Source organism: Poeciliopsis prolifica, unplaced genomic scaffold (genome assembly GCF_027474105.1).
Source record: "Poeciliopsis prolifica strain line A6 unplaced genomic scaffold, Auburn_PproV2 SCAFFOLD089, whole genome shotgun sequence".
NCBI classification, from domain to species: Eukaryota; Metazoa; Chordata; class Actinopteri; order Cyprinodontiformes; family Poeciliidae; genus Poeciliopsis; species Poeciliopsis prolifica.
In genome coordinates, this window is record NW_026562464.1 from 866319 (window position 1) to 1010497 (window position 144179).

The 144179-nt window shown below is 39.1% G+C and overlaps 5 protein-coding genes across 6 annotated transcripts; 1 reads left to right on the forward strand and 4 right to left on the reverse strand.

Moving 5' to 3' along the window:
• Positions 1 to 11950: 11950 nt before the first annotated feature.
• Positions 11951 to 27322, reverse strand: cav1 (caveolin 1). Its single transcript, XM_055022660.1, has 3 exons — positions 27176 to 27322; positions 25480 to 25644; positions 11951 to 14462 (listed from the first exon to the last, which is right to left on the reverse strand). The coding sequence occupies exons 1-3, from the start codon at positions 27209 to 27211 to the stop codon at positions 14121 to 14123; spliced, it is 543 nt and encodes a 180-aa protein (XP_054878635.1). The 5' UTR covers positions 27212 to 27322; the 3' UTR covers positions 11951 to 14120.
• Positions 27323 to 29313: 1991 nt separating this feature from the next.
• cav2 (caveolin 2) lies at positions 29314 to 75282 on the reverse strand. Of its 2 annotated transcripts, none has more exons than XM_055022662.1 (3): positions 75199 to 75282; positions 36110 to 36297; positions 29314 to 32455 (listed from the first exon to the last, which is right to left on the reverse strand). In XM_055022662.1, the coding sequence occupies exons 1-3, from the start codon at positions 75220 to 75222 to the stop codon at positions 32305 to 32307; spliced, it is 363 nt and encodes a 120-aa protein (XP_054878637.1). In that variant the 5' UTR covers positions 75223 to 75282; the 3' UTR covers positions 29314 to 32304. The 2 variants fall into 2 exon arrangements, with proteins under 2 accessions (XP_054878637.1, XP_054878636.1); XM_055022661.1 differs by lacking the exon at positions 75199 to 75282 and adding an exon at positions 37742 to 37967.
• A 21017-nt stretch (positions 75283 to 96299) lies between these two features.
• On the reverse strand, positions 96300 to 113092 carry tes (testis derived transcript (3 LIM domains)). The gene is made up of 7 exons (XM_055022707.1): positions 112937 to 113092; positions 109719 to 109804; positions 106853 to 107330; positions 104959 to 105495; positions 102384 to 102599; positions 102127 to 102285; positions 96300 to 100038 (listed from the first exon to the last, which is right to left on the reverse strand). Exons 1-7 carry the CDS (start codon positions 112961 to 112963, stop codon positions 99847 to 99849), a joined length of 1695 nt encoding a protein of 564 aa, XP_054878682.1. The 5' UTR covers positions 112964 to 113092; the 3' UTR covers positions 96300 to 99846.
• A 5618-nt stretch (positions 113093 to 118710) lies between these two features.
• On the forward strand, positions 118711 to 124661 carry cpa5 (carboxypeptidase A5). The gene is made up of 11 exons (XM_055022709.1): positions 118711 to 118802; positions 119897 to 119978; positions 120088 to 120222; positions 120299 to 120403; positions 120500 to 120601; positions 121747 to 121848; positions 121934 to 122044; positions 122140 to 122230; positions 122554 to 122753; positions 124073 to 124157; positions 124359 to 124661. The coding sequence occupies exons 1-11, from the start codon at positions 118711 to 118713 to the stop codon at positions 124544 to 124546; spliced, it is 1293 nt and encodes a 430-aa protein (XP_054878684.1). The 3' UTR covers positions 124547 to 124661.
• A 5693-nt stretch (positions 124662 to 130354) lies between these two features.
• On the reverse strand, positions 130355 to 135008 carry spam1 (sperm adhesion molecule 1). The gene is made up of 3 exons (XM_055022701.1): positions 134103 to 135008; positions 132918 to 133007; positions 130355 to 130728 (listed from the first exon to the last, which is right to left on the reverse strand). Exons 1-3 carry the CDS (start codon positions 135006 to 135008, stop codon positions 130399 to 130401), a joined length of 1326 nt encoding a protein of 441 aa, XP_054878676.1. The 3' UTR covers positions 130355 to 130398.
• Positions 135009 to 144179: the final 9171 nt, after the last annotated feature.

The window sequence follows — 144179 nt, forward strand, 5'->3', positions numbered from 1 at the left end:
ATGACATTTAAGTGTGCATGTCACACTCTTTAAACTGTGAAATCACTTACCAAGTAGTTTTTTGCCTAGTTTCTAGAGAAAATAGATTGCTTTAAGTCAATAATTTCTTGATATTTTCACTGGCAGATTTTTTCACTGGTAATGTGAAAAATTACATTGCCAGTAATGTAATTTTACATTACAGTCATGTGGAACTAGTGAGGTTTTTTTTTTAATATCAATATTAAGAAATTATTGACCTAAAACAAGCTCCTGTATCTTCCGGAAGTGTTACTTGTAAGTTAGTTTTGTCTTGTTTCAAGTGTGTATTTGTACTAGAAACTGGAAAAACAATTCTTTGTCAAATTTTGTGTTTTTGACATTTGTGTACTGGTGTTTCTGTCTAGATTATTTTAGTATTACTGGCAGTAGCACAGAGTTTCCTGGTTCATTGCAGAGTTTGGATGTATTACTCTTGGACCTGTGGTAGTTCATTTAAAGAATCATTTCTACTTTATTTTGTATTCATTAGTTTCTCTGTATTTACTTTTATTTAATATATTAATCTGCATTGATTATTGTTTCATGTGTTTTTCAGTTTATTTGTGCATCAGTTCAGATTTCTTTCATATTTCTTCTGTTTTAATCCTTCCTGCATTCAGATAATTGTACTGAACTGGTTTCCATTCCACAATCCCATCTCCACAGTATTTATTTGCTTATTGGTTTATTTTGCTTGCTGCTGCATTATTCCACTATACTGCTCCTATTGCCTCTGTTCATTTGTGCCTCTTAGAATTCTGTAAATTTACTGTTTTATTTTTAAAATCCACAATGTGTATGCCATTGTTCTGCTGCAGTATGGGTCCTCCTCAAAACCCCACAGGCTGCACAGTGCAGCTTTGAATCAGCAGGGAAATGTATATCTACAAAATAACACAGAAAAGCTCAAATATACACATACAGCCCCACTGATATTCCTTTTAAACACTTTCTGAAGCTATCATATTTTTTTAACAAAGTAGCAGTTAATTCTCTTTGAAAGTTAATTCCAGGAGATTAATGGGAATTTACTACAGTCCCATTATTTTGTTATTTGTTTAATTTAGGATGACTGACCTGTTGAAATACTGGTCCAGTCCACTTGGATTCGCATTCAGAATTCACTTCAACTGAAGGAAGACCAAGGCTTTTAAGCAGACTAGACTTCGCTTTTTTAGTTTGCATCAGAGTGCGGTTGCACATTCACACCTCCCCAAACAAACCAGAGTTTGATTAAAGTGGACTAACACACCCTTAAAATCTGGACGGACTTAAACATTCTGCTTTATGGAAGGCTTGAACCTAGTTGGTTCTTTCCTTGTTCCCGAACAATTTTTTCATTTGATGCATTTTGTCTCTTTTTTTCAATCTTCTAGCAACATACGTGCTGTAGAAGTACAGAGGAATTTGGTCCAAGCAAGTTCTGACACAACTTGTTCACTTAACTTGTTGAGAATTTTATGAACCAAACTCCAAAGGCCACACTTCACACTTCTTTGTCTCTAAATGTAGCAGATAACAGCAAAAACTACATTTCTGATGGTTCACAAGTGATAAGCATGTTTGGACTCAAACAAGATTCGGAATCAAGCTGATTTACTGCGAGATGTGGCCGTTCTGTTGAGAGTTTTCTTTTTTCTTCCTAATGAACTTGAAATTACACAACCACACTCCCGCGCCCACTGCAGTGTTGTTGCCAGTTTGGAGGAACTGTTTTTGCCATACCTCAGGGCATTTCCAGCACATTTGCCAAAGGGGTGTGTCAAAGACAGGTTGTGTGCGTGTGTACACCCGATGATGGGTGTGTCTGTGTGGCTCCACTGGTGCTGAACTGCACTTGGCTCAGGCTGCTGTAGCAGCAGGAGGAGGAGGAGGGAGGAGGAAAACGTGGTAAACATACCATGAGGTTCAGTGGTGAACCTCGCACATGCTTGCTTTTGTTAAGTGCTTATCTGAAAGCATGACATGTCCTCCAGGAATGATTTGCATCTGACAACCACAACACCTGCAGCAGAGGAGACAACACTTTCTGGATCTGTTTTCCTCCCATGCTTCAAACTCTATTCATCAGTCCTGAAACAATTTAGCTTACACTGGTGATTAGCTACAAGTAAAGGAACATTCTCACTATCATTGCTCTAAAGCAGGGGTGGGAAATCCTGGTCCTTCAGGGTCCTGCAACTCTTGGGTGTCTCCCTGGTCTAACACAGCTGAATTAAATCATCGAATCACTTCCGAATCACAGTCAGGTTCTCCAGAGTCCTGCGAATGACCTCATTATTTGACTCAGGTGTGTTGAAGTAGAGACACATCTAAAAGTTGCAGGAGACCGGCCCTCGAGGCCTGGAGTTGCCCATCCCAGGGCTAAAGAATAAAGTAAAATGTCCAAAATTTTAAGAACAAATAATAATAATGACAAGAAAAAGAATGAATGTCAGTTGCAAAAATTCTCCCTAGAACATTAGGAGGAACGTCCAAATGTATGTTTGTAAGTATGTTTTCAAAATTGTATCCTGGCATTATTCTGGACACTGAATGGCGCCCACTGCTGGAAAAAAGACATGGGCAGTTTTTTTTTTTTTTTTTTTTTGTAAGATCCTGAAGGTCAATGAGACAATCTTGGAAACAAAAGTGAGACATTATAAGGCAAAGGCAGGGATGGACTGATTCCTCATTGCTCTGTTTCCTGAACTCAGCTGGATGGATGTTATTTATCTGCTCTGAGGTCAGGGCAGCATGATGCTGTGAATTCCCTTAAGGTCCCGAATGTTTCGTCCTGCAGACTGACTCTACATCTCTTTTAGCCCATCAACAGAGTGTTGACTTATAGCAGTTGTGACAAAATATGAGATACTTTAAGTTGTGTTGATACAAGCCTTTATTACTTTTACAAATCAATTGTGATCAACAAAATCTAGCATTTTTGACATATCCTTTTACAAAAAAGCCTTTAATGTCAAAGTGAAAACTGGTTTCTACAAGGTAATTCCAATTCAAAATTACCCAAAGGGAACTTTTGAATTAATATGTAACTCAAATTAATTCAAATGTTAATTTAAATGACAATTAAGTACAAATATATAGGTGCTATTAAAAGCAACATGTGCATGTGCACAATGAGTGACTGTAGTATAGACACCTCCACCTAGAAAGTCCATTCATAACAGTATTCCTGACTACCTTTACAGTAATTTGATTTACTCCAAGTAAATTAGATTTCAGGTTATTGAAAAGTATAAGTCAGGGGATGTATACAAAAACAATCTGAAAATCTTTTCAGATTGTTTTTGTATACATCCCCTGACTTATACTGTTGGTGTTTTACCAGTCAGTGCTAGGTAAAGATCTGACTGATCTCTGATCCCTCAGACTGCATTGTGTTTAACATTTGAAAATGCTCAAATATTTACTATGTTAAAATGAATCTTCTATATCATTAATGTAGTTCCAGGTTTTTCCTGGGCTCAGAAGGACAGTGGATGTCAGACCAAAGAACATTCTGGATCCTTCCTAGAAGGAATGGGCAGACTGTTTAATCTGGGCTATCCAGACTGTTTTTCTGTGACACATGTAAAGGTCAGGCTCTGTGATGGTTTCCACTGTTTGCCTGGAATGGAAGTGTGGCTCATGCTGTGTTGGATGGAGGATGATGAAGTCACACAGGGGGAGCTGAAAAGTGATGATGCACTGTAGCCTGTTGAATTGATTCTGTGGTAAAGAAAATCAAATCAGCTCTAATTATTTTGGGTTAGAAAACACTTAGGAACATCAGGTTTACCCCGTTTTCAACCCTATGATCAAATACAGAGAAAGCATGTGGAATTTTAATACAAGGTAAGGCAGGTAAGGTCATTTGATTCATGTTGTACATTTTCAGCAACAATGCAGTTCAAAGAGCTTTACATAAATTAGAAAGAAATACAAACATAACAAAAACAAAAGAAAGACATAAAGGTTAAAGTATAAAACTACATATTGCTTCCCTATGTTTCATAAGAATAAGAATAAGTAGTCCATAATTTATAAACTAGTAGGGGATTCTTGTTCTGATAAAACTGATATTGGTTCACAATGTTGGTTCCAGTTGTTCTAGTTTGAGTTTGTACAATCAGCTAAATTCTGGTTCTTCATGTAACATAAGAGGGCTGGAGTGTTGCTTACATCAAAGAACATTTACTACACCATTAATCCCTTCCTCAATAAAGTCAAAACATCTTATGAAAACATCACAAAGTGAAGATTTCTTTGGACATTTTTTTCATGTGTTGCAGTCCAGAAAAATTAAGAACAATTTTGAACCAACTAGCAAGAATGAAAGGCTGAGTAGAGAGAGAACGCTGGAAGGTGCTTTAAGGTTTGGGGTTGTAGCCGCCTGACGAAAGCAGCCCCCTGGTCCTACACTTTGCTTCACACCTCCAGCAGTACTTTCTCATCAGTTGAGGGTGAGAAAGTACTGCTGGAGGTTTGGACTCTGTTGAAGTTTTACATTTTGGCCAGTTGCTAACATTTGTCCAAGATGTATGTAATGAGCTAGTTTAACAGTTTACCAGAAATTACCTGCGCTTTAAACAACCGTCTTCCACTGCAAGGAGAGAAGAGCCGATCCAAATGAGACGGCTGTTAATGTTAATTCAATATTTGGACGTATGGTCAACGCAGACCATTTCCTCTGCTGGTATTTAGTAATAGCAGCAGAGGCAGACTAAAACAGTGCAGAAAATCTGTCATTGTTCACAAATTTTCCTTCATCTGCTGATTGGCAGAAATAGAAAATCCAAGAGAATCCAAGCAAAGGGGAGACAACCCAGGTAAGGGTTGCAACAGATATTGCATCAACTTTTAGTTCATTTATTTTCCCCATATACTTCTTATTGGTGGTCATATTCTTTGTTTACTGAGCTGAACATTTTCATAATCTCCTGGTCTCAGTTTGGCCTCTTCAAACCACAGACACCTAGTTACCTGCTTATAGATTCTCATATATCGAGAGTGATCAGTGCTATCATTTTTCTTTACATTTTTTTTTAGCTACTACATGTAATATTGGAAAAGGAAATCAAAGATGACAATCTGATTCGTGTCAGGAAATGGTGAAGCCAGCAAACAGGGTGAGAAAACTGTCAATAGGTTGTGTACTGCATCACTATCTGGCAATCTGTTCTGAATGGAGAGGCAGCCTGGCTCACGTCAGGGACCACTGAAGATAATCAGCGGTGGTCCAAATATAATAAAGAAGAAATGGTGTAAGCTTAGACAGACAGGCTGATCAATCCCAGGTGATCAATCCCAGCTGATCAATCCCAGCTCGCTGCTGCGCTTCTGTATATTTGAATGGGAAAATGCCCAAATTCAGCGATTTTGAAGAAAAGATCATCAGAATTGGTTAAGCTGAATAAAAAATAGGTACTTTATAATACAAACTACAGGGTGAAAGTAGCAATATAAATTATTTTATCATTATATATTATTTTTCTATGTGAGGTTCTGTGTCACCTGCCTACTCTGACCACACGTCACTGATATAAACCCTTGGAGATCTCTTTTGTTTCTGATTATTTCTTCTTTCACTGCTCAGAAGAAATGGTTCCCACATCATTTTCAATCCACTTTTTCAATATCTTTTTATGAATATGTTTACTATCTACAGGTTGTTTTGTTTATTCATCTTTAACAAAACAACCAAAAGTAAAATCTTCTCCTGTTCTATACAATAAGACATTTGCAAAGACAAGGACAAGAAAAGTTACAATTTGATTAGGTAATATTTATTTTCCTATAAATAACTGAAGAAGACGTCCGTTGTTCCACCGAATATATAAACAAATGTGCAGGCATGTCACCAAACTGTGAGAAACCACTGTTCCTCAAATAAAGCTAGCGAACCCATTTCCATAACTATCACCCTACTTTGCATATGATCATAAAAAGAAAAAAAAACAATGGATGTTTGTGTGGCACATTAAAGAAAATGAATAAACAAGTTGGTATCAGCAATGAATAAGCTGCATTTGTTATTTCAAATGTCTTTGCATGGTGTGTTTTTGTTATTGTTTCTGTGACATTTAAATAAATTAATTAATAAAATGTAATCGTTTCAGCGTGATTGAGAATACTTTTTTTTTCTATTTGTCAAAGTTAGTGAAAGTACATATCCTGCTTCTGAAGAACTCCATCTTCCTCTGTTTCTCCTGACTGGGCCTTTGCTACAGTCAGTTCTGATTAAAGGACAAGTAAAAGCCTCAAGGACTCTAAAATTAGATCTACACTCTTACATCTGCTTCTTGGTAGAACAGCCTGCAGCAGTTAGTAGCTTGGAAAAGTATTCTTAGTACTTAATATATCGTCATGTTACATCCACAAACTTTATTTTATTGGATATGGCAACACATTAACCAGAGAAGCAGGCAAGGTGATCACTCTGGAGGAGGTGCAGAGAATGTGTTACAGGACAACCAGTGGTCATCCACTCCACATATCTGACCTTTATAGTTTCCTTTTAACTGCTGTTAAAAGGATCTGTGCTCATTTTAACTGCTGTTAAAAGGAAACTAGAAAAAGTCTTCTTTAAAGTTTCAAACAAGGGAATTAAAAACACCAAATGCTCCAGTCAGTGGGACTGGAACAGAACTTCTTGACTTAAGTGGAATTGTGTGTTTAAAAACCTAACACACCAAAAACACTGTGAAACACAGTGATGGGAGTATCATGCTTTGAGATTGCGTTTTGAAAGCACAGACAGTGAAGCTGGTCAGAGTTAACAAGAACATGGATGGGGTTTATTTTTAGGTTTCAAAAACAATAAAAATTTGTGACGTCTTCAAAGAGAAAAGATTAATAAATTATGGATTAATATTTGTGGAAAAGGATGTAAAAGGCTAAAAAACACAAGCATGTTTTAGCAAACGCAAAACCAAGAATTATTAAATCCATATTGATAACATATATATGTTTTTAATTTACATTTTTGCCAAAGTTATGAAGAAGGTTCAAAGGTTCTTTATGAAAGATACAAGAGTCACTAGTGGCTCTTCAGCCACAGGTTGTCAATGTGTTGCTTCTGTGTTTGAATGATCTAGTCTAATCCAGACCTAAAGTGAACTGAAAACCTGTGACCCTGAGTTTGAGTTGTGCAAGACTCGCAACTGATATTACAAAGAAAAATAGTGCAAGATATCAGATCATTGTGAAAAATTAAAAAGTCATGTTCTTTTCTTCCCACTCAAGGCAGTGAACACTTGTACTGGTTAAATCTCCATTAAAACATTCAACTTTGAGGTTTCAGATAAATAAATAATAGTAATTCTTCTTGATTGAAAAGCATGCAACTGAGGTGAAAAAGTCTGACATGTCCTTTGTATTCTAATGTAACAACAAACTTCAGAAGAGCATGTGCCATACGCAGACCAAACAGACTCAGTAAAAGTGAATGTCTGTTTGAAGTTAGCTCTAACCCAGTGCTTCTCAATTCCAGGCCTCAGGCCTCCCTGCTCTGCATATTTTAAATGTGTCTATTTTATAACAGCTGATTCAAATGATTACATGACCTCTTCTGCTGTCATCAAGTACTGCAGAAGGCTGTTAATTCCTTGCAGATTCAATCCAGTTGTGTGGCAGGGGGCCTGAGGACCGGAATTGAGAAACACTGCTCTCACCTGTGAGCATTGAAGTTTGAGCTGGGAAAAGAAACAGCTGCTGACCTCTCACTTTTACAGGTGCTGGAGGTCATGATGTGACGTATCAGCCCGGCTCACTACTTCCACTGACGAACACTTCTGATGGATGATTCTGCCTGAGTCATCCTCACCTCAGCTGGAGAGAACAAACAGAACATGTCTGACTTATGTTTTCTACATTTGGCATTAGCTTCCAGCTTCCTCCTTCACCACATCAGGCTTCTGCATCAGAACATAAAGAAATGTTTGTTCTGATTCTTGTAAATGGCACGTTGTGGTTCAGTCAGAGAATAAAATGAGTTTTAGATACTTAGGCAGTGTCATATTTTATTTTTGGGTTATAACTCCACTAGTTACAACCCAATTGGCAAGATGATGAAATGAAGGAAAGTGAATCAATAAAACTTCAGGAATTAGTTTGAGGTCTTTAACTCAGTTTTTTTTCTTTTATAAACGTCATATTTTCACAATGTTATTCATTCATTTGTAAATGTCAGTTTTAAACTAAATACTTGGTTAGCAGGTTGAATAACTAGTTAGCTTACAAACTAAATAGCTAGTTAGCAAGCTAAATTTGGCTAGCACAGAGCTAAGTATTTAGTTTGAAGCTAAATAGTTAGCATTAGCTTGCTTGCTAAATACTAATGAAGCTATATAGTTAGCCTGTAAACTAAAGAAACACCTAAATGTGAGATCCAGATTTTTCAGTGTAGGGCACGAAAAAATGAAATAACTCAGAATCCCAGAAAGAACAAACGAAGGTGGTTTGATTTCAGTGACCAAAGCTGCACAATCTGGAAACAAGACCGTGAATCTTGCCTGGACCGAGAAACAATGAGCTGTGTGAGGGAGTGATGTCACCTTGAAAACCCGACACAAAGAAATCAGCAAAACAACATCCATCCTCTGTAAACTGAGAAACAAATTTAGATTTAGATATTTCTAGGTGTTAGATAAAATGACAAAGAATGCAATCAAATCAGGACTGTCTCACTTTCCTTTCTTCATGAAAGCAGTGTTTTAATGAAGGTGCTTCACAAAAGTGTGCATTAGCTTGTAAAAATGCACGTGTAAAAACCACGTCATCTGTAGGTGTCTCATGGTAACGAATGTGTTGTGTGTGAGACACTGTTAAGATTAGAAAAAGAGACAAATACCTTCTTGTTGCAACATGAAGTAAAAACCAACATAAAAGCCTTTTCCTTTCAGTTTTTGACCCAGTTTCAGTATTTAGTTTTCTCACATCTTCTGCAACAAGATTACATATTATTTATTTATTTATTTATTTATTAACAGTTTTGTTTTTCAGTTTGTTAGCACAAGGACATTTTGGAGTAATTTACTAGGACAGGATTTTTATATCACAAAATTTCTGCCATTGTAACAGTGCATTGTGTTTTTCAAAATTGTGTAAATATTTCTTTCTTCTTGTTCTGACTTGTTTCTTTTCTGTGCTCTTCTTTTGTCATTTTCTTTAGTTTTAATCTTCTAACTCTTTCCCTGTGTAACCTGCATGCTGTCCTTGGATTTTCATTTTATTTGCTTTTTTACGTTTAGTTTTGGTTACCTTTCTTTGCCACTTTAGGATTTTCGTTCCTCCCAGTAATTGCATTACATTTGTATTAAAGTTTTTTCTTTATGTCTCAGCATTGCAATCGTTTGTTTTCAATCACAGATGAAAATAATGTCATGATTCTGTTTTCTAAATTTAAATTAAGATTTTATGGGCTTGCATATATTAAAAAGACATTCACTCTCAAGCTGCAAAATAGAACATTTACAATTTTTGAACTTTGGAGGTCTTTTGAAAAGCTGTTAAAGTGAAACTAGAGTATTTGTTCACACGTGGTTTGTTTGTTCAAGGCGTGCTTCTCAAATAATGCCACTAGAGGGCAGTGTTGCGCTGTAGGAGCAGACAGATTGGTTTTTAGCTGTAGGGTCATGATTGCAGGACATTCTTCTGCTGGATTCATATGATTCCATCAATTATGGTAAGGCGTCCAAGTCACCTCATATTACCTCCATGTTAAGCTGTCAGCATGATGCTCTGCTTCTGAAATGCTGTGTTAGCTTTAGGTCAGATGTGACAGTCAAACACATTCCAAAGGATCATCAAGTCAATTTTTGACAAACGTGAGATGGGCCTTCATGTTTCTTTTTGATGAGCAATGTGTTTGGAATTGGAACTGCTGTAATGTGTGTTTTCGAGGCTTGTATCACCATTTTATAGCACAATCATGACACCTTCAGCTGTTATAAAAATGCTATATGACATACGTGATTCTCACTGAATTTAGTAGTGCACTGCCTTAATTTTACAGTAAAAAGTTAAGAGGGTGCTACTTGTCCAATGGGATTTTACAGTCAGTGTGTCAGATTTTTTTAAAAATATGCAATTTGTAAAAGGTTTTGGAGCTCAAATAGAAATTTGATTCTTCAGAGCAAAACAAACTGGCATGCTACTTCGTGTTTATTAAACCTGGTTAGTCCATGGGCCAGACCATTTTTTGTCCATTTCAGGCCGACAAAGTCTATCAATAGTTTATGAAAAGATACATGTCTCGAGTTAATATTTTGGTATGATAGCACTTCCAAAATGGGAGCTGAGTCATAGTTATCAGCTCATGAAGTTAACGACCCCTTTGGACAAATTCTGTTTTTTTGAGACTGGTGTATGTATGGGCATCGGTCAAAGGTCTGTAACAGTGTTTTGTATCATCTTAAAGGGGTTTCATTTAAGATGACCACAACCTGCTTTCATTTAAACCAGGTTGTGAGTCTCTCTGCCCAACACAGAGGTCACTAGAGCTTGTTAAACCAAAACTAATACACGTTTTGACCAAATCGGATACATTTCCTTAAGCCCTGTGGGATCCAGGAACATTGGGACACAAAAGTTAAGAGTTAGTTAGGTGATGCATTTATTTAATTCAAATTCAGGGTTACATTAGTAATTCTAAAGGGAAATAAGCTACAATAAATTAAATACTATGTATGTATGTTGATATCTAACAAAGTTTTTATTGTTGTCTGTTTAGTGTTGTTTATTTTTCAGAACATTTTTTTTACTCCAGTCAGGAGGGAGAACTGTAACTTGAACCGAGGCAAACCTCTCCAACTCTGTGGAGAGGGTTTCAATCTTTTTCTAGTTATTTCCTAATGACAGGATTGTGTTTTCCAGTTCCTCATCTTCTAGAAATGACTGACTTATTCAGGTAGTTGTTTTTATACTTCACTTTATTTGTAGTGGGTTTCTTTTATTATTATTACTATACATTAACGGCTTTCTGTTTGTAAGGCTTGTAAAGTTGATTGACTAAATGAATGGAAATTTGTGGATTCCTTTTTTCACTCACTGCTTACTTGCCATCCTGTTTGTTATTTGCTCAGACCAGTTTCTGGTTCCCTGATAAAATTAAGGCTTTTCTTTGCCGGATCTCTCTGGACTTTTGATTTCTTGCTCTTTCTCCAAAACGCTTATGCTTGGATGTGTTTCTCTGTAATTAAAGACACTTTGAAACTGCTTGCACAGACTTTTTCCAAGTAAACACAGCACAACATGTTTCAGGATAAAAGCTGGAATGCAAGCCTTCTTAATTTAATTAACACTGTCGTCACTGAAAGTCACCTCTGAGGAACCTGGAATATCACAGGGAGAAAAACTTTGAAAATGTGGTGAGGTGACTCCATTTCATTCTTGACATGATCGTGTCAGGAAGTGGATCATCTGCTTCTTTTTCCCTCAGGCTGAATAATCATGCACTTAGTGTAAATCAAGCTGAGTACAGTTAGTTGCCTTCAGATCTCAAGAAGGCATAACCCATTACTAACCCATTACTCAACACATTTATTTGTTCAGCTTGTGTCCATGGAAACATAATACCAAAGTTGTGGAAAAAATAAATAAATAAAACAAAAGCTTTTGTATAGCATCCTGAAACCTGTCTGAGGATTTTGATTTCAGACCCAGACCCTACAGGGTGGAGGGCACTGCAGCTGGAAGTCATTTTTTCAGCAACTCCAGATTTGCCCGAAGCAGCTTCATGTGTTTGTGTGCTGCCCAGCAGAAGGAAAAGAAAAGAGAAAAACAGTTACCAACTTTCCTGCATGAATCATTATACAATTAGATTTGCTATGACTCAATATCACAAGTAAAAGAGAACAAAAACGCCACTGTTACGGCCTCACTTTCTTAAAGGGGCAGGCGTTTGCTCCAGCTTTCTGCGTGATGAAAGAACAAATAATAACAAGCACAATGGATTATATTAAATTTTATTTGTGCATGGTGTGATAATGTAAATAAAAGGAAGCAAGAAAGAAAAACTATTTCTTACAAAGAAAAATAACATGTCACCTTCAGAAGTTAAAAGTTCTCTTTTAAGAAAGAAGTGGGTGCAGAGATACTATCAAATCCTGTGAAAAGACAGCAGGTGAGCGAAAGGAGGCAGATGTTTAAAGTGAGCTTTTTGTGTCTTGATGAGATAGAACTCCAACCCTGATACGGGCCTGGTTTTGCCCTGTCCGGTCCACCCAGAGAGGAAGGTGAAAACAGAGCCAAGTAGGAGTCTGTGTGATGCATCCAAATCATCCAGACGAGCACATTTTCTGCCTCACGTCTTAATTCCAATGCATTAACCTGTGGAAGCAGTGCGGGGTTTCACACCAGCTCAATACAGCACATTCTAAGGTCAAATTCCACTGCTGAAAAAAGAAAGTAACGGCAGAAACACAAAATATTAACAAGTGGTTTTGGTCTAGTTTCCACTGCAATTGTCTTATTCCACTTGAAACATGACAAAACTAACTTACAAGCAATTTTTCAGCAAGATATCAGAGCTGGTTTAAAGTAAATCACCTGTAATGTTCATGTAAAATTGGCAGATTATTTCACTTATAACAAGACATGTTGCTCATACCAGTGAATAAAGTAATTTTTCATCAATATTAAGGAACTATTATATATTGCTGAATATATACATGTAAAGTTTGTCCTTTTTTATGACAGTGCTTTAGATATAAGAGAGAAAGGTAAGAATAATTTCCTTCAAAAAAAAAAAAAAAACTGACTTCTGAAAATGTCCAGTTTGAAAAATTCAACAAGACTTTTCAAATTCATTCTTTTCCAGAAAGCCTCTGAGATTAATCTCAAACTTTAAAAACTTTTTCTACACTCAGAAATTGATGTTCTGGTGAAAATTTACTTCTTTCCTCTTTGGTACAATGGCCCTAATATGCCTTTGTATATTTCAAGAATACTAAGATATTTAATCTAGAAATTAGGCCAAAAACATTCAATAAGGTTTTTTGTGTTTTTGCAGTGAAGGAGATGTTAATACCTTTCCAGAAATTAGTGCACTGGAATATTTTTTACATAACCACATAAATGGCACATGTGGCATATTAAAACAATGTAACATAACACTTAAAAAAACCCTCAAGCTCTTTATGTTCAAAACACTCTGAAATTGTAAATAGTGTGAACAATAAAAGGCAAAAATTTTTCTAAAAATGTGAAAAAAAACCTGAAGGCACATAATCAGAATATCCTGTCATACACTGTGGTCATGAAGGCACTGTGGTGAACTCTGCGGTGCAGAGAGGGGATGTGGTGTAGGAACAAGGCGGTGATTTGGTGGTGGTCGGGGGTGTGAGGGTGCTTACAGGAGATGGCTTTCTGCACGTCGAGGCAGCGTGGTGGGCGTGGCGGACGGCGAGGAACACAGGTGAGTACAAGCAAGACGGGCGGGTTCAGTGTGTCAGACTGCTGGAGAAAAGGAAGCGAGGCTAGGGAGGAACAGTTGGTGAATGAGGATGTTTTTTGGGGGGCTGGGAGGTTATGGAACGGCAGCAAGTTGTTGTGCCACTGTGCAAGTGAGCATTTGCTGAGTCAGACAGAATCCAGCAGTGCTTGCCTTTTGTCTTTGACCCCAGTGTCCCCTTTAGCCTTCGCTTTGCATCTGACCATCCTGCCCCGGACTACCGGCCCCAAAACCAGAAAACACGAACAACAGCAGCAGACCCCGACCTTCTCGTCTTAACACGGATTACACACGGAATGACTCTAATGAGAGGATACGACATTTTGTCGACTGTTTGCTTGACAAAAGAAACAGCACTAAAAAAAAATCACACACATACATACACAAAACCAAAACCTCAAGAAAAACCCAGAAGAATAACCCTTTGAATTTTTGGGGTGCCCACCTGGTTGGCTAAGCCGCCTTGGAGAGAAAAAACAGAGAAAACAGAAAGGCTAGCCCAGGTGATGGGTGACCTCGCCTCTTCCCCTCCAAACATCCCTCAACCTCTTATTTTTCAGAGGTCTACTTTTTTTTTCCCATTCCCTAACTTTTCGTTCTATCTCACTTTTTCCTCCCTGCTGTGATTTGCAATGAATCCTCCTCTTTTCTTGTGTTTCTCGTGCATTTACACCTCCTTTGTTGTGCGGAGCCGGATGTTGCTGAAGCATTTGCCCATGGCCTCGAACAGCGGGTCGCAGAAGGTGTGGACGAAGATGGAATAGACGCGGCTGATGCAGTGGGTGTCGATAAGGTAGCTCTTCACGCATGGCACCACGACCCAGATGTGGACAAAAGAAAGGATGGCAAAGAAGATTCCCCAAATCAGAGCCAGGGGAATGCCGACCAGTGCCGTCAGCAGCCGGTAGCACCAGTACTTGGTGACGGTGAAGGTGGTGAAGCTAGCTTTCCACACGCCATCAAAGCTGTAGGTTCCCGCAGGCTCTGCGATGATGTCCTCAAAGTCCACCTGGAGACAAGGAGAGCAGAAAGACGTTGGCAAACACTGGATTGATTTATCAAAGGTTCTGAAATGTACTCAGTTACATTTTACTAAAGCTAGAATCTAAGTGAGATCTTTTTGCTGGTCAGAACAAAATATATTAGAATGTTTACCAGACACTAGCAAAACTGCAATTAGCAGTTAGCCAAACTGCAATTAGTTAAATTTAACAAGGCATAATTGGTCAAAATGAAGGTAGTGAAGGTAATGGTACGTCACAATATTTTGTAATTTGACCTCGTTTTGTTGTGACTTCCAAATCACAGAAAATAGCTGAGTTGGTGCACAATTTTCAGTAGTTAGCATAAATCTTAAATAAGTACCTTTGTTTCAGTCACAAAGTTACATTCGTTCATGTAGAACAGATATTCTACATGTTATGTAGAAAATGACATGTTTTTGCCCATTCAAACCAGACATTTAAAGAATGAAAGCTATAAGTTATTGTCCTGGCAGGAATAAGAAAGAAAGGGGAATGAATGACATCGTGGGAATGTTTGAATTCTGAGAGACTAATTCCAGAAACTACAAACAGAAACAAAAATGAAAAGCTGTTTTTGAGGGGAGAGTGTTCCCAGTAGAATAAATCCCTATCAAGACATGGAGTACAAAATCTTACTGATAATAAAGTAATAATGATGGTAATCTGGATGGACGGTTTCCATGGAAACCATGCAATCTTATTGGAGCAGCTGACAAAGGACAAGTTTGTCAAAGAATTTATGCTTCTGTTCCTCATCATCTTACTCCCTTTGAAGCAAAAATAATTACACATATTTAGAGATATGTGGAAAGGTTTAAATTGTAGAAATATGTTGTTTTGCTAATTCCCTGAAATTATACATTTACCAAGACATCAGTGAAGGACACTGAAAATGTATGTGGATTAAAATGAGCTTTCGTTAAGGTTGTCGCTATCAAAATTTGACCCCGAATGGATCCAAGTCATTCAAGACTGAGCATCTGCTGATAGAGTCCCGCTGTCATGCCACATTAAAGTTACAATAAATGTTTTGATATGACTCATTGATAACTTGACTCGTCATTACACATTTCATTAAAATTCCAATTAGATTTTTGCAAAGAGATGATATACAAACAGGAATAAGTTAAGGTTTTTTTCCCCTTAAATTCATAATATTTAGAAATATAATTTGATCTAACCGAGATATCCAGAAGTTGTAAATGTTTGCTACCTCTGGATGAAAAATATGTGACCATATAAAATGAAAACTTTAAAATGAAATTCAAAAGCAGACTGACCACATTTGTCAGCTAAGAAGGATTGTAATTTGAATCCTTTTTTATTCAGATATCCTCAAAATATGTTAACACAAGCACTGTAAAAAAACAAAACAGCACTGTAAAAAAAAACAGGAATGTAAATGTTCAATACATTTGTGTATGGAAACTGGCCTTTTCTATCCTGATCTCCAAAAAAAGAAAGAAGCAGAACAGTGAGCTGCTGCAATCGTTATCATTCGTTGATTGTCTTCTGCCATTGAGTAATATGTTTCACAAGAGTACTGATATGGAGTAAATAAAACCACCAGACAGGCTTGATACCCTGAACTCATTATTCCAACATAAATCAGGTGCCTCGGTTCTTGTGAAAGTGTCAGTTCTGCTGAATTGCAGGGTGGGATTCCTGACAAGATTTATATCTCTCTGTGCTGTGGCTGGTACGCAGTCCAACATCTGCCCAACCCAAAATACTCATTTCTGCACTCCTCCACCCTCCCCCACACCACACACACACACACGCACGCACACGCATGCACACACACACACTCATGAAAACAACTCAGTCTCTGGCATCTGCTCTGTTGTCTCCAGATCAGCTTCAGGTTATGTTTCCAGAGAATCCTGAGCAGTAATTGATTGGACAAACAGCAGAGAGAAGGAGACATTCCAGCCGTGTCTGAGTGACACAGATCCTTTTATCACCTGCCATAAATCAGAGGCAGAGGGACGGCTCTCTGCTTAAAGTAGGAGGCTCCCTGCTGGAGGTCCACACCTGACCTGAGCTGTTAAGGAGAAGAAAAAAAGAGACGCCGGTTGTTCTCCCTCCATTTCTGCCTCTCTTCCTCTTCACTGGCTTCTGACTCCATGTTTATTTTCCAGCTACATAGAGACTGGGTTTTGTCAGAGCGGCCGACACGCTGAGGGCTAATGGGTGTAAGTCAATAAGTCAGCAGATTAATCCCCCAGTGTCATGTTGACAGTAAAACAGAAAAGTGAACTGTTTCATTTTTTCTAACTGATCCACCTGTTGGGATGCCTGCTTACACAACCTGACTGTAGAGGTTAAGAAAAGGCATGTCCTGGTACAGACGGATGATTTTAAATCATTGGATAAGAACCAAAGTGGCCAGCTGGCCTTCAGCTGGAATCATAAAAGTAAAAATCATCTGGAAGTGTTAGCATTCTAGCAAACATAGAATGCTAAATCTTCTAAGCTTGCTAGTATCGGAAGATATTTTTAGGCGTTTTTGGAGCAAATAACTGTGTTAATGTCACATGAACAGATAATTAGCCTTGAATCTGTATGTACACATTCTTCTGTAAATACCTACAGTACCTGAAAAATGTTGTGTGGTGGAACGTTGATGACATTATTGAAAGTATACTTTACTGCAATTTTTTTAAATTTTATTTTATTTTACCTTGGCACAAAATGATCAGCCAAAAAAAAACAAACAAAAAAAAAAACGTTTATAACCAAAAGGATTATAGGAATGGTATTTATAATTTTAAACTCAAAAATGCTTTCATTTTTATTTTTTCTAAATTTCAACTGAACGGACACCAACTTGTCATTAATTTGGCCTCAATTTGGAATGGATTACCCAAAACTAGAAAAAACATTTAGGACATGCTTAACTCCACTATCCAGAAACATGTAGATTTTCCCTGAATGTGAGCACCGGGTGACTGCCGTGCTGACAGTGAGTGGCTGAACATGGAAGCAGTTCAGGCTTTTAAAGACTTTCATATTGTAAAAATAGTTTACAGATTTCCTGTGTTTGGTTTTTGTTTAGCACACCTTATAATCATTGTAATAGTTAAAAAAAAATCAAGGATAACTTGAGCAAATGCAGAAGCTATCCAAACCGAACTGATAAACCTGACTTTATTTGTCTGTGTGATAAAGTAAAGCCAACTAAACCTTTGAAGCTGATTCTAAATGCCCTTTTGTGTGAGTATTTAGTCATTTTTTGACCCTGCAGTGGACTGGTCACACTTCCAGAGTGTGTGCTGCCTCTTGTCAAATACACGCTGTGAAATAAAAAAAATTTGCAGGTTGTCCACGAACATTTCTTTCAATGTCAGAAAGATGTCTGGCTGAGGGTGAACCCCTTCACCCTGAGCGGCTGCTTCAGCTGCAGCAACAGGGAACTGGCCACACAACCAGCCGTCCACCATTGAACTTTTCCACTGTGGAGCGACTCTGCGCCAGTTTCCTCAACTGTGTTTGAGACTAAATGAGAGGCTTTCTGCAGAGAGGCACAAACATGCCTGGTAAGTTGAGGTGCTTCATCAGCTGTTGCTGTTTACAAACAGTCATGGAGAGAATAGCAGTCAGTCAGCCGGTCTCCTGCAACTTTTAGATGTGTCTCTACTTCAACACACCTGAGTCAAATAATGAGGTCATTAGCAGGACTCTGGAGAACTTGACTGCATTTAGGAGGTGATTCAGCTGTGTTGGACCAGGGACACATCCAAGAATTGCAGGATACTGGCCCTCAAGGACCAGGATTGTCCACCCCCGATATATACTAGAATATATACTGAAATGATTAATCTGATTAATCAGCATAAATTAGGACAAAAATGTACAAAACTTATACACATCATGCATCTAAGATGAAAAACCTTCTTTGTGTGTAAAAATATTTGATCTTTGCCTGGTTTGAAATCAGTAATAAAACCCATCAAGCACCTTTTGCTATCTAATTATTAATAAAAACAATAATCAGGAGATCAGCCCTTCTCTGTATTGATAAATGATGCAGAAAAGCCTGAACTTTTCACATGTTGATGTTAGAAGTGCTGTTTATCTGCAGATGCATATTTTCCTACAAATGATCACTAAATGCTATTGCTTTATAGGCAAAAAAAATATTTTTGCTTTTAAAAAAAAACAACTGAATTTAGTTATTTGTATTTTTAAATATATTTCTAATATTGTATGAAAAAAGTGTAGTGGTTAAATGAAAAATCTGCAAAATGTGCAATTTTTTTCACCAATTAATCAACTAATTGATAGAATAATAATCAACTAATTGATAGAATAATTATTAATCAACTAATTGATAGAATAATTTGGTGAGGAAACATCTTTCCTCACCAAATAATGATGTGGAGAGGAAACATGTTTCACATGACCTCTTCAGTGAGTTTATTGCAGAAAATTTCAGAGACAAAGGATTAAAGAGATTCTTGGGTAGGAGCTGGTGGGTGTGGAAGCGCCGTGGTCCAGTTGGAGGTTTGATATGAAACAACAGAGTCTGATGGTCAGCATGTGACCTGCTGGCAGAGTAACTGTATTATTGAGTAAATAAAGCCAAGCTCTTAGCAGAGCTCTATGTAGAAGCAGCCGGCCAGGCTTGAGTGGACAAAATGACGGTCACACGGTGCTGCACTGATGGACCCTCCACCAGGCAGAAGGCCTCAGTCGTCAGGGACAAATGAATATTTGTTTGACTGGAGGCACCGATTAGAACCAACGCCTGTACAGATGAACTATTTGGGCTGATTTTTTCACATCATTTTGAAAACTTAGCTGGATTAGAATGAATGCGTTCATGCTTTTACATTTGTAAAACATTTTAAAAACATATGGATGTATATATTCATACATCCATACATTTTACAGATTTTCTCATGTTTCTTCAGTGTATTTTATTCAGATTGTTATAAGCCAAGAAACAGCACATTTCATAACACTGCGGAATAAAAGAAAAAAGATTTCTGGTTTTAATTTCATTTAACTTAAAATAAGTATGGCTTGCGTTTGTATTCTGTCCTTTTCACTGTGATACCCCTAAATAAAATTTTGAACAAAGTTTTTTTTTAGGCGTTGTCTCCACAGCATAATGCTGCCAGAACCAGGTTTTACACTGACTGGTCTGGTATCAATGTCCAGCCATGATTGTGGGCAGATTGATCCAAAAATACAGATAACATCTGTATTACTGATCTCAAGTTGGTATCAGAATTGGATTTATACTTTAGTTTCAGATTTTTCAAATTTTCTCTATATTTGAATAAAAGAATTCAAAGGAAAAACAACAACAAACATAGCAACATAATATAGTATGTCAAGCTTAAATAAAAAGTGTCATATTTGTATCATAGCGACGATACTGGAACCATATTTATCTGGTGTCGGATAGATACTAAGATATGCAACATCGCACACGTCTAGTATCCACCCATTTTTAATTTAATCTCTGTATGAATCCAGTTATTTTAATCAACAAACAGCATCATGAACACCAGGAAACACAACAGGAATTCATTAGAAGCCATGAAGGGAGACAGCAAATGTGTGTAAGAAGAGATGATACCAAACTCTAACTACATTCAAAACATTTCATTGGCAGAAAACCAACACTGCACATCACCCTGAATGCCTCGTGAATGAAACGTGAGAATGAAGCATCACGCTGTGGGATCTGCAGAGGTGGATTGTGTTTTGTAATTAAGTTACTTCTACAGGCAATTGGTTGGATTTTATTTAAAGTGTGTGAAGCAGTTTTTCTTTAAATCCAAAATGTTTTATTTGTATTAAATAATGTTCCTTTATGTATCACATAAATGCAATGTTTTTTGTATCACAGTCAAGATATTTTTCTGTGCAGCTGCAAACGGTGTACAAACTAATGAAACAAGATGTGTCTACTGAAGTAAGTTTCCCAGGTTTGCGGAACTTTGCCAGACTGGTTGATGGAGATGGAGTATGTAGTTTTTGCATTATTCACATGACAGTGAATGAGCATACAAGATTCAACTGTTCCATCTGTTTTTTCTTTTGTTCCCTTTGTTTGGTCTTAGAAGATTAGGTCTCCACCTCTGTTAGCAGAGAGAGGTGAATAAAATAACTATGTAACCTTGAGCTATTTAGAGTAGATTTTGATTTTTGCCTAATCAATGAATCAATGAATCAATGAATCAATCAATCAATCAATCAATCAATCAAATTTTATTTGTTTTGCACATTTCAGCAGGAAGGCATTTCAAAGTACTTTACATCAGGGGTGCTCAAGTCCAGTCCTGGAGAGCTACCATCCTGCAACTATCAGATGCATCCCTGCTCCAACACACCTGAATCAAATGAATGACTCGTTACCAGGCCTGTTCATAGCTGAGCCTGATCTACTGGAGTAAGGCTGTAGCTCTCCAGGACTGGACTTGAGCACCCCTGCTTTACATCATAAACACAAAAACACAGTCATGCAACATAATAAATAATATATTGTTCCAACATTATATTTTTTAATTGATTACGTTTCAAATACAATTCTAATCAGGTGTGTTTTTAGTTGAGATTTAAAGGAAGTCAGGGTTTCTGCTGTTTTACAGTTTTCTGGAAGTTTGCTCCAGATTTTTGGTGCATAGATGCTGAAAGCTGCTTCTCCTCTCTTGGTTCTGGTTCTGGGGATGCAGAGCAGACCAGAACCAGAACCAGAAGACCTGAGAGCCTGGAAGGTTGATACAACAACAGCAGATCTTTGATGTATTGTGGTGCTAAACCATTCAGTGATTTATAAACTAACAACAGTATTTTAAAGTCTATTCTTTGAGCTACAAGGAGCCAGTGGAGGGACTTTAAAACTGCTGTTATGTCTCTATCTTCCTGGTTTTAGTGAGAACAGGAGCAGCAGCTTCTGGATCAGCTGCAGCTGGAGGATTGATTTGTTGGACAGGCCTGTGAAGACGCTGTTACAATAATCAATGCGACTAAAGATAAACGCCTGGATGAGTTTCTCTAGATCTGGCTGAGACATTAGTCCTCTAATCCTGGAGATGTTCTTCAGGTGATAGAAGGCCGACTTTGTAATCATTCCTCCCAGGTTTCAGGCTGATTGTTAGTTTTTAGTTGTAATAACTGAAGTTGTGCATTGACTCTAGATCTATAGCTCTAGGTCGGTCCTCTTTAGGTACAAAAATAATGACTTCAGTTTTGTTTCTGTTCAGCTGGAAAAAGTTTTGGCACATCCACACATTTGCTCTCCGTCTGCAGATGTATTAAAGATTGTTTTTGCTCCCTGAATTTTACTCTCAGTCTCTGAATTGTGCCTTTCACAAGTGCAACAAACCCAAGAGTGGGAAGCATAGTCCCGCCCCCTGACAAAGTGGGCGGAGCGGAGGGAGAGCAGAGGAATCCCATTCCACTCTGTGTCCACATTGCAGATAAATCACACATTTCTAAATTGGGAAACGCTATTGATCCACTCTCGCCGGTTGCCACGACAACTTTCACTCCTGACTAAGTTGCACCAAGCTGTATTGCTGCAATCAAATTCAACTGCCTAAGAACCGCTCGGCCTAAAAAGGTCGGCTCTGAGACAATTTGAGGCAAAATATTGCACAATGAAACAAATTTACATAAAAAATTCTGCATTACCTCAGAAACATAATAGAATCCTAAACAACATGTTTAGACAATTTATCAGCAAAAACATTGATCTGGGCTTTAGTTACTGTTACGGTTAAAGTTAACAGGATTAAGGGGGCCAAATGCAATTCCAATGCATGCCACACTTTTCAAATTTGGAAAACTGAGCATCATTTTAATTAACTGATTGATTGACTGACTCACTGATTGATTGATTGATTGATGGCTTTGTGTTGGTTTATCACTGTGAAAACTTAAGTGTTGCTCAATGTGGAAAATGTTCAAACACTGTTTCAAACTTCTAACAATTCTTACTGAAAACCACGTCTCGACCTCTATCACTGCTTTCGAAGACAACAGCTATGAAAGAGTCAAGTTTCTGTTCGACTTTAAATCAGAAGCACAGTTTTTCAAACTGGCTGCAATCACAATGCATCATGAGCCGGAAAGAGATCCATAAAACTTTCTTAAACTTTCACCTTTTTGTCCTTACTAAACACCCGATGCCTTCAAAAGCAGCGAACAGAGAAGTTTAACAGAGCAGTGTAAATAATCTTCTGACTCATTTCAGTTTGACCTTGAGGGCTCTGAGTCTCTGAAGACTGCTGTAGCTCCAGCTTCTCACAGCTCCCTCTTAAAAAGTTTTCTCCAGTGGATGCACTCCACTCCACAGATCCCAAGCCCCTCCTGCTTGCTATAAAAAGACCCACAGCTTCTCTAGAGGAAAAGAAAGAGGAGAGGGGTGGGCCGAGAGGGGGTTGCGGGGGGGCTCTCTATTTTAAAGTGCATATGAGGCTAAGCTGCTTGATGTGGCCAGGTGATTGAGGCAAGCTGCTGCCGTGCCCGCCAGAGAACAATGTGTGATTTTCAGAAATCAGAATCCTGCGAAGGAATCTGTGCTGCTCTTTATGTGTGTGTGCGTGTGTGTGTGTGCTATAATGGAAGGGATTCCCTGGTTCTGTGTTTTCTTGTGGTGCTCCAAATGTATCCCGGGAAAGACTCAAGTTCTCTCCCAACAATTTCTGTGGCTATGACTCAAATTTTGTCTTTTTTTTTTTTTACAGGAGATGTATTCACAAGCTAAATCCTGAAATGAAAAGGGGAGTGTGTGCGTGTCCATGTGTGCGGATGTGAGTGTGTGTGCTCGTGTGTGTGTGCAATCATAAAGCTGCTTTCTATTTCCAGACTGGAGGGAGAGTCTGACTCACTGTCACAATGGAGGGGAGCTGAGAGGGGGGAAGAGGGAAGAACACTGGAAGAAGTGAAGAAAGAAGAGGAGAGAAGGAGGAAAAGAACTGCAATTTTGCTAGCTTTTTTTAAATTATAAGCAGCGCTGTACAGAAAGCTACTGTTTCTGTTCTCATAAAGGCCAAACAGAACTTTTTCAAAATAGCACATTTCACATCTTTGAGTCACTTGGGAAAATGTCACCAGCAAACTGAAATTTACATCTTGTATAAAAAATAAATAAAAAAACAGCATTTGACATTTGATGAAGCCACACAATGGAAACCTTTGAAAATAAGGTTTCCATTGAACTGATCTTACAGCTGATCAGTTCAATCTTCTCTGTCAAGATGTTTTTTTTTCTGTATGGCTTTGACAAGAGGAGAGAATCTTATGAAGCTGTTACGATTATGTAAAAGATGATAGAACTCTGCCAAAAAAGGAAAAAAGAAAAAGCCAGCAGATATGAGCTGGTGTGGCTCAGGTGCCAGCATGCAGGCAGAGCTGATCCAGAAACCGTTTCATATTTATTTATGTCTGTTAACATGAGAATCTCTTTACATAACAACTTTGATAAAAGATACCACAATTTCACTTTTTCATTAAAAACCTCAATTTAAACATGTTTAACATTATGATGTTGGTTTTACAAAAAAAGAACAATTATACAACCTTACATATGACCACATATGAATTATGATATTGATAATAATGGTATTTTCAACATGTTTGTTTGACAGTTCATGTGTTTTCCAACTTGGACATCAAATCTTACTAAGTATTATAATTTCAGATTATTATTATGCTTGAAATAAGACAAAACTAACTTACAAGTAACGTTTCACTAAGTCAATAATTCTTTAATTCATTTTAGAAATGACTAATTCCACTGGTAGATTATTTCACTTATGGGAAAAATGTCTTCTTATGAATGTAATAATCCGCCAGTGGAACTTTTCATCAATATTAAACAATCATTGACTTATATCTTCCTGAAAAGGTAGTTTTGTCTTATTCAAAGTATACTAATATATTTTCACTAATAACTACAGATACTTGGTGGTAGCTGATAATATAAAGGTTTGGCGTTTTGCAGTGTAAATATTTCTAACTAAAATAACATGGGGAACCTGACGCCTACTTTAAGCCAGCTGACCAGCAGTGCACAGGAGCAGGTTGGGGATTTAACTTCCTTTGTTTGTGGCTCTATGAAGGCTGTCATGCTGTCACTGTCACATGGTTCCAAAATTTGTAAGAAATGTTTTTTTTTTTTTTTTCCAATCCTGACCTTTACCAAGATTGGTACCACAAAATATTGTGATAAAATTCTAAGTTCATATCGCCCCGCCCTGGCTTCGTCATCATAGCAACTAAAAAAACTCAATAAATTGTGTGCCACCTCATCACTGGACAGACCAGGGGCGCCTCCACACACCAACACACACACACACACATACACAGGAACATAAACCAACCAGCTATTTGAGTGTTTTCCTATTTTATCAAGTCATCCCGAGGCTGCAACCAGCCTAGGGGTGACGGGCGGGGAGAGGCAAGGAGCAGCGCAAGGAGCAGCGCAAGGAGCAGCGCAAGGAGCAGCGCAAGGAGCAGCGCAAGGGGGCGCACTCACAGGCGCGTCAGGTGGCTCCCAGCGCGCCGCTCCTCTTTAAATCAAAGTAACTCCCGGTGTTTGTGCGGCTGCTTCCAGGCTACTCCTCTTATGGAAAGAATTCCGTCCCCCAAACAGGAAAGGCGTAAAGGCGCAGCAGCAGCAATCTGTGGGAAACGTGTGTTCTAGCAACAGGAAATCCGTAATTTTTCTTCTCCTCGTGGAGCGCATGCAGGAGTCCGGACTGTCCGGCTCTAGAAGTGAGCATCGGATCACCTTAATGAGTTTTTAACTACGACACCAGCGCTGCTTCCTAATAGGGGCAAGCCGCTGGAGCGGCCAGCCTCTGGGGCGCGCGGTACAGTTTCTGCAAATTCACTAAAACATGACAGGGATCGGCTCCAGCTGACACCTGGACGTCTCTGCATCCCAGAGTTGATCTGCAGCGACGTATCAGAAAAGTTGCAAAAAAATAAAAATAAATAAAAATAAAAATAAAATAAAGCCACCCAGCTCTGACTCACCTTGACCACGTCGTCGTTGATGCGCTTCGGATCCCGGTTGACCAGGTCGATCTCCTTGGTGTGGACGTCCTCCATCGCCTTCTCGTTCAGACTCTCGTTTTCCATGTCCTTGTTGTTTGGTTTATAAATGTTCCCTTGTTTCCGGATGAACGAATGCAAATACTCCTGTGAGGATCACGGCAGAAGTGCAGGAAAGGCGGACAGGAGGGGAAAAAAAGAAGAAGAAGAATAGAGGAGAGGAGAGGAGCGTCGGTGAGGTGCGGGAACGGAGCGCAGCGCACTGTGAAGGCAGAGGAACTGGAGCTGAGTTACCAGCCTGCCCCGCAAACAGGGATGGGTTTCGAAAGAGCACACAGTCAGGCACCACACCCTGCGTTCAGCCGCAAGGGGTCCTCACCACCCAGATAGCAATAACACAATATCCTGACCTGTATGGAAGCCCACAAGTGCCATAAAATCATTTTTTTTTTTTTTGCCATAGTACAATTCCAGCAGAAAATAAACATGTTCAAAAGTTTTTTAAACGTTTGAATTCAAAGATATTCTTCACCAAAAAAATGGATGGATTTTACATTTTGAGACTTACAGTGTCACATTTGTCAATGAGACAATAACATCTGATTGGTTAAGCTGCACTGCAAGTACATTCAAACCAATCACATGTGACCATGCCAGTCATAGCCAGTCTAACCTGAGGCAGTAAAAAAAATTTGTGTAATAATTAAATTATTATACATATTTGTTTTATTAGTAGTATTTAGAAATGACATGTACAACTATACATTTAGTGATTGAAACAAGGCTTGCTTTCCAATATGAATCATTGTTAACAATTAAACAAATATTTTATGGATTATTTATTAGTTATGATTATTTACTGGTTTTTATTGACAAGCAATAATCTTAAATTTGAATAAATATTTTCCGTAAAATATTATTGGCAGTTATTATGAGTAGCTGACATAATAGTTATAGTAATAGCAATTTAACTTGCTGAAGACACACTTATTTGTTGTGTATGTATTCACTTTTAAATTGTGGCACTTTTGGGCCTCCACACAGTGTAACAGTCGGCATGGAAACATTTTTCGGAAAGTGCGTAAAAGGGCAAATTTGAGCTGCTTAGGCATAAAGAGCTGCTTCTTCTCCAACGTGTCATATTCTGACATCCATTCCTCTCATCAGCTGATGGTTTAAACTATTTTGACATAAGGTCGGTTTCCGTTTTAATTTGTTCAAAGGCTGCGAGTTAAACCCCTCCTTGATTTCCGATGGTAAACGAGTGAAATAGTTCGAACTTGTCTTAAAAAACTGTAAATCAGATTAGAGGAAGAATTTTTAAATTGAAAAAAAAGAAAAAAAGATTTGTCGTCTTCCTCTCCTGCAGTTCAACTCCAAATGTCCATTTTGAGGATTTGCGTGAAACTGCGGTCCGCCAGACTGTTGACGAGCAGTGAAATTCTCGTCAGCGCTCTAATTCAGGCACAGTGGCGCTTTTACATTCCCTCTGAGAAAGCGAGACGCGTTCAGGTGAATGTGGCCCCTGAACGCGCCACTGGAGAGTGCACGTTGGATTTTGTGTCGCAGACGTAAATGAACCTCCTCCAAACGAGAAAAGACAGAATTCAAGTGCAAACAAATGAGGATAATAATAATAATGGTAACTAGACGTGAGTGGACTGCAGTCATACTGTACCTCCTCCGTCTCGTCGTCCCGCAGTTCTCCTGTCATTCTGCTGCCAACAGATCCTGGAGCTCAAACAGAACGTGACAATATAGGAAGTGGAGTGGGAGGCGTGGAGGCAAACTGCGCGGACCGGGATTCCTCTCTCCTGCCCTCAGCCTCAACTGGAACTGAAATGCAATGCCAGGGCGCCGAGGGAACCTTCAGCGTTTTTTTCCTTTTCCCCTCTGTAAAGCTTCCCCGTCACCTGCAGGCATCCCGCTGCGCTGAAGTGCTTGGATTTATTCATTCATTTTATTTTAGTTAAACATAAAGTCATACTGTCATATTAGTAATGTGATTTACTTTCAATTTACATAACTCTAATCCTGCTGACATAAAAATAATATGTTAAGTCAATGATTCATTTCTTTGAGTGTAAGACCCCAAAATCACGTTGGTAAAAAAAAAAAGGTAATTTCAGGAAATTGACGCCATGTAGCTTAGCAGCATTGTGTCTTCCATTGGATGTGTTTACATATATTTCCCCTGAACGGCTCTGCTGCTGTTTACAGACTGACAGGCTGCTGATCCGGTCCGGTCCAGTCCAGTCCAGTTACATTCTCAACAACACGTTTCAGGATCCCAGCAGCTGGCTCCAAACTGCAGACATGCTGCATCTGTGTGTGAAACGAGGTGAATGTTTTTATATCCTTCAGAATGAATTTGGCTAATTATGAGTTTATTTCAATTGATCGTGCAATTAAATAAGATTACAGTTTTACCCAATGTGACCATTTACTGGTAAACAAAAATATCCATGGAGACATGGACAAGTTTATTTTAGTGTGGAAAACCCCGACTGGCCTAAACAAAGTCTTTCTCTCACATTGGGATGAATTAGAGTGGAGGCTGAAATCCAGACCTTCTTATCTAGCAACAGTGTGTGACCTCACAAATGTACTTCTGGAAGAATGCCCCAAAATCTCTGATAAACACAAATTTTCCTCCACATAGTTGAAGCTGTTATGTCTGCAAGGCATAAAACTAAATAATATAAAAGTCTGTTGATTAATAAAGGGATTCCACTCATGGTGACATGCATGTGACAGCAGCAGAGAGATGGTGGCACGCCTCAAATTCAAACATTTGAAGATTTCTGTGTCCAAAAATGGCTACAGTAACATCATGCACACCCATATGATGTTACTTTCTTACATCACTGTGTTAATGTGTCCTTTTTAAAGTATAACCAGTCATTGCACCAACTGGGATTTCTTTTCACATCTGTTGCAACATGACTGATTTTACTACTGAATGCAGCATAAAAAGAAAAAATCCAGTTATTCATTTCTAATTTATTCCTGTTGATACCACTGTTTCTTTTGAGCTTTTGCCCTTTGGGCAAAACTCAGAGAAACATTCCCACCTACATTTTATTCCCTCTTCAGTGGGTGTGGCTCACAACTATGACTAGGACAAAAACTATGTTTTGTCTGTCACGCTCTGCTACAGACTCATACACACACACAAAATTTTAAAAGATCACACACACACAAATCATACAGACATACCATTTTGAATGATAGGGCAAAAATGTATGTGTGTGAACTAACACTAGAATGAATGAATGAATGAATGAATTGGGATGAGACTTGAATTTTTCTGTGTGAGACAGTCGTGTGAGAGCTGTCACAGAAGAGGTGGGTCATAATTTGGAGATCAGATCGCGCATGTGTTGATACCACAATGAAGCTTAATTATATTAATTAATATGCAGTCCTGACTTGCTGTGAGCTTGTCGGCCTGCAGACGGCACACGGCGTATTTCATACCACTGTATTTGTCACAGCGATAACTTTGATCTGATCTGGTCAAGGAACATGATGGTAAACATTTTTTTTATACCAGGAGTGCTGTTCATCACAAATTCCTTCAGCGAAGGACAGGTTCCAATAGCAACCCAAGTTGAGTTGCAATTGCTGTGCAGACCTGCAGGTCTGACAGTGGAGCCTCGAGTGATGTGGCATCAACACACAGTTCAGATTTGTTGATGAAAGTGTCTTAGACAATGTGAGCGAAGACGATTTATGAGAACTTTCTGGCACCGACCCGCATAACTCAACCATCTCAATTTCTGCAACTAAATAACGACAAACCTCACACAACCATTTCCTCAGGGGGAAAATGAATCTTTATTTTAGATAACTTACACATGGTGTCCTTCAGTTTCAAACTGCATCTTAACGTGTTGTAAAAAGAACATCAAAGCAAAGTTTTGCATAAATTCAGAGGAGTATCAATAACTGCATTTCCATCGACCATAAAATTGTGCAAATTGAAAATTCTCAAATACATTTGGAAAATGGAAATCCGCCAATTAAAAAAAAACCCTCTCGCTTTTCAATAAAAAGTTTTTGCACTCAGATGTGATGGTCTTTCTATGGAAGACTATGAGGGCTACTGGAAGAAAAAAAAATCATTCTGACATTTGTTGTGGAAAGTGTCTTTCAGATTCTCAGATTTTTTTTTAGATTAAAGTCAGAATTATTTTTCTTTCTTTTCCAGTGTTCCTAACACTCTTCCATATTTTTCAAACATACTGAAATATATGTATTTCACAAAACTGCGATGGAAACACTTTTTTTGCATCATGCGAGTCACATGATCAACAGCCAGCTATTACTACTGGTGGAAACCACAAAGAAGAAGACAACAGAATAGTAATTGCAAAATTGTGTGTTTTTGGCATCAGGACAACAACATAAGGTAAGACGTTAGCTTAAAGGTCTGTTATTGTGTCACCAGTTCTTTTCAGACCATCAACAGCAAAAACAAGGAGCATTTTTAAAACTTAAATTTCCCCAAACGGTTGAAAACACTAAAACATATGAAATCATTCCTGGATACTTTTCAGTTTGCAGCTGCAGTTTGTTTTGCCTGAACCGGAGTCTCTGCCTCACAGCAAACAGTCACGCCCCAATCTCACAAAGGTTCACTTCTGTAGACGTGTGTCAATCTGGAACACAGCATGTCTCCTTCCCAGAAAAGCTCCTTCATCTTCTGGCATTTTTAAATAATAAAATAGAGGCCCAGCATTAAGGTCAATGTTATCTAAATTCATCACAGTAGATATGTTAGTGAATGCCTGCAAATGTGTAAATGCTACATTTTAGCTTTTAACAGTTAAACTTCTGCAATGTAATGCTTTCTCTCCTTCAGCTCACTACATTTAGCTTATAGTTGAATAGTTTGCAATATATACAATTTGCATATGTTTATAGAGCAGAAAAATTACATCTACTAACATGTCAGGAAGTTAGTCTTAACTGATTCTTGTACAGAAATGGAATGAGAAGAATGAATTTTGGTTACAATTTAAAACAGTATTCGATGACGCTCAAAAAGACCATGTCATATCGAACATGAATGATTATTACCCATAAAAAACACACACTGTGGATGTGTTCCTGATTACTTAAAATACATCTGCCCTGTCTGAACCTTAGTCAATACATTTATGGAATATTGAGTTTTCTGAAGCAATCCAAAGCAGTGATCTACAGAAAGCAGGTAAAACCAGGAGAATCTCACATAATTATGTAGTTCATTTATAAATGTCATTAGATGACTATAGTCTGGATCATAGGTGTCAAACTCTGGCCCGCGGGCCAAATTTGGCCCGCAGTGTAATTATATTTGGCCCCCGAGGCAATTTCAAATTAATATTAGACATTTACGTCAGAAAGGAGGCATTAAATGTTTATTTAAATTTTATTTAATATATTTAATATTTTATTTCATATACTAAATATACTTTATTTAATATAATAATATGTTTTATTATTATTAGCAACTCAATTTTGCACACCTGCACTTTTAAGTTAGATAAGCTTTGCTTATTCAATATTTATTGTTATATTAGAACTTGTTTGGGTCCATATTAAAAGATTCATTTGTTCAACCTTGGCCCGCGACTTTGTTCAATTTAAAGTTTTGGCCCACTGTGTATTTGAGTTTGACACCCCTGGTCTGGATGATCATTTTCCTTAAATGCTTCAGTAAAATTGACCTGAACATTAGACAGTAAAGATTAGCTAATATTCAGTCTAAAGAAAACAAGATCAACTACCAGCAGTGTAACTCTAACTCCAATCGATAAAACTTGGGCTCTTATGAATGTAAGAATAAGTAAGTGAGTTTTTAAACTATTTCCAATAAGTATAAAACATCCCAGTTCAAATTTGATGACAAAAACATAATAAAAATATTGTTTTTGTGCTTCTTCAGTAATAAAGCTTCTATCAACCTGGTATTGAGAAAAAAAAATGTTTAGTGTTGAATTACAGCATTCAGGTTGAACTTCTTGAGTATTTTAGATCTGAAATAGAGATGACATAGCTGGGGCTTAGTAAAAAAGCTAACTTTAGCGTCAGTAGCAGCTAACAGTTAGCTTGTCCATCTACTCACTGTCACAGCAAACATTTGACCAAATGCAGTCACAAAGAAACTCAGAAATAGCCCTTCAACTCTAAAAATTGATGCAAATGGCTGACGACTTTACAAACATCAAAGGCTGCCACACAATGCTAAGATGGTGGAAACTTTTTTTTAAATGAATTAATTTTTTTATTAATATTGAAGCAGAAAGTTGTTAGTCCAACAAACAATATTTAACAGTCAACTCCATCAATGCAATAAGAGAAACAACTCCAAAACAACTTTCTTCCTCACTTCAAAATAAGACTCAAATCTAGCACCAACCTGCAACCTAAAGCACACGCTTAATGTCTGAGACTCGGAACAAAGTCACATGAAGACAGCAATTTTTTGAGACATTCTTCATCACAACATGAAATATACTTTTACTACCTAGTCATCAATATTTCACCCAAATCCACTTCAGAGGAAACAACAACCAGAACAATTTGTTACAAAACCCACGTAAATGCTACGGAAGTTTGTCTCTCTCCTACAAAGGAGTCTGCTAAAACAAGATGAGGTTTTCTGGTCATACTCTAAACCTCTTTTTCCCAATGATTGTCTTTTATTTTCACACATCTTTCTTTATCTTGTATTGAACCTTCTAAGAGCTCACGTCTCCCTCGACCCTTTTTAATGTTTCCCATCAACTCAGGGAAAAGTTAAAGCAGGTGTCTGCTTCAGTTCTCTGTGGTTTGAATCTGAATGGAGGACAAACATTTCCCCAGACTCTGGAACAGCGGTGCTATGAAAATCTCTGTCAGACTCCTCCATATCTTCTGCGCTGAAGGCAGGAGCATCATGAAGCTCTGGACCACTGGCATCACCAGCCTGGACAGACAAGAAGAATAAAATCGTATAAAGTCAAAATAAAATGAGGAAAAACTCCCACTGATACGAGAATAGAGTCATACAGCAAAAAAGTCAAAGCAGTAGAAGAAGAAAAGTTGCTATAATATGAGAATAAACTCAAAGCATTTGAAGAATAAAGTTGGACACAATAAAGTCACAATAATGCAAGAAAGTTGTTAACACAACTTTTAACAACAGTCTAAGTTAGGGGAGTTCAATGCCATCTGGTGCTCACTGAACACATTACTGACGCAGAACGCTACAGACAAAGTCAAATTTGCTAAACAAAGATTGTTTGAACATGGGGATAAACCAGGTAGATACCTTTCCTATCGTACAAAAACACGGAAATCCTCCCAAACAATCGCTTCAATTTCTGACCGGAGGGGTTCATGTTCTACAGACCCATCTCATTACTAAATACAGATTTGAATATACTGTCCAAAATTCTAGCTACATGCTTGGAAAACATTCCTGCAATAACCTCAGATGTCATTTGAATGTGATTCACCTGTGTCAGCAGTGGGCGATGGACGGTTTTCTAATCTCCTTAGACACAGAGAAGACATTTGACCGCATAGAATGGTCATGTCTTTTTCATACTCTGCATCAATTTGGACTGGATCCCAACTTTATCAGCTGGATTAAAGTCCTCTACAGTCATCCTTTAGCTATTTATTATTTGTAATACATAGGGACCAGTTAAAAGGGGAACTAGGGATATAAAGTTGTCTACCCAGGGGCATGGCCTCGGATTTGGAGAAGTTTATTTTGTATCCTGAGAATGAGCATTTAAATGTAATACATTTATTACAGTTATTACAAATGGGCTTAGGTCCAGAAACTTTGAGGTGGGAAGGGGAAACAGGTAGAGTTGCCCCTTTCGCCTCTTTTATTCACCTTTGCAATCAAACCGCTGGCTGAAGCAATTTGTAGTGACCCCATTGTAATCGGTGTCAACACTGATCTGTGTGCTTTATGGGTCCCCCAATAAAAAAATTATCAGGGGACCCACTGAAGTGGTAGGTTCTCTCCAGACCTACCACTTCAGTCGAAAGAGTCATCGCAATTATTAATCGGTTTGGCTCATTCTCAGGATACAAAATAAACTTCTCCAAATCCGAGGCCATGCCCCTGGGTAGACAACTTTATATCCCTAGTTACCCTTTTAACTGGTCCCTGCAGGATTTAAATATCTCGGCATATTTGTCACACCTTTGTCACACCTTTCTTCGATCAGATGTTCAAAACAAACTTTGTCCCATTATTTGAAAAAGTTAAGCGGGCCCTTGAATGTTGGAACAGTCTTCCTATATCTTGGCTGGGCAGAATTTCGCTTCTTCAGATGAACTTTCTCCCTTGCTTGTTATACCCAATTAGGATGATTCCTATTTTGTTTACTCAAAGGTGGATCCAACAATTAAAGAGTTGGTTTGGTTCCTTTTTCTGAGCCAAAAGAAGAGCATTCATAAAAATGTCAACACTACAGCTAGCAAGAGACATGGGAGGCTCAGATCTCTCATCAAGTGAGTTCTCTTATATTATAGAGTGGATATCTGGAAATTCATCCACAATGTGGCTGGATGTAGAAGCCTCGTTATGTGATTGCCCTCTTAAAAGCCTTACTTTTTCCTAAAAATATGAAAACCATAAATAAATGTTGTCACAATCCAAACACCGTGAACACAGTCAAGGCTTGGAGAGCGGATCAACACATCGAGGGCAGAACTGAGAAAACATCCCCATTTACACCATTTGTCCAGAACCCTGACTTTCTTCCGGGTATGTTGGATGCAGGTTTTGGGGATTGGGTGGCGAATGGTATTTCCTCTTTGGGCTGTCTTTTTAAGGATGGGATCCTCATGTCTTTTAATCAAGTTGTGGAAATTTTGGAAGTTTGGAGGAGGGAAAAATAACCTCTTCTATTTCTTCCAGCTAAGAGACTTTGTTAAAAAAAGAACCAACTCTACTCAGAGACACTGCGGTTTCAGACATTGAAAAACAGTTTTTCAGAACTTGTGAAGTGTCACTCAGCATGTGCTACGAAACATTAAAATGCTATAAGTGTCACTTATCAACTCTGGCCCAACTGGGGAGGAGAGCTGATTATTGACATTACTGATGAAATGTGGAGCAGTATTTGGAACTCTGCCAGAAAAATGACTATTTGTAATCACTCCTGGCGTTGCAACTTAAATCACTACATAGAGCTCACCTGACCCCAAACCAGGTGACTAAGTTTAAACCAGGGTCCTCCTCCCTGTGCCCTCTGGTTGTGCCTAAAATCCAGTTCTACTGGGAATCAATTCTGGCTGAGACTAGGAAAATTATCAAAACTAATATTGATATCAATCCTGTGTCTCTTCTCCTTGGTCTACCAAATAAACATATCCAAAATCAAAACAAGAGTAAGTTGTATAATGTCCTAATTTTCTGAATACTGTGTTGCAATGGATTTCTAATAAATCTCCTACTATTTTTGGATGGAAGAGCCTTGTTTTGGAGAATATCCCTCTCGACTCTCCAACATGCCTCGTCCACTCTAAGACTGACACTTTTGGACGCAGATGGAAGCCCTTCTTGGACTATGCTGAAGGACACGTGTCTACCATCCTGTCGAGCATTATAAATGCTTAGATGTGAACTATATAATGATGGAAATATGTACGCCCACCATCTTATCCTTTCTTTTTGTCTCCTATGGACTGCACTGCTGAGCTTTTGTTCTGTGTTATGTTGTTGTTATTAAACAAACATTAATAAACATATCTACAAAAAAAAGACTCAAAAATTATAAGTCAAATGTTGATCAACTCTTAACTCTGGTCAGTAGGAAATGTCTTGAAAAAAAATCACATTAGATTTCTCTGGATTCAGCCCCGTTGTTGGTTATCATGCATTATAATACTAATATTCAGATTTCACGTCACAAGTTCAGTCAAAATAAATCAGACAAAAACAAAATCATATGAGCATTTAGACAGCATCTTCCCTGATGGAAACTTTCATAAAACTCAGTCTGGATTATTTAATCTGACCTCTGGCAGCAGCTCCTGGTCTCTGTGACCTTCAGATGAACTGAGCAGCAGCTCTACATCTCTCTAATGAATTCCTCTGACATCTTGCTGAGAGATTGTGCTGAAGTTTCTCTGGTCTGCTCCACAAGCAAACTAAAAAATTTCCACTCTGGTTTGAAAAATAGACTTTAATTGCTGCTGAAACGCAGTCTGTCTGCTGGAGCAAAAAGGCTTTATATATTTGTTTTTTATTTTTTTCATTACCAGTGGAGTTCAACATTCCTCCAAAGTTTCCAGGCACTGCTTGTATGTGTATTTAAAACAATTTTCCATTAAGCTTTCATGCGTGAAGTTGAGGGTTATGAACCTGGGAGCAACTGGCCCAACGTACTGCTTATGACACATCGCACAATTACATAACTATGACATAATTACATAAATAAACAATAGTGCACTGTCTCTTCAATAATGAATAATATAAAAGCCAATAAATGCATTTCAGCTTTACGTCTTTAGTGTGGAAACACCAAGCTGTTGTTGGGATTTAATCTTTGTTTTCTGTCTCTGATGTGAGACCTGGAGAAGGAGCAGCCTGAGACGGGGGACATGTCCTCACCAGACGTGGAGGCAGCTCAGCGCTCCGAAGAGCAGCCCGAGTGTGAAGGCCATGGGAATGGCCAGCAGGGTGGTAAGCAGCCGGTAGGAGAAGAACTTGACCAGCTCGAAGGTGGCGTGGCTCCCGATCCAAACTCTGTCGAAGCTGTGGGCGGAGCTCGGCTCGCCGATCACGTCCTCGAAACCCACCTGTTGAGACACGACGATCAGAGCCGGCCCACGTCATATGCAAACTAAACTCCTGTTCAGAGTGCTAAAAAAAACAGCTGGGGCCCCCAACACCATATTGATTACTAGACATGTCTAAATATTGTGGCTGTGTCAAATAATTTCAAATGGAATTTAAGTTTGTTTTTTGTTTTTTTCAAAATTGACGTGTTTCCATTAGTCAAAAAATATCTGTGATTTCAATGAAAACACAGCCACTGAGTGATCACTACATGTAGTGTACTCTACAGCCTGGGCAGTCAACACACAGCAACATAAAGGTGGACAGGACAAACAATTTAGAGACCAGTCGACTGACAGTACAATCAATGCAAAAACAAAACAACAATGGAAACAATTCTATTTATTCTCGGAAATTATTTCAGTATTTTTTCAGAAATGGAGACCTTACACTGCCCTCCAACCTCTGAAGACAGAGACCAGACCCTGCAAGGACAAGTGACCAGAGACAACTATATACTTTCACTAAATGTAGAATTAATTAAGTTTTTTTTTATTGAATGAAATAACTTTTGTTAATTTTTCTAAAAAGTTTGGTTTTACTGAATACAGGAATATCTAATAAGATCCATAAGAAATTATACAAATCATGAAGAACATCATTGACTTAATGGTTGTCCATTGATTCTCCTTCCAAAAGTGATGTACTGAAATAAAAAGAAGTTGACTTTTCCGTTTTGCTGTCAAGTGGAAAGTTTAGTGGAAAGAAAAAGGTCCAATGTAGTAGCCATCTGCTCGGAAATGTTTGAGAACATCACGTATTCTTGTTCCATCAAACTTTTCAGAGATGCTGACTTCTGCTCAGCACCTCCCCACACTTCACTAGATGGGTTATCAGTGGATTTGACTGGATTTCTTTCATTCCTAAAAAGGCTCACAGGCTGGACAAATTCTGACTGATAAATACTGTACAGTACACATACAATATGTTTATTAGGCTGATATTTCTGTGTAAAAACATAATGATTATTATAATAATAATACAATTTTGTATAAACCTGAATTATCTGTGTTTAAAGTAAAAAACAAAACAAACAAAAAAACTAAACATGCGTATTTACGTATTTATGTTTCATGCAGTGCTTTAGTTTGTTTTGATATTGGATTACTGAGGTGGGATCCCGCATACATTCAGGTTTCTCTGACAAAAGCCAAAGCGCCAAGCGACTAACCTTGAACAAATGAACAACAAAGACTTGCAGGCCGGAAATAGTTAAGAGATGATGGATGCACGCGCAGGCAGCGACTTCCAGGTATTTATGGAACTGATGAACTCCTCACAATGACGACCATAACAACAAAACGCTCGCAGTGAAGTAATAAGATGAGATACATCAAAGTGTAGAAACGTCGAGCCTCGAACATTTCCACTTTCAGAGTCTCCGCGCGCGCGTGCTGACGTTACCTTCAGATGCGCGTTGATCTCGTTTGGATCCCGATCCGGCGCCTCCGAATACACCTTCCCCTTCTTCATCAGAATGGGCTCTATGGATAGGTTGAACTCGTCCTCGTCCATAATTATGCTGGTGTCCAGCTTTTCCTTCTCCACACCCATGTCGCGTCGAGACAGAGGTGGACAGACGGTGCGCTGAGGGCGGCAGAGTGCGCCGGACTGAGCGCCACCCCGCAGCGCAGCGCAGCGCGGCGGGGAGCCGAGTTGCTCTGTGCAGCAGTTGTGTTGAAACACACAATTCTTCTAAAGTTCATTTCGATTGTACAACAATGCTACTTATAGCCAAGCTCTTTTAAAATGTTGTAAAACTATTTTTAGCGTTGAAATTTTGATTTTCCTGAGGAGTGATTTCATAAAGTGAGATCAAAGGCGGCCCAAGTCGTAACTCCTTTTTAAAGGGGAAGTATTTTGTAAAATTGACTTTTTTGAGCTTTACATCATGTTATAATTTTATTCCCTCATCAAAAACATTCCTGAAGTTTTGCTTTGATTCTTTCAGGTATGTCTGAGAAATCATTTAATTTCCTATGGCAACCATTCAGCTGCGCAAAACACCTGGTTGGATCTACCTTCAAGGTGAAGCTCCTCCTCAAAGGTGCAGTTTCCAGGGTACCAAACGTCAGCCTCACACAGCAGTTCAACTCAGCTCCTTCAGACTAGCCAGCAGGAATTGGCAAACACCTGCTGGAACTGAGCATCAGACATGAGCTCATTATGGGAGCTACTTCTAAGTGCAATGCTGGTAAAAACAATTGTGAAGAGGTTTTATTCGTATTAAATGATGTTCCTTTATGTGTCATATAAATGTAATGTTTTTTGAATCACAGTCAAGGTGTTTTTCTGTGCAGCTGGAAACGATGTACAAACTAATGAACCAAGATGTGTCTACTGAAGTAAGTTTCCAGGGTTGCTGAACTTCCCCAGACAGTTATTTGGGAACTCGCTGTTTTTCCCGTGGCCTTCCCTGCATGGAGACAGAGTGTTTAGTTTTCACCTCCCGTAAACACTACAGTGAATGAGCATACAAGGTTTCGTATGTTTTCCTTTGTTTCTTTTGTTTGGTCTTCGAAGATTGAGTCTCCGCCTCGGTAGTAAAGAGAGATGAATAAAGTAACTATGCAACTCTGGGTTCCTCAGAGCGGATCCTAATTTGTGCCTAATGCAGTATATTTCTTGCTCTCCGTCTGCAGATGTATTAAAGATTGTTTTTGCTCCCTAACTTTTGTCTGGATCTCAGTCTCTGAATTGTGCACTTCACACACTGTTAAAGTATTAATGGAGCAGCCATGTTGAGATGACTTCCTGATGGTGGAACATTGGAGAGAGCAGGGCATTCATAAAGAGACAGAGGCCCAATTTCAAGGAGTTGAATTACAAAGTCGAGTTTCTTTTGAGTCAAATTTGATATATTGCATTTTAATATCAATTTAAGGTAGTAGGCTATTGATATCACAGAATATCAGATAACTCAGAGTGCCACTCTTGTCAGTCAGGACATATCATAAAACAAAGAAAAAATATAAACAGATTATCCTTCCTATAACTCTTTATGGAAGATAATAATTCAAATCAAAGGGACCAGGATTTGTTGTAAACTGGATTAAAATTTACCTGAGATTGAATGTTGTTATTTGCATGATTTAAATTCAAACTATGTACAGTTACATCAATGTATTTTTACCATGTACTTTATTTGTAGTTGAAAATATCATTTTCCATAAAATCATTCCACCATCAAACATCAAACCCTCAACACAAATAATTCCTAAGTCTTAATTCATAGGAATACAATTCAATACAATCAGTGATTTTATTCACCACACATTCAAATTTTCATTCTCTATCTGAATGGATTTACAGCTCTATTATGTTTTCATCAACCAAATTTGTGAGTTGGTCTAAAGGGAAAACATTTTCTAAAGCTCATAAATCACATGGACTTGAAAAGGTTTTCTAAAGGTAAGGCTGACATCAGAACAATGTGATTTTGTTTGCGAAGATGAAAAGTTATCAACATAAGATAACAATAAAGTATGGCTATGTTGTCAAGACAATATGTTTCATTAATCCACTTCACAGACTGGGTTAGTCTTTTGGTTACTGAGAAATTGCAAGGAATAAAATTGATGACAAAAACAAATAGGAACGATTTGTTGAATTTTTGGAAATATACAAGGAGTCATCTATTTTCAAACTTACAGTTAAAAATATATTTTTTAATTTTGTAATGAAATGTGGTTATGTCACGCTGATAAATATTATCTACTAGTATTAGTACTAGTGCTAAGACTAATTTAGTCAAAAGTCATAATTCATCATATTTAATGAAAATCACCATGTTTGTATTCAGAACCAGTCAGAAGAAATTGTGTGTAATACATACATATATGTACTACACACAATGGGATATTACACTACATGGGATGTACCACCAGCAAATAACCCAAGTGTCTGATATCAGTAAATTCTACCAATGGCTGGAAAAAGCTGGACTCAAGGACAGCACAGAGGACCTCATCCTGGCCGCCAGGAAAGGCCCTAAACACAGAGCAATAGAGGCCCAGATCTACCACACCAGACAAGACCCAAGGTGTAGGTTGTGCAAGGAGGCCCCTGAGACAGTCCAGCACATCACAGCAGGGTGCAAGATACTGGCAGGGAAAGCGTACATGGAATGACATAACCAAGTAGCAGGCATAGTGTACAGAAACATCTGTGCAGAATATGGACTGGAAACCCCGAGATCAAAGTGGGAAACACCCCAAAAGGTGGTGGAGAACGCCAGAGCTAAGATCCTGTGGGACTTCCAGATCCAGACAGACAGAATGGTAATGGCGAACCAACCAGACATTGTGCAAGTGGTTTGCAGTTGGCTTCAAGGGTGGTTTTCCACAGCTTCATCGAGTTTGCAATGAAGACTCTCAGAATCCTGTTGATGTTATACATCTCTAGGCATTCAATGATCCAAGTATGCGGCATTGAGTCATAGGCTTTCTTGTAATCGATCCAAGCCATGCACAGGTTGGTGTGTCGGGTTTTGCAGTCTCGGGCAACTGTGCGGTCTACGAGGAGTTGGTGTTTGGCTCCTCTGGTATTTACACCGATACCCTTCTGTGCCGTGCTCATGTGTTTATCCATGTGTTTGCTTATCTTGGCCGCTATGATGCCTGACATGAGCTTCCAGGTTGTGGAGAGGCAGGTTATTGGTCGGTACAACAGATCCCAGGAACAACATCAGACATCTCAGTCCAGAAATGTGCAGTCCTTGGCACAGCCAAGATACTGCGCAGAACCCTCAAGCTCCCAGGCCTCTGGTAGAGGACCCGAGCTCAGAGGATAAGAACCACCCGCGGTGGGTGAGAAGGGAATTTTTATATATATATATAAATAAGGCATCAGTATATCACCCGAGAGGGCGGGGTTCGAATCCAGTCTGGGTCCTTAGGCAAGACCCTTCAAGCTACTGCCTACCTCATACCATGAGAGATACTAAGTTGCATAACATGCCGGCTCAGACGTCGCCCGGCCAAACAAGATCTGCGTCAGGTGTTGGGGAACCAGAGCACCTTGATGACAAATGGGCTACTGGAACAAGACGGAAATGGGCAAGAGATGAAAACGTGGATCTGTTGGAATGCTACTACTCAAGTAACCCTAGTCAGAGAAGTTAGACTGGGGAAGGAATGGTTACTTCGACATCCCCAGTCAACACTAAGCGCTAAACAACTAGTAGCTCATTGTTCCAACATCCGCAAACGGCAACTGCTATCACAACTTGAGATTGACGAGATACAACACAAATGCTACGGCAAAAGGGAGGAACCCGGATGTCAGGACTGTGGGGACTTAACTACAAGTCCCCACCCAGTGAGGGGATACATGAGCGAAACAGAGCTGAACGAGACAGCTGCTGACCTGAGAGAGAGAATCATGACCCGAATGACAACCAGGCCTCCTCGGCGCCAATTACAACGGCTGAGTGAAGTACCATCAGAAAGTCTCATAGAGAATGTGAATGCAGCATTGAGAACGATCCCTACCAACACCATAACAGAAACCAATGAGCTGATCTACAACTCAGCATCAGTGATCCTTGAGATACTTGGCTATAAGAGCACCATGAGACCCAATACCACCATGGAAAAGACGGTTAGAGGCTAAAATCAAGGTAACAAGGAGGGAAGTGAGCCAAAGCTCCACAAGGGTACAATGAAAAGACCAGTACCCAGAAAGTACAGGCAGATGCCCATACCTGAAGCACTTGAAACTGCCAAACAGAGGCTCCAAGCCTTCGCCAGCCGCCTAAAGAGATACACAAGGGAGAATGAATCCAGAAGGATTAACCGGCTCTTCTCCACTCAACCAGCTAAGGTGTACTCTCAATGGCAGGGTAATAACAACAGAGCAGCACCAAGGCTGGAGACTGAACAATACTGGAAAGGCATATGGGAAAGGGAGGCGTCCCACAACAGCAATGCACAGTGGCTGATCTCTCTACGAGAGGACCACAGCAACCTCTCTGAGCAAGCCCCGGTAACCATCACTGTGACAGATGTTCAAGAAAGAGTCTCAGGCATGAAAAACTGGACAGCACCAGGGCCTGACATGATCCATGCCTACTGGCTAAACTAAAACTAAAGAAACTCACTGCTCTCCATGAGCGACTGGCAGCCCAAATGAACCAGCTGCTACAAAGTGGGACTCACCCTGAATGGTTAACTGAAGGGCGGGACATCCTTATCCAGAAGGATACATCAAAGGGTCCAGTCCCACCCAACTACCGACCAATAACCTGCCTCTTCACAACCTGGAAGCTCATGTCAGGCATCATAGCAGCCAAGATAAGCAAACACATGGATAAACACATGAGCACGGCACAGAAGGGTATCGGTGTAAATAGCAGAGGAGCCAAACACCAACTCCTCGTAGACCGCACAGTTGCCCGAGACTGCAAAACCCGACACACCAACCTGTGCATGGCTTGGATTGATTACAAGAAAGCCTATGACTCAATGCCGCATACTTAAAATTGAATGCTTAGAGATGTATAACATCAACAGGACTCTGAGAGCCTTCATTGCAAACTCGATGAGGCTGTGGAAAACCACCCTTGAAGCCAAATGCAAACCACTTGCACAAGTGTCCATCAAATGTGGCATATACCAAGGAGATGCTCTGTCCCCGCTACTGTTCTGCATAGGCCTGAACCCCCTCAGCCAAGTTATCAACAAGACTGGCTACGGATACAGACTCAAGAACGGGGCCAACATCAGTCACCTCCTCTACATGGATGACATCAAGCTGTACGCCAAGAGTGAGCGAGACATCGACTCACTCATCCACACCACCAGGATCTACAGCACGGACATTGGGATGTCATTCGGACTAGAGAAGTGTGGTCGGCTGGTCACAAAGAGGGGGAAGGTCATCCACACAGAAGGGATCTCACTCCCAGAAGGAACAATAGCAGACATAGAGGACAGTTACAAGTATCTAGGTATACCACAAGCAAATGGTAACCTCAATGAGGTCACAAGGAAAGGAGCCACAGCTAAATACCTCCAACGAATAAGGCAAGTCCTGGGAAGCCAGCTCAATGGCAAGAACAAAATCCGTGCGATAAACAGCTATGCCTTGCCAGTAATCAGATACCTGCTGGAATAATTAGCTGGCCAAAGGAGGAGATAAAAGCCACAGATATTAAGACCAGAAAGCTACTAACAATGCATGGAGGGTTCCATCCCAAATCCAGCACCCTGAGACTGTACATGAGCCGCAAGGAAGGAGGCAGAGGACTAGTGAGTGTGAGAACCACTGTCCAGGACGAAACAACTAAGATCCATAATACATCAGGGACAAAGCCTCAACAGACAATGTGCTCAGTGAATGTCTCAGACAACAGGGAACGGAGGTTGAGGTGCCAGAGATACCATCATGGGAGGACAAGCCCCTACATGGGATGTACCACCAGCAAATAACCCAAGTGGCTGATATCAGTAAATCCTACCAATGGCTGGAAAAAAGCTGGACTCAAGGACAGCACAGAGGCCCTCATCCTGGCCGCCCAGGAACAGGCCCTAAACACCAGAGCAATAGAGGCCCAGATCTACCACACCAGACAAGACCAAGGTGTAGGTTGTGCAAGGAGGCCCCTGAGACAGTCCAGCACATAACAGCAGGGTGCAAGATACTGGCAGGGAAAGCGTACATGGAACGACATAACCAAGTGGCAGGCATAGTGTACAGAAACATCTGTGCAGAATATGGACTGGAAACCCCGAGATCAAAGTGGGAAACACCCGCAAAGGTGGTGGAGAACGCCAGAGCTAAGATCCTGTGGGACTTCCAGATCCAGACAGACAAAATGGTAATGGCGACCCAACCAGACATTGTCGTAGTGGATAAACAACAGAGGAAACAGAGACAACAGAGGAAAGCTGTTGTGGTAGATGTAGTAATACCAAGTGATTGCAACATCAGGAAAAAGGAGCACGAGAAACTGGAGAAATACCAGGGCCTCAGGGAGAAACTGGAGAGGGCCTGGAAGGTGAAGACCACAGTGGTGCCTGTGGTCATCGGGGCCTCGGGGCAGTAACCCCCAAACTGGATCAATGGCTACAACAGATCCAGGAACAACATCAGACATCTCAGTCCAGAAATGTGCAGCAGTCCTTGGCACAGCCAAGATACTGCAGGACCCTCAAGCTCCCAGGCCTCTGGTAGAGGACCCGAGCTCAGAGGATAAGAACCACCCGCGGTGGGTGAGAAGGGAATGTATATATACACTGCTCACATCCTAGATCTGAATGAATGAAATAAATATGAAAATAATTTACACCTGTTGTCTATTCCATTTGCAAACAGCAGGTGATGTTGATTGTCAATCAGTGTTGCTTTCTAAGTGGACAGTTTGATTTCACAGAAGTGTGATTTACTTGGACTTATATTGTGTTGTTTATATGAGCAGTGTATATATATGTATATATATTTATATCTTTGTAATTTTTTCAGGAAAATACTTTCCAGTTTAATTATGAAAGGAATTTAAGAATTGCTAAGATTATGTCTACTTTTCAACTTGTCAACTACCAAGGAACGTAAACTAATAAGAACATAACGTAACAGAAGAACAGAAATGATTTGTGTCCTGCCTGGAAATACGAGTTGGAAGAGATTCAACTAATTTGTACCACTTTTATAAAAGGGCCAAAGTGACCCAGAGCCATCTTAGGAGCTTTAGGCTGGAATAATGAAAGAAAATAAAATGTTGGAGCAACTGCAGCTGCAGCAAACTTGTTCCAACAGACAATGCTTTAACAGTAAGGAACGAGTGTCACAACTGGTGCTAAAATAAAACCTTCACTGATGTTCCAGAGTAGCCTGGTCTTTGCCTTCACATGCAATTCCATTCAATTCTCATCTACTTGCAGGTCTCCATCTTGTATTTCTCGCATTGACCTCAATTTCTCAGGATGAATTTCAGCCAGGAAGGAGATGATGTCAATTTTCTGGCAATGACACCAAAGGAAGTGAAGAAATCCATGTTGGCCACAAATCCACATATTGAACAATTCAAGTGAGACCAAGAGGAATGTTTTCGATATTTCATTGCTCGCAAAAGATGCTGTTCGGTTCAGTACTTCTCTTATCGCTGTGGACAATTATTTGTTTATGTTGGACACAATTTTTGGTAAACTCCATGGCATGGCTTCCTTCACAATCAAGGGAAATGCTGGCATTAGGGAAACATAAGCTCAGTTGTTCAAAACCTCAGCAGAGTCCACGCTTCTCAACAGCTGAGATTACAGACGCTCCTTATGAAGCAAGGTGTAGAACGAGGGTCTGGGTTATTAGCTAGGTACAGAGTCATAATTATCCCTTCAGGCTACACAAATGTTTTGTCTAACCAATAGCCTGCACTTTGCATCTCATTTGTTGATGCAGCAGGTTCGGCATCCTGCATCCTAGGATGTAAACCACACCTCTCTCTTTGTTTAGACGCCAGGCCATGGAAATGCTGCCGAGACACAAAAGGAAAAAGTAGGCCATGGGAGAGGGCAGAAACATGGTGTGGCCAACAGATGCTGAACATTTTAGGCAGTCAGAGGAGCAACAATAACCCACCATAATCCCCAGGGATTAAAATACAGTGGCTGACTGGGACAGAGGACACGGTGTGGCTGGCCTGGGAGGGACAGGGTGGAGGGAGGACAGTGTTGACACGAAGCTCGATTGAGATAATTATTGCACTTGGCTTCAATACCACTGATATGGTTAAATGACAGACGATTTATATGCAACCAGCAGCCATGACACGTTCTCACACTAGAAATGGCTGCTGGCGCTTGATGAGAAACCCATCATGTCAGCTTTAACTACACAGGGCATCTTAAGCAAATGCTTTCATTCTGAGACTTAATGAGACTCAAAGCAAACCACAAGCTTCTGATGAGAGCAAAGTTCCCCGTCTTCATTTTTGCCGCTAACATTTGACTTGTTAATAACAGAGATGCGTCCTCTGTTTCTCACACTCACACATAATTCACACTCCAAATAAGGAATATTGCTGCATATTGGTTATTCTAGACATTTTATATGAACTAGTGAGTGGTGAGCTGACTTTAAAAATGCCAAAGTGGGAAATATTTTTAGACCAACACTATTAGTGATGACACTTGTTTCAAGATAAACATAAAGCCATGAATCCCACTGCTCTCGGGTCGTCTGCTTCACAGAGCTCAGGAAGAGTTTCCTGACTGAGTTGACTCTGTTCTGCTGCTATGATCGTTGTGCTGCGATAGGAGACACATTTTGCATATAATGTTATATGAAAATTTATGCACTCACACAGGCACTGCAGCAGATTGTGAGTTTCACATAAAGCACTATTAATTTGACTTTTATAGTCACAGGTGATTGTTACACCTCAGGCCAGGAGAAGCATTAGGACTAGAGCAGAAGAGCATAACTTGAAGACCATAACTTGAGCTGAGCCTGATCTTATTTTATCTTATCTTACCTTAAAACAAAGAGTGATATGAGTGATCTGATCACTCATGATCTCTGACTCACGGAATCAGACACCCAAACATCTGTTCAGTTTTTTCTTGGAGGTTTCCAAGTTTAATGTTAGGAAAATAAACAGAAAGCCATCCTGGCAGTCGGAGTGCCAAAGTCAGATATTACTCTCCCACCACAATCCAACATGGCTGCCTTCGATATGAAATTGTGATAAATGATAAAAAAAGTATTTGTTCAGTTCTGATCATTCTTCGTAAATCATCTTCATATAATCAGTAACATAGTATATTGCCACGATAAAAAGAGCAATATGCAAAGAATACATTATTAGCTTATTGTGCTAATCACAACTAGCTTAGTCACTGAGCAACCAGCAGATCTTACAGGCTTTTGAACGTGAATCTGAAAAATTGGGTTTGTTATTCTGCTGAGATCTACAGTAAAATCTGATTCCAAATGAAACTGGTAACCAGTAACCAGCCCTTTCTCCTCTTTACTGCTCTCCACTTCAGGTTGTCATGTCAGTTTTCAGAATTTTTCACAAATGCACTTCTGTGTGGAGCAATTTCTGATGTCGCAAAAGTCAATGGAAATGTTAATCTTTCTGGTGTTTTTTTCCATCTCCACATTAAAGCAGTTTGTTCACATTTACTGTCGAATAAATATTGTCAAAGTTAATAATCACGTCAAAATCTTTTTAAATTTATGAATAACAGTTTGTTTTGTGCTGTTTCCATGTTTTTTCCTGTCTTTGTGTTTACACTAATAGAATGAAGACTTTAACAGTCAGTGTCTCCATTCTTCAGGTTAATGCTTAACAAAAGGCCTACAAGCCTCCGAACTTCCAGGTCAACATTTCCTGGAGACAAGAGTCCAAAAGCCAAGTGCTTCCGCTGACTTCAAAGGGAACAAATGTTTGTTTGATGGTTTCCAGAAGGAAGAATGATATCAATGCACTTCCAGCACAAAGGGATTTCCTTTTACACCCAAAGAACTTTCATATGTCCCAGAGATTTGAAATGAAGATCACCTTATGATAAAAAGAGGGTGAAAATATGAATATATACATAGCCCTGTGTATAGATGTGTAATAGAAGAAAAAAGTGTGTTTCTGCACCTCTCCACTTTGATTATTGAAATGCATTCTGCCTTTATCTCAGATTAAATCATACAACAGCTTGAAAGAGAAACAAAGACAGAACAACATGGTATAGAAGTAAGGAGGAATTTGATCAGAAAGACATAGGGCTGGCTGATATTTATTCCATGTGAGATATTAAAATGATATAATCACTGCTGTTTGAAAACGCTTCCAGAGATCTTGCAATAATAGATTAAGGAAAAAGAAACCACATTTGATCACCATGTAATATATGGTTGGGCATTGATGAAGTGCTCCAGAGCAGATATTTGTGCGGTAAAAACTAACAATGATGTAGAGAGTCGCACAGGCTTAAGTCGGTGAAGTTGAGGCTGTCTGACGCGTGCTTTAATAACTTCCAAGCCGCTTCCTTTGTTGTTGTCATCATCAATTTATTCCATAGATTAACTGCAATACTTCAGACTTTAACTGACACATGATGACCAGGCTAAAATTTATAATGGTATCAACAATAAACGACATTTATCACGGTTAACAGAAATTATGACCCTCCACCGGCACACCCGTTTCTCCTACATACTAACAGCGTCAGTATGGCTCTCAAGCATACTTAAGTGACAGTCACGCCCACCCACCACGACAAACACAACCACCCAGTAAGTGTCACTGATCACGGCTCTTACACATTCCCCTAATATTACAAAGATATCTATCCTACTATAAGAGACAAGCCTAGACAATAAATAATCATAAATTTGCTCAATATCAAATTCATTCTAATCTATCCTTTTAGAGTAAGCAATCAATTATAGAAAGAAAGTCACTGGTGATCCTAAAGGAGAGAAAAAGTTATTAAAATGTTCATGATATCTCCGCCTCCTGAAGCAGACACAACTTGGTAATGGGTCTTTCAAGGTAGTTTGTCTTGGTCTTGATGCAAACTGATCACAAAAGTCCTTCTTTGTTAGGAACAATGTTCACAACTCTACCCATTAACCAAGAGTTGCGTGGAGCAGAGTCATCCACGATGAGGACGTCATCTCCTGTAATAAAGTTCTGTCTTGTTCTTTGCCACTTCTGCTGCTCTTGTAGTTGACCAACGCTGCCAGAAGAGATCCGCCATATATTGCACCTGTCTCCATCTTCGCTGAGTGTATACATCATTCTTGGAAAACACTCCTGGTGGTAATGAAGGTGTAGTCTTTTAAAGAAGAAGATGATTTGGAGTTAGTGTTTCCAGGTCCTGGACATTAGTAGATGGTTATTGGTTATAGGTCGACTATTGATAATAGCCTCAACTTCGCAGAGAACTGTATGAAGACTTTCTTCATCAAGACTTTGTGTTCTTAAAACATAATTTAACACTTTTCGAACAGACTTAATAAGACTTTCCCATGCACCTCCATGATGTGAGCCAGTAGGAGGATTGAAAGACCATTTTATTCCTTTCTGAAGGAGAGTGTTACTGATCAGAGTTTGATTCCATCTTTCAATTTCTTTTCTTAATTCACATTCAGCGCCTACAAAGTTGGTTCCATTGTCTGAACGTAACTCCAACACTTGACCAAGTCTGGCAATAAATCTTCGTAGACCATTGATGAAGAAATCAGTATCCAGTGATGACAACATCTCAAGGTGAACTGCTCTTATTGCCATACAGGTAAAGATGACTCCATATTGTTTCAACAGGCTCCTGCCACGCTTAATTTCAAAGGGACCAAAACAATCCACACCCACACAAGTAAATGGGGGTTTGTCTGGATACACTCATTCCTGTGGAAGGTCTGCCATCCTTTGAATTCCTGGTGTGGCATGGAGTCGTCGACAAGTCATGCATCTTGATAGAGTCTTCCTGATTGCAACACTGGCACCTGGGATCCAATACTTTTGACGCAGTTCAGCGAGCATATGATTACGTCCACCATGGCCTGTCTGATGATGTATATGGCGCAGTAAAATTTCAGATATGTGAAGGTCTTTAGACAATATGGCTGGGTATTTAATTTCAGAAGGAATAGCTGCTTTGCTTAGCCTTCCACCAACTCTTAATACACCACCTTAGAGAATAGGATCAAGCTTGGAGAGCTGACTTGTTTTCTTCACACTTTCGTGTTTCTGCAAACTTGTCATTTCTTCTGGATATCGCTTTCTTTGACAATAACAAATGATGGCACTCTCAGCTTTCTCAAATTCCTCTACTGATAAGGCTCCCAATGCAACATCTTTCTTGTAGACATTCATTTCTTTCTTGAAATTTATCATCATCAAGATTGGAGTCTGCAAGTTCCAGCTTCAGTTGTGCTCTTTTTTGAGCCAGTTTGGAAAGCAATTGTTTGAACCTAAGTAGCCACCCAACCATTGTTTTTAGTTTGTTCCAAGAGGAAAATGTATGAATAAAATTCATAATTGGATCCACTTGCTCATTGAGGCATGTCGCATTAACAGAAACCAATGTCTTGACCTCTGGATCTTCCGGATCCTCCTGAGCAAAATGACTTTTAGAAAATTGACGGTCAGATGGTCCCATTTTTCTATTGACGCAGAAAAAAGTGATATTAGTGGAGATTGTGAAAAGAGAAGAAAAAAACATTGTTACTTAAAGACAGAGAAGCCAATAATTTGAAACAAACGTCATGTTTAGCTCGAATTCACATTGTATCCAAAAGACGCAATCAAATTTGTTAATCGGTTCAAAAGATCTACGCTAATGCAACCCTGCTGCATGCATGTTGAAATGTGGTGGAGTTGCTTAACATAAACCAAAGGCTCAACATTTTTAGCAGAGTGGAGCAAGAAGAACTCAAAGTACCGCCGAGTGTGGGGACAATAGCAACCAAAAGTTCATTTAAAAATGGACATCTCTCAATAATCTCTCTCTCTCTCTCAATACATATATATATATATATATATATATATATATATATATATATATATATTGTCATGAATTGGTGGTGGAGGTGGTGAGGCAGCACGCTGGAGACCCAGGTATGGTGAATAACAAATTATTTAATGAAAACAAGTCCACAAAAACACAGAGTCCGCGGCCAGGCAGCACGGCTGAGCGGAAGCCAGGGCTCACACCGGTAGCAACTGGTCTTAAGGGCGGCACAAAACAAACGAGCGACAATCTGACAAAAGTAGGACAAGGACCCGACGAGGAACAAAGGACACAGGAGGGACTAAATACACTGAGGGTAATCAGGAGAACAAGACACACCTGGGAACAATCAAGGGGAAGACAGGACAACGAGGAGACTCCGGACACAGAAACTCGGAATAAAAACACAGAAAAACACAGAACCTGACAGTACCCCCCCCTTAAAGGGCGGCTACCAGACGCCCAAAACCAAAATCCAAAACTCAAAAACCAGGGTGGGCGGAGGGGCGACGGAAGGAGGGCCAGAGTCCAGAAAACAAAAAACTACCCACAAAAGGTGGGCGGAAACACAAGGAGGGGCCAAGAGTCCAAAACTAAACAGAAAGAGGGCAGAGGCGTCGAGGGGGGTCCGGAGGGGGGTCCGGAGGGCGTCCTCGGCGCCCGCGGCAGACCCCACTGGGGAGGTCCGGAGGGCGTCCGCGGCAGACCCCACGGGGGAGGTCCGGAGGGCGTCCGCGGCGCCCGCGGCAGACCCCACGGGGGAGGTCCGGAGGGCGTCCATGGTGCCGAGGAACACTAGGGGACACTGGAGGAACACTAGGGGACACTGGAGGAGCACTAGGGGACACTGGAGGAACACTAGGGGACACTGGAGGAACACTAGGGGACACTGGATGAGCACTAGGGGACACTGGAGGAGCACTAGGGGACACTGGAGGAGCACTAGGGGACACGGGAGGAGCACTAGGGGACACGGGAGGAGCACTGGGAGTCTCGGGAGGAGCACTGGGAGTCTCGGGAGGAGCACTAGGGATCTCGGGAGGAGCACTAGGGATCTCGGGAGGAGCACTAGGGATCTCGGGAGGAGCACTAGGGATCTCGGGAGGAGCAGAGTCCACGGAGGCCGGAGCGGAATCCGGCGGAGCAGGAGCAGGAGCCGGAGCGGAAGCCGGCGGAGCAGGAGCAGGAGCCGGAGCGGAATCCGGCGGAGCAGGAGCCGGAGCGGAATCCGGCGGAGCAGGAGCCGGAGCGGAATCCGGCGGAGCAGGAGCCGAAGCCGGAGCGGAATCCGGCGGAGCAGGAGCCGAAGCCGGAGCGGAATCCGGCGGAGCAGGAGCAGAAGCCGGAGCGGAATCCGGCGGAGCAGGAGCAGAAGCCGGAGCGGAATCCGGCGGAGCAGGAGCCGAAGCCGGAGCGGAATCCGGCGGAGCAGGAGCCGAAGCCGGAGCGGAATCCGGCGGAGCAGGAGCCGAAGCCGGAACGGAGTCCGGCGGAGCAGGAGCCGAAGCCGGAACGGAGTCCGGCGGAGCAGGAGCCGAAGCCGGAACGGAGTCCGGCGGAGCAGGAGCCGAAGCCGGAGCGGAGTCCGGCGGAGCAGGAGCCAAAGCCGGAGCGGAGTCCGGCGGAGCAGGAGCGGCAGCCGGAGCGGGGTCCGGCGGAGCAGGAGCGGCAGCGGAGCGGGGTCCGGCGGCGCAGGAGCGGCAGCCGGAACGGCAGCCGGAGCGGGGTCCGGCGGAGCAGGAACGGCAGCCGGAGCGGGGTCCGGCGGAGCAGGACGAGGAGCAGAGGCTGGAGCTGGGCTGGCGGAGCGGATGTCTGGCCTGGGAGGCAGAGGTTTAGCATCCCAGGCCGCAAAGGCTGTCCGGCGTATCTCCTCTGCCTCCCGCTGCAGCTCCACCAGCGCGGGGTGCGGGAGACGAGGAACCCAATAGTCCAGTAGCAGGCCCAGGCGTATCGCGAACCCTGGCCGTCTCAGGGCGAACGTGGACGTGGTTTTTGACTCCTCGTACTCACGGATGGTTCGGAGTAGCTCCTCTAAACCCTCTGGGTCCATGATCAGATTCAGCGAGCCTCACCGTATTTCTGGTCGGGTCCTTCTGTCATGAAATGTGGTGGTGAAGATGGTGAGGCAGCACGCTGGAGACCCAGGTATGGTGAATAACAAATTATTTAATGAAAACAAGTCCACAAAAATACAGAGTCCGCGGCCAGGCAGCACGGCTGAGCGGAAGCCAGGGCTCACACCGGTAGCAACTGGTCTTAAGGGCACAAAACAAACGAGCGACAATCTGACAAAAAGTAGGACAAGGACCCGACGAGGAACAAAGGACACAGGAGGGACTAAATACACTGAGGGTAATCAGGAGAACAAGACACACCTGGGAACAATCAAGGGGAAGACAGGACAACGAGGAGACTCAGGACACAGAAACTCAGAATTAAAACACAGAAAAAACACAGAACCTGACATATATATATATATAGAGAGAGAGAGAGAGAGAGAGAGAGAGAGAGAGAAGAAAAAGAGAGATATAAAGTTAGCTGTGGAAGGAGGAATGTCCTGACAGGCCCCAGCATACTGAAACACTGACTGTCACATTTGCATTTTTTTTCACAGGGTTTAGTCCCTCAAGACAGTTTTGTAAAACACCTCAATGTTTCAGGAAGCATGTTGGGCAGCATCTGGTGAAATGTTTCTTTCACCGTTGTTCCTCTATTTATGGCCATTTTCTCAGCATTTGATCTGCAGTTGAAAAACAAACAGGCTCTTCTAAACTTGAAGATTGTCTGATTGGTTGTTTCTTGTTCAAACTGGGAAAAGGCAGAGGAGATCAGTTTTTTGCAGATTATCTTTCAACAAATATGTAAACACATTTTTTTTTTTAAAACTTGCATGCTGCAGTTTTAATACGGATGTAGAATGTCCCAGTCCAAACCTGCATGAAGCTGTGTGAATGACAGCTCAGTCAGCACTGCAGCTTTGATCACACAAGAAAATACGTCTGAATAACTCCTCCACCTTTTAGTGATAAGCCTCTCATTTCACCACCGTGAAGGTGGGGTGGTGGATTGGAGTGTGTGTGTATGCATACGTGTGTGTGTCAGAATTGGAAAGTATTACTTCAATGTTCAGGAGCACAGTGTAAACCTGCCAGGATGGAAAAACTTTAAAGTCCCAGAGGGGAAAACATGGCTCATATGGTGCAGTCTTCTCAGGCTTGTGTGTTCAGTGAAACAACAAATGCAATAATGCAGAGAGAAAACAGTAGCGACATTGTCTCAGATTGATCTGATTGATTGTTTTGCTAACATCCTGTCATACCGCTGCTAATACAGATTTTATGCTTTGCAGCACAGGGATGTAATTTCCTCTCAGGGATGGGAGACGATGTGATGAGTGTTGTCTGTAACCCCACCGGAAGACGTTGATGTTTTTCTTCCTCCTTGTGGTTGCAGAGAATCAGAACATAAAGGATGACGGTGCTGGAACGCATGCAGAGCAGGTGTCGGGTCATGTATGTCACTGGACCGTTTCCAAACCTGAACTAACAGAAAGCTGGCAACATTTACAGTTTTACATTCGCTTTTCAGAAAAAGTCTCTGTTCTGTCTACCGTGTTTGATGCTGTGTGATCTTAAAAGACTCCAAATAAGAAATGCTACGTTGGTTGTGGAAAAAAATAAATGAAATTGTAGGTGCAATTAGTGGATGTGCGCCATTTATTAAAATTGCAAAAGTAATGCAGACCGTTCTATCAGAATGGCATGTCAGTATTATCTAAAATAGACTTTTTATTTTTGTACCTTACATCATGTTATGAAGCCTAGGCGCAAATTCAAACTGGAAGACTCTTCTAACCCCACCTGGATCATCCAATTAATCAACGGTCGGCGTCACCGTCTGTGTGTTGTTTAAACATAATACTATCATGAATAAGTATGGCTGTTCCTCGAGCCTGGGCATTGAATCTAGAGTGAAATACATGGCTAATCCAACTTCATTTAAATCGGATTGTTTCTCTATTATGGAGGTCTGTTTCTTGTAAGAAGAATATGTCCCCTTTAAGTTGCTGAAAATGAGTCATAACTTCAGCAATGTTAGTGGAAATTCCCAAACCTCTCACGTTCCACAAAACAACCCTCAAATTATTACCTGTGTTGGTCATACCTTACTATTCCACAAGAGGTATATACATTGCAGTTGGCAGTTCGATTTTGGCTGAACGGAGACTGGTAATTGGCATATTGTTGGCCAGCAACTGTAGAAAGAAAAGAAAGAGAAAGGAAAAAAAACAACACAAACACACACACACACACACACACACACACACACACACTCACATTTATACCACAACTAAAAACACATGCATCTGGACCTAGACCCCCTTTGAAGAAAAAACTAAAATTTACGTGTCCATCGCAGAGCAGGGCATCTTCTATCCCCAGCAAGACTTCCTTCATTTTAGACTAACATTTTCCTCCTCCCAAAATCAAAATGGTCACTTGTCAGAAGGCAACCAGCTCAGACCAGACAACCAAAAATTCAACCAATGTAACTGTAGAAGAACTTCTGAAAAAGCTCAATAACTTAGTTAAATCAACATAATAACCCAATACACCTCAAAATAAATATGCTGGATCTGAAAGAGTAGCCAATGGTCATCATGGCATTCTAGTCCAGTCTGTGTGACAGTAATCAGGTCCAGGGCTAATCTTATTTGTACAGGTTAATCGAAAGAATAATAAAGTAAAGAAATTCCAATGACAGGTTTGCATTAAACAAGCTATAAAGAATCGTCTGAGTTCTGGGAGTGTCTAGATTAATATCACAGATAAACCACTTTGATCCAGCTAATAATTATTCCACTGGTGGGTTAGGGCTGGTTGGTGAAGAGAGCCAATGTAGTGCTTGGCATCCTCAGGTGAAGCCAGGAACTTTCAACTCCTATTCTCGGTCATGATGAATTGCTTGTCTGGGTAGCGCAAAGCAGGCTTGAGTCCTTGGTTATACAGTTCTTTCATGATCCCGTGGTAAGCTGAGCGCTGCTGTAAAATCTCCGGGCAGTAATCTTCAATAATGTGAAACGGGGTACTCTTGTACTTCAACTTACCTTGTAACTCTCTGGTTTTGCGTATAACGAGCTCCCTGGTTTGAGAGTTGTCGAAACACACGATTACAGCTCTGGGTTTCTCACCGGGGCCCAATTTCGCAGTTAGCATCCAGTGTGCACGATCCAGCTCTGGAGCCTTTTTCAACGTATCTTCCCTGAAGACCTCCAGAAGCAGTTGAGGGAAAAATGTTGTCGGGTGCGATCCTTCTATGCCTTCGGGAAGTCCCACCAACCTGACATTGTTGCGGCGGCTCCTACTTTCCAAGTCAATTAGGCTCGCTTTCAGTCTGTTGTTCTCTCCTGTCACCGTAGCTCTGCTTGTTTTTAGCTTGGCTCGAAATGGACCATTCTCCGGTGATGAAATACACTGGTGGTGGGTAGAAATGGTAGATTCAAAGCACTCCAGTTTTGTTTTGAGTTTAGTAAACGCCACATTGAACTCTGATGAGAGGGATTTCTTGTGGTCAGCTAGCGTAGCTGTTAACACCGCCATGATGTTCCCCTTGTCTTTTTTCTGCTCTTCTTTTTTTGTTCTGCTGGTCATTGTTAGACTAACTGGTCGCAGTTCCAGTGTAACACTATAGTTACTACTGGATTAACAAATATGAAGCGAAATTCAACAGAGTCTTAATGTTGGAGGTGGGAGCTTCGGAAAAAGCATCTTCTCCATCTTGCGTCCAACCGGAAGTCAATTGTGTGTCATTTTAATGGAAACATTGCAATTGTAATTTTTTTTTACTTTCAGGTAATTTTGCCAAAGTTTTGTACACATTTGTCATAGAAAAACAGACAACAACAACCCAGAAGATGCAGCATTGCGTGGAACTAGACCTGTCAAAATGATTGCTATCTGGAAACAATTGACACTAGATAAATGAATTATTCAGAGATACTCATTTGTGTCAAACTCAATACAAACTGACCCATTGCCATTGTCTTTTAGCTAACCTCGCCGGGCCTTCCTGCAAAATTCTACTCAGTTCTCATCTCCTAACTGTAATCTTTGCTCTTTATTAGAAAGAACCATACTCCTTCAAGAAATATTGCCAGTGTATTGCAATTGTATCAAGTTTTGAGTATTTTTCTGAGTTTGGATATTGAGTTTTAAATTTTGTACTACAATAACTCTGCACCCTATGACTCATCTCCAGATCTGCTACTGCAGACACAATCAGACACAATTATTATAGCATAATTTACCCTTAAGTTTCCAATTCAAGCTCCAGACCATCAAGACTTTGTGCAAGTTGACACAGAGGTGAAAGTGTTTAAGAAATGTTTCAGTGGTGCAGCTGGATATTTTCACAATAATGTAGAGACGACCAGCGCCAAACACTCCCTCTTAGTGTCACTTAGTATTTATTCTGCTGCAGCCAGCAGATGCACTGCCGAAGCTCCAATGCCCCCTCATCTGTTTCTGAATTGTAGAGGTTCAGAAAGAGAGGAAGCGCTCAAATGACAGAATTCAAATTTGTTCTTGTCTTAATAAAAGAAAAACAAAAAAACCCTGAGATGTTTTCACACTCTCAAATTTCAACTCTTCTGCTAAAGGCAGCAACTATTTGTGGGTCTTTTTTTATGAAATGCTCTGTCAGGATATTGTTGAAACACACAGCTATGATCCTAATGCCAAAAAGTATATGTAAATTCAGTTAAAAAGGGTGTTTCATATTATTAATGTATTGTGCACTATGATTGGAATAGTTTCTTCATCTGGGACAGGAAATGAGGTCAGAGTTGATGAGCAGCAATACTGAGTTAATTATAGGTGCATTTGTAAATACATTAGTTGTTGAATAAAAAATGTTACGAAAATATGCGCAAAGGTAAATCTACAAAATTGAGACTGGGGAAATGTTTAGATGAAAATTCCTGACATCCTTGGTCTAATCTGTCTGAAATTTAAATATTTTGAAAAGAGTAAAAGCTTCAGTTTCTAGAACAAAGCATTCAGAGACTTACCTCAACAGAAAGATTGTTCTACAAAGTATTTTCATGTTTTTCTGAATAAAAAGTGTTGAAACCCATTCCTCCTCCACTTTAAAATTATTCTCAATTCTGTGTTGAGAATACAAAACTTACATATTTTCAAATTTCTGTTGTTTGTGTTAGTGACGTAACTAAATATGAATATTTGCAAAGGCCTCAGAAATCAGCTCTCAAAGGAGCAAAATAACGCAGAACACTTTGGCCTCAATAAAGCATCAACTGTTGTCACACGAAACAAAAATATGACAAAAAATAGTGACACAAAATTAATCATATAGAGATTTACAGAGTTATAAAAAGTAACACTGTGTCACAGTTTTCCAGAGTTCAAGCCTTCCTCACGCATTCAGCACAAATAAAGGTTTGGCCGCCGACACGCCCAGCGTCTTCTAGAGAGATATCTGCAGCAGCCCACAAAATTTCATCCCAACCACCATTGGGTTGACTGGAAGATGTGGATAATTCTTTAAAGATGTATTTTTTCTTAATCTTATGTTATGACAACTTCTGTTTGTTTCATCGCTCCCCGTCAGCCAAAGGAATGTAAGGGCTTGGCTCTTTACTTGGCAAAAACAAAACTTGTGAAACTGTTGAAACTCCCCAATTATTTTCCTGACAGATTTTATGTTGTGATGCAAATTTTTTATTTTTTTGTGTGGTTGTTTGATTCATGATGGCATGAAGAAAATAATAAAAACCCGATATAGAACAACATCAAGAATGATTTTGTATAAAAAACCCCAAAACCTAATGATGTAATGAAAATGTTTGCTCTATCCTGACCTGTTTGAGGAAGCACAATAGATCACCTTTAAGCCTTTCAGTGTGAACATCCTGTCCAATCAAAACATGACCTTACATGATAGCATGATAGATGAAAATATTTTCCACTTATCACAGAGAAGAGTTTAAAAAAGTATTTCTACACACACACACACACACACACACACACACATATATATATATATATATATATATATATATATATATATATATATATATATATATATATATATATATATATAAGATACTGGCAGGGAAAGCGTATATGGAGCGACATAACCAAGTGGCAGACATTGTGTACAGAAACATCTGTGCAGAATATGGACTGGAAACCCCGAGATCAAAGTGGGAACACCCCCAAAGGTGGTGGAGAACGCCAGAGCTAAGATCCTGTGGGACTTCCAGATCCAGACAGACAGAACGGTAATGGCGAACCAACCAGACATTGTCGTAGTGGATAAACATCAGAGGAAAGCCGTTGTGGTAGATGTAGCAATACCAAGTGATTGCAACATCAGGAAAAAGGAGAAATTGGAGAAATACCAGGGCCTCAGGGAGGAACTGGAGAGGGCCTGGAAGGTGAAGACCACAGTGGTGCCTGTGGTCATCGGGGCCCTCGGGGCAGTAACCCCCAAACTGGAGCAGTGGCTACAACAGATCCCAGGAACAACATCAGACATCTCAGTCCAGAAATGTGCAGCAGTCCTTGGCACAGCCAAGATACTGCAGGACCCTCAAGCTCCCAGGCCTCTGGTAGTGGACCCGTGCTTAGAGGATAAGAACCACCCACGGTGGGTGAGAAGGGAATTTTTCTATATATTATTTTTTTCTTTTTTTTCTAAACCTTTGCCAGTACTTCCTGTTCTGTAATACAGAAATATGCATCCTAAAGACTGTCTCCAGAACAATTTCTGTTGATATCAAACTACGGATCAGACTACCGCAGTGGGTCAGATATGTTGCTGATTAATTGGTAAAAACACATTCCTTCCTTGCTGTGTAAGCTTCCCCCTCTCAGTGTGCTGATGTTCTCTCATGCCTGAGGTACTGACACACCTGACACACACATGGAGGGTGTGGCAAGCAGAGAAGCCAGGACTCAATAGACACACACACACACACACACACACACTGAACCGCTGATAGTTTTCCACAAAATCTAACCGTGGGAGATGTGAATGATGCTTTCACATAAAATGGTCTCAGCTGGACAGCTTTCAAATTGGCACAAAGCTTTCCTTTTAAAGCGAGAGGGAAATCTCTGGTCTTAATGATGCAGCAGGGCTTCCCTCTTTAAGACAGAGCATGTGGCCCGGCCCACTTGGACAAACACAACGCCACATTTTCTTGAGCTGTTTGCATGCTCTTCACTTCTTTTGTTCAGTTTGGGGCATTTTTCTTCTGTCTTTAAAACCTGGCATACGTTACCACGTGTTCAGTTGACTGTTGTCGTGTTGATTCACGTACTTGGTTCTTATCCAGGTGGCGCTAAACCAGATGTGTTTCAAAGAGCTTTCAGTGCAGACCCTGTAAAGCAGGAGAGGCGTGACCTTGAAAACTGTCGACTGTTTGTGAATGTGGGGGAACAAACAAGGACTCTCATGTTCGTGAAAAGTGAATGGACAGCTTTCAGAGAAGAAGAAGTATTTGATGGCCAGTGTCACTTTAAGGATAAAGCTTGTTGCCCGGCCAGGCAGCATTTACCTCACTCAGCTACAGTTTTATACAAAAATATGATTTTTTGTTTGGTGTGTCTATCTGTGTTTGTGCATGTGTGTGTGTGTGTGTTCATACAAAATATTTAAGAGACAGGAGCTTTTTAAGGGTAGCATTGCTTTCTAGATAATGTGCAATGAAGCAGGCAGAGAAGACAAAATCACAGAAAATATTCATGGTTTCAACAGGACAAACATTTTCACCTTCATTTCTACATTGTGCTCAAAATATACAAGTTTTAACACATAATAAAGGTGCAGCTTGATGCCATTGGTGTAATAAAGCATTTTATTTGCTGATTATTTTACAGCAGGGTTGTCCTAAGTGCGATCCAGAGGCCATTTGTGGCCCCAAGTCCGATTCTGTTTGGGCCACCAAGGCAGGTGATTTTCAATTTTTAATTAGAGCAAATGAATTCTTTTTTTTTAATTAATTTAAATTTCAATTGAATACATTATTTTTAGCAAAAAACAATAATCTTTTAACAACTGCAATTTTTACTTGCGATTTAATTTCATAGTAAATTGGGGCTACACCAACTGACTTCTAATTTTTTATTTTAATCTAATTTTATTTGATTTTTTTTGTGCTTGTTTCTAAAAACTATTATTGGAATACAGATCCTTTCGATACCAAGTTTGGACACCACTGCTTTCCATGGTCTGTGTTTGTGTCATTTAGGGCCCAATTGGTAATATGTGCTCTAAATCACACCGCGTCAGCAGAATCACTGACATCAGAATCACTTCCTGCCTGCTTTCCCTCTTTCCACAGTTGTAGCTTCAAAAGTTCAGAATGTGTATCTGCAATTAGATGTTGTTGAAATATTGTTGTGAAAGCATTTATGCACTCAGAAGACAGAACCTTCAGAGGGAGAAATAGTATTTAGAATTTTTCCAAACAGTGCAGCAGGACTTTTAAAATTAAATCTGATACAAATCATATTGCAAAAATAAAAAATAAAATAAATAAATAAATAAATCTGGCAGTGCAATTTATTGCTTGGGTTATGTTAATTATAAAGCCAAGTATCTGTTCCCATTTAGTCTCAATGGTATGTTGTGCTGAGGAGCCTCTGTATGGAGGAAGGCTGGGGGTGGTTGCTATGCTGCGATCTGGCTGTTGCCATGTTGGGAAACAACCACAAGACCAGTCAAATAAACATCTGAGTCACAGGCTTCCCTCCTCTCCACTCTTTCCACGGGCATGGACAGGATCTGGGATTCCCTCCCCAAAACGATCCACACTCTTCTGGAATAAAGCCTCACTGATTACAGTTCATCAGACATGCACACAGAGCAGCAGCTTGTTTGGGAATCTCTTTTAGAGATACAAGATGGGAGTCAGAACAGATTGGCAGGTTTTCAAAGGTCGGAAAAAGAGTCAGGACTTTTGAGTATTCTTACAATTATTTTTATTTGATAATTTTTATCAAATAAAAAATGTATAAATTTTTATTTGATAAAAATGTTTTATTTTATCAAATAAAACAATCTAACATAACAGCAGTATTACTATCACATATCAACACCAGTCCAATTTCTCACAGTTGAGCTCCCCTAACAATAACTTTTCTGTCATTTATCAAATTAATCTGTAATAATCACAGCTCACTTTCTAAGTTAACCTGAATAAAGGTTATACAAAAATCTGAAATTATGTTCAATTTAATGATAAAGAGGCAATCTCACAAATAAGCTTATTAAAAAATTTCTATGCTTCAGCTTTTGGTTTATGTATTCATCTTTAGTCAGTTTAATAAATGAACTCTCACCTTACCAAGACATTTATAGCTTTTATGTTTATATTAGTGACGCGATTTGACACCTTTGTTCGTCACACTCACAAACTCATCTACCATCTACGCGTCTCCCCGACCTGCTCCGCCACCCATTTGTTGAGATGGATGGAAGTGTGTAAAGCTACACTTCCATTAATTATCTAATGCGCAGCCGCCCGCTGTGTTCAGTCTATCCAGTCACCTGTATAAATACACCTGCAGCGCTCTTTCTCGCACTTTGCTCCGGAACCAGCAGCTCTGGGAGGAGAAAAGCTGCTTTACTCCAGGCATCAAGCCAGTCAGTTTAAAGATGCTTATTGGTTCCCCAAAAACAATGAAGACACAGACATTATCATGAAGCAATAAGCCCTAAAAAGAGTTTATAGCTCCAAAGCTGTTTTTCCCATCTAGATCAACACAAGGTACTGCAAAGTTATGAAGTGGCATGAAAAGGACGCAGGGTTTTCTAAATTAATTGCTGTTAAAAAGTCTGTTTGTGCTCAGATATAAGAACCACTTCCTTCTTAAATTCCACCATCAAATCTTCCTGTTTTGTACAGTGACAAGATTTTCTTACCCATTCTTCTTCACCAAATATCTCAAACTCAGATTGAAGTGAAGCCTCCTTACACAAACATAATGATGATTTATGTGAGTATGGAAAGACATTCGCATTGTTAGTTTTGTGAATGCAGGCGACAAACTTGAATTTGTTTCCTATTCACAATTTTTTAAAATTACAATGTATTTCTGCCAACTATTCTTTTAAAACATGCAAAAGTCTTAGAAACTCCACATCCCAACAAATAGTATGGATCTGCTCCCCTGGACACCAGGCAAAAACTTGTCTGGGGTTTTCCACAGTTTCAGGGTCATTTTGATGAATCCAAAAATCACATTGGTTTTGCTCAATCAGGTCAACTTCCTGAACTATGGAGCAACATGAGCATCAAAATGCAAGACTTGTTCTCTCATCTGGATCAGTTTCCTGAAAATCTGATCAATGAATGATGAGCAGGAGAGATTCCATCAGGACAGAAAAGAGATGGAGAATTTTACACATTGAAGACATAATGTTCAATTCACATGTACTTACCCTTATAGTGATTATTATACAATGTACAGAAGTCCATGTTTGTAGCATTTCATTAATATACTGTTAGAAAAAAAAATATCCTAAAACCTTTTTTGAATGAGAAATATTAATGGAAATAAACCGATAAGATTACAAAAATGTCATCAATTTAGTCAGAAGATCAGATTTCTCTAAATCATATTAGAATAAAAACCTGATTGAGAAAAATGGATAGAATTTTTGGATTCAACGGTGGAAAATAATCTTAATTCAGTTATAAAAGAGACAACTCCCAAAAATATTTTTTGTGACCTGGTATCAGTAGGGATGTAAGGATATCATGTTAATGAGATGGGACAAAATTTTAAAGCATTACTTTCAAGAAAAGATCCAACAAAGAAGACCTTTATCCTGTATTTTTATTGGTTTTAGGAAAAATTCAACAAAGTGCTATCCTTTCACTGATTTCTTTTTAAGATAGTGTTTTGATGGGTGTTATTTTGTCTGCAGTAGAAGATTTCCTATTTTTACTTCTTGCACTGTAAGGGTATAATTTTAGTGTTACAGGAGAAAATGTAAGACTCCTGAAAATAAAAGAATGGAGTGAGTGAGGTATGATTTGACAATACACTCATTCCATGTAGAAACCACCTTCCTACAGGAAGCAGACTGGGCTGGGCTTAGAGTCAGGGGTTTCACTTGGATAGGATGTGAAGGCGGAGCGGAAGCTGCTGCTTGAGGCGTGTGCAGAACGTCTGGAGACAGACGCTAGTGATATGAAAGGTCAGTAGATGAAAATGAGAGAATGACAAAAATTTAAGACATTGGGTGCAGAACCCAGCAGAGAGCAGGGTCATGTACATTAAGAGCTTTCAATAAATACAAATGCACCGGCCTGAAGCTGATCAGTGGCTTTTTGGTAATAAATTTGCTTCATGGAAACATGCCAATAATGAAAAAAAAATTTCTCATGTTCTCTAATAAACATGAGGATTTTTCCAGGAGGATGAGTGCGAGGCATATTTTTTTTTATGACTTATGTGAACAAACTTATTCACATGAGATTTTAATTGTATTTCTTATTTAATTAGAATACCACAACAGCAAATTATGTTTCTTTGACGTCACCAGAATATTGACAAAGTTTGTAATGGAAACGCAGCTGCTGTCATCTTCCTAGTCAGATGATAAGTTTGTCTCAGTTCCTTGTCTTTTGTTAACTAATTGTGGAAATGACCTTATTTGACACGCAGTCATGCTCTGGCCAATCACACACAAGATCCTCATCAACATCACCACTGACAGCTGATAATACAGAGAATGTGCTTGATAATTTCAATAATATTTGAAGAAACGTAAGGTTCAAGCTTGCTTCATAATTAGTAACTTGATTGTGTTTTTTTCTGAAATAAAGCACTTTGAACTGTCTTGTTGTTGAAATGAGCTGGACAAATAAACCCAACTCAACAACCTTCCAAAGACTTAAAATAATTCTGCAAAAAAAGAGATTCCTGCTCAGTGACGTAAGAAACTCACTGTAAGTTATTGCAGTTTTCAGGTTTGCCATACATTACCAGGTGGGTTTGGTTAGCTATTTCTCCTCTTAACAAATGAAGTCATCATTTGCAAACTACATCCTGTCTTTATCTTTGTTGGACATTGTAATTAGTTTGCAGGCCTGACCCGAAGTGCTGCCAAAAGCAAAAATACAAGAAATCTCTACTGAGGCAAACACTTTCATTGGAACTGTGAAGAGGTGAGGCCTGGTCCCAATCTGAAGAAATGTGTTTTTCACAGTTCTATACAGCTGGACGCAGCTTGATGTTTTGACCAAACTGAAAAGCTTCCTCAAGAAGAGGCAGTTTTTGCCCAAACTGGTCTGTTTTCTTTAAGTTAGAAAAATATTTGAGTTGTTTGAAAAGCTGCACTTTGCGCTTTGCAGTTTGTTTCTTCTGTTTGTTTCGTCTGAGTTGTTGCTGCTCACATTCAACACAGTAGCTCAGGTTATATTAACCAGTGACTAAGAGTTGCAATAAACAGTAAATGTTCCATCAACAGATTCAATCATTTTAATAGAATAATGTAAAATTACATGCAGAATTTTTTGTTTTAAGTCTGTAAAGCATGGCAGATTATTTTCTTGGTTTTTAACAACAGTATGTAATGGTAATAAAACAATAAAATGAGTTTTGCACAGTTTCATTGACATTCATATTTAAAGAAAAAAGACAAAATGGCATAACATCAGGAAATAACTGTTCTCAGCTGGGATGCTTCACAGTTAAAAAATGATTGTGCATCGGCTGTCTTCTAAAAAATACTTTCCCTCCTCCACAAATTCCAAAGATTCTCATAAAATGTTCAGGTTAAACACATGTCAGGAGTGGGATCTGAAACATCATCTCCTTCTGGATTCAAAATCTCCCTGTTGCACCAGAGAAACGGATAGAGGCACTTTGAGGTTCCACCAGTGGATGTAAGGAAGCCATTTTTCTTTTGGTAACAAAGAAACAAATGCAAACACAGGCATCAGATACTTGGGTGTTTTCTAAATATTATTTTAATTGTTTTAAGCACAATAGAACTGAAACATTCCTTGAACCACAAGAAAGCAGGCTATATATACTGCTATATTTGGGTAATGGTGCAAAATATATATAGCAACAGTGTGGTTAGTCCAAAACTGACCACACTATAAACCAGTTCATTTGAACGAATGACAGCAATGTTGTTCTTTTTAAAACTATTTGAGCTTTTAGTCTTTGACAGGCAGGATGCTAGATTTGGAAATGTGATGCTAACGGAGCTAATATGACCCCCTAAAAATGCCTAACAGCCTACAGCAATATAGAATAAACGTTAATATAAAAATATTAGATTTATATTTAAATACTAGACAAACTCTAAACAAAATGCATTATCACTTAGAAAAAAACTCTTATTACTGTTTTCTAAACAGTGTGAATCATTTGTCAGAGAAAAAAAACATTTTTTTTCTTGATATTAACAAAAAGAGCTGCTTCTTTTTATGGAAGACATTCTTGGAGTGTTGGTCACAGAATCTCCAGCAGACACATGGTCTCTGACATTCTACTTGATTGTGTTTGATCACAGTTATTCTCAGAGTAAAAAACTTCACTTTACATCTTAAATTATATCTCATTGATAGCCAAAAAGAAAAAAAAAACATCCACTTGTTTCCCAAGAAAGATTAAAAATAGTCTGCTCAAACAAGCCAGAGGAAAGAACGCAATCAGTCAGTGTCATGTAAGCTGAAAAACATTCTCCATAAATGGGATCAATTCAGCCCCCAGGTTTTTGTGCGGTTGTTTTGGTGACGGCGTCCTCATGCGACTTTAAAGACACTTGCTGTCAGCAGCTTAAGTTGCTGTTTATCACTTTAATTTTCCTGGTAGTGGCAGATCCAGAAGTATTTCTTAGAAGTTTCTGTGCTTTCCTTAAGATATTGCAATTACATCATGGGAGGCAAACATGTTGAGGCAAAAAAAAAAAAAGATGATCTAATGCCTTAAAGTTACCAACTATTACTAAAGTACTTGTGACAGACTTTTGGGGATAAATAAAAAAACTAAATTTTTTTAGATTGATCCTCACGTTACAGAAAGTGTGACCAGAGGAATCTGAATCTCAAGGATCACATGTTCCATGTATAAGAAAAACAACGGACTATATGAGCACTGAAAGAGATTGATGCAAATGACTGATTGTTTTTTCTGCTTAACAACTTATTATTTTATTAGTTGGGCCAGTTTACAGGAAAATTGAAAGTTTTGTTGATATTTCTTTCAGACTTTTTACTGTCTTGCCATTGTTTTTGTGTTTGAACTTATTGTTTAAAGGAAGGTTTCCCTTCAAGGACATTGACAAAATGTCCTTGTTTTAAAGGCATGCCTTTAAAACATGCCTTGAGAATGGCCGTTTAAAACAAAACGAAAATTTTTTTTTGCAATGATTCAGAAACAACTTTCTTTACAGTAACCATGTATGCCCTAAACAGACCATCCCCACTATATAGCCTGATGGTGGTAGATTATGCTTTGAGCCTGATTCTCTTGAGGAGAGGCCAGGAAGCTGCTCAAATGTGTGCAGGGATGAGGTTGGAGCTAAATACGGGGAAGACATCTGTTTCAGGCAGCATTAGACAGCAGAGCTGCAACCCAAACACACAGCAGGAGACACACATAAATTTAATTGAGAATCTGTCAAGACTTGAACAGTTTCTGTTCACAGAGAAATCATTCACAGTGTTGATCTACCCGAACCAGCCTCCTGTTTAGAAGTCATACAAGACTTGGGCGTGGAGGGATTGCTGAAGGGTAAAACTGATTAAAAAAAATGTAGTACCAATGACAGAAGCAGCAGGGAGGCAATATGAGAACATAAAATCTACAGCATTGTAATATTTAACAAACAATATGATTATTTTCAGAGTGTTTCGAAATTTTTGCAAAGTGTGTGTAATTTTTGTGCGCTTCCATTACATATCTGTGGATATGTTTGGTAATATCAAAAAAATAATTTCACAATGGTGATGTTTTCATTAAATAAGAAATTAAATTAAAATAACATGTGAATAAGCGTATTCACATGATAAATCAATAAAAATCATGGCAGCAATACCATATTCAGTTACATGAGATATTTCCATAATTCAGCCATATTGCTAGCACTCATCGTCTATCAGCCAATCAGAGGAGACCTCGACGTCTTATTCAGGCGATAAACCTACTGCAGATTTTGGAGTATGCAGCTTTTTGTAGTCTTTGATTTCACAGAAGAGCTTTGGATTCAAAACATTGGAATGAAACAACTTTTTGTGTACTGTGTGATGCTGCTCAAAACAAACACCAACCATCATCCTCGTATTACTTCCTGTCATCTTCTTCAATGTTTTTGCCAATAGTAACAGCTACATGTCACTCGTGTGATGCAAAAAAATGTTTTAATATGGCAGGAAAACCACCTTCCTGCTTGTGAGTTTTTTCTAGATTGGTGTGTTTCCAATAAGTGTATGATAATGTCAATTTGCACAGTTTTATGGTTAATGGAAACGTAGCTACTGTTACAGATTCACTTTCCTTACACTTGCTTGCATGCTACCTCACTTCGCTCTGTGGTTTAAACTCACTTACATGTTAGTCTTAGTGTGTATAGAAGCCCAGATGAGCTCATAGCTCAGGAATCTCAGATCTCCACTTATGTGTGTTTCCCTCTCAAACAGAAAATTACAAATATGCCACTTGGTGCCAGTCATGTCAACACTCTGCCAGAGAGAGTCCTGCCTTTTTTCATTCCACTCAGGAAGTGGTGTAGGGTAGATAATGAGGGAGCAGGAAAAGGGAACAGTGTTCACTTGACAGTCCCATGTGTTTGTGCATGTCTGGAAACCAGCCATGAAAATCCTGGACAAGCAACACAAGTGGACAAGCTAAGGCCAATTAATAACAATCAGGAAGTATGAGATTGTTTTCCTTGTGTGGCCAAACATGAAATGAGAGGAGTTATCTCTGCATCTCAGGTCCCTGGTCACGTCTGACCAAATGGAAATGCTTTGGCTGATTGTTATTTTGCAGGAATATGCAGGTCAGGGCGGCTAATGTTCAAAACAACAGCTGGAGGGCTGCAGCTCGCTAATTAGAGTATGCTTTTGTGACATGTAAAAATTCAACTCCTAATACAAATTACGTTTCCTAGTAGAATACACAAACTGAAAGCTTTTAACAATAAACAAATCAAACAGGAAAACTTTTATATTTAGTGTAACACAACTGTTATCAAAAGTGGTTCATGTCAATTTAAATGCGAAAGACCATTTTTCATTGACTGCAGAGGCATCAAGATTGTTCAGTTTCTTAAGCCTATGCATATTTTGTACTTAGTACAAAAATATTACTATTTTTATTTACACTATTCATTTACCAGTAACAAATATTTTTAAAGGCCAGACATTAGTTTCAGGCAGCATGAGGAACCTGGCCCACTTTGGATAAAGACTTTCAGTTCATTGGTGCTTGTATGGCGTAACAGCTAGTTTCAAATCCAAGCAAAGTTCAATATAGACCACAGTAATGGCTGCTCTAGTAACTTCTAAAATCAAACCTTGAAAAATTACAATATTTAATTTTCCTTTATGATCCATAAAGTATTTTTGAATTTTGAATAGGATTTGGAGTTGATAGGGATCTTTCCCCTGTCAGTTTCAGCTTTCTCCCAGGATTTTCTGGTGCCTGGTGAAATTCATCTTGCCCTCTATAAATTGCAGGTTTCCAGTGTCACAGGAAGAAAAAAAAAAAATCCCAGAGAATCACTGAGTTGAGTCATCACCGTGCTTCGCTGCAGGCACGGTGTTAATTTCAGCATGCGCTTCATTATTTGTCCTCAGGACAAACTGCTGATTCCTGGGACCAAGATGTTCTTGTTTCAGTTCACCTTTTCCACAGAACGAATTTGGAGTTCAGGCATCGTAATCTGTCTGTCTTCAGTGTGGAAACTGAAACCTCAGTGCACAGGCAGCTGCCACAAAGTCTTGCTGCAAGTGTTTTGTAGTCAGTCTGGGTGACAGTCATTGATAGCTGATTGTTTTGATACATCCATCGGGTTTGACTCCTGTACTTTTAACTTTAAACTTGGGGAAGTGCTCTTCTGGATGTTTCTTTAGGAACCTGATTTGGCCAGACGGAGTTTGATCATTTAAGGTACAACAATAACACAACACCAACATCAATAGTAACCTCTTCTCTTCTCTAGCCTTTGGTGTGTCTGGAGTTGCTTCACTGTCACATTTTAGCTTATGCTTTTACAAAACACCCTGACCCTTTTTAGCTCTTGTTTTCTGTCTCTTTACCTTAGCTTCACAATGTTTCCTTTTCACTTTCTATTGCACAAGAAGAAAGAACGCCTTCGTCCACTTTGCCACTAGCATCAGCCGATCAAGGCGGATAGTGTGTCTATATAAAGCCTACCACACCCTTCTTTGCTCCCACATACCCCACCTTCCCACCATTCACTCAGCTTTTCAACCCAACTGACCGACGCAGAGTTTCCTGGCCTAGGTTCAGGAAATTGCCACTCCGAAGAAGGAGGTTGGAAACTTAGAGACGGGGCCTCTTCACCTTGGATACAGTAGTAAAACACAGACAAACACACTCATGGCCACATTCTGAAGGTGACTGGGAGCAAGTCCACACTGGCTGCCTTTGGGCTTAGTCAAACGGATGTCTCTGCTATTTGGACCTGCCTGTATGTGACAACTCCAATGACTCAGAGAAGATAAAATATTCTTAGTTTTTTTCTTTGTCACTCATCGTACCTGTAACATCTTCGGTTCTGTTGTCAAACTAATGGCAATACATGTAACCTTCATTGTCGACAGTGAATTTTCAGTCATCTGCACTCTTGCTTTTCAGAAGTGAGAGAATTAATTGCATCTTTCCATTTTGGAGGCTCAGTTCTTATGACTCACTCTTGCCCTGAAGTTTCCAGAAAAGCAATACAGAGTGTTTTCAAAGTATTTCACGCCATCTGTTTTCTTTAAGGACTCCAAGCTTACATGAGATTACTGCGTAGCACAAACAACAACATTATCAACATCATCATCATCTAATATGTGAGGTGTAAAACAATGACCTGATCTCTCATGTACACTGTGTTCCAAATTATTATGCAAGTGATATTTTCTCAGATTTTCTTAAATGTTCAATGCAAATGATGTTCAGTATAATTTTCAAGTAATGATCTATTACAGTGTAAATCAAATTTAACTGAACAAAGTTCCCCATGAGAACAGTATTTTTTTCAAACATGAAAAACTCAAAATGCACGGTTCCAAATTATTATGCACACCAGATTTTCTAAACATTTTACAATTATAAAGAACTGCAAACAGTCATTCTTTGAATGTGCAGCATTAAGTGTAGTAAAATCAAAAGCTATTTCAATCAAAACCATCTTAACAGACAGAGTTACATGTTAATATTGGACCTTCTTTGGTATCACCTGCACAATTCTTGCATCCATTGAACTTGTGAGTTTGTGGAAAGTTTCTGCTTGAATTTCTTTGCAGGATGTCAGAATATCTTCCCAGAGCTGCTGTTTGATATGAACTGCATCCCACCCTCAGATCTTCTGCATGAGGAAACTATAAAGGTTCTCAATAGGGTCAGAGGTCAGAGGAGGATAGTGACCACACTATGAGTTTCTCCTCTTTTATGCCCATAGCAGCCAGCAGTGTTGTATAGTAATGAAGTAAAAATAGTACTTCATACTTTCCTCGAGTATGAACATTTTTGATAACTTTCACTTTTACTTCACTATATTTCCAAACAGAATTGCAAACTTTTACTCTGATCCATTTTCAATGTGTGGTTTAGTTACTGGTTACTGTGATGGAGGAGCCGTCACGAGTTAGGATCTAATTAAAGAGTTAACACACACATACACACACACACACACACACACACACACCCATACACAAACACACACAAACATACACAAACACACACATACACAAACACACACAAACATACACAAACACACACAAACACACGCAAACATACACAAACACACACAATTGCTAACTTACTTTTTGTTGCAGCTTAAACTGACGCGGTTCATCATGGGTCACAGGCGGTGTTCCCGCTTCAGTTAACATTAATCCTTATCTGTAATTTTTAAACATTTTCCCGCTTTATTTTCAATTGGCTTGTTTCCGGATTGTGACGCACAGGCAGAGAGTTGCGTGATGTGGTGACGTCATCAGAATGTACTGAGCGTTGGCTGTTAAATTGAATATTGAAAAGATATTGTCGGAGGTCAACATGGTGAGTAACTTTGTCACATTTACTGTCATACATGAGCACAAATAGTACAAAATTCCTTGGAAATACTTGATTCAAACCACAAAATCTGGGTATTTGATTGTGAGAAATCACAAAAACAATGACATACTCCTGGAGGGACTTTTCAGTATTAAAAGATGTTCAATATTATTTTATTGTAAGAACTCATCTACTTATTAATGTTTGAACACTTTTATCAAGACATCCTGGAACATTCTACCCTTGACAACAATTATGACCTTATAGGGTCTAAAATGAAACCAAGTTTGAGACACCTGTCTTACATGAAAAAGAAAATGGTTTGGATGCCTTTATTTATCTTTCCCTCCAGATTAGTTGGTCTTGGAGGCTCAACTCAAGGTTTAGTACAAGAGAGGACTCAAGCCCCTGAGGTGCCCAGCATTGCCTCCCTGTCTCCCCTCTTTGTTTGACACCCATCAGGAACTCTTATCCAGCAATGAGAACTCCGGGGTTGCAAGTATGCATATTTGAGTATTCATGCACACATTTCTTTTCTAATATAAACATAAACTATAGCCAAAACACATAAAATGCACACCCACACACCAGTCAAAGCTTTGCCATTCTTTTTGCAGATAAACAGAACCCTATGAGTAATAAGCAAACCCACACATGAGCCCGCATGCCTGCCAAATCACCAGTACACATGCAAGGACAATAACTGCAAAACCACAATGCAGAGAGCCAGAATTCTCTGGCAATGACGTCTGTTCTGCTCTGCCACAAACACCCCGTCTGAGCTCCGTCAGGAGTGTCGTCTACCCTGGTAACTCCACTTTTCAACTTTTAGTAGCAGGTTGTCATGGCAGCACCAGGCTTCCTAGGGTGGCTGCTTTAGGGCTTTCCTCTAGCACGTTCCTGCGGCTTCGGGAGGAAGCATGTGTTGGGATTCCTTATTAGGCTCCATGGCGATGTGGCAAATACAGAGTGGGGAAAGATCAGTAAATAACAAACCAGCTGCCTTTTCACTGGCAGAAGCCCTGCTGTAGTATCTTTGCAAAATGATTTACATAAATCGATGGTGCAGAGTGACAGAGGCGACGGAGTTCAGTCTGAACTCGTTGGATCAAAGTTTAGATTCTGTCTCTGTCGTTGTGTCCTTGAGCAAGACGCTTTACCAGCTTTGCTTGCTGGTGTCGGTCGGACACCAGCACCAATATTGGTGTGACATGGCTGCCTTGCTTTTATCGGACTGTCCCAGGGTAGCTGAGGCACTATCAGTGTGTGATTGAATGGGAATGATCGATTTCAAACATAAAGACAAGACTTAAAATGCTTGTGAGGGTCTTAAAAAATGCTACAGAAGTCTGATTTCATTTCATAAAATACATCATTCATTTGAGGGATTTTATGTGCAAGGTGCAGGTGTTAGTGTTTTCAGTTACTGGAGTGTCAGTGACTAAGATCTTTGAGCATAGGTCAACACAGAGAAAAGATGACTTGACATAACAGCATTTAAGGCAATTTAGCAAGGATTCAGCACCTGGTCTGTGTGGGTGAAAGTGGACTGATGTTGGTTCCACAAGGGAATCCTGTGGTCATCAAGGTGCGATGTTTTATTTATTTTTTACCCAAAAATTACACAGAAACTTAAATGTATTGGGCAGACACCTGTGTCTGCCATCTTAATATGACTACAGAAGCTTTTAGAAGACCCTGTAACAAAATTACTCAAGTTCATCATCTCATATGTAGACAACCAATCCATACCATCACACATAGCTGCATAAGGAGCATGACCTGGGGATGACAAAAGTCTGAATCTCACTTCTACAGATGCCCATGGATTGGGTCTAGCTGAGGGAGAACCACAGGGTATGACTTTAGGTCATTTCTGGTTGAGCTTTGGGAGATGCTAACAGCACAGAGTTGGTGAATTCAGGTCTGGGTGAAGTATGTGAAAGCCTTTAAACCTGGGGTCTGTCCGTCCATTCTAGCTTTTAGCATCACTGACTGAAAATGTTGGTCCGTAGGTGTAACTAATTGCTGGACATAAAGTCATTTAAAGGGACAGCGTTATGTAAAATTGACTTTTTTGAACTTTATATCATGTTATAATATTATTCCCTATCAAAAACATACCTCAACTGTTGGCCCAATTTCAAAGAGTTGAATTACAAAGTCAAGTTTCTTTTGAGTCAAATTTGATATATCATTTTTATATCAATTTATATCAATTTTATGTCATTTTTATATCAATTTAAGGTAATATAGTCACTTGATTGTGCTATAAAATGTCTAGAAAACACATGAGATAAGAAGACCCCATTAAAATAGAACTGGTCGCCTTCTGGCTGTGAGGTTAGAGTGTGAACCTGCAGAGCTCCACTTAAGCTAATAGGTTATGTCCAGATATCTTTGAGGACTTATTTGACAGAAAGTCCCACAAGCATCACTGCTGAATGGTACAGTGTCAACACTGAACAGATATAAACATTTTTAACCTCTAAATAAATCTAAAGGAAGTGCAAACAAGCAGCGTGGACGCAAATCCTCTTTGAACATTCAGCAAGTCTCTGAGCAGTTTATCTAAATATATACCAGAAGTATGACCCACCTCGAAGACGCATTTATGCAGACGGCATAAATGAGAAACTGACAGAGTAAACAGAAAACAACCTCTGTAACCTTGGTACCAGAGGGCAGGAATTTTAGATCTTTACCGTCAATTCATGACTCCACAGATCATGTGAAGCAAACTTGACAATTACAGAAATGATCTCTAACAAACACCATGAAGCTAGTATCATGAGGTTCATGCCTAAAAAAGGTTTGTAGATTTGTACAAACTGGTTTTCTTACTAACTCATACTCTAAGGAGAACTTTGATGGAAGAACTCCCGGATGACTTTGCACTGCCATTCTTTCAGCAAAGTCCTAGACACAGTCTGCCACTTCAGAGGGAACTCCAGGGTACGCAGGAGTTTTCCAAGAGCCAGACAGGGAACAGGGAAACCCCATCGTCACATGAAATTCCTTTCCTGTTTTTTTTCAATGCGCTCAAAGGCGCACTCCCACTTTTACCACATTCACAATCGCACATTTGTGCTAAAATGAGAAATGAGAATCTGCTCACCCTGCAGGATACACGCACACACATACAGCAATATCCAACTGAAGCCCAGTTGATATATTCAGAAACCGGGGAAGCTCATGGAAAAAAAAAACAAAAAACAGAGACGTCACCATGGCTACGTTTTTGGAGGACATCCCCGCAGCCACGTGGTTACGTCTTCATGGCCGAGTGAACCGAGTGTTGGTCAGGAGCAGGGATTTCCTCAGACTGTTATTGGAATGCCACTCCACTAACGACACCCTTAAATGATGCATGTAAATCCATCTGTGAGACCCGGTGCGAGGCCTGCACACACCCTCATCCTCTGGCAACAATGTCTCATCTCAGAGTATTGTGTGCTGTTTGGTAGCAGTCAGGATATGACGGCATAGTTTGGAGGTTTGGATGTGAAAATGAGACCCCAGAGAGCAAGTTCTCCTGTTACCCAAAAAGGTCCCAGCTGGCTGCTTCCGTTCATTGTGACAACAGGGGTGAGGCGGGGGGAGGGGTAGAGGGGTCTGGCAAGGACTCCCACTCCACACCACCAGGAGGGAAAATATGGAAACATGGCAGGGGGAAATGATCCCAAAGGGTGTAAACTACACCATTTTCTTGTTTCCTTTGAACTGACAGGGGAAGAAGACTCAGGATCATTAGACAGGTTTGTGTTTCTCCTGCAAACATTGAACAATCTGAGCCCCTTGAGTCATATCTATATATATATATATATCACTAATGATGCACAGCCATGGGACTCCAGACCTACATGTGCTCCTGGTATCCTGTCTTGCTAGTGGAGGTCCGTGGCTTCAGGCACAGATTGATCCTACTTTCTGATTTGCCAAATTAGTGACTGAATCCTGTTTTTGTCAGGATCAAAGATGGTGGGCCGCTCCCAGTTGGCTTGTCCTTTCAGTAAATGTTCTTCCACAGCTAAAAAAAGAACATCTGGAGTTTATTTGGAGTTTTCCACCACTTAGTAACATCTGACTTTGTTTCTGTGGAGTAAGGGACGAGAGAAAAAATATAATAAACCTGGTGCTTATTGCTCCTGTATGGATATGAATATTAAGGAATCTATGTTTTATTTGAGTTTTTGATATTTGTTAAACTAACTCCTTACAGTCCTAACATCTTAGAATTTCAGTTATTAATAGCTAATAGATTCTGAGTGCTAATGACTCTAAATTAAAAGTATTATATAAAAAATAAACAAACAATACAGAAACAGCTTAAACTAAAAGAGACAGTTTAAAAATTATTTCACTTTGAAACAAATAATTTTACTATTATAGTGTATTTAAAAAGTGTTAAAACCTCCTGAGTGTAGGTGGACGGCTGCACAGTGGCACAGTTGTTTAGGGTAGCTCTTTAGAGCTCCTTGTTCAAAGGACCATAACTATGCAAAGCAGAAGCAACATTTAGCTTCTTTAGAATCTGGAGAAAACTCCCTGAAATAATGAGATGTACAGGAACTATACATTGAGGTTTTGTTTTTCAAAAACTCAATGTTTTCAATGAGAGTCTCTGTATGCAACTTTTTGTCAGAATACTGTGCTAGAGCTAAGAATTTCTTTGTTTTTATGAATTGCTTTCAAGACAGCGTTCTCATATGTTCCTTTAATTTACTGTACAGAGCTTTAGATTACTCTATGCAAGAAGGATGCTACATGCTTTGCCTGGCCTTACAATGGAATGTGCCATTTTAAGGTACATTCCATTGTTGTTTCCAATCAATGCTAAAAATTCATAATTTTCAAATAACTGAATACTGTTTATATTCATGGATATCCAAAAACATTATTACTACTCACCCAATGTGGGTCGATGACACATGTATAAAGTACAATGTATGCAAAACATGGAGACAATGCAGAGCTAGAAACGAGATCAGGCCTGAAATCTGGGAGTAGTGATGACCTCTGACCTGAACCTTCAGAGACACAGATACAGTTACAAAGTCAGCCTTCTGTCATCTGAAGAATATTTCCAGGCTTAAAGAACTAATACTCTAGTCCTAAGTGTCAAACTCCAGTCCTCAAGGGTTGGTGTCCTGCAACTTTTTGATGAGCCTCTGCTGCACCACACCTGAATAGAATAATTAGGTCATTAGCAAGGCTCTGGAGAACAAGGAGGAGGTAAATAAGCCATTTCATCGCAGTGTTTTGTACCTGTGGCACATCAAAAAACTGCAGGACAGCGGCCCTTGAGGACTGGACACCCCTGCTCTAGTTAGTTTATAATTCACTGAATAGCTTACTACCAAAATACATTAGAGATCTGCTGTAGTTGTATCAACCTCAGGTGTTCAGAACCAGAGAAGCAGCGTTTAGTTTCTACTTTCAGAAAACAGCAAAAAGGCAAAACACTGATTTCAGTTAAAGCAAGCTTATGTCCCACCCCCATTTAGGGCTGCCTCTGATTAGCAGTAAATAAACCACTGATCATCATATTTGATCAGAATTTGATCAAATGTAACAAATGGTGTCTGTATGATACTTTTATGATGTAAAGCCTTATTTCTAAAATGAACTAAATGAATACTTTTTAATTGAGCTGAAAGAAAAAAATTGTAAAAAGAAAAACAATTAGTGTGGACCCCCCCACAGCCCCCAAAAATTGGAATCCTGGGCTACTACCTCTGCAAGCAATGTCTTTAGAAGGACTTGAAGTTACTGTTAAAATAAATGTTATTGATTTTTATGAGACCCGGACAAAGACGGGAGCAATGTCTACTTTGCGAATGACATTCAAGTCAAATCTTAATGGAATGTCAGCTGCACACATCGTCAGCCTTGTCCTGTCCTTGTTAACAACAATAAACCTTGAGTTGCGCCTTGTGTGGAAGAATTCAGGGAATACCTTGAGCATGCGAAACTAAACAGCTTAAAAACAATAGAGTGCAGATCACATGAAAGATTGGATTGTCAGCTCCAGTCTGCAGGGCTGCTCTGGAAAGGGTGCGGCGTCATGGATGGGAAAAACAGGCACGGCGTACACCTTCGTGTGTGTTTTTCTTTCAACACACTGCTGTGTTCTCACATTCATACACACATCCAGCACACACTGACAAGGACAAAGACTTGCTGTTTAGATTGCTGCACGTTTGACCCGCTCAGAGGCACACATTGTTCTGTCCGTTTCAGAGCAGAGAGAGGATCAGGGGGAAGAAGTGAAAAGGCCCCTGATTCCTCCTGCGGCTCCATGGCGCTTCGTATTGTTGGGAGAAGCGATTTACTGCAGGCAGAGGGGCCCGGTGTATTCTCCAGGAGACACAGACAGAAATATTATGTCCTATTAGTGTGTCCTGCTGAAAGAGAGAAGAGGGCGAGTGCTCACACCAGTTCCACCACCAATAAGAACACATCCTGGGAAATCCACAGAGGAAGACACAAAGATGGTGTTTTTGTTCATTTGTTTCAGTCAATGCCAAGAAAAGACCGTCAGTTTTTAGAAGGGCAGCTCGATTGGCCACACCTCCAATTACCCAGCATTCCACTTCTTCCCAGCTTACCTATCCATCGCAGACTGTCACCTTTCTTTGACCCCTCATCTCTTCCTCCCTTGTGTTCATCCATCTTCTACATTATTCTTCATATCATGTTCCTGTCCTCTGTGTTCAAGGTTCCATCTGATCTGTGAAAGCTGAATGCAGGGAAGAGCCAGTTTGAGGTAGAAGCTGCAGTTTCCATTAACAGTAAAATTGCACAATCTGACATTTTTAAATTAGAATTTCTTTAATTGAAACATGACAATTTCACAAACATTTTCTGATGTAAAGATTTGCTGCTGTGACGAGAGGGAATCAAAATTGGTTTATTTTGCACAACTACAATGGAATTTTTTTTTCCACCTCACATGATCGACTATTGGATGTTACAGATAAATTCATTATTCAGAAATATTTATTTGCATCAAAATTGAAAATCCATGCTGTTCTCTCTTCTCAAGGCTCCTAAAAAAACAATACAGAAAATATGAGGATGTGTGAGGAGAGAGATGTGGCAGTTAGCTTTGCCTCTTCTGCCCCCCTACCTTGCCCTGCCCCAAGTGCCATCTTGAGCATTTGGAAAAAAATTTATCTTTACATCCATCCTGTATAAGGAATGTTTTAAACATTTGCCTGTTATTGGCAGCTGTGTCCTGTATCAACTCTCCACCTGCTGATAGAGGTGTATCAAAGGCAAATCCCTTGTACCACCAGGAGAAATAAGAAAGAAAATGGGAGGGAAAACACAGGCGTGTGTATAAAAAAAAAAAAAAAATTCCCTTCTCACCCACCGCGGGTGGTTCTTATCCTCTGAGCTCGGGTCCTCTACCAGAGGCCTGGGAGCTTGAGGGTCCTGCAGTATCTTGGCTGTGCCAAGGACTGCTGCACATTTCTGGACTGAGATGTCTGATGTTGTTCCTGGGATCTGTTGTAGCCATTGATCCAGTTTGGGGGTTACTGCCCCGAGGGCCCCGATGACCACAGGCACCACTGTGGTCTTCACCTTCCAGGCCCTCTCCAGTTCTTCCCTGAGGCCCTGGTATTTCTCCAGTTTCTCATGCTCCTTTTTCCTGATGTTGCAATCACTCGGTATTGCTACATCTACCACAACGGCTTTCCTCTGTTGTTTATCCACTACGACAATGTCTGGTTGGTTCGCCATTACCATTGTCTGTCTGGATCTGGAAGTCCCACAGGATCTTAGCTCTGGCATTCTCCATCACCTTTGGGGGTGTTTCCCACTTTGATCTCGGGGTTTCCAGTCCATATTCTGCACAGATGTTTCTGTACACTATGCCTGCCACTTGGTTATGTCGCTCCATGTATGCTTTCCCTGCCAGTATCTTGCACCCTGCTGTGATGTGCTGGACTGTCTCAGGGGCCTCCTTGCACAACCTACACCTTGGGTCTTGTCTGGTGTGGTAGATCTGGGCCTCTATTGCTCTGGTGTTTAGGGCCTGTTCCTGGGCGGCCAGGATGAGGGCCTCTGTGCTGTCCTTGAGTCCAGCTTTTTCCAGCCATTGGTAGGATTTACTGATATCAGCTACTTGGGTTATTTGCTGGTGGTACATCCCATGTAGGGGCTTGTCCTCCCATGATGGTATCTCTGGCACCTCAACCTCCGTTCCCTGTTGTCTGAGACATTCACTGAGCACATTGTCTGTTGAGGCTTTGTCCCTGATGTATTTATGGATCTTAGTTGTTTCGTCCTGGACAGTGGTTCTCACACTCACTAGTCCTCTGCCTCCTTCCTTGCGGCTCGTGTACAGTCTCAGGGTGCTGGATTTGGGATGGAACCCTCCATGCATTGTTAGTAGCTTTCTAGTCTTAATATCTGTGGCTTTTATCTCCTCCTTTGGCCAGCTAATTATTCCAGCAGGGTATCTGATTACTGGCAGGGCATAGCTGTTTAATCGCACGGATTTGTTCTTGCCATTGAGCTGGCTTCTCAGGACTTGCCTTATTCGTTGGAGGTATTTAGCTGTGGCTCCTTTCCTTGTGGCCTCATTGAGGTTGCCATTTGCTTGTGGTATACCTAGGTACTTGTAACTGTCCTCTATGTCTGCTATTGTTCTTTGTGGGAGTGAGACTCCTTCTGCGGATCACCTTCCCCCTCTTTGTGATCAGCCGACCACATTCTCTAGTCCGAATGACATCCCAATGTCAGTGCTGTAGATCCTGGTGGTGTGGATCAGTGAGTCGATGTCTCGCTCACTCTTGGCATACAGCTTGATGTCATCCATGTAGAGGAGGTGACTGATGTTGGCCCCATTTTTGAGTCTGTATCCGTAGCCAGTCTTGTTGATAATATGGCTGAGGGGGTTCAGGCCTATGCAGAACAGTAGCGGGACAGAGCATCTCCTTGGTATATGCCACATTTGATGGACACTTGTGCAAGTGGTTTGCAGTTGGCTTCAAGGGTGGTTTTCCACAGCTTCATCGAGTTTGCAATGAAGGCTCTCAGAATCCTGTTGATGTTATACATCTCTAGGCATTCAATGATCCAAGTATGCGGCATTGAGTCAGAGGCTTTCTTGTAATCGATCCAAGCCATGCACAGGTTGGTGTGTCGGGTTTTGCAGTCTCGGGCAACTGTGCGGTCTACGAGGAGTTGGTGTTTGGCTCCTCTGGTATTTACACCGATACCCTTCTGTGCCGTGCTCATGTGTTTATCCATGTGTTTGCTTATCTTGGCCGCTATGATGCCTGACATGAGCTTCCAGGTTGTGGAGAGGCAGGTTATTGGTCGGTAGTTGGGTGGGACTGGACCCTTTGATGGATCCTTCTGGATTAGGATTGTCCGCCCTTCAGTTAACCATTCAGGGTGAGTCCCACTTTGTAGCAGCTGGTTCATTTGGGCTGCCAGTCCCTCATGGAGAGCAATGAGTTTCTTTAGCCAGTAGGCATGGATCAGGCCCTGGTGCTGTCCAGTTTTTCATACCTGAGACTCTTTCTTGGACATCTGTCACAGTGATGGTTACCGGGCTTGCTCAGGGAGGTTGCTGTGGTCTTCTCGTAGAGAGATCAGCCACTGTGCATTGCTGTTGTGGGACGCCTCCCTTTCCCATATGCCTTTCCAGTATTGTTCAGTCTCCAGCCTTGGTGGGTCTGCTCTGTTGTTATTACCCTGCCATTGAGAGTACACCTTAGCTGGTTGAGTGGAGAAGAGCCGGTTAATCCTTCTGGATTCATTCTCCCTTGTGTATCTCTTTAGGCGGCTGGACAAGGCTTGGAGCCTCTGTTTGGCAGTTTCAAGTGCTTCAGGTATGGGCATCTGCCTGTACTTTCTGGGTACTGGTCTTTTCATTGTACCCTTGTGGAGCTCTGACAGTTACCTTGTTACCTTGATTTTAGCCTCTAACCGTCTTTTCCATGGTGGGTATTGGGTCTCATGGTTGCTCTTATAGCCAAGTATCTCAAGGATCACTGATGCTGAGTTGTAGATCAGCTCATTGGTTTCTGTTATGGTGTTGGTAGGGATCGTTCTCAATGCTGCATTCACATTCTCAATGAGACTTTCTGATGGTACTTCACTCAGCCGTTGTAATTGGCGCCGAGGAGGCCTGGTTGTCATTCGGGTCATGATTCTCTCAGGTCAGCAGCTGTCTCGTTCAGCTCTGTTTCGCTCATTGGGGCGTGTATCCCCTCACTGGGTGGGGACTTGTAGTTAAGTCCCCACAGTCCTGACATCCGGGTTCCTCCCTTTTGCCGTAGCATTTGTGTTGTATCTCGTCAATCTCAAGTTGTGATAGCAGTTGCCGTTTGCGGATGTTGGAACACTGAGCTACTAGTTGTTTAGCGCTTAGTGTTGACTGGGGATGTCGAAGTAACCATTCCTTCTCCAGTCTTTGCATGTAACCTCTCTCACTAGGGTTACTTGAGAAGTAGCATTCCAACAGATCCACATTTTCATCTCTCGCCCATTTCCGTCTTGTTCCAGCAGCCCATTTGTCATCAAGGTGCTCTGGTTCCCCAACACCTGACGCAGACCTTGTTTGGCCGGGCGACGTCTGAGCCGGCATGTTACGCAACTTAGTATCTCTCATGGTATGAGGTAGGCAGTAGCTTGAAGGGTCTTGCCTAAGGACCCAGACTGGATTCGAACCCTGCCCTCTCGGGTGATACTGATGCCTTATGTATTGAGCTATCCAGTCAATATATATATATATATATATATATATATATATATATATATATATATATATATATATATTTTTTTTTTTTTTTTTGCTGTCCTTCTTGGAATGTGTTTTTGAATGATTGCAGCTGGAGGAGTCCCATAGAGACAGTGCAAAACTTTTCCACTAACCAAACGTGTCTGAGCTATTCCAGACTAAAACACATGGTTATCTCTACATAAGCAGCTGGTATAGCCATGTGAGGATTGTACCATCATGTTAAGACGGGAAGCCATTTTCCAGGTTATTTTTGGGTTGCTGCTGAAATTGAAGCAGTAGCTCACGGTGGACGCCCTACAATGCCTGCGTTGTCTGTGTTTGTGCTCTTCATATTTGCCCACAAACCACTTCAGGAATACATGTGTGATTGCCATACTTATGCTGCAGTACTTTCACACCTTGGTAACTTTAATGGACTGTAGTCATGGAGGGGTAGTCCCACTTTGACATGAATTAGTCTGTGACATTATGGAAAGTGAGTCGGCGAGTTCAATGCAGGCCTGTTCTGAGAGACAACAGGGGGCAGAAGGGGTGCTGGAGAAGGGTCCGTCTGTCTTGGGAAACACAAAACCCAGTCAGTGCAGCATTCTGCCTTAATGCTCATCAACATGGCAGCCAATCACTCAAACTGAGTGGGATCTTTAAAAATAGAAAGGAAGAAAACCGATTTTTTTGTTTTATTTTCTGAGACTAAATTTTAAACTGAACATTCAAAAATACTTCATTGATTCAAAAAGGAAACTAAGCTTTGTTGTACCTCATTAATTCAAATTCTTCAAAGAGTTATTGAAGATAGTGATGGCTGGTGGCAGGAGAGTTATCCTGTAGCAGTCTGTATTGCAGCGAATCTGAAGAAGCCGCTGATTAATGATACTTTGTTTTCCCAAAACAGTGTCTGGAGAAGCTAAGTAGTTGTTGTTCCATAGATTATTTAAACCACCTGGCTTTAACAGGTGCAAAAATATTTGTACTCGTTGAACCAATTTTGAGTTTTGCATAACAGAAAATTATGATCCACTTAGTGTATTGGGAAGAAGAATGAAAGTAAGCATGAAGCCTTTATTGTCAATATGCCGTTACACAGTAAAGAATCAATGATATTATTTTGGTTTATTGAGCATGTTAAAAGAAAATTAAGTGTGTGTCTGTTTTATTCATACATTTTTAAATGACAAACTAGATATTTAAGTCACCAGTTAAATATTTAGTTTACAGGCTATATATCAGTCTTACCAGCAGCAGAAGTTTAAATAGAGGTTAGCAAGACTCAGTTTTTATTTTGATAGTCCTCTTCCACTGTTCAGCAAGAAAATTAGTATTTTAGCTAACTATGTAGCTACCCACCTAAATCTTTAGCTAGCAAGCAAATATTTATTAGTGTGCTAATAAATATTTGTTTTGAAACTAAACATTTAGCTCTATAAGAAAATATTTAATATGGAGTGAAATATTTAGATTGTAAACTAAATACTTTTCTGAATCCTAACCATTTCATTGGAAACTAAATATTCAGTTTCAAGTTAAATATTTAGGTTCCCAACTTTGGGTAATCGTCGGTCACACAAATTCATTACATTTTCTTTTAATATAAAGATTTGAAGTGTAGAATATATTAGTAAAAAAAAAAAAAAAAAAGATAAAATGAACAAGTTGAAATAAAAAAGTCCATCAGCTCCAGTATGATGTAAATCATACTGGAGCCATTTAGTTTCTGGGTAGTTAAGCAGTGAAACAATTTCCTTTTGCTCTCCTGAAGCATTGATACTGCATGAAAGCTTAACGCCGTCATCACCAAAGCATTCTCATTGCCTTAAGGAAGATATGCAGCTGAGAGAACTACAGGACAAGTTCAGGTTTGCCCATAAGGCCTGAATCTGTTCAGACTGTTGCAAAGAACAAGAGGTGGGGATAGCAAAAAAAATTCTCTTAATATGAAATGACATATTTTCCTTTCTTTTTTCTGAGAGGAGATATTTTTCTCCTCTCAGAAAAAATATCTTTAAAAGTACCTTAAATCATCTGTTTTAAAGAGATCCAAGTTTAACCCTTTAAAAACAGAGTCATACAAGTCACTTTGTGTTGGTTGAAATTCTGAGCAAATATGAAACATGTGTGGACGTACCTTGGATCCAAAAGGTCTACAAATCAAACAAAATGCCCAAGAACGACTTAAGGAATGCGGCTGGAAGCCTGCAGGGCAACGGGCGCTTTCAGAGCAACACAGAACAGAGCTGCTGTTCTGGGGTTAGATGGATGGTTTGGACCGGCATGGCACCAATGATCCACAGCCAACGTCCAGACCTGAAGCACATCCAGACAGATGAAGTCACCTGCTGCCTTGGACTGGTGGCATGTTTGTTTGTGTAACTTCTCAACATGACGTCAGCAATACAAACTTTGCTATGTGATTCTTTCTTTCTTCAGCTGTTGAACTACAGGACAACAGCTGTAGTTGTTGTCCTACAACCTCGTCTGCAGACGATGCAGAGGAGGTCAGTCAGTCTGGATGATTAATGCTTTGGAGAAAAAACTGGACGCACATCAAGTAGTACCAACAAAGTTCAAAGTGGATGTAATTAACACATACATCATCAAAACTGATGTTTACACTTGACATGTTTACCTGATATCAAATCATTAGCTTCACTACTTCAGCTCTGCTGCTTCGCTACTTCAGCTCTGCTGAAGGAGCCAGAGAGTTCTGGGTTCAAACATGGCTGTGTGGTTTCTCATAGAGCCTAAAACATGAACATTTGGTACTGATGAATTAAAACATGGTTTTGATCTATCTGATGTCATAAACCATTTGTCAGCAAACCTGCCTACACATTCCTGTCAACCACTCTGACTGGTGGTAGGTGTGTCCTACAGGTTATTGAGGTGTACTGCAGGTTGGGATTTCTTTATTTTATTTAAATGTGCAACCAGACTGATGGTAGGGTCTGTGGCTAACGACCTTAGCTTCTACTCTTTCTTTCCCGTTGTCTTTCTCTCTCATTATTGTCGTTTGCAGAATGCTGGCCCAGTCCAGACTTATTTTCCTATCAGGGGATCCAGAATGAAGCATCAGAAGATATGTCTTGTTAACTCAACAATCTCTCGAAGATTCATATCTGTAGAATCTTCAGATTCTACAGATCTGTAGAATTCTCTCCTTGATGAGGAGAGCTACATGCCATCTGTGTACTGATCTCTATAACAGACAGGATCCATCGCAGGGAGATGAAACATTTCTGTTTCTGGAGGGAAACAGAGATAGAAATGTTTCTGGATCCCTCCTCACATTTGTTCCTTGAGAAAACCCCATCTCAGACAATTCCTTTGATTTCATGCTCGGTGTTTGACTTCTGACCTGCACTGTCAACTGTGGGGCTTTATGTAGACAGTTGTGAACCTTTCCAGGTTCAGTCCAATCAGCTAAATTCACCACAAAGTGTCTCTGTTTGATTTGTGGAAACACCTCAGGGAGGATCAGTGAAAACAGATCAATTTTGAACTGTTTGGCAAAAGCTGCCAAAACTTATATAAATGTGATTTATTGATTGTCTGTTTTTAACAAATTTGCAAAAACCTCAAAAACTTTTTTCCACATTGTCATAATGGGGTATTTGTGTATAGCCTGTTGAGGAAAGGGATTCATTTAATACAATTTAGACTACAGTATAACAAAATGTAAGGAAAGTGAAGCATAGTGAAGACTTTCTGTATTCGCTGTCGATCAGGTTTGAGGTTGAACTACAAAGCTTTTTTTTAATGTTACTTGTCCTCTTTAGCTCATGGAACTGTAAATAGGGAAGACAGAACTAGTTTTTGATCCTCTCCATCAGAAATCCAAATCACTCAGAGGAACCAGTTAGATCCATCTGCCATTTCCAGAAATACAAATGATGTCAAGGAGAAGAAAAATAAATCTCTAAATAAAATGAATGTAGACAACTTTACGTGCCAGAAAAATCAAACAACTGAGCAAGGAGTAATGAAGTAATTACAACACTTGATGAAGACGAATTCCCTTTTCTCCGCAAAACAACCAACTGATAAGGGATGAAGTTCTTCATACTTGTGTTATTTTACTCACTGAATGTGAATCTTGCAGTTATCAATCAGTGGCAAAAGCTCTGAGCCGACCTCAGAGTTTCTTCTTTCCTCAAACGGAAAATGTGTAATTTTGGCAGCGGCTGGCTGTTGGATGCCAAGTTATGAAAAAAAATCTATTACTATGACTCCACATCCTGAACAAATGGAGAGAGACTACTAGTTAGTTAGCTTTTTTTTAATTATTTGAGCATATTGTTGATATCTAGGTTTTTCAGTTGAATAATATTGGTTGAACTTTATTTAATGAAGTTCAAATTTAAATTCAAATCTAGCCTGAGGTTTGTGTTTCCACCAAGAACAGTTTGGAGACTTGGATTTGTTTGGGTCTCGTACTACAATTCCCATAATGCATTTAGCTGAGCATTGACCTCACAGCTTCAGATTTTCTCCAGCACAAGTACTAATTCAGATTCTGTTCTGTTGCAAACACTAAAGTCTGGAGGGGATTTTTAAAATTGTACTCATAAGAAGAAAACAATAATTGATTTTTTAAAAAAGCAAATAGAATTCTTCCAGCATTTTTGCTCATACTCCTATTTAGAATTGAGTCCAACTAAAATATCAGCATAGCATATTGAATTTTCAACTCCATAGCCATTTATTTTTTTTAATATAACTTCATGTCTAACGTGTTGCTATATGATCCTTAATGCAGTTATTTTTAATCTTTTTGTGACCTTCCTGTTGCAGTTAAAGTCTTGAAATTTAAAACCCTTAACACAGTTTGACAGCTGATCTTAACAGACTTAACAGACTCCAGAATGAAGCATCAGAAGATATGTCTTGTTAACTCAACAATCTCTCGAAGATTCATATCTGTAGAATCTTCAGATTCTACAGATCTGTAGAATTCTCTCCTTGATGAGGAGAGCTACATGCCATCTGTGTGCTGATCTCTATAACAGACAGGATCCATCGCAGGGAGATGAAACATTTCTGTTTCTGGTGGTAATAATACATCTGAGCAATCCTCAAGGCTCCACTATTGAGTCACTCTTATTCAGAACCATTAGCTCAATCAATGTTTAATAACAAAGACTAAAATCACTTATCTTTCCTGCAGCTTACCTGTTAATGCCCAGTTCACACTACACGACTTTTTCCCCCGATTTTGCCCTTACCTTATTTTAAACCTTATTGCATAATATTTTTTCCTTATCTTAGAACGTTCTGAGTTCTAAGATTGTCGCCTCCGACAATTGTAACCGACCATCCTGTAGTGTGTGGTGTGTTACGACTGATCGGGTCCAGTCGGTGGAACGTCGGGACCGCTGCTATGGTGAATGAAATGTGCTTAATTAGATCTCATAAAACCATAAGTGAAACTTTATCCTTATTTGGAGCAGCATGCTATTGGATCGTTGTTGTTTTTTTAAATGAAAGATAATTATAAAATTACATCTGGTTGAGAACTGCATTCCAATCTTTGGTTGAAATGGCGCATTTGATTATATTCTGCAGTCATAATACAATTTTAAACAATACAATAAGTTTCAATTAAAAGAGCTGGAATACGTGAAGCTTTTGCGGTCAGTTGGGGGAAAAAGGATAACTGCCATCAGATTTTCTATAAACGAATATGCAGGAAATGCTTTCTTCTACTTTAAGCTACTCTGATGTTTCAGTCATTCCGTTTTCTGAAACAAATGACTGTTATATTCTATAACAACATAAACACAGCAAAAAATTATAAAATTATACGTAAACAGTTAATTAAACGACAAAACCGAAAACATTAACAGTATTTCTTATTTAAAAAAAAAGAAAAATAACCTCACCTCCATGTTGCCAATCAACAAATATAATCCTTGCTCGCGATGTCTCCAGTTCTTAATCCAAAGCTTTGATTTTTGGTTCCGTCTTTTAGTTACCACTTTATGTTTGTTTGTTTACTCTAAAATTAAAATTCTGCGCTACCACACCTGAATTTAAAGATTTTGTAGCTGGAATTAGAATGTCTTCGAGTGAAACCTCACACTCTACGATCAAACCTTACACCTACTTTACATCGGCTAGTGTGTGATCTCTCTCTCACGTTTTCAGAATCGGCTGACTTTTCTATAATCGTGTAGTGTGAACTGGGCTTAAGGTTAAATAATACTTTGAATGTCTTATCACAATTTAGCCTTTGTTTGTTTTAATTTCTTCCTTTTTATTTGATGTTTATGTAACCTGGTTGTATTTCTCTTTTGTTATAGTTACACAAAATGTCTTTTTTTTGTTATTTGTATTATTACTTGACTGAAACGGCTTTAGAAACTGCTTTAACCATGTCACTTTAAGGTTGGAAACCCCTCGTTTTATTTCTTCTTCTGTGGTAGTGTTTTTAAATTGTTTGCACCCCTTAGCCCCTCCCTTTTGTCATGCTGTCCGGTGGGAGAGGTGTGCTGTTTATTTTTCATCTAAATACATCCAGTTTATTTATAGATCTATTAAGTTAATTTTTGTTATCAACATTACAATATATGAATTCATTCTGTATATAAGTGAACCTACAATCGCAGTATCACAAATTTTCTGTTTGTTCTCGTCAGATATAAACAGAGAAACCAATTACAAAGAAATTCCATGTCACGGCCTAATTTATAAATAAAACCACCACAAAGCAGAAAAGATCCAGTACATTTATATTGTTACTGTTGCTATTTTGATGTATTTTGAAAGTACTTTCTTGCTCTATTCCTTTAGATTCAAGTGAAGAACTTCATTAAACTAGAAAAATACACTTGCCATGACATGTCTGAAACAAATACAACTTCTTCAAGAGTAAAAAATGAAATGTAATACCTGATTGTAAGAACAAATCCCCATCTATTAACCTTTATGGTTGTACCAAGATAAGGCTCCATTATTTTAACCTCCCTTTCCTCTCACTGTGACAGTCTAATAGTGCTAGCCGAGATCCTCACTTGAGAAAAGACAAGAGTTTAAAAAAAAACGAGCCGACATTCAGATTTTATGACCATACAAGGCAACTTCACATTCCTGCCTCGGCCATTTACAAGCTCTTAAACCGGGCTTGGTACTTGCCAAAACACTGGGGAGGAATTCTTATCACGTTGAAGTAAGGGAGCCGTTTACATTTATTTATTTATTTTTTTGACAGTATGAAGGGAATTATGAATGCATGATAAGCAGCGGAAGGAGGAGTCAGAGTAGGGAAAAGGTTAATGTGATTAATGATGGTGGAAAGAAGAGGAACCGACAGACACAAGTCAGGAATGAGACATTTCCTTGGAAAGGCCCTCTGACCCTCACAGTCCTTTGGATCAAGTGGGAAAGTATTTAGATAATGATACATATCTCACAGGCTGCAGATTTTCTCCCTGAAATGTTGATCTTAAATTAACCTTAACCTGCGTTTCCTGCCATAAACGTTGAACATCCCCTTCACTCTTGTCAGAAGTGTTAATTTTACTAGTTGTGGCTCTTTTGAAGATGTTTTTATAATGTATTTTCATGTTTAGAGGTCAGTGAGTGAATCAGTGTTCGCTTAAAGAAACTTTAAGCGTTAAGCTCCCTGCAGCTCTGCGCACACAACCAGACATCTTTAGAGTGAGTGCTGTTTTGAGCGGTAAGGTGAAATTTGCGCGTGTGTGTGTGTGCATGTGTGTGATATTTTCCACTGTGCTGGTCAGCTCTGCCTGGCACTGAAATGGAATCCCCTCATTAAAACCAGATGACGAATCATCAAAACATTAAGTGTATGTAGGCGTGTGTGTGTTTGTATGGGCGCAACTGAAACGTGTGCAGCATGCAACCACTGCCTGTGACCAAATACAAACCAGTACTGAAAGATAGTACACACACAGGCACGCGCACACACAGATAGTTGGAGCATTTGTAATCCTATCATTAATGTGGTAAATCAAAGATGAACATTATCTTTTTTTTAATTGATAGGTTGAGAAAGAGTAAACAGAAATTTCTCATAATTTTACATTTATAAAAAGTATGCAGCAAAACAAAAGTGCGTTTTTCTTGGTTCCGTTGGGATGAAGTAAAAGAAAACACAAACGGTGAAGTCTACACCTTCTGGGACTGCAATGATGTCTGTCCACCAGGATGCATTCAGTCTCCATGGCAACCAACTGCTGCCTCTTCTACTACTTCCTTAAGGCCTCTGCCTTTAAATCCAGTATAAAGAGTATCCAGTCAGCTGTTCAGTACACTTTGGGCACCCAAGAAGCTCAGGACCTCTTTTCTTTCTAAACATGAAAGTGTGAGAAAACCACATAAAACTAAACCTTTCAAGGAAATTCTTGTAAAATCACTTAAAATGGCTTTTGGTTTTAATGCAGCTAATTTACTTGTTGATGCATCTTCTAAGCATACCAAGAACAGCAACGGAAGTAAATGTTCTAACTCTATGTAGCATCTCGAGTCATACCAGACACTTGAAGCACTTTACATACAGCCATCGTGTTACAGTTGTACTGTTGGGTGTTAAGCTAGCTTAAGCTCAGCTAACCTTAGCTAATATTAACTTTGCTAACCTTAGCTTAAGATAACTTTACTGGAGTTCAGCTAATAACTGTTAGCTAATATTAGCTTATAGCTTCAGTATTAGCCTGGAATTAAGCTAATACTAGCTAATAGTCAACTCCAGGTTAAACTACTAGCTTAACGAGGAGGTCAAGCTGAGTGGCTTGCGTATTGCAGTAGATTTCAAGATGACTGAGCCATGTGCTGCTATGTATGTATATCTCACATATGATCTATTCATTGTGCTATATTCCAATTTACGGTCTCTATTTGATTTAGCATTTGTTTGGATGAAACAATTTTTTTTTATAATTGTAAATAAATTTAAAGAGAAGTGGGTTAAACCTGATGGCTCATGTTTAAGTACAAGCTGCTTCACAAGCACCTTTTAGTGATTGTGAGATCTCATTACATCCCTATGCATTTTATATAAATTTGTAGCTTTATTTAATAGTAACATTGAAACTCTGACAGGTGTTGTGCTTCCTTGTATTATGCCACCCAACGCATGAAGTTCCTTTAGTGGGCGACTGTCCCATCCTTTTTACCAGCTGGTGTTAAACTTTAAAACCATCATGTCTCCCAATAAAGTCAATAAGTGTTTAGTTCAAGACTGTTATATGCATTTTCTTTTTCTTGTGATGTTATTTTTATGCACAGATATGCAAACAGATGTAAATTATCTTGCTTAGTTGCACATTTTTTTAAAGGGATAGAATTTTGTGAATTAAAAATGTTTGAGCTTTACATCATTTTACAATGTTATTCCCTCATTAAACAAAATACCCAGAGTGTTTGAGAAATCCTTTAATCTCCCATAGCAACCATTCAGCTGTGTTAAATGCCTGAGATTTCCCCACTCAGCTCCTTCAGACTAGCCAGCAGCAATTAACCAACACCTGGTGGAACTGTTCATCTGCTGAGCTCATTATAATAGTTACTTTTCAGTGTGACACTGGTAAGAATATTAACGGGTTAACAGGGGAGCCGTGTTGTGATGACTTCCTGAAGACGGCGTTTCAGAAAGAGCAGGAGTTTCTTAAAGAGACAGAGGCCTAATTTTAATGGGGGCCATATTTTGACATATAGAGGATTTTCACAGGAAATATAAGTTACTTCACAATGTGCCTGAAAAATATATAATTCTGCCCCTTTAAATCAGAGTATGCTTTTAATAACTGTACAGTATTTTTTTCTTATGCTGTAAATTTGCCCTTACAAAGAATGAAAGACTGGAGTCTCTCCTTAAAAGCTGTGGCCATTGGCCAGCGTTCATGCACACTGTCTGCCTGCTGCACAGATGTTTCTCCTGGCTGTTGCTGTTTGTACAGACATAATTAAAGCTTTCTCAACTCTCACATGTTACAAGTGACAAACACTAAACACTCCTCATGCAAATACATCCTGCTGTGAGTCAGTTGTTATTACAGCATGGAGTATTTATAAAAGAGGCTTTAAGTTCAGTTTATATTTGTTCTGCAGTTTCAGTCCTCTGACAAGTGTTGTGTTTCGCTCACAAAATAAACATAAGTTGTTTCAATAAGGTTTTGGTAGTGCAAGTTAAGTGCCATTATCTTTAAGTCCAATATCTTTTGTTCTAAAAAAATATTTTTATGTAAAGCAGCCTTCTGGATGTGCAAATAGAAATGAGTCTTACACAAAAGTGTAAGACTCATTACACTCAGGACAACATGCTGCCTTGCTGTTCTGTTACAGTAGATGAAATATTGGTCATTGACATTTATTGTTTGACAATAAATTGACGCGTGTAAAATCAAACCTGTACGCTCTGTTTTTTTCCCTTTTGTTCTAATAGGAAAATGTGTAATACCAGCCATTAAAGGTTTTTAAATCATCATTTTCAGAGTGCCCTTTAATTCAGAGAGAGCAACATGTCATCATGTCAAGCCGTAACCTTGAGCTGAGCGCTAAGTACCTCTGTGAGAAACCAGCTGCAGTATTTTCCAGTCTGCAGCCCAGAGAGGAGGAGGAGGAGAATTAACAATGGGAGGAAATGGAAACTTCTAATAAGAAGTTTGGCTGAACGTCACATGAAGCGTCAGTTCAGGTTTTGTTTCTGGAAACTTATTGACCTGAATAAGCTTTTTTGTAAAACACAGCATAAACACATTGTCTCTTTGCCATTTTCCTCAATAATCAATGGCAATGGCGTTAGAAAAAATAAAAGGATTAGCTCCTTTACAGATTTTTGATATGTTTTACTTTTGGAATGGACTGGCAGCTGGGTGTTGTACATTAAAATTTTTAGCGAAAAATTAGCATCTGTTCCATATGTTTCTCCAGCTTAACAGAAGCAAAGCTGCAGTCACCTTTGAACCCAAACAGTAATGTTCTAGACTCAACACACAGCTTCAGTTATTAGAGATGGAAACTAGAAATAAGGCTGAAATCTGGGAGTAATGATGAACTCTGACCTGGACCACAAGAGTCTCATAGACAGCTACAAAATCGGCCTTCTATCACCTGAAGAACATTTCCAGGACTAAAAGATCAATGTCCTAGTAAGACCTAGAAAAACCTATCCATGCATTTATTTTTAGTCACATTGATTACTGCAATCATGTCTTCACAGGTCTGCATGAAAAAAATCAGATAGGGAAAAAAATGTTTAAAGGGAAAGAAGGAGTTACAAGGAGAAACAGAAGCATAGCGAGAAGACACGAGTCTGTTTGTACACCTGCAGGAAGATGGAAAAAAAACAAATTCAACAAACCATAGCAACAGCAACTTATGCATACAGAGCATTAACAATGAGCAGTATTAAAACATGTGTGGGTGTGCATGTGTCTTCAGCCTTGCACTTGAAGTATTGTAGGACTGTTTTCCTCATGTTGTAGGGACCAAAGCCTGATCCCTTAGGTTTAGGACTGAGGGGTGAATGGAGTTTCAATTGTGGGTGCATGTGTGTGTGTGACCGTTCAATATCAGGTATGGAGACGCATAGACCCAGCATGTCCCAGTCTTACCAGAGCTGATCTCTAAAACAAAATTCTGCACAACAAAACAGCAATAAATTACAGAACATAGAAACAGAAACTCTCCAATGAGACTGTAAGACATGGCAGAGGTCACAGCTCAGATAAGAACACTGACAGCATTTCCATCATGCCTAACTGAAGCAAATATTGGCAGCTGCAAGACGGAAGCATCAACTGCCTTATCATTTAACGCAAACAGCAGCCAATCACCAAACAGTCTCTTGTTGGGTTTGGTCCATAAAAGAAACAGGCAGTACAGAAAAATCATTCTGCTTCTGGAAGCAGGTTGACTTTCTACTTTTTGTCCTTTGATCTGGTGAGATTTTTTAAAGCGGCCAGTTTTAATGGGAATCCTTTCTCTTTGCGCCACCTTTAGTTAGTCGCATCTTCATCTGATCACACTGAAACTCCACCCTCCTCAGGACTGTTTGATGTCACTGTGGATGTGTTTGTGTAAAATCTCCTAAAATCTTTGCATCTATAAAAACAGGTTTGAGTCTGTCAGCCTTATACAGCTCTGGAAGTCAGTACATCACCACTGGTCGACCTGATACTGCACCTCCACTTGCCTGGATTTTGTGTGAGTTCCATGTGTTCACATCATCAAGATCATCCTGCATAAAAACAACACAGTATAAAGGTTTGAAACTAAATATGTAATAGTAGCTTTGGCTAAAGATGAGACCTATATTAATCTGCAGATATAGAACGTGGCCTCTAATTAAAACCAAGCAACAAGAACAAAATAGCAATTCCAAAACATTTTATTCTGCACATAAAATGACTCCTCAATATATTGTAAAATTATTAATGGATAGCTTATTTTTGAAACTATGCCAAAGTAAGTGTAGGGGAACAGATTCCCAAGTAATTTCAACCTTTTTTATTTCTGGTAAACATACCAGAAGATTTCTTTTAATATTTTTTAAAACAAAGACATTACAGTGAACAAGTATACACCTTTACCTGAATAAGATTAAGAAAGCAGAATTGGATAAGGCTTTTATTCACTGTAAAGTGACCATCATCCAGAAAGGTTTGAAATAAGTTCATCCAAACTTGTGCACTCTGTTTGCAGAGGTTCGACCACCAGCCTTCGATGCGCTGGTTGGATGTACTTCCTCGGTAAAGGAAACTTTTGTCCCCTGCAAAACTGTCTGTGTGGTTTCGCCGCAGAAATTCTGCATTTGTTCAACACAAATGTTTTCTGTGCCTCTGTCGGCACATATTCTCTCAAGACATTCCTTGACACATGAAACTGTTTTCAAATAATACCTTGCAATCAATTTGGGGTCATTGTTTGTGGTATAAGCCTCCATCCATAAGACATCCCCATAGCAAGTTGTGCATGAGAATCATGCCTAACTGCACAACTTGGTATATCAAGAATAAATTTGCTTAATTAATTAACAGGCCAATTTCTAAAACAAAACTTTGGCACTAGGATGAGGTGTTTTTATTAACCGTATCAAAATGGGTTCATCTTGCAAAACAGCAATTTCACGACATGATCAAATGAATGCTGTCATAAAGAAGACAATGGTAGGAGGATGGCGTGTTTTTAATAACTTATTGTGTGAACAAGCTCATTCATGTGCTTATTTAATGGAAACACTGGAGTTGTGACATTGCATTTTTTTGACATGAGCAGAATATTGATAAAGTGTGCTAATGGTAGCTGCATTTCCATTGATCATAAAATTGTGCAGATTGGAATTACGAAAAGAAATTTGCTTTCTGGAAACACTTAAATTTTGAAAAAAAAAAAAAAAAGACAAACATTCAATGAAAAGGTTTTTGGGCTCAGATGACTTTTTTGGCCGTACCAAAATGTACTCAACACTCAGATGTTGAAAGAGAAGACAAGGAAGATGACAGGAAACTGATATTTTAATTGCATTTCTTATTTAATGGGAATACAGCAATTGGGAAAGTGCGTCTTCTCGACGTTAGCAGAATATCAGTAAAGTTTGCAAACATTTTAAATGTTTAAACAAATGTAAACATTAATCTTTATTTTCTATGTTTTAAAGAAATGTAAACATTAAGAATATTTACTTTCAATGTTTAAACAGTTGTTTAAGTTTAGTTTCTATGAAAGTCTTCATACTTAACACATTCATCTGAAACTGAAGTTTGAGTCATTTGCCACTCCAAGAATGTTGTTACACACATGCCTTTCCCTTTTTTTGTAATATTTACTAAGTCCTGAACTGTAGAAAATCTTAATTCAAGCTTGAAAATTCACCACTATTTACTAGAAAAGTTAATTAAATTGATATCACTGGCAAAACTCCAAATATTTGGAGTTCTTTCTAAAATTTTTGCTCACCATGTCCTGCTTTGGTTGCTTAGTAATTAACTTACTGATGCTGTTGTTTTGCAGCAAGAAGGTCCTGGATTCAAATTCTCTACCTTTCGAAATGTTCTTTCTTCCAAACAAGAAAAGATTACCATGATGTTCATAATGCATAAATTACTCAAATAACTGTTCTTAAAATGTTCATATTTTCTCAATATGGTTCGGGTGTAAAAAAATAACTAATCTACTTCACTAATATTTTACCTAGTGATGTAAAACTCTGTGATGCAAAAGCCTTGCAGCAGATAGCTGTACTAATGTTCAGTGTAACAGCAGCAGATGCTCTCAAGTTTTAGTTATCTGGTGCCCAAGTCAACATCAACCCAGACAAACCTTGGGATTGGTTTTCTCAATTCTCATGGCCGCTGTGCTGGGCTCCATGTCTAAAATCAGGAAAGACTTTGTTCATTGCTGATGTTCCACAAGAAAATTAAATTTAAAAAGACAAAACTTACGAAATCTGTACCAGATTAGCTAATCTCTCTTCATAAGAATCTGGCTCACTGTTTCCACTCTGGCTAGGGTCTGCATTCTTGTAATTCTACAAAAAGAAATGGGGTCAGTGGGACCCTGCAGAGGCTTTTTACCCTTTTACAAGGTTTCCATTTTTGTGTGGTTTTGGAAACTGACAGTCTGATGGGACCACCCCCGTGAGAGGTTTAAGAAAACCTGGAGGATCATCTTATTTTTCAAGGTTAAATCTAGGTTAAAACTGTTCCATCTTATGCAACCTCCAGAAACAATACAGCACCCATCTCCAATTTAGATCATAAAGGTGGTTGAACAAATTTGCTTAGCAAGATACAAATTCCAGTTAGAGATTAAACTGCAGCTCATCGACATTCAAGCATAAAGCAAATCACATGCAAATCTCAGAGTCACAAAAGCCTTTTCCCGTGTTCTAATCCTGCTAAGTTTGCCAAGATCAAAGGCAGCTCTTCTATTAGATCAAAAGTGATGGTGAAAACAGTCCAGCAACATGGAGGCACAATGACAACGAGGAATGACGACAGACTGAACTCAGAGCTGGTGAGGCGACTTGCTCTCATCAACGGACAGAGCTGTGGTTGAAAGAGGGGAAAAAGCAGAGCACCTTTTAGGTGGCTGCTGTTTCAGAAAATGGCCTCCTGAGAGATGGAGTTTCCTTGAATTGTACGCAGCTTCCACATTGTAACATTTTTTCCACCTCACTATCATGGTTACTGCTACCGTTTCCAGCAAGGAAATGTCAACGCTCTCCCAGTTGTCAAAGTAAGGCTGCTGTCAAACTCAGTTCATGTTGGTGCGTCAGAAAATGTGTTTTACGTGGGTTTAAACATGAAGAAACGCTCATTTCAGACATCAACTTCCATTGCAGCTAGATACTATGTCTCCTATGGCAGACCAATAATTTGTACATTACATGCGTATTGAGACCATGTGTATAAAATTTCCAATGAACGTTTAATGCTCTATAAAGAGAGCCCTCAAGTGGCCAGATGGTCCTGAGTGAAGTTCCACCATCCATCCTCTTCAAATTAGACCAAACTGGTGTGAAATGTTTGTTCAGTCAAAATTGTCATTTGTACCGCTACCATTTCAAAGATAAATATTTCCAAAGGTCAAACGTTAACTGTCAGTCAAAATTTGCAAAAATCAAGCAAATTTGTTACCAACCATGCTACTAATATTTCAGCTGCACAAACACAGCACAATTTATATCAGTTTTGTTTGATATGTTAGTGTTGTTAGGTGAGGAAACTGGAAACTTTTTTTTGTATCTAAAAAATTACAGCATAAATAAAAATGTTTGCTCCACAAAAGTAGCAGTTGATTGACATGTTTTGTTTGGTTTTGTAAATGTGGACCGCCTTGTTTCATGACCTCTGGAAACAATATCCTTAAAATTCTAGCAGCACAAATGAAAGTTTTTGCTGCACAAACATTTGACAACTTCACTCAGGGGTCACATGGTTGTTATAAATGAAGAAGCATGGCTATAGAGGCAAATTCTCTTGTAAACCAAATGATAACGTATCAGTTACATAGACTTGTGTATACACTGAAAAGGCAGGAGATATATTGTTATGTGAGGGGCATGTTAGCGGTCAAGAATGACTAAAAATCAATCAAACTTTGGCTATGAAGGCCATTATTCAACTGAGCACATGTTGACAGAAAACATATTGTCTGAAATGTGCTGATTGCCTGTTATAAGTCTAGGTTTGCTGTATATCTTACAATAATGAGTCCTCTAATGTTAAAAGTTATAATGGAAAATCCTTGCTGGTTCTATTTTGAATAAAACATCATTCAATAAAGATTAGCAAAGGGCCTGCTTTAGTATCTGAAGGTTCACTGGAATTTTGACACTACTAGAGTAGTACAACAAGGAGCCATAAAAATGTCCAAGTCAAAAGGAGTTTTAAAAAAATCCTTAACGTTTCTGTGATTTTCTTAGAATGTTGTTTTCTGTTAGACTCTCATTATGTGATAAAGAAAATATCTGTCCTCAAACTGTCAGGGTGAGATGTTTGCTGTCAGTTGTAGCTATAGGATTTTATGTTATTTTTATTCTGAGAATAAAACAAGCAGTGAAACATTTGCACAATGTGGAGTGCTATACAGTGAAGGGTGGAGTGCGGGATGAGACAGCAGACAGGTGTTAAATCAATTCTGCAGTGTTTTTCTAAACCACATTATCATGTACAATGAGTGACATGAAAAACACATGTTACATGTGCACTCTAAATCAGAGATGTGGCAATTCAGCAATGCTTAGAGCCAGAACATGATGCTATTGTCTACATTTTTACTACTTTCCAGCTCAGGGTTGGAAAGACAATGTAAAGTCTTAAAGAAGTACGAAATGAATACCTGGGGGTAGTATATGTTAAAATATGGGCACGACTTTAGTTAAAAGTAAAAACTGTAAACAAAATCAGTGCAAGTCAACCTCAACCCCTTACCCTGACTTGAAGACACTCCTGCAGTAGCTTTCTATGTTAAAGGGAACAGGCACACCAACATGTTAACCCAACTGTTGTTCTCTCTGCTCTGGAAGACAGATAGGACGGTCTATGCCATGACTTTCTTCTTGCACTCCACAGAGCAGAACAGGCAGTTCTTCACTGCCATGAAGCGCTGGCCAATCAGGCACTTGGTGCAACCAGAGCACTTGAAGCAGTCCGGCTTGGCGTGCCAGTGGTGCTCGCCATAGGAAACTCTCTGAGCCTCAGGCTCCACTGCCTTCTGGCATGAAGCACATTTCTGGGAAAAAGAAGGACATCATGACATCAAATCCCAGTTCTCCTTCAATATTTCACATATTTGGTCAGATCACTAAGTCATATGCAAAGGACCCATCCTAATGTTTCCAAATGAGTATCGCATGGAAGCATATATACACGTATAGCAGCTTTAGTGGAGATTTAATCAGTTATTACTGTATGCACAGTCATACAAAGAGAGTTTTAAAGTTGATTCCTTCTTTGCAAAAGAGTTTTAAAAAAGTATAACAATCATTATGTTACCATTAAGAGTAATAATATCTCCCAGCTAGCAGTAAGAGGTAATTCCCTTTATGTAGAAGCTTTACCTTCAAGATTTTAACAGTAACATAAAATCAGCTCAATTCTGTTTAGGTCATCCAATATATGCATTTCTAAAAGCCACTCATCTGATTTGTTAAAGTGAATAAGACCCAAACAAATGAGTCAAAACCTCAGAGCTTCCATTCTGCTGAACTTGGGTTTTGATATGGGAACAGCTACACTGGCAGCAGACAGCATGAGGTCTGTTTTGTTCATTAAACTGCAACATACTTTAACATCTTCCTGTTTTTGTTAGTGCTAAAGGCTTTGGCTGATGAGCACTGTGTTGATGTTGTTGTCATGGTGCATGATCTTCCTTTAATAAACACTTTCATTGATTTTTCTGCCCTATACATTAATGATTTACACGTAAAACCTTTACAGGTGACCAAATTTGTAAACAAAATGTCAAGTTGTGTAAATACAAATTGATAGCTTCGTGAAGGTCAAATAACCATCCTAAAGACGATTCTATTTAAATTTTATCTAAAACTGCACCTTACTGGGACCACTATAGTGGATCGTTGATTTTAAATATCAAAATGCACTTTCAGTTCAATAAAATTTATTTCTTTTCAATGGTTTTTAGATTTCATTGTTGAATTACAACAAAGTTTACACAAAAACTCTTTTATGTTATGCTCCTTAAAAGCAATCTGAATCAAAAGATTAAAAATCTAAGAAAAACAGAGACTGGTTTATTGTATAGTTTTACCCATCACATATTTGCATTATCTTGTTTAACACATTCTAGTTCTTGGAATGGCCATTCATGAACTCGAATCTCCAGATTCAATAATTACATTTATTTAAAGAGACAGAATTATGTTTTTTCCAGTCATATAGTGCCATTTTATACTTCAAACAAGTTAATGTTAACTTCACTTGTTATAAAAATGCTATGTATATCAAATTATGACTTAAAAGACATCTGATTTCATGATTTATTGTCTTAAATTGGGCCTATGTCTCAGGTCGAGTTTCTTTCTGAACCAGTGCCTGAACCAGTTAACTCACGCTATTGACCCTTTGACATAATTTTTATTAGAAATTATGTCAAAATTCTGCTTCTTGTCTGCTTTCACTGACAAGAAGCAGATGCTCAGTTCTATCTAGCCAGTGTTTGCTAATTACTGCTGGCTAGTCTGAAGGAGTAGTGGGGGAGGAAAGGCTCTGTGCGGTGGATGTTTGCAAGCTGGAGGAACTAAGTCTCAAAGGCAGAGCTAAATCCAAGCAGGCATTTTGCACAGCTGAGTGGTTGCCATGGAGATTAGAAGATTTCTAAACATGCATTAAAGAATCAAGGTAACACCCCAGGTATATTTATGATGACGGAATAACATTATAACATGAAGTGAAGCTCAAGAAAATCTATTCTACATAATACTGCCCTTTGAATAACCATTTTGATGTAAATGTTACAGCTGGTTAAAAGGTTTATAAAACAATATTTCTGTCACAAAGAGAGAGATTGAAGTCATTTAAAGATAGTAAAAAGACAATGAATGGCTCCACTTAAGACTAGCTGTTACCTCTGGTCTCTATTACAAACCAATTTTATTTAATTCACCATCTGATGTAGATATTGTCTCCAAATAACCCACCATAAAAAAACACTAAACATGTTCTGAAGTTCTGCAGTAGATTGTTAGAGCAGCCAGTGACTAAAACTTCCCAGAATTCCCCAGGACTCTGTGTGTGCATGTGTGTGTTCCAGGTTAAAATGACAACTTCTCCTGGAACAAAGTCAGGAGACCAGACTCACCACAGCAAAGTTTTTCATGTAACAGGGTTTGCAGATGGGCTTGTCGTTCTCCATCACATATGTCTCTCCAGCCAGGATGCAGTCACAGTCAAAACAGCAGAAATGCTTCAGATGCCAGTTCTGTCCCTCTGCCTGAGTGTATTCATTACTGAAGATCAGCTGTGGACAAACACACGTACATACGCAGACACATGCAGGTGTCAGCTCCTTTTTAAGCAAACATGCATGTTTCCAATCTAAGAGCGACTGGTTATCACCTCATCACAGCCACCACATCGGGGCTTCTCGCTGTCTCCATAGTGACGTCCGCAGTACATCTTGCCTTTCTTCCAGAAGTAAATCATGTCTACCAGCAGTTCACTGCAGGTGCAGCACACAAAGCACGCCGGGTGCCACAGTTTGTCGTAGCCGGCACGCTCCGCATATACGGCTGGCTCACCCAGCAGCATTGGCTTCTTACAGTGATGGCATGACTTGAAAAGAAAAGGAGAAAAATGGTTGTCAATGTGATGTAGGAGATGAAAAGGAAATATTTCAAAGCTCCTGCAAGTTAAACTCAAGGCTTTACTGCACTTTATTTTAAATTATTAGAATTTAAATGTAAAATAGACATAATTCTTGAAACAAGCTCAAGTAACTTAATTGAGCTTCCTAATGACTTAAAGTCAGCGTTATTTTTGTGGATGAAAACATTCTAAATTCATCAATGACCATTTACTATGTTGAAGAAAAAACAGACAACTGACATTTTACCCCAGAAAATTAATCAATGAAATCATATTTAATTCTAGTGTTTCTTTTTGAGGCTGAGACAAGATGCAAAAATAGATTAGACTTACTCTTCCTATCTATGAGTTTTGACTTTTGACAAAAAAGTCTATACAAATAAAACTTAAGAAGAATAAGTCTGTTTATTTCAAAATGTAGCTTTACTACACATAAAAAATCTTTTAACGTGGTAAAAATAATTGTATTTCGTAAAGGATGTAATAAGTCAAGCAGGCATTACTTAGTCAACTATAACTTGAATGAATCTAAAATATTACACAATGAAGAAACATGAAAAAATGAGACTTTTTTAGGGTTGAGGTAAAAATTAATAAATTCAGGCTATTAAAAGGAGGCAGAAAACACTTTAAAAACAATCTCATGATCCTGTAAAATAGCATTGCCAAATAGTTTTACCAAAACTGTCTAAAAGATCTCCTCAAAAACTTTTTATTTAATCAGAAATGCAAAAGAAATTAAAGCTAAAAATACAGTTAAGAAAAGACAAACACCTTGTGCTGTATAGAACATTTTTCACTTTAAGATATTTCCATCTGCATCATTTCACTATGGAGGGTCATAGTTGAAACTTTCCTGAATTCTGATCACAGACCAAATAAAATTATTCTCAGGCCACAAATGGCCCACAGACCACTCCTTGGACATCCCTCTACAATATGTTTACATCCAGAATAAATAAATAAATAAAGGAAGCATGCTTATTCTGATCAATATTGGTATGATTGTTTCATTTAAACATTTTGCTTCTTATGAGTGCAGCAGTAAAATGAGCACAAACCTCACAGCTGAGTTTGTGAGGCTCTGACTGTCCATGATGATGCTGTGACTGCCGTCCCCAGTCCCTCACAGAGGACTGGGAAGGCTGACACAGGCAGAGTCATGGCTCCCCTTACTGTCCAATATGGGAATAACATCAGCATTCTCTGGTACTGCGTGTTCTGATCACTTTGGAAAAACTGTGCAAATGTAAGCTTGTATTGATTTTATTGATTATAATTTTATGTGTACAATCATAATTCTGAAAGCTTTTATTTTCAAAGTTGGATTGAAGGTGTGAGAAGTGGAACAATGTACTGCAGAATATATGATACAAGTATTAAAGTAAGACATTGCTGAAATAGAACAGCTGCTAGTAGCAATAATAATAACATATTCTTGCTCAAGATAAAGTGATGACATGATAAAATGTCAAAGTGATAGTTTTACACCACTGCATTCAAAATGAAGTCAAAAAGTCATTTGACTTCTGTGTATTTTTTTTATTTATGCACAGTTAAGTTTTAAAAATGTACACATCCACATATGTTTTGTGTATTATAATCCTTGAAAGAAGTTGGCGCAATTACACTGATTAAACTTAAGTGTTGTTTCTTGGGTTTTTTTAAATGCCCATTAAAAAGCACCTACATTTGGGAATCATAACATTCTGAATTTGACTGGCAAGATGTTTTTCATACCATAAAACACCTTTCAGCCATAAGATGAAAGGTTAGTCAAAAGACCAAAGTAAGCCTTTAAAAAGAATCATAGAATTTTTTTATTATTATTATTATTTGAGGTATGACTAAGCCTGCCACAATATGCAATAAATCAATTAATTGTATGGCAAATTAAAACAAAATCAATCATTTCTATTTTCATAATTTAGTTTTTGTCTTTTTCTACCAAAAACTGGAAGATAAAAAGTTTTCAGTCTACTGTTTTGGTCTCAAATAGATCCTTTTTAATGGACTTTTTTTTTTTCTTTTTTACAGACTTCAGAGATTGTCTTGTTTCTATGTTTTTGGGTTTTTTTTAAATATTTTTATTATGCCTTCCAGTGTTACATGTTAATTATAATTTTAAGCTCATTGATCTTTCAGAATATTTTATTCTGTTATTTTTAATTTTTTTTTACTTCATTTGAAAATTGTCTCAAAACAACATTATTGTTTATCAGAATGTTCTGGTACATTTTATCACCCAAGTCATTTATTACCATAACAGGTGTGAGTATGACACTGCTGTATAACTAAGGAACATTTTTAAAAACAAATTCCTTACAAAGTTCTTCTGTGGCAGTCCAGCATTGATGGCTCCAGCAGTGGCAGCGGTACCCAGGGACCCTCTGGCTGGTCCCAGACCAGCAGACTGATCAGTCCCAGACCCTGGAGTGGATCCAGATCCTGCAGGTCCAAAACCACCAACACCAGAACCTGCAAGAACTGGCCCAGAATTGGCACCACCAGCTCCAAAACCTGGTACATTTCCAGCCCCTCCAACACCAGCTGCTGCAGAACCAAAACCAGCCCTCCCAGGTGTACCTCCAGAACCAGCAGCTGCTGCACCCGCTCCACCTGCCTGAATCTGAGCCACCTCCTCAGGCAGCAGGACATCTCCAACGCCCAAGGCCTCGTCCTTGCATTTACGGACATACTGCTGCATCTGCTTCACCTCCTCAGGGCTCAGCTCATGGCACTTGGACGGGTCCTGGTCGTGGTCAGGCAGCTGGCGATCCATCTGCTGTCGGCGGTAAGCGGCCCCCTGCGTCCCGGCAACTGGACGCTTCTCAGGTGGAAGCAGTTCAATGTAATGCACCGCCTGACGGAGGGGAGAAAATTAAAATCTAGTTCAAGTTCAAAATGTTTAAAGAGGGATGATTAGAAGACAGAGCTGGGGGAAGAAATTAAAGAACCAATCAGAGAGACTCTACAAAAACTGTTCTGCCTTGCAGCCCACAGAAAACCACAACATGGCTCTTTCAGATACAACTTGAGACTAAACAAAGACCACAGAAGTAAAAACTGAGTAAGAATCATTAGAACAGCCATCATATTTTAACTAAATATTTAAAAATATTTGTGAATAACACACTTACAGACATAAATAGTGCAAAACATTTAGGACCCAAAGTAGAAAGAGGTGACTTTCAACCAAAGTTTCAAAAGAAATGTACACATAGAATGAAAACACATAAAATAAACAGACCCAGTGGAGAGGAAAGACTGTTTATTGAGCATAGTAAAATGTATTTGAAATAGGGCTGTTGTAAACAAATATTTTAGTAATCGAGTAATCTATTGAGTATTCTTACAATTAATAATCGGATAAAAAAGATAAAACATTGCTAAATCTAACAGCAGTATTACTGTCACATATCAACATCAGTCCAATTTCTCACAGTTGAGCTCCCCTAACAATAACTTTTCTGTAGTTTATCAAATTAATCTGTAATAAAATTTGAAACAATTTCTAATTTAAAAACCAATTTTTCTATTCAAACAGACAAGAGATTTTGTTTAAATGATGAGACTGATGACAGGAAAAAGATGGCGTAAACACAGCATTTATCGAAGACAATTCTATAAAGTTTTATACATTATTGAATTCCTCTTTCACTTAAACATATCTAGATTTGCGCATAAAAATTTTTTAACTGAAATTATTTGTGTCAGGTCAGCTGAGCTGCCTTGCTTTTACTTGAATAAAAAAATGTAAAAGAAATATTCAAAATACAATTGTACTAAAAAAATTAAACTGACTAGAATAATTTTGGGAGCATTTTGATTCGATTCAGAATTCTCAGGACTAGGAATTGTGATCCGTCATGGAACTGAATTTTTTCATCACCTCAAAAACTGAAAGTGGTCCAAAGCGACCACAGAGTGTCGCTGTTGTGATGTAAAAGTTAAATTCCAAACCAACCCTCCAAACCAAAAACATCATCTAAAAAAATCCCTCCAAGTCTGGCTCTGACATAGTCCCTGTGACCACTACTAACTCTTAATAGTGTTGCTCAAAATGAAATGACACTCCAAGCCAGATGAAGACAAGACAGTTTAATGAGGAACCACTTTATTTACCGTTTTCAGTAAAAATCTGCTCTATAGAAAGATTTTTCAGATATTGACCCCCGAAATCTAAATAAAGAGAGTTAATGACTGATTCAGGGTCTTACCAGATGCTTGTTGGCCACTGGTGGTGCCCACTCATAGGTGATGGATTTCATTGAAACATCTTTGGGGACTGGAAGCACATTGGCTGCTGTAGCGTTGGCAGTGACCGGCACCTTGTTAGCCTTGACTGGAGTGATGATGACGTGTGTAGACAGAAGAGGCTTCCCCTGGGCTTGTGCTGGAGAGCCAATGGGCACCGGCCCAGGAGAGGTAACAGCAGGCTGTGCGTACACCGCTGTGTGGGAAGGAGGTACCATCGTAGAGGAAGCCACAGGGGGCACTGTGCAAGCAGTGGTGGGGCTGGGCAGAGTGATGGTCACCATGTTTCCCTGGTACCTGGGGATGCCATCTGTCTTCAGTTTGGCTATGAGCCCTGTGTACTTAGTGTCTTCAAACAGCTTGCCAACCTTCTTGTTCTCCTCCGAGTTCATCGACACATCATGTTCTGCGAGGCCGCACTTACAGTTCCTACAAATTTTCCTGCACAAGAAAATAAGAGTGTCTTGTCACGTTAAAGGCTCCACAGACTTCATACGTAGTGCTGCAGTCGGCTCTCATCGATGCGTGACGTTAACTGCATCAATTTGTTCGCAGACAGACGTTTGCCTTTTGAATTTGACACCAAACCTGGAACGAACTACATCATTTCAAGAGAGTTCTTTGTGAAGTGTTGTATGATTGGTCAGAAAATTGTTGCTGTCTTGAATGTGGTATTGCAACCACATAGCAATGAGGTTTTTATATGTGTTAGATATACGTTTTGAGGAACGTAAATCTGACACGGTGAGGTATTGTGTACAGTTCAATAATTCTTCCATAAATAACTACTATTATAATTACAGATGCACAAATCTGCATTGGTCCTGATATTGAAAGAAATTTTAGATGGGGTATCAGTGACAATGTGCCCAATCTCTAAGGGCAGACCTATCCAATTCAATGCTATGCTATGTGCTCGAAGTGACTTAATGCTTTATTGTAAATTATATTTAGAATTCCTAATTGTACTTTCTGAACCATTTGAAAGGTCTGTTGCAGCTTATTTTCACATGTTTGACCAAGGCAGTCAAACTATTGTTTTTTGTCAGTTTCAGTTTCTAGACTTTTGAAAAGTCTGTGTGAATATGAACATCCCAAAATCACATGACAACTGCTTGTTGACTGGGTTCTGATGAATATCAGAAGTAGCAACATTCATATTTCAGGGTTATCTGACATCTTTCACTTTAGGTAATATGGAAAATCTTATGTTACTTATCTGAAATGAGGTTACAGACACAAGTGTATTTTCCCCCAGTAAAGAAGATTATTTTGCTTCTAAAATATAAAAACGCATATTTCTTGGACTTTTTGAAATAGCTAACTGTACTGTTTATTTAAACAGTAAATAAGCATCATCTCCTCTGTGATATTGTTAAATCACAGCACCTTTAAAAAGCCTCAACACAGAAATCTCCATGCTTGTAGTCAACTCTGACATAATTTCTGCCAAGGCATGTTTGAGCTTGAACATACCAAACTGTAGCTGTGAAGAGGAATAATATGTCAAATTGAACTGCATTAGCTTTTCAAACAGTTTGACAACCAAGGAGCCAAAAACAAAAAAATGAACAAACATTCTAACTTAACAGTCTTGTGACTCAATAAAAGTAGCTCTAGTTGCTGTGAGAAGTGTGAAGTGAAAATTGTGTTCTTTTTTTAAAAACAATTTTATTTAATTATTTTACTAATTTAATATTAGTATTGTTCAGTCTGATAAAATATGTAGGCCAAGAACCAGTCATATAGGTTTCCTGCTGACCCTGATCTACAGCAGTCGTAACAGACTGATGAGTGGACTAATGTCTCACCACAAGTACCAAAGCAAGGTGCCAGAGTTTGTTAACAGATAGTTTGGGTAAATATATTAAGATTGAATAAGCCCTAAGGTCTAACAAATTTATCCATTGAATGTCACAAGCTGAATACGTACAAGGTCTGACAATGTTTTTGATATCCAAAATTGTTCCATTAGCATCCTGATTTTTGGAAATTTCCATATTTTGAATAAGAATTAACGGACCTTTCAGTAAGGATGAGTTTGCATCCTGTCCACTCTGTGGTTACATGACTGTGCAGTAAACTTGTTCAATTGGAATTGACTCTGAGCCAAGGGAGTGACCACATTGTGTAAAGAATCCTACATATTGTGAGAGCTTACAGCTTCAAGTCAGAATTCATTGCAGGTACAGCTGTGGTGCTGTGTGTTCTCCGTTTGCAAATGACAGAAATAAAAGAAATCTGCTATTTGCCAGATTCTCAAGCCTGATCTGTTCCACGCAGATTTGACGTTTTTTTCCCACAGAAGTATGCCACAGGTCAATAGTTTTTCTGATGACAAAGTTTGGCGAGACCGCTCTGTCAGAGTGGTCTCACTCTGACAGCGTGAGACCACTGCTCATAAAACTCCACAACTGTGCAGACCATAACTGAGCAGTTATGGTCTGAAGTCCCAGCTAGAGCCTGGAGGGCTGTTTTGTAAACTCTTTCTATGGCTGATTTGTAGCTTTAAACAAAAACCTAAATAAAGCTATTTTTCGGACCAGTCAACCAGTCGATCGACGTATTGAGCACCCCTGGTTTACAGCAACACTGAGTATAAGTAAAACCTCGTTATGCAGTGATGTTTGTCTCACACACAAGATTCAACATCATTTCTACTTCTCACCCAAATAATGAAGCAGAAAATATTTAACCAGTTAGCTTTTAAATGGAAAGGGGAATCGGCCAAAATTGTGACTCTTGAGTGAGAAAGCAGGACATTAAACTCCTCTGCTCACTGCTTGCTCTCGTCATGTATCACTGTCAACACAAACTGATTGTGCAAACCTCCAGAAGTGCAGCTCGAATCCCTCGCATTTGTCTTTGCATTTTAAGCACGCCGCTCCGGCACCAAACTCGTGGCCCAGAGTCACCTGGAAAAGAAAAAGAAAAAAAAAATTATTTATATTTAGACTTGACTTAATATTAGATTAATTTAAAATGACTTGAGAAAGATTATCTGAATAAGTTTTTACTGGACATAGATTCCAAAATGAACATATTTCTGACAGATAAGATTTTACTAGCTACTCCTGATAGAGGGCGATAATTAATATTTCAAAGAGGTATTTTGAGACGACATGAAAAAAGTGTCTGCTGAAGGCTGGGAGTGGATTATTGGGACTATTGTTGTTTTTGGAAATGAACACATGGTGCTGATCTGGAAGAGAGAGGCAACTCTGCAGAGCTCAGGTTGGTACTGTCCTATTGTTTACCTAAACAACTGATGAGCATGAGACTTGGATTGATGAACAGACCTGCTACAGACTGAAAACTTTATTGGTTAAATTTCCTCCTTTTCTCCAGGCTCTAGGATTTTTGACATTCCTCAGGAAGTGACAGAATGTTTGCAGCCAAAGAAAAAGAAAAGATCTCAACCCGTCTGAAGAAAAACAATCTGAACTTTTATCCCTTTAAGCCATTTCTACTCTTACATCTGTTTTTCTCTTAGAACATGTGTGTCAACCAATTGTCATATGCACCCCAGCCCATAACTGCTGTTTATTTCCATATATGGGTAACTATTCAAAGAAGCTCAAAGCTTGATGAGAGCCCCGCAGGCAACCAATCTGTCAAAAGGAATGTTTTGACCCAAAAGACACTTGCTGGTGAGGAATGCAGACACGAGACTACAGTAATGGCTTCCTCCTCTTGAGAGAGTTAGAGCAACAGCTGCAGAAACTGCAATTCGATTTAAAACTGTGAACAGACCACTGGATCTAAGATAGACTGAATTGTACTCATCAGCTTCAGATCCAAGAAAAACTTGCAAAAGACCAAGATAATGGGTCAAAAAATGTGGTGGTCTAAATATTTATCTGAGCACAGTGAAAATGAGTAGCTATTGGAAGGGTGGACTTGGACTTGACTTGCATCTGTATCTTCATGCTTTAACAAGTGACTGCAGGCTTGTCTCACAGTGTGATTCACTCTAGAAATGATTTACTCCAACAGTAGAAATGATGACAAAGTGCATAACTGAGGGTCACTGGTACAGTGTTTATACTACTGTAAATGAGTCACTGTTCCTCCAACAAAACAACTTCTACAGAAAGGTGTGCTTTGGTTCACCGCCATCGTCATGAGTCCCACATTATCAAGTTTTTATGTATAAGATATTTGAAATTATTGTCTCTTTTTCCCTCCACTTGACAATGCTGCGCTTCTTTATGTTGCTCCATCACATAAAAATCCCAAACTACACCCACACGTGGAACAAGAACTGGAAATATTTTTGGAAGGCACTGGAAATCTCAGCTTGTGTAGTAACAGTAATGTATAATACTCAAGCTACATTATATGTTATGTATGTATTCAAACTAGTTTCATTTAGGGATGGACGATATTGGATTTTTGGCCAATATCCGATATGGCGACGCACTAAAACTCATTTGGTATACCAATACCAATATTTTTTCCCTAAATCTACTTATTGAAACTATGTATTTTCTCTAGTGTGGAATTAAAATACTGCATTATCTTTGTCAATTTGGCCTGTTGCCAAATGCAAATGCTAAGAAGGAGGCTGAAAATTATGCAACACTTTCAACTTGAATTATGTTTAATTCATACTGTGGCTCTTTGGAACTTCAGTGGGCCACTGTGTCTTTGTAAATAAAATGTTACATTAATTCACAGGCCCACAAGCAGATGTCATCATTTGAAAATGACAGCGTGTGAAGTCAATGGGCTGGTGGAGAGGCGGCATAACTTATGTCCACCCTCTTGCACACAGTTCCATGCTTCAACTATAAACCTGGCTAAATCCGTCTTTACTGAGACTGGCCTATAAAAGAAACTATTTCAAATAAACAAAAGGCACTTAGTCGGGCGGGGAGCCAAGTAAAGCCTGGTGGCTGGCCAGTACACTGGGAAATCCTGGAGTGATATGAGTATAAGGAATATATATATTTTGTTCTCATTATTATGTTGGAAGTGCATGTGTCCTCTACATGGCTTGTGGTAAAATATAAATGAAAGTTTTATGGCTGTATTTTAACAATGCAAATCTGCCTGACCAGCATATCTAACATCTACTAGCAGTCAAAAGATTCATTCACAAGAGTTACAACCAGCCTCTTGGCTGCTTCTCTGATTAATGTTCTCCTTCCCTGTTTCAATTTTAAGATGGAATATTGCTCCATATAACAGACAAACCAGGAAGCACTTTACAACCCAACTCGGCTTTAAACCTCTGCTAGTTTATCCCTCTTTATCTTGATCAAGCTGCTTTCACCAATGCTCTCCAACAAACCTCTGAAACCTTCACAGAACAGCTGGATTTACACTGGCAAATTACACAGATGGACCTTATTTACTTATCAGATGACTTCCGAAGGTACTGTAGGATTTAGACTTTAATTCCTTAAACTTTTTCAAAGTAAACTTTTTAATTAAATCCTAAATGTACTTTTTTTTCTCAGTTGACTCCATTAAATAAAATTTAATAACATTGTCATTCTCTATCAATGATGCTACAGGTTTAGATCTATGGTCTGTTACAATTAAACCATTTCTGGAGGCCCCTGAATGTCTGGAGGCCCCTGAATGTCTGGAGGCCCCTGAATGTCTGGAGGCCCCTGAATGATCTTGTTCAATGTCTCGTTTTTTTAACTTTGAGCCCCTCCAAACGTCTCTGCTGGAAACTCGCTGTCGTTCACGCAGTCAGTTCCCTCACGAGCGACTTGACCAGGAAGAAAAAGTAACGTCTCTCTGACAACTTAAAATAGCTTTCCAACTCTGTGAACCAGCTGCACGATTTTAAAAACGACATGTAAACTAAGAGAAATTACTATAAAGTGGTGTTAGATGTATTTCAGTATAAATTTTAATTTGTTCCAGTCTCAAAGTTTGAGTCAGAAACGCCTCCTAACTAATTGAATCGTAACCCATTGGATCAGTACGGCGAGGTTTTGTCGCCACCTGCTCGGTGCTCGGCGCACCTTTCAGGGCGTTCCCAGCTGCTCACAAGGACAGAGGAGACTCCACAGGACAGGACAACTCACCTTCTTCATTTCCTTCTCGATCTCCATCTTGCTGTTTGCTGTCTATGTGTACGAGGCGGGAAATCAGTCTGAAGGAGCACTCCCCAGAAAGTAACAAACCGGGACAGAGAGGAGAAACACCCGCTTTCCGCTCTCTCAAGTCCTGCTCGCGCTGAGCCACACGTATGTCAAGCGGGGCACAGTCACGGGCGCGACTTCCGCTCAAATATTTCAGAAAAATAAAATAAGTCTTTTCACAAACCTAAAATGTCGAATACTGTTAGATATGAATGACTAATGCCATCACAGCGGCAGTTTGAACAAAATAAATTAAAATACTTAATTTTGTGTGAAAGGTTTAAATTCTGTGATAGTGCGGGAAACAGTTATATCATTCATCCCAAAAAACCGTTTGTCTTCAAATTGTACAACAGAGAATCACAGGCTTAGTTCAGTCACTGATTGATCAACTTTTCATTGGTCTAACACAACTAAAATTAGCGCATAGGAAATATTAAAGATGAAAAATGGTTTAAATTATTATTAATATTATTATTGATAAGAAAAATAGTAGTGCACAATTTATTAGTCAGTATTTAGCAAGTTTCATAAATATCTGTTAAAGAGTTACTATAACGCACTTATTTCCTTCCCTAACCATTTTTGTTTTTTTATTGTGAAAGCCTGATATTTGTATTTCTGGTAGCATCTTTTTATTCTTGAATATCCTTTCTTCCAAAGCTCCCGTTCACTTTTCTTACAGCGGTTGTGAGAGGGTGCTTCCGCTTTGCCAGATTTGTTAACCTATCAGGTACAAAGACAGCCCCAGAGGGGCGTGGTCACAGCATAACAAAGGGAAATGGTTGTCCTATGACATACTCAACCTGCTGATGGATATAAGTTTATTTACAAAATCTGACGTTTTAAAATAATACCAATGCATTTGTTGGCATGCTTCCAGGTAATTTGCAATTGTTGCCGATTAAAATAAAAACAACAAAAAAATTCTAGTTTCAAAGCGCACAATCAAATATTCCAAAAACCATACTCCATAGCTGGTGTGTTTGGTGATGTTGGTGTTTGCGGTTGTTGTTACAACTCGCAGTCTATGATAGAAACATTCTGGGGAACAGCTGCTGGGTTGTCTTATGTCTCAGTGACAGGAAACCATGGTGGTTAGCAGCTTCCTGTCAGTACCGCCTCTGTCTCTGTCAGAGGAAATGACACTGTCACTTTGAAAGGTTTACATGGTGTCATCTGTTATGGAACTCCTTTCAGTGACAAAGAAGATACACTTTATAATGAAAACAATTCCAGAGCCTTCAGAAGTCACCCAATTATGAAAGAGAGTCAATCTGTGAGTTATTTCATCTGAGTATAAATGCAACTGGTCTGTGAACATTTTGAAGATTTGTTGGAAAGCATAAGGGAATTAACAGAATCCCAAACACCAAGAACTAAGCAGGTTTGAGGTAAAGTTGTACATACATTTGAAGTATAGATAGGTCATATAATAGTTTCTAGGATTTCAATGACTCACAGTGCATTGTTCAGTTCATCATCTGATATGGCAAACCTACTAACATAACATTTGTCAGAGAAGTAACCAAAAGGCTAATAGTAACTTTATAGGAGGTATAGCAATCCAACATTCAGACAATGTAAGCCCATCAATATGGGTCAACTATTGGTGAGTTTGGGGAAGAGAGAAAGGTGCACAGTCATTGTTGAAAGGTATCTGCAAGCAAGGAGACATGCTAGCTTTATCAGCAGCCTTCTTCAGTAAGCTCACTCTATGTCATCTGAGATATAAAAGATCATGTTAATTGTTGGGTGTTATCCAGAAAGACGAGAGGAGAAACTTGCCACAGGCAGAGAAAACCGCATTAGATTAGATGTTTCGGCAGACACGCATTGCTTGGGATGTGCATGATGTATCCAGGGACAGTGTGCTGCAGCTGTAGACAGGAAGAGCATTCCAGAGGGCAGGGAGCGTGACACGCTCTCAGTCTGGTGTGAAGTTGAAGACAGTCACACAGACTCTACATTAGAAGAAGAATTATGTAACTGATCTGAAGGAAGCCTTGGACTGTTGCCATGGTACCAGGTGGGCAAAGTTTTGTAAATATTGGAGTCGCCCAAATAAGACGCAGATAAAGTGATTCAGTGTGTAGAAGCATGAAAGTGTTTCTGCCATTTGGCACTTGGAGATATGAGTAGATAATATGTGAGTGTGCAGCACAGGTTCAGGAACAATGATGAAATATCTGTGGGATATTTCTAAACTTCCTGGATCCTCTGTTTATCTTCTTTTTCTAAGTTTTCTGATGACAACCAGGGAAAAGGCTTTAATGGTTCTGCAGGTTGTCTGAAAACATGCTTCCTTTCCCAGCAGTCCAGCCTTCTATTTTTCTATTATCTATTTTTTTGGATTCTGCTATTGTTCCGCTTTTTCCACTGGCAGCTTTTTAAAAATGTATTCCACCTAACCCTGAAACATTTTTTGATTTTTGAATGAACACATGGAGCTAATTGTTGTCTGGTTCAGTGTTCAGTCATAGAGTCTATATTTTATTCTAACTATTTATTGCATAAAATGTATATTTATTTTATGATGTTAATGTTGCTTGTAGATAATATTTTTGTCACATTTACAAGGTTATTTATTTTATATCTATTACTTTTTTACCTTTTGAAAGAGACTTTCTTGCACATTGAAAGCATGTTTGTCATTGTACAAAGAAACATGTTTATACTCTGCTAATGATGAATAAAGTTGAACTTGAACTCCTCGGATTTTCCTCTCTCCAGTCATCTCCCTTCAGAAACAAGCTTAAATATCCACAATGCCTGTGTTTTCTTCAGTGTGCTCAGTATACACACATCTAGTCCCAGGTTCTGCATCACCACTGGATTAAAAATGTAGCTCAGAGTAACTAGTCATTTTCATACATCCAAATTATTTTTATGACTCTCTGGAATCCTGTATTGTTCAGCCAGCAGTTACCAGTTAGCCACTTGTAATGTTGCAAAGTTTAAAATTAAATCTGTCTGATCAGCTTTGACTGCAGGTCATGAGGACTTCCTGTTTTTGACATTTTGCGAAGCTGAAGGTATTGATTAAGAGAAATCTTATGCCTCTGGCTTCCATTTTGTTTAGGAGGAAAAAAAACTAAGCTATTTGTGCTGCAGCTTCAGACATAAACAGAATGTAAGCACAAAGTCAATGCCTTCAGGATTGTCTCGGTCGATTAGGTGAAACTTTTCTCTTGTCTTCATCTGTGCACAAAGACGAGGACCAAGAACACCTTCTGCTTCTCTGCTATGTGAATCCTGCAGCTGCTTTTTCCCCCCATCACACTATTTACATATTGTACCTAATCAGCTTGGCTGACTTAGTTTCGGGGGAAAAAATGTGGGAATAAAACCCAATGCAAAATTAAAAAAAACAGGCAAGAAGAAACCTAAGACAGATTGCAGTGGAAAAGATGTCAAGGATTCTGAAAGATATGTAGTCATTTTATTTGTTTATAAATACAGACGTCTCTGTGAATAAAGACATCTTAAGTTCAGCAGGCTGAACTTCTGCTGTTAAGACATGCAATATCTATAACCTTTATGCTTTTTGATGAGTTATTTATTAAGATATCTGTGAAAACATGTCAGCAATAAACTTTGTATGGCAAATCATCGTCTACATGTCAGTCCACCAAGATCTAGGACTATGTGTGCTTTCAGATTGTACAGAAGGGTTTCCAGAACCAAAGGGGCCTGGCTTACAAGTTGCAGGATTCACCTAAATAAAATTTGTGGGATTTTTTGTGATCCTCATTCAGGTCAAATGTCCACTTGCATTTCTGATATGCTCTATCACCAGCATGTTGTTACCTGCACTAGGTTTACGCTGATCAACATATTTAGTAATTATTTGAAATCAACCAATAATAATTCATGACTAGTTATTCCATTTCCATTTAATAGCTAAAACTTCAAACAGAGCTTTAAAGTGGTGTTGAAAATTCAAATATTTCCTCCCTCAGGACTAACATTCCATCCTGACACTTTAAAGGAGTACACCACCTCCAGCCAGTATAATCTGTATAACTCGTTTTGAAACTGCCTGTGGTTCAAAACAAAAACCTAGCACTTGAAAAAGTAAAAAAGTTTTTTAGTTTATTGTTGTGAATAGAACTTGAAATCCCCTGTGGTGTGGTTGTGAGCGCTGAGTGAGGAATCAGACCAAGAGACACCGGACCAGCAACAAGAACAAAGTCTGACTGGAATGAGGCTGATCCACCAGTTTATGAGTCAGGTGAAGTATTAGCTGTTCATACAAACATTTTTCTAAATAATTGAATTTTTATAATTTCATCAGAGCTTAATCTTATCTCTGTATGTAAAAAGATAAACCTTTGACATTGTTTTCAGGTTGATTCTTGATTCAGGTTGTTTTCTGCGGTCAAAACACACTGGAGCACAAAGGCTATCTACCTTTTCAATTTTGCTTTTTTCTCATGAAAACATTTTCATGTCAGGCTGGGTCTAAAATTTAGAGATATGACTGATTTGATAAAATTTACAATTCATTTACAGTTGAAACCATATATTGTGTTAGGTAAATGCCAGAAAGCAGAGTGAAGACATTCTATAGAAATCTGGACTTGTGATAAAAGTATTTTAAATTTAGCATTTAACAAATGGAAATGATTTTGGTAATTCCAATTAAGTCAAAACAAGAAAAGGAAATTCAGATTTAAGTTCAGAGAGTGAGGAAAAATATGTTTGTGTCTTTTTATTTAGTGTATATAAATGTCCTGTTTTGTCTTTACCTAAAATAATGCCAAATTATTTTTGGAATTAACCATTAATTTGTGAAATTTTGTGTTATGTCCTGAAATTAATCATTAGAATCATCTGCATAACCAGTAATAGGTTAATTGTGGATTATATTAGTAAATATGTGCAATATAAAAAAATTCACTTTAGATGTGAAGATAGTGATATTTTTACAATACTTAAATCTTGACATTCTCTTGAAATTGATACAATCTACTGGAAGCCATATCAGTAGAATTAATTAATGATCCATGTTTTTGAATTATCGCTAGTTACTCTAATAAACTTTAACAAACATTCATCATCTGCATAGCTTTTAATGTTCATAATCAAGTGGCGAGTTATGCACTTAAAAACAGTTAATTGGTTCTTACTGAGTTTGCATTTCTGCTAACTCAAACTGTGTAAAATATTTTACAAGAATTTCATGCTGCGTTACTAAATTGAAAAAGAGGAAGCTGAGGCAGACTGTGTACAGCAGTGGTTTAATACTGAGCAACACTATGTGGCAACTAGTGGCATACAAAGGTCCATTGGATCATTCTGTTGGTCCTTTGCTAATCGAAGTTATGCGGACATTTAAGAATTTGAAACAATGACAAGGTCACACTAAATATTTCACTTGAATATCAGACAGAAGGCAAATAAAAGAGTGAAAAGATAAAGAAACTAAAAGTTCAAAGACCTTTTTGATTTCTGGAAATGACTTGAGAAGCTGTTAAAAAGAATGAAGGAAGGAAACACTTTTGCTACTTTAGCTGCCGGAGAGCAGAAAATATCATTTCTTTTGTGAAAACTGAAGAAATACTTCTATAACAACAACAACAAAAAAAAACCTGTAAGTATGTGAAAGGAGGCGTGGGAACGGGAGCAGCCGGTGACACTCCTCTGACACAGTGCAAGGTCAAGGTGAGCACACATGACCCCGCACGCTTTGCCATAAAAGGCCGGTTTTGGCCATGACCATTTTCACACAGTTGGTCATGATGAGGGGGCTGATCGCATTCGCTGCTCTGTTTGTTGCTGTTCTCACCAAGGAAACGTTTGAGGGGTGAGTCTTCACAGCATCACAGAGAACAATGCATTTACCTTTAGAAGTCATTAGAAGACCGCCGGACTGGTCTGGTGTGTCCATTGCTGCCCAATAAGACATTATCAGCTGTAAAGGACATGCAGCTTACATAACGGTAAATAATGATAATGATAGTGATACAGTAGAGGTATTTGAGACAGAAGTCCTAAAGGCGCTTAAATTTTATTTCACTGTATGTTCTGAAATATTTGTGGATGAACTATTTCCATTCATGTTAATTCTGATTCCTGTTTGGTCCTGTATGGTAGATTATGACGTCCAAATTGTTGTTAATACGTGTGATTTCTTGTCACATTTACTTACAGTAGGTGAAGATTATAGCGCATGTGAAATTTCTCACCTGGAACTACTGGTTGGTTGATTGATGGTTGTTAACCTTTTTTTCCTCATTCAGAAACCTGGGAAACTTAGAAATATTTCATAGGTTATTTCATAGGTTACATGTTAAATTTAGACAATATATTCGTATTTGGATTGACTGAGGACACTAGTTGGAGTTGATCAAAAGACCTAACAAAGCTGAATTTCAAAGTTTTTGTTTCAACAAAATTTGAACAGGAGTTAAAATATCCCATTTTCAATTAATACTTTTTGGGCTAGAAAAAGAGAAGATTGGTTGACCTTATTAAAAAATTTTTAATATAAACTTTTTATTTACAAGACAGGACTTTGCTCATTTATGCATTTTCTCTCCATACCTAGAATTTCCTCTTCCATACAGGATTCTATGCAGTTTGAAAGGAATGTAATCACTGCACATACAAAAACACAGCTGTCCCTGACATTTCACATGCCTTCTTCTAGATCACAAGTTGAGTATGATCCTTTTGAAAGTTTTAGAATGCTTATCCTTGCAGGAACAAATAAAAACCCTCACAAGTCAAAATAAATCAAAGGCATCCAGATCTTCCATTTTCTTGTAATAGTGGAGGCCCAATTATAGGTGATGTGTGAAGACTTTCTATTTCAGACATACGCCATCACTCCAGACAGAGTATGAGCTTCATGATTATGTTTTAGTAATATTTCTGGTTTTCTGCTCTCATCTGTAGACACCAGGTGCTTCGCATCAACCCAAAGAATGAGCTCCAGCTGTCTCTTGTTAAGAACCTGGAGGAGATGATGGAATTCGAGGTTATTGATATCCTACTGACATTAGCTAGACATTATATTGGTAAAGAGTATCCATATATTTTGTGTGTCTTCAAACTGTATTTGTATTTCTTTTAATGTTTCATTTCAGCTGGACGTCTGGATGGGGGCGACTGGTGTGTCCCATCCTGTAGACATTAGAGTTCCTCCTCACACCCTGGAGTCTTTCAAGAGTTACCTGGACAACCTTGACCTCGAGTACTCTACCATGATTGAAGATGTCCAGGTACCAGACCTTGATGTTCCCCACTGGAATCACTTTTTAAATATAATGTAAACACCACTTGTATTTGCTCTCTTAGGCCATCTTGGATATGGAGAGGGAACAGATGGAGTCTGCTGCTCGCGTCGCTCAACCAAGGAACACTGACAGCTTCGACTATGCCAACTATCACACACTTAGTGAGGTTTGTGTGCACATTTTGCACTAAGATGATCATCATGTAGATAAGGCAATACTGAGTGTTTTGACCTGATACATGGATATTTTTCAATTCCTTCAGATCTACAGTTTCCAGGACATGCTAGTTGCTGAGAACCCCAACTTGGTCAGCAAGATAGTGATCGGTCAGAGCTACGAGGGCCGTCCTCTTAATGTGCTCAAGGTAAAGAATCATCCAGAGGATTTTCCTTGGAATGTTTAACATCTTCTTATGAAAGGTTGCCATAATGTGAAGTAAAAGGGGTTGAACTAAAGTAGCTGACAGAATGTCTTGTAAAACTATATTTACTCCTTGAACTGTTTCACACAATGCCAAATTACCCCTAAAACTTCAAAGAATTTCATTGGGATTTTGTGTGATAGGCTAACTAAAAGCAACAGTTAATTTTGAAATTTAAAATAGTACATCCAGACATTCATGCAATGATTGCACCAACTAGAGTAGCTGGCACCTTTCTCCAGCATTCAATATGCAAAACCCAATCCTAGAAATGTTGCCTCTTTATCCTAGGATAACAGATACACACATATAAAAAGACTATTAATGTTGACTCTCAAATCTAAGAGCAAGTGATATTAATTTATCTGACAAGCATCAATTTGGACTGTTGGAGACAGTCCAAACTTAAGCATGCACAAAAAAAAAAGTAGAAACATCATGCAAAGTCCTGGTGCAAGGCAACACTGCTAAAATCTCTGCTGCAGGTCTTTGAATTCCTGTGACCTGTAGTCTGCATGTAGTTTTAGCAGGCAACGGAGAAGTATAACATAGAGAAGGATATCACTGCCAATGTTGAAAAGAAGTTTGACAAGAGATACAATCCGACATGGCACTGCATCATTGGCAGGAACTTTAGCAGCTATGTGACACAAAAACTAAACACAGCAATGGCACTTCCATTGCTGTGGAAGTGCCATTGCTGTTCACTTCCACATTAATGGCATCTGTGGAAGTGAACAAAGCCATTCAGTGTCTGGTGGCCACACTTCCAATTTTTGGATTGATATCGTCAGCCACCTCATTCGACCAGGAGATGCAGGGCATCTGTCTACAGGACAACTATTGGTCGAACACCTCAAATATCTGGTCTTCAGAGTGGAAAGATGAAAGATCTAAGTCCAGATCCAAGTCTATTTGAGATTCTGTCATAAGGCTTGAAAACTGATGTTTACAGACACATCCTCTACAACCTAATTTAGTTTAAGTTTTAGTTTTCCAGGAACTGTAATGTTCATTTTCTAAAGTTTCAAAACAAATACTCTTCCATGACTGCTACTCTCCCTCTCTTTCCATGTCTGACTCTTTAGTTCAGCACTGGTGGAAGCAATCGTCCTGCCATCTGGATCGACACTGGAATCCACTCCCGGGAGTGGGTCACTCAAGCCAGTGGGCTGTGGTTCGCCAAGAAGGTGCTTCATTCTTGTCTCTATGGTTACCTGAACACCTAAATGTCAGTGTTTTCATCGACAGTGTCTCCCTGGCTTTTGCCACTAGATTGTGGCAGATTATGGAAAAGACACCCCCCTCACCGCCATCCTGAACAACATGGACATCTTCCTGGAGATTGCAACCAACCCTGATGGCTACTACTTCACCCACACCTCTGTAAACCAGTCAATTTATTTACCAATACATTTTGAGAGAAACCTTAGTTATGGATATCAAAAATCCCAAAACTCTAACCGTCCATATGTTTTTAGAACCGTATGTGGCGAAAAACAAGAAAGCCCAATCCTGGATATTCCTGCTATGGAGTTGATCCCAACAGGAACTGGGACGCTGGATTTGGACGTAATGTCTTTCTTTTCTATCTATTTTTTTCAGCAATGAACATGTGCAGTGCGAAGCAGATGCATGCTGGGTGATCTGTTTGCTCCCCACTGAAATAAGGAGACAGATTTAGTTTTCATCTTTAGAACTGAAATGGCCAATTGTTGTCACAGGTTATTTGTCAATGCGACCACCAGGGGGTACCCAAAAACACTTTTTGTATTGGCTCACGGACAACTTTATTAGTTACACCTGTTCAGTTGGTTGTCGTCACAAGTGAAGAATCAGCCACGTGTAAGCAATTTAATGCCTTAAGGTATCTGTGTTTGTCGTGTACCTCCTAGTACCTGGAGCCAGCAGCAACCCCTGCTCAGAGACGTACCATGGACCCAGTGCTAACTCTGAGTCTGAGGTTAAGTCCATCGTGGACTTTGTGAAGTCCCATGGCAACATCAAGGCCTTCATCTCCATCCATTCATACTCTCAGATGCTCCTGTATCCCTACGGCTACACCACAACTCCAGTGAAGGACCAGGCTGAGCTGGTACAAAAAAATCCTCTGTGTCAGTTTTATCATTTTCCACACTGTACCACAGTAAATGACCATACAGTTCTGTTTGGACTCTGAAACTTGACCCAAATGAAAACTCTCCATGGAACTAAACATATAGGAATTCTAGAGTACCTCTACATATACCGACATACTTGGAAAAGATGTCTGAAAATTCATCTTGTATTTTAGTGGCATAATCTCACAATATCCTAAACTTTCATTAAACTTTAATCTCTTTAATCAATAATTCAAGTTTATTTGTATAGCACAATTAAGTGCTTTACAGGATATGAACACAAGAATAAAAGTCATACACACAACATACAGTCTCCAATTAAAAAACTAGTAACAAACATTACATATTGTGTGTCATCGTCAAAGGCATCAATACGCATCAAATACATTTAATTCATTTAGTAGGTAAAAATTCATCCTTTTTTAAAATTAGTTCAGTTCATTTACTAATAAACACCCAACAACTGCTACATCCAGGATGTTTGACTCTTTACTATAAATGAAGGGAACTACGTAGCAGCTGCACAGATTCGCACATAACAGTTTTACTTCGGGAGAAGGAGAACAAGCACTAGGGAAAGAGTGCAGTAACTTGGTAAAGCATAAGATAACATTGTATGGGACAACAAATACTTTGCCTCTCTTTTTACAAATGCTGCAAATCAAACTTTATTATTCCTTCCTGTTGTTATTTCCCAGATGAAACAAGCTACCCCAGCCTGGTTCTTTTAAAAATTAACAAACAAAAGAAGTAAAGCAGTCAAGACTGAGGTTTTTTGCAACAAAGACCTCAGTTGTGTCTGGAGAGAACTAAAGATACATTTATCAATTCAACATCCACCAATTGGTAGAAGAACTGTAAAGCTGTGAGTCTGTCTTGGTTTCAGTCCCACTGGAAACTTTGACATTGCATTTTGAACTTTAATGTACCAGGAGATTTTGGGAAACCTTTTATGTTTTTAAATCAATCAATAAACTGAAAATATGTTGGCACCATGACTTTTAGCATAATATTAATTCAAAAGGTTAAGTCAACAAGCAGCACAAAAAGGAATCATCACAAAACCCTCTCTATGTATGTTCAAGCCTTATAAAAGAGCTGTTGATTTAGGAAACAGAGACTGCACAAAATACTAACAGTACAACTGCAAATGTGTTTGTCAACAATGGTTTTGTAAAATTGAATGAAAAAAATCAATAAAGACTTTTCACCATGGTATTTTCAACATATTGCGTAAGTCATCAATGATAATCTGTGAAAAGTAAACAGAACTATTAATAACGTGTCTTTGCAGCATGCTCTGGCACAGAAAGCAATCACCGACCTGGCTTCCCTGCATGGCACTCGCTACAGATACGGCAGCATCATCAACGTCATTTGTAAGTTTTAGCATCACAACCAACAGATACGGACTACTATTTATGTAAAGATGTACATGTTTAATGAAGACATGCATATTGTAAAAGCTGAGCAAATAAAAAAAAAATACGCCACATCAATGTCCATGTTCATGGATTTAAGAAGTTGCTCCTTTAAGTTCAATGGCTCTACCTGACTTAACATTTTTGTCTAAATCCCAGACCAAGCCAGCGGCTCTACGGTTGATTGGACGTATGAACAGGGCATCAAATACTCTTTTACCTTTGAGCTGAGGGACACAGGTTCCTACGGATTCCTGCTGCCTGCCAAGCAGATCATCCCCACGGCTGAGGAGACCTGGCTGGCTCTGATGGCCCTCATGGATCATACCTACAAGAACCCATATTAATGTGGACAGGACAGAATTCCAACTACTGTCTCTTTTTCAGTGTAATCTTTGAGATGAAAACAAAATATTAACACTATAAAAATAATATATCAATAAAAAAGCACAACATTGTAAACCAATGCTGTTTGTTTCCAATGCACTTTAAAGAGCTTTGAAGGTTTTTCAGTTTCATACCAAATTCAAACAGTTTGTTTTCACAAAACGTGATCATTAGTAGACGATGGCATGTTCTTGTTTTATTAACATGTTTCCTGGATCTTTAGGACAATTTTGACAAAATGCAATTAAGAAATTTCTGAACAAATACAGTTTTGGAAACAGATGACCTTAAACAGAAATATGTTTTTGAAAGAGAATGGCACTGGGTGATTATTTTAAAATTTGCGATCCTTATTGACTGAAGTGACATTTCATAGGCAAAACTATGTTGTTACAGTGTGTTTAAGTTAAATAACATGAGTAATAACACTTGCGCTTATCCACAAATGCGCTAATAACATAACCCATTTTAGCTAAGTGCATTAGCATTTTTCTCTTAGCATTATTTACTTAGCTTTTCTTAAATGAGGTTTTCCTGGAAAAAAATAAATTCTAAAGTACCAATTTTGGTAAATTGTCAGTTGAAAGTTACTGGTGACTGGCTCTGTGGGTGGAGCAGTTGTCTTGTGATTGGAAGGTTGTAGGTTCAGTTCCAGCTTCTTCCTGTCATGTGTCAATGTGCCCCTGGGCAAGGCACTTAACCCCAAATTGCCTAACAATCTGTGCATTGGTGAATAAATGGGTGGATGGGACTCTAGTGTAATGCACTTTGAGTGGTTGTCAGGTTAAACCCCTAACATTAGTAAAACACTACCTGGAAAGAAAGACACAACACATCAGTTAAAGTTTACTCGCGAGGAGAGTGCCCCAGAGACGTACTCAGTTACAATCTCCAACACACTCTGAGCACGCCCTGGCTCTCAACTCCTTTTATTTCTTTAGGTTTCCCTGGTTACATGAGAGTCACAGCCTCTATAGGAGGAAGGGTAACACACAGGCTGCAACTCAGAGATAAACACATTCCAACATACATAGTAAGAAAAACAAGAACTGGTTGCGAATGCGACCTACACTTGACCTGCACTTTTTCCAAGGCCATCTGGGTGAGATCTGTGCAGAGCTTCCTCTTCTGCTGTCAAACCGACTCTTGCACACACACCTCACCAGGGTCGCACCTGGCGGACATGTGTGGGATTTTCCTTCACGATCCTCATGCAAGCCAAATGTCCACACGCATTTCTGTTGTTCTCCGTCCTCAGCATGTTGTTACCTGCATTAGGTTCATACTGAGCAACATATTTCAAAAGTGCTTCCTGAGGGGACAGATCCTAAATAGCCTTTGAAATTAAACAATAATAATTTACGATTGTTAATAGAGTGCTAAAACTTCAGAGATTTAATGTGGGACTCAAATTTTAAACCTTTTCCTTTTGACTTGCTGTGGAACTGCCTCTGGCCTAAAAGGAAACACTACTGGATAAAAAGTGGTAGACTTTGGAATTATTGGAATTTGCCATTGAGCAGTTAATTTTCCTGTTATGTTTTGTTATAACATTACAGCTATCAATGGGATTAATAAAAGATTATTTATGAATTATGTTAGTAAATATTTTGAATGTAAGATATGTGAAGTGTCATGATTTTTATAACTGCTATATTCTTGCAGTACATACATTTTGACAGTTACTTGAGAAACAAGAATCTCTACATTATTCATCAGTCCTCCACATACAGATCCAAATTATGTGGAAATACAACAATGAGATTGTGAAATAAATATTTCACTGGAATCACAACTTGAATGCAAATAATAGATTAAAAATAAGATAAAACTAAAAGTTAATAGAACTTCTCATTGCTTAGTAAACCAGAAAAAATACCTTTTTGATTTCAGGAAATGATTTGAGAAATTCCTAGAGAGAATGAAGGGAAGAAAATATTTTTACTTCAGCTCACAGAAAGTAGAACATATTTGTTGTTATTCACTACAATGCTGTTATTTGTTTTGTGAAAGCTGAAGAAATACTTCAAAAAAGAAAAAAACATGTAAGTATATGAAATGAGGCCTGGGAACGGGAGCAGCCGGTGACACTCCTCTGACACAGTGCAAGGTCAAGGTGAGCACACATGACCCCGCATGCTTTGCCATAAAAGGCCGGCTTTGGGCAGGACCATTTTCACACAGTTGGTCATGGCATTCGCCAAGGACACGTGGGTGGGGTACCTGAGTGAAGTTGGCCCCTCCACCTTCTTGAAATCAGACAAAATGAATGTCTGGTATGTGCAAACGTTTGATGCCAATTTTGGCTGATTTCATAAAAGTGAGGGGGCTGGTTGACCTTTTGACTTTGACCTTTCATTAATGTCTTCAAAGCCAGGAAACAATTTGGAAAGCACCACAAATGAAAATTTTTGCAGCACAAACGTCAATTGACACCCATTTTGTCTGATTTCAAGAAGGTGTGTGTGTGTGTGTTTGTGGGGGGGAGGGGCAACTTCACTCAGGTTTGAGGGGTGAGCCTTCACAGCATCACAGGAAACAACGCATTTACCTTTAGAAGTCATTAGAAGACCTCAGGACTGGTCTGGTGTGTCCACTGCTGCCCAATAAGACATTATTGATTTAGACTTGGTTCTAGATTCAAACCACTACAATTGTTTTTTTCCCAGCACTTCTGAACTGTTACTCATCAAATAAGGTTGACATTGAATGCTGAGTGGTTAATCTACAGATTCTGCATTTTTCACTTCTTTCCCTAAGATAAAGCTTTTTCTCAGCTGCAGCTCTCATGAAGCACAAGATTTAGACTTGATTCTAGTTTCAAACCACCAGAACTTGTCATGTTAGAGGCTTGAAACCTGACCCATAAATTTATTGCACAAATGACAAAAATGATTGAATGTGTGGTTCTTGACTACTGACTGGCAAACCGAGTTTGTCTGGTCTATAGGGGAAGATGAGAGCAGAGTTGAGAACAAGTATAGAGCAGTGGAAATTAGATGAGGAGACTGGGCAGCTTATTTGTTTGGGTGAGAAGAATCCACCAGTGGGGGCACACTGTGGTCTCTGTCATTGGTTGATTCTGGAGGAGGAGTGTGAGCTGACAGATGCTTTAGACTTGCGTTGGAGGGCGGACATGTGGACACATTGACAGCGGAGTGAAGAGGAGCAGTCAGGTGGATGAGAAAGCCAGAAGATCTTTTCAGAGAGAGTTTACTTAAGGTGGGGTTCTCAGGCAACACAATGGGTAATATCCATGAAGGGAGATCCAGAAGCCGAGTAGCTCAGACTGCACAATGAGAAAGGTCCAAGGCACCACGGAAAGTTACATAGGAACAGAACAATAGGTAGATATCGACTGGAGATTTGCTTGTAGATCACAGAGTCAAAGCTCAGAGGGGCTCAGAGTACCAGGATAGGTTAACACTCAACCTACCAGTGCTGGCAGACTACTCCTCTTATACTCAATGCTGATGAAGCAAACAAATTGCAGGTGTGTGAAGATCCAGGAGCTGGGCCCTCCAGGTGATCAGTGGTCTACAGGCTCCACTTCACTGCAGACGCTGCTCCAATCCGCCTGTCGATCTCCCTCCACTTTTACTTCATTTGTGAACAAGATCTTGAGATACTTGAACTCCTCCCCCTACCCAGAGTAGGCACTATATTCATTGTTTATTTCCAAATTTAAATAAATTTATGTATTTATTTAATTAGCTATGATTTTTTATTTTATTTATTGAGATGATAAAAGAATGAGCCTTGAACACAATGATCACCAAGTTTTGCATATCATTCAACATACTCTCTCGCTTGTTAAATATTATTAATCAGGGGTAACAGTTAGGTTCACAGTTCACAAAAAATGTTTTCCTGACAGTCACAGGTGGTGAGAATAAAAGTTCCCATTAAATTCCACAGGAAATGAATGCGGGTCATTTTTGACCTACTCGTGAAAGAATGGGGTAGTAATATTAAACATATTTTTTTAAATGTAGAAAATGTAAATAAGAAATTTGAATTGCATAATATCAGCAACATATTTTTGAAGAAAACCTGCAATATGAAGTGATAAAAACTTTTTATCACAAAGATATTACAAAAAGATGATCTTATCTGGTCAAAAGGACCCACTGACGCATCAGATGGATAATGTGGGTTGCCAGTTTGGATGACCTGACTTTCTGTGAAGCTATAAGAATGAAGGAAAACATGCTAACAAAATGCCTCAGACCTGCAGCCCACATGTTGTTCTAGAGGCTGGTGGATGTGGCTCTTTGGCTCACTTATAAATTAAATAATAAAATATGGGCCTGTTTTTTTTTTAATTCTTTTTAATTGCTTTAAATTTATTCACACATATGTACATTATTATTGATACTTTAAATATAGATGAGTTGTACAAGTTTATGTTGGTATCAAACCAATTAGTCCTATTACAGTCCTTAGAGTCAAAAATGTTGGTGACTCTTCTTCTAGGACTTGGCAGGGAGACACTTGAGTTTAAATGTCTTCATTCAATATTAATACAGTGGTGTTGTGATGTATCTGATAAGTCAGATCAGATCCAGTATCCAGTCAGCAGCTGTTATCCAACAAGGAGATCATTTAAATTTAAAGATTCATTTTATTATATTTTGACTGCTGTATTTTTAAACCGACTTAACGCAAAATGAATGTAATTCAGCTGTGAGGATGGAGAGAAAGAAGCGAAGATGTATCGGGACAGACAGGAAGGCAACAGGTTGGTCTAATATTAGGTGGAAATGAGGGAACAGCTACTTCACCCCAAGCAATATTTTTTAAATATTATTTTTAAAACCTGTATTAATATCTATAATTTTTTATAAGTAATAGATAATGCTTTTTTGATAAAATGATTTAGTGGATAACACCAAAGACGAGGAGTGAAGGAGACAGGCATGAGGTCAGTGACAGAGGAGACAAGTGATGACATCAGGAAGGAATAATAACATGAGGGAGGCAGCAAAAACCTAAATTACGATTTGAATTTAATTTCTGTATTTTTACATGAATAAGGGACAGCTATATTAAACCTGGAGCAGTGCTTCTAAGTTCTTGGTGTTCCTGATTCACTGATGGCTCATATAACCAAATACTATAATTTTAGTTATGATCAAACCACAGGACATATCTCCAAATCTTAGTCTTAATTTTCCTGGGTTATGGATAGTAAGAAAGCTTTAGATGTTGCCTTGAAATACATCTGTATCTATGCTGTCATTGATCGAAAATGTGGTGAATTAACCTGTCAAAAGTTTACCATGACATTATCATCTAGGCTTCAATAAATTGTTTAATGGCTGCACCATCTTCTCCCTAACACCACATGCTTGATCAGAGGGGACAGATATATTTTTTAACCATTTGTCATAATTAACTGAATTCAAGTCATTGTTTTAAGACTGCATTTGATCACGTGTAATTAAATTAGAATCTGTTGTATTGATTTGATTAAGGAATTATTTACGACTGGAACAATTTTTCTATTAAAATCTGTTGAGATTGACAATAAATTATTCCTAGAAAAATAAACGAACAAACAAAAAAGCATTCTCGTTACATTTCAATGGATTGCAAATGTGTTGAACTACACAAAGTTTATTTTGTTCTTGTCGGTTCAGCAACTGTGTGAAGGAAGAAAAAATATTCCATTGCAGGAATCAGGAATTTAAGGTTTTGCCCCGTATCTTTATTTTGTGAGCAAACGTTGTTTATGATATGATTTTCTCACAGCAATGACTACACAATCACAAGAAGGCAGCAAGGGCCATTTATTTACTCCTCTCACAATTTAAACCCTTATAAGTTGAACTTGAGTTGGACGCCGCAGCTCAGGAAAGCAGCTCCACCCAGCATAGCACTGGCATGTGAAGTTCTCCACCCAGTCGCTGAGGTCGCTGGCAGATGGAAGACCGACAGCGACATACTTCCCACTTGCCTTTAGGATGCGGAAGGAGGTGGGGTTCAGATGAAGGTAGTGAGCGCTGTTGTAATTCTTCCTCACACAGCGGCCATTTCCCTTACACAGCAGCCTACTGCACAGCATGGCAGCCGCAGTCACATTGGCAACATATGGACTGAGCGTGGAGGACAGGTATTCAGACAGAGACTGGCAGGAGGCCTACAAATTGAAGGAAGTTGAAGGATCAATGAGCACAATCATCTACATCTACTCATCCCTGAACCAATTCATAACTTGATTTTGTACCTATTGATATTTTATTCCTTTCACACCTGTAAACACATCATCCCATTCGCATCAGTTTTTCACTGTTTTTTAGTATTTTCAGGAATTGTGCAAATTATCGCAACAGTGTTTCTTCACTATGCCGCTTGCAACTGTTCTGAGGTGCTTTGGATGGAGAAGTTGTTCAGTAGATGGATAGTTCTGCTAGGTGTTTGCTAATTGCTGCTGACCTTCAACATTATAAGATGATATAATGTTCAAAAAAGGCACATTTAATGTTTTCAAGAGGAAGAAAAACAGGCATCTGAGACCATCTTTCACCTGTCAACCAGTCCATTGAGTTTGTCAGCGACTGACTGATCTGTTTCAAAGTGAAACATCCCTTACCTGTAGGAACTGAACCCACTTTGCCTTCGCTTCTCAACGGAGCTAACTTTAGCCTGAGCTACACAAAATACATATTGTCACTGCCTAGTGACATATTGTCACTGCCTAGTGACAATATGCAGAATTGGTGGAAGGGAAGCACTGCGGTGGGCCCAGGCTTTAGATTTATGGCATAGAATGATTCTTCAATTCTTAAAACCTTGATTTAGATATTCAAATCAAAAATATTATGGACAACCCTGACCATTCTCTTCATGAGACTGCATTAGGAAAACTGTCTCTTCAGTCAGAGGCTTCTTCAGATTTGCTGTAATATTGACTGCTATGAGTTATCTTTCCTGCCCACTATCTGCAATAACTCTCAGTAGATTTCCAATTTATTGAGTTACAACATTTAATTTTCCATTGGAATCAAAGTACTTTTGAATTTGATTTGAATTGCGTTGAATTTGAGCTTTGTGTATTTGGATTATGTATAAAATGCAGTTTATCTTTTGTTTTTTCGTCAAAGAGTTTTTGTGCTGCTAGTGGCTAGTATTTTTGACAGTAGGCAGACAGGAGAGGGGAGAAGACATGCGGCAAAGATCGCCGGGACCGGGAGTTGAACCCGCGACGTCTGTGTCGAGGGCTGAGGCTGTGGTGGCGCAGCACGCCCCAAAATGCAGTTTATCTTTAAGTCTTATTCCATATGACAATAACTCATTTCATAAAATTGAGGAAAAAGATTTTCTAGCCACCAAACTACTCAATATAGGCTTGTTATGATTTGCAGACTTAATGTAGGATCAAAATCCAGGCAGGAGCTTGGGATGATGCTATCCATCCACCCATCCTTTTTCTATTCACGTTTGTCCCGAGTGGGGTTGGGAGTTGCTGGTGCCTATCTCCAGCTACGTTCCAGGGGAGAAGCAGGGTACACCCTGGACAGGTCGCCAGTTTGTTGCAACTTGGGATGATGCGTTTTCTTTAATTAATGAAAGCTGAAAACTGTCAAGTCTTGGGCAGAGAAGCAGCAAAACGACGGGGAAAACAGCAAAGTGCAATGAAAGCAGACAACTAAGTAAAAGGAGGAGGAGATGATGACATGGGCGGCACACAGGCATGTTAAAAGGAACACCTAGTGCAGGAGCAAAAACCAGCAGGCTGAAGTTAACAGAAGAAGGGAGACTAATGAACACTACAGGCGCTAAGCTGAAGGGAAAGCTTGAAACTAACAGATACAATAAAGGAAGACATTGATCTAAAAAAGCTAAATGTAAATGCACAAATAAAAGATAAGAATAAATAAACACAAAAGAATAAACTAACATGTAAATAAGGATGCACAAACATGAATGCAAACCCAAAATTCAAATACCAGAGGGCCAATACAGCTTTAGAAAAATGTTTGTTTGACTTTATATTAAAGGAAACAATAAACCACAAAAGACTAACTGGTGGTTGACTGGTTCACATAGATAAGAATACCTCAGTGTTTTTTCCTCTACGCTCTATCTGAAAGAGGAATTGAAGACATTCCGGTTATTGCTGACTAAAGCCTGGTCATTTATGTTCCCGTTTAGATATTTCAACAGAGTTTTTGTGATCATATCTGCAGATCAACCTAGAAACCTTCAGTGGTAGATCCTCTCCTCTGCTTTAGAGAGGAGAGGATCAGCTATTCAATGTGTATGCCGGCATGTGAATTTTATATCAATACAGATTGTTTGTCAATGACTTCAGGCCCTGAAAGTTACCTTGCTGTTGTAGTCCCTGGTACCTCCCCAGATTACAACCCCAGAAGCACCCAGAGCTGCAGACTCTCCAAGGGTGTTAACAAGATCTGTCTGAAAGGGCAAAAACACACATAAGTGACAAATACATTTTCATACCACATTCCAGTTTCCTGTCACGCTCTCATATTCACTATTGATTATACTTATTTGGAAATGACCTAAAATCCTCTGCTCATGTAAAGAAAGTATTGAATGTTAACCAAATAAGATGACTGACTTACCATAATAATCTCATGGATTTCATGAGAACTTTTCTGATTTAAAGCATGGTTTCTGCCTAAAACATCAGACTATGCTTCAAAAGAAAAATGGCAATGTGATGTAAATCCTGTAAAATTACTTACAAAACAGGCTGGAAATGGATCATTGAGTTCACAAAAATACAACTCTAATAAATAACATTGACCCTAAGAAAGTGGTAGCATTAGCTAAGTGAATATTTCTGTAAGTTCACTGATGATGGCTCTAAGAAAAGTATGGAGAATATAAAAATAAAATAAAAACAGTCTGAATCATTTGAAAGTGAGGAAAGCAGGAACCCAGCTTTAGCTTTAGCTTAGCTTTAGCATACATGAGGGTTCACTGCTGGTCTGAAAATAGCAAATACAATTCACACAAACAATTTATTTCTTTGAGTAAATTGCTTTTGCACTAAATATAATATGTAGTGGTACATAATATATTTCTAATAAATCTTCATCACAATATCAGCATAATAATATCGAAATGGAATGCAACAGTTTTTTTTGGAATGTTTTCTAATATTTTGTGGACCTAATTAAATTTGAAGAAGTTGCCTGTTTTACGTAGACACAACAGTCTTCATTTGGTAGTTTTTCATTCTGAATGAATGTTCCCAAATGAAATGTTTTTTTATAAAATGTTCACGAAGATTAAGCTGCTACAAAAAAGCTGAATTTATTTTAAGATTTTTAAACATCTCTGAACCAACAGTGCAGAGGACACTGTGAGATGTTCTGGTCATAAATGATAAAAAAAAAAAAAAAAACATTATTGACCTTTTCACTTCTTGCGTCATTAGTGTGTTGGTGCTGAGAACCCGAGTACTAATCCCAGAAGAAGTTCTGGGATTAGTACTCAGGATTGAATGTAAACAATATAGAAGAAATGTTAAAAATGAATCACCTGAGTCTGAAACATTTGGGTCTGGTCCCGGTACAGGGGTCTGGAGTAGACATAGACAGGTGCAGTGTAGAGGTGTTTTGGCAGCGCTGCCACCCTAAGCGCCTCTTGGACACGATTACGGACATAGAGTGCGGCCTGGGGTGAGTTTCTCAGAGTCATATGAAGGTAGATGGATGGAAAGAGGGCGGTGCTTCGTTCCCACAGCCACAGCAGCTTGTTGTTCTGCTTCTTAGTTTTAGTGGAGCACCTCCCTGTGTATCCTGGCTTGTTCCATCCATAGTTAAAGCAATCAGGAAGAAGATAGAAGCCCCAGCGGCGGCTTGGACGTTTGCCGATGCCAATGTTGATAGTTTTTTCCATGAAGCGTCGCCCAGCTAGCTCAAACTGGCTCTTGGCTGTTTGGGAAATTTTCTTTGTTGACAAAAAGGGAGCCAGCTGCAAAGCATGAGTAATAGATAGCTTCTGATAGATACGTTTTGATCCCCAGTTTTGGTCCCACAGAGGGCGCCAGGACTCCCAGTCGATCACAGCCAGCCCAGGAGAGGAATCTTGGGAGATATAGTGATCTATTGTACTTTTGGCCTTAGCAAGATGCTCTGTCAAGTTTCCGTTTTGGGGGATGCCACCTTTGTAGATCTTGTGCTTGATTATGTCGACTTTAGGATACAGGCCAAGGCGATCTTCATAAAAGATGGTAAGAAACTGACCTGGCACAGCAGAAGGCGTAGTCACTGCCTGGAAGGCAGCAGTATCCAGTGGAATTTCAAGCTGTTTGCATTGGTCAGTGGGGGCATTCCATATGGCCACAAAGGGATGGTCATGAACCAATGGTGGCTCAGTGGGTGGTAATGCAAGGACTGATATGATCATACAGAGGCCCAGACAGGAAAGAAAGGGCAAAGCCATCATTATAGCCCTGTGAGAAGACAAGAGGTAATACATATAATATCCAACAATACATATTGTTCAGCATTATATTGTACTGTATAATATTAGATTTCAACACATAGTTTTATAGCTGTAACTTAACTCCCATCCTCCTATTAGCCCGAATGATTACTATTCCACTCTGCGCCACACCCTTCATGGAAATCCCATGTATGAGGATTCGTTTGCATAATTCAGATTTCAAGTTTTTTTAAGGGCCACCAGAACTGTGACTGACACAAAAGGATAATGTAATTACTTGCAAGGATACATTGATATTTGAGGTTTACTTATTTTTTTAAAATTTGACCAATTTTTAATGTGCTTATTGTAAGAAGGTTAAGGTATTGGCTGACACAGAACCCTGACAGGCAGTCAGCTTGAAAGATAGCTTTCGTGTAAACCAAATGAATCCTTTGTATTTTTCAGTTATGTGATTCTGATTCCAAAGCTGTAGCTGAATTGGCTGGAATACGTTCAACTGCATCAATTAACGCTAAAGAGCCACAAAAACATTTCCCACACAAAAAAGTACACAAAAACACCAAAAAGAACATTCTGTCCATTGCAAATTTATGTTTTTGAATTTTCATTTTGCGATCATTAGTACGTGATCGCCTGAACACTGGTGGTGGTTGATTAGCTAATTTAAACACCAGCACATGTGGTTATTTGTCAGAGAATCTATGTGGTTTGCCTTATTTTTGTGTTAATTGAACCAAAATACTCTGAACTGCGCAGCAAGAACTCATGTTGTACATGTTAAGGTGATGAAAGTTAAGCTAGCATAATTAGCCCACTCACATATCAATGTCTTACACAGTGTTGAAACAATTTTCAACACTGATTATAAATTTTTAAATTCATCAAAATGTAATTCTCTTCTATATTTTGCTAATTATTTAATGAAGCCATTTTTTAATGTACTTGATGCCAAATTTTTGAATGAGCAGCTCAGTAAGTAATAAGTGCAACTGTTGCATCAGTGTCATGAAAACGGTAATATCTAAGAAATGCACATTTATTTTATGTTTCAGGGATGTTGCCTTTACTTAGGTTGTTTGGTTGTTGCACTTGTATCAATTTTAATTTAATACCAATTTGTCCTTGCTTGTCATCTTTTAAATTTCAACAAATGCAAAAAGTACCTTAATAGTAAAATTATCATTAATCATTGTTGTGTTAAATTGTCTTCCAGTTGCAGTGGTCATTGTTCATTAGAATTTAAAATTTATCAATCTTTGAGAATGTGTTCTTGCATTATTTACTTTTATATTGTTTGAAAATGGTCTCAAAACATTAAATCCCAGTAACTTCTGGGAAATTATTGTCCAGAAACATTTATTGTGACTGGCCTACCTTAAATTGATACATAAATTAATTGACATTTTGTCCATGTCTAAAATTAAGCATACATGTGTGAAACAATAACAAATCGATTCATAAAAAATAAAATGTATTTTGTATCCTGATTTTTCTAATGTTTATATTTAAGGTTGCCATGGTTGCAGAAATTGGAGGAGCGTCCTTGGATGACGCAAAAAGACGGGCTATGCGATTCCTGTTGTCTCATGAATTGGCACTCCAGTTCAACCTTTTTGGGCGACATGAGAAATACAAGTTCCGGGACCTGCATCTCTTTGATGTTGTGTATGGTAAATATCAGTTTTTATGGTCAGAGTCATTTTTCTTTTCACTTTTTTTCCTTAAACAATTGTTATTTTATTTTGATTCTCATATGCCTTTTGTTTATTTTGAGTAACCTTTTAGGTTAAAAACTGAGACTTCAAATTTTGGTTTTATTCACATAGTATTCTTTCACTCTAGTTTTGATAGCTGACAAAATTTTAATGCAATATTTGTATTTCAAACAATATTAACAAAATAATTCTACAAAACCATGATAGAACCTTTCTTATATCAGTAGTTTATAAAGATGGATATTTTCAATTTAAACTATGAAGTGTGTGTTCATGATAATAAAGACTCAAGTACTTTTATTTTGGCAGATCTCTGCAAGCATTTCTGCCCCATAAAGGGGGAGATGCAAATCTCACGAATGTTACATTGTACTAAAATAAAACACTAATACAAATTCTACCTTTGCTTGTTATTTTAGGGGGATTTCAAAGAAATAAATCCATCCATGGAATTACGCATAAAGATACAGAGAAGGCACTCTCCAAATGGTTTACAGGTGACAGAGGTGGAAACAGGAGATTTAGAGCAACCAGGGAGATTGCAAGTTCTCACTCAGGTGGGCAAGATGGACAGTTTGAATAATATCAGAGCTTTCAAGTGTAAGCATGTTGGTTATTCTGACATTTTTGACAGAAAGGTATTGTGAATTATTTGTGTGGGCATGTTGTGTTCTCTTTTTTATATGTGCCAGTAAACAAATTTGTTGTTCAAAAATGGCATGTGAACAATTTTGTAGATTTTTGTTGTTTAAGAGCGCATTTCTTGGGGCAGCATTTGCTTTGTTAATGAAGTACTAATACTTGCTGAGTTACAAAATAAAAAGCCTCGACCAAAATAAATTTTTCTTTTTTTTTTTTAAACTAATTTTGTGATGAAGCGTTTTAGGACTTTGGTTTGTTTCAGATGGCATATCTAGGAATGAAATTCACTGCAAAGTTGGGTGAGAACAACCCACTGTTCCTACAGGATTAAGGCATCTGGCTCCCAATAAAAACCCAGTTAAACCCCAATGAAATCAATTTGAGCAAACCCATTTGGGGCCACCATGGAGACCTCGGGCAAACCCATTTATTACCCATATTCTAGCCCAGTTCAGAACCAATTGGGACCCAGGTAAATATCCTGAAAGCACCTTAGTGGGCCACAGATGGGCCTCATATAAGTTTACCATCTGGGCCCCACTAAAACCCATTCAGAGCCCATTAAAATCTACTTGGGCAAACCCATGTTGGTCCACCATTGAAACCGTGGACAAACCCACTTGTTACCCATATTCTAGCCCAGTTCAGACCCAATTGGGACCCAGGTAAATATTCATGAAAGCACCGTAGTGGGCCACAGATAGGTCTCATGTAAGTTAACCACATGGGCCCCACTGAAAACCCAGTCAGCACCCATTAAAATCTACGTGGGCAAACCCATGTGGGGCCACCATGGAAACCGTGGACAAACCCTTTTGGGACCCATATTGCCTGCCCTCTTATATCCCATATGGGCCCACCTATGTATGCTGGCTGGGATTAGCAATTATAATAAACCAAAAGTGTAATTGCAGCATACTGTAATCACACTACTAATATATAAAACACAGTACAGACCAAAAGTTTGGACACACCTTTTCATTCAATGAGTTTCCTTTATTTTCATGACTATTGACATTGTAGATTCACACTGAAAGCATCAAACTATGAATTAACACATGTGGAAATATGTACCAAACAAAAAGGCGTAAAACAACTGAAAATACACCCTTTTTCTGTGATTACTGCTTTGCACACACTCTGCATTCTCTTGATGAGCTTCATAAAGTCGTCACCTGAAATGGTTTTCACTTCACAGGTGTGCCCTGTCAAGTGAATAACTGGGTGTTGTGTTCTGTGTTTCTGTTGTGTTTATTTGAGTTCTCTGTGTCCTGAGTCTCCTCGTTGTCTTGTCTTCCCCTTGATTGCTCCCAGGTGTGTCTTGTCCCCCTGATTACCCTCTGTGTATTTAATCCCACCTGTGTCCTTTGTTCCTCCTTGGGTCCTTGTCGTTTTGTCGTTTGTTATCGCTCAGTGTCGACGTTTGTGTTATTGTCCGCCTGTTTGACCAGTTGCTACCGGTGTGAGCCCTGGTTTCCGCTCAGCCGTGCTGCCTGGCCGCAGACTTGTTCGTTGACTGTTTCTAGACATTTTCACCATTAAATTACCACTACTCACTGTATCTGGGTATCCAGCATCTGCCTCACCACTTCCACACCTCCACTTCATGACAGAGGGCTTTCTTGCCTTATAAATAGTCATGAAAATAAAGAAAACCCATTGAATGAGAAGGTTGTGTCCAAACTTTTGGTCTGTACTGTATGTAATGTCAATATACTGAAAATACATTCTAAATATGTTTTAAATGTAATCCTATCACAAAAATAGTACACTCAAAATATACTAATCAAGCATTTTTAAAAAGCAATATGTACAGCAGTACACTAAGTTCGGTTAAAAAAAAAAGGTACGTTGAAGTACACTTGGTACACTTTTTAAATTGTGTTTTAATACAATTTAAATTCTATTAAAATACACTACACACAAAAATTAGTTGTTCCAAATGTCACACTTTAAGTTAACTAATCCTAAGAAAACTTGAAGTATACTCATGATTAGTCTGACTTAAAAATATGCTCAAGTATGCTAAAATTTTACATACTTAGAATATTTATTTTCACCAGGGGTTACATTGTTGATGTTATTATTACCAGGAATGTAGTTTTAATGTATTTTATGTAGACATGGCTGCACCCGGACATTCCTGACATTGATGAGCTCACTGAGTGCATAACACATTTCATCAACTTCTGTGTTGACTCCATCATCCTTACTGAGACAGTTTGCTGTTTATCCAAATAACAAGCCTTGGGTAACAAAAGAAAATAAGAAGCAGAGGGATTTCAGAGATGGCAACTGGGATGATGTGAGAATAATTCAGAGGTGCTTAAAGGTGAAGATCAGAGGAGCTAATGAAGATTATAAGAGGAAGCTGGAAACTCCAGCAGAAAAACACCAGAGAGGTCTGGAGAGGGATGGGGACTATCACTAGGTTCAGGTCAGCAGGTTATGGTGCAGTTGAGGGCAATGTTGACAGAGCCAAAGAACTCGATCTGTTTCTCAACAGATCTGACACTTTGGCCCCTGCACCTCCTGCTCACACTTCCATCAATACTACTGCTGTCCAATAACTCTCCCCTCCCAGTCGAGCTGGACTCTCTGACGGAGGTGACAGAAAGTAGGATCCTGCCCAAGATGCAGGCCATCATCCACTTGAGTCTCATCCACTTCATGCTTGCAAGCTGGATAGAGCAGCACCTTCAGCCAGAGACTCATTTTGCCAAAGTGCACCACAGAAAGTCATTTCTGCTTGTTGCCATCAGGCTTTACAATACCCAAGTTCATACTAATTAAAATTTTCTTTGCACTCATTATAGGTTACTTATTGATTTAAATGTTTGTATATGATTGCTTGTTATTTCTTTGTTTGTTTATGCTTAGTCATTTATAACTTCATCACTCTTAGGCATATATATCTTTTATAAACTTTGTATTTATTATCTCAGATGGAGTAGCTTTCAAAAAATAAGCAATTTCCCCTTGGGGATCAATAAAGTATTTTTTATTCTATTTTATATTTTTTATTCTATTTTATTTTTATTTTTTAATTAAAGCTTTTTACTGACTTGTGAAATGTGATCCTTAAGACCTTGTTATCTTGCTGTCATAGTGTTGACAATTAACATCAAAATTTTGCATCCCTTTTTCAGATTCTTGGCTTTATTGTGTCATTTCTACCAGCATCGACATTCCTGACTCATTGGGCTCTGTGCACATCAGCTTCTGTGTTCAGGGAAAAGTGGCTCGGTCGTTTCAGTCTGTTGAAAATGTCATTTTTCATTCAGTGCTTGCAGGGCTTGGCCAACGAAACAATTAATGATGTACATCAATCTGAAGCTCCAACAAGTAAGCTGGAGAAAGGTTTTAAGATGTACACTTCATAATACATTCACAAAGGTGAGTTTTACTTTCTTTAAACTTTATGCTTAACATTAACTTTAGCTTATGCTAGTAGGTAATATTCTCTGAAATTTGTCTTGTAAAAATGTGCTATGTAAGTATCTAAATATTTTAATCCAACAGACAATGTTTTTACCTTATTTTGCACAAATTTTCAAGTATATTATGTGTGTTTATTGTTGTTAGTGTCAAACAGAGACTAAGTAACGGGGGAGGTTACGGTTCGGTTTTTCCTTCCGAAGCATGAGGAAGCAAAAACCCCAGAGCTTAACAGTAGAGAAGCATTGATATCAGAGTTCCAGTTCAGCTGATTGTTCAGATTCAAAGTTGTTGCTTTTAGGAAAATATGGCCGTGTTCTTTAAGGTCTCTGTGTTATTTTGCCTTATTACTTTTGCCTGCTTCTTGTGAAGGTCTCAAATAGGACGGTGTTTACAGCAGCGTGTACACTCGGATCAGTTGCTCGGCTGTCTGGCTCTAATCTGCTCTGTTGTTCCCATATATTCGCTCTTTCAGGCTGAATTCATTAGTGATTCCATGGAAATAACCCAGGATGGCTCCTTTATTTACTTTCTTCTTTAGGCTGAAGAAGCTGATCCGGAGTGAACTGAAGGCTGCAAACTAATATCAGATGCCATTTTGACAGTGGACATAAATAAAGTATTGTATCTTCTCCCCTTCAAAATAAGAGCATATTTTCTGGTGTGAAATATATACATTGTATACACCAAAGTATAGTAATATTCTGTTCATCTCCAACCTCCCATTCATCAGCAAAGTTATTGAAAAAACCGTGTAAACACTTAAATAGTTTCCTCATGATGACCAACTGCTTTGACTCTTCCCAATCTGGTTTTTGTGCTCACCACAGCACGGATACTGCCCTCGTAAAAGTGTTCAATGATATCCATATAAATATGGACTGTGGGAGAACCACAGTGCTGGTTCTGTTGGACCTCAGTGCAGCTTTTGACATATTACTGAATTGACTGGAGAGTTGGGTCGGACTCTCTGGTTCGGTGCTCGACTGCTTTGTATCTTACATAAAGAACAGGGATTTCTTTGTTTCAACTGGAAACTTCTCAAAGAGGTCAAAGGTCACATAGCGCAAGGTTCAATCCTAAATAAATATTTAATATTTATATTCTCCCACTAGATCAGGTCATTACAGGAAATAATATTAGCTAACATAATTATGCCGATGATACTCAGCTCTACATTACAATGTCACCAGGTGACCTTTGACCCCATCCAATCACTGAATAAATGCTTGGAACAGATAAATGTGTGGATGTGCCAAAACTTTCTCCAGCTGAACAGAAACAAAACTGAAGTTATTATTTTTGTACCTAAAGAGGAACGATCTAGAGCTATAGATCCAGAGTCAATGCACAACTTCAGTTATTACAACTAAAAACTAACAATCAGCCCGAAACCTGGGAGGAGTGATGGACTCGTACTTGAACCTTGCTTGCCATATAAAGACAGAAGGCCGACTTTATAACTATCACCTGAAGAACATCTCCAGGATTAGAGGACTAATGTCTCAGCCAGATCTAGAGAAACTCATCCATGCGTTTATCTTTAGTCGCATTGATTATTGTAACAGCGTCTTCACAGGCCTGTCCAACAAATCAATCCTCCAGCTGCAGCTGATCCAGAAGCTGCTGCTCCTGTTCTCACTAAAACCAGGAAGATAGAGACATAACAGCAGTTTTAAAGTCCCTCCACTGGCTTCTTGTAGCTCAAAGAATAGACTTTAAAATACTGTTGTTAGTTTATAAATCACTGAATGGTTTAGCACCACAATACATCAAAGATCTGCTGTTGTTGTATCAACCTTCCAGACTGTCATGTTCTGGTTCTGCTCTGCATCCCCAGAACCAGAACCAAAAAAGGAGAAGCAGCTTTCAGTTTCAATGCACCAAAAATCTGGAGCAAACTTCCAGAAAACTGTAAAACAGTGGAAACCCTGACTTCCTTTAAATCTCAACTAAAAACACACCTGTTTAGAATTGTATTTGAAACCTAATATATAACAATGTATTGTCTATTCTATGTTGCATGACTTTGTGTTTTTGTGTTTATGATGTAAAACACTTTGAAATGCCTTGCTGCTGAAATGTGCTATACAAATAAAATTTGATTGATTGATTCACAAATAAACGGCAATATGTTCTTCTAACTTGTCAAACGTTATCCCCCGAGATTCCACGTCAATAGTCCATCAATATGAACACAAATATTCGGCAGTGGTGAGTCTTCTCCTACAATCAATAGCAGCCACACAGGCACACCCATTCGAAGGAACCAAACACATCCACCATAACACTTTCATTCTGTTGGTTGAGAGGTTGCTCGGCGACTGCGCTAAAAAGACAGTTCAGTGTATTGGAAGCGAGCAGAGACTAAGTCTGATCGTGAGAAGTTTTGAGTACAAGTATTACAAGTTTTGAGAAGAAAGACATGAAGTTCTGCTCTCAAAATAAAAATGTAAGCAATAGTATTATAAGTTTTGAGAATAGAAATCCTGATTTCAGCCTGGACATGTGTGCTCTTGGATTATGGTAGAAAATTCCCTCAGAGACAACGGTTCCATTTAGACAAAATTATTGCTTGATTGTTCATTATTACATGCATTTCTTCAGAGCCCTTCAATATTAGTAATATTAGCTTTAGTATGAGCAATAGATTACAGTACATAGTAATATGTTTAATGTAATATTGTATATATAATGTTGCAAAAATAACATTCTTAGTTTACATAACAGAATAAAAGTCAAAATACTTTTGTTTTGATAAACTGAACAGCTGAGACTTCCTGTTTTCTCTAATTTGTTGCATTTGTTCTTTGTGAAATGTTTTTCAGGAAAACATAACACTTTTAATCAATTCAAAGATTGTGCCTCATCAGAGGTTAGAGTATTAGTTTATACAAGATAATAGTGCTGAGTTCAACAATATCACCTCGTTATTTGACAAAATTCCGTTTGGATCTCAATACGGAATGTTGAAGCTGAAGAAGCCAGAGATATTACATGTAAAAACATATTATTAAAATGTTGTACTTGTTTTTGTGCCTTTGTCATCTGTCCAAAAAAATATTTTTCAGGTTATTTCAAAGGTTAACCCCACGCATTCTTTTCTTTCTCATTAAAGAGGTGAAAAAACATACCAATATGCATGTTAAGTAATTAAATAAAAAATCTTTCTATAGAATAAATGTGTATTTCTCTTCTGATATCACAAGTCCTACCTGCTGCTCTCTTGAATCAACAGTCAAAATCTGTCAAGCCTTTCTTAAGTCTTCTACATTTGATGATTTGTTGAGTCATGTTTGAGCGGAAGTGGTTTCTTCTTCTTCTGTGTCTATGTGATGGAGGTTGTGCTGTCTCATCTCATGTTTGAGCC

What these genes read in the sequence shown, in the direction of transcription:
- tes (XM_055022707.1), bottom strand. Translation starts at nt 112,963, where the DNA reads ATGGAGATCGAGAAGGAAATGAAGAAG. An exon ending in GACTGCCACAGAAGAACTTT is followed by an intron (nt 102,600 to 104,958) that starts GTAAGGAATTTG and finishes TTTCTTTTCAAG; the next exon opens with TCATGCCATCACTGTAAGAA. An exon ending in ACATGAAAAACTTTGCTGTG is followed by an intron (nt 100,039 to 102,126) that starts GTGAGTCTGGTC and finishes TCTTTTTCCCAG; the next exon opens with AAATGTGCTTCATGCCAGAA.
- cav2 (XM_055022661.1), bottom strand. Translation starts at nt 37,891, where the DNA reads ATGGGTGTGGAGAAGGAAAAGCTGGACACCAGCATAATTATGGACGAG. An exon ending in AGATCAACGCGCATCTGAAG is followed by an intron (nt 36,298 to 37,741) that starts GTAACGTCAGCA and finishes GTGTCTCAACAG; the next exon opens with GTGGGTTTCGAGGACGTGAT. An exon ending in CTGAGCTGCCTCCACGTCTG is followed by an intron (nt 32,456 to 36,109) that starts GTGAGGACATGT and finishes TTGTCTGTCCAG; the next exon opens with GCTGGTGATGCCAGTGGTCC.
- cav1 (XM_055022660.1), bottom strand. Translation starts at nt 27,211, where the DNA reads ATGACAGGAGAACTGCGGGACGACGAGACGGAGGAG. An exon ending in GGGACGACGAGACGGAGGAG is followed by an intron (nt 25,645 to 27,175) that starts GTACAGTATGAC and finishes TGATCCTCACAG; the next exon opens with GAGTATTTGCATTCGTTCAT. An exon ending in TCAACGACGACGTGGTCAAG is followed by an intron (nt 14,463 to 25,479) that starts GTGAGTCAGAGC and finishes CCTTGTCTCCAG; the next exon opens with GTGGACTTTGAGGACATCAT.
- cpa5 (XM_055022709.1), top strand. Translation starts at nt 118,711, where the DNA reads ATGACCATTTTCACACAGTTGGTCATGATGAGGGGGCTGATCGCATTC. An exon ending in ACCAAGGAAACGTTTGAGGG is followed by an intron (nt 118,803 to 119,896) that starts GTGAGTCTTCAC and finishes TCTCATCTGTAG; the next exon opens with ACACCAGGTGCTTCGCATCA. An exon ending in GTCCTCTTAATGTGCTCAAG is followed by an intron (nt 120,602 to 121,746) that starts GTAAAGAATCAT and finishes CTGACTCTTTAG; the next exon opens with TTCAGCACTGGTGGAAGCAA.
- spam1 (XM_055022701.1), bottom strand. Translation starts at nt 135,008, where the DNA reads ATGGCTTTGCCCTTTCTTTCCTGTCTGGGCCTCTGTATGATCATATCA. An exon ending in CCCAAATGTTTCAGACTCAG is followed by an intron (nt 133,008 to 134,102) that starts GTGATTCATTTT and finishes TTGCCCTTTCAG; the next exon opens with ACAGATCTTGTTAACACCCT. An exon ending in CCAGGGACTACAACAGCAAG is followed by an intron (nt 130,729 to 132,917) that starts GTAACTTTCAGG and finishes TTCAATTTGTAG; the next exon opens with GCCTCCTGCCAGTCTCTGTC.